At 33.8% G+C, this 144,179-nt stretch overlaps 1 protein-coding gene across 1 annotated transcript; it reads left to right on the top strand.

The window, feature by feature from the left end:
* The first annotated feature begins 42,044 nt into the window (after nucleotides 1-42,044).
* On the top strand, nucleotides 42,045-123,755 carry TENT4A (terminal nucleotidyltransferase 4A). The gene is made up of 14 exons (XM_074280044.1): nucleotides 42,045-43,162; nucleotides 90,750-90,873; nucleotides 93,122-93,168; nucleotides 94,005-94,125; nucleotides 96,086-96,193; nucleotides 106,246-106,374; nucleotides 110,661-110,874; nucleotides 111,814-111,940; nucleotides 113,954-114,054; nucleotides 114,239-114,411; nucleotides 115,027-115,247; nucleotides 118,788-118,800; nucleotides 121,371-121,529; nucleotides 123,443-123,755. Exons 1-14 carry the CDS (start codon nucleotides 42,186-42,188, stop codon nucleotides 123,635-123,637), a joined length of 2,709 nt encoding a protein of 902 aa, XP_074136145.1. The 5' UTR covers nucleotides 42,045-42,185; the 3' UTR covers nucleotides 123,638-123,755.
* The last annotated feature ends 20,424 nt before the right edge of the window (nucleotides 123,756-144,179 follow it).

Here is a 144,179-nt window from a genome sequence, read left to right as displayed (position 1 = left end):
CTGTTTAACTAATCTCCCCTCTTTCAAATACTCCTCTTCATTTTTCCTGTTTCCCATGTTTGTTCTCTCATAAGTCCTTTTATAGCTTTCCATCCAATTACCCCTTAAGTTACTGATTTTATTATTCTATATGCCACTTCTCTCCTAGTTTCACTCCCCCATCTTTATACCTTATCCTTCAGATACCAGTAGGACTCCTCATTTTTGCTACATGTTCATATTTTTTCATCAATTTTCAAAATTTTCATTTTCCAAAAATTTTACAAATTTTCTTCTGTCATTAATTTCTCTGGCATAGTTTGTACCATTTTTATGCACAACCTTTATTGTGCATAACCTTTAAGTCTAGCCACTGAGGCCATTGGGAAAAAAGCTTGGTCACTCTTCCATGTGACTTATTTCAATATAACTAACATCATCAGTATGATTTCTTCCTCCAGCAATGCAAACTGTGGAGAACAATGAAGAGAGCTTTATTAGTGGATGAGAAAATGAAGATATGTACTATCTCCTAAAGTACCAAGTATCAGGTAGTCTGCTAAGTAAATTATAAATATTATCTAATTTGATCCTCACAATAACCTTATGGGGAGGTGCATTTATTATCCCCATTTTACAGTTGAAATTGAGAAACAGAGATGCCTAAGGCCACACAGCTACTAACTGCTGGAAGTTGAATTTGAACTCGTTTTCCTGATTTCAGCTCTGATGTAAAGAGTAGAAATTTGAAGTTTGAAAAGACAAGAAAATAAAAGTTAAAGAGAAGAACTCTTATTAAACACCCACATGCCTAATTTCAGTATCAAATTCCAAAATACAAGAGAAATGCAAATGTAAGATTATCTTTCTCCCAAATTGGGTTTCTTTCTAGGAATCTTGATTCACAGTATTAATAATGCTACTAAATTTTAGAAAGCTGTATTAAGGTTCCAGTCAAATTATGAAGACATTTATAAATCATACAGCATGAATTTTAAAATTTCATTTTGTCAGTAGATGAAAGTAACACATTCTAATAACTTTTTTCTTCTTTTCCCATGGAATTTTCAGACTCTTTTTAGTTAATAGATAGATACCTCTGAAATAAAAGTGGGAATTCTAAAATTTCAATATTTTCTTTTACTATTGCCTATTTTTTTTCTTCTTCATTGATTGTCTTCTAGAGTAAGAAGTTCTTTATATACTTTTTATGGGCAATTCTGTACAATATAGATCACAATCACCAATGCCTTAGGCTAGAGTACTCTTGCCCCCTATCCTCTCAGAAATCCTCCACAGGTGATCCAACCTTTTGGGATCCTTCTTTGTTATTTTGTCAATATAAAAAAGCAGCAGTATAGTTTAATTTTTTTTTCACTAATTTAATATCCTTGTTACAAATGTGTAAAATACAGGGGAATGGTATATAAGCCTAATAAAGCAATACAATGATATTACTCATTTGATTTGAAACTCTAAATACTGAAGTGAAACTCATTAAGGTTTTCAACATCTATAAATAAAGTTGGCAGATAAAAAACAAATTGCAAAGTTATTTCAACTCAGACATTTCAACAGCTGTAGTCATGGTCTGTCAAGCTTAAACTATTTCTGATTGAAAAGCATATAGATGCCAGAAAAATTGAACAAAACAGAAACCTTTGAATTTGTGGTTTCAAAATATTACTGTTTGTGGAATTAACTATGAAAGTAATGCCAATTTCCACCTAAATTCCACCGAATATTCAAGATAAAGCTAATTAAGAACTGGTTATTTTCCAAAACTCTATAAATTGGTTGCTTGAAATTCAGAACATATTTTCCCCATAGAAACCATTTTATACAAGGCAGTTGCATTTACAAGTCAGTTCACCAAAGTCTATTTAACTCGTAATATGAAATATAGAACTAAGAGTATTGTAGGATTTAACTGTCAGGTATAATAATGGCCCTATTATGAAATGATTTTCATGTTCCAACTTGGGATTTTAGGAATACATCTTTGTTTACTGTAGCATGGTTAGTGGGGATCAAGAACTTCCTATACCATTATCTCCATCTTCTAAGCAAAGAAGTAGGGATATTCCCATCACATGTGATTTAGAGCTAGAAAAGACCAGAGAGATCATCAAATCCAACCACTTCATTTCATATTTCCTTATCACGAAACTAATGCTCAAGAAGTGAAATAAACACTTATCACATGGGTAATGTTAAGTCAGGAATCCAGCCCAAGTTCTTTGCCTTCAAGCTAAGTGTTCTTCTACCACATCAAATTCCTTCTTAATATTATGGAGAAAGGCTTTAGGAGGATAGGAATTGGAATGAGTACTCCAATAGAAAAGTAATGGTGAGTAATGGGAAGTTGTGGATGATTTAGGATCTTGGATTAGCTCCCCTATTTTCATTTCATTTGAAGATCCCTTTAATTGACATTCTACAATCCTTTTCCAGATATCACTTATAGCTTCTCTCCAATCTCTCTCTCCCTCTCCAATTTACTTCAGAACAATGCATGGTTTTACAGTTTCTCCTTAATATTCTTGTCCCTGAAGCAAGTATGGAGTCCTAACATTTTGAAAGCAGATTTGATTGCCAGAAACAGTGGGATGAATAAAATCAAGAAATAATAAATTAACATAGGAAGGCTATGTTTTTTTTTTACATTTTTAAAATTAATTTTATAATTATAACTTTTTTTTGACAGTATATATGCATGGGTAATTTTTTTTACAACATTATCCCTTGCACTCACATCTATTCTGAATTTTCTCTCCTTTCCTCCACCCCCTCCCCTAGATGGCAGATAGTCTCATACATATTAAATGTGTTATAGTATATCCTAGATACAATATATGTGTGCAGAACCAAATTTTTGTTGTTGTTATTGTTGCACAGAAAGAATTGGATTCAGAAGGCAAAAATAACCTGGGAAGAAAAACAAAAATGCAAACAGTTTACACTCATCTCCCAGTTTCCTTCTCTAGGTGTAGCTGTGTCTGTCCATCAATTGGAACTGAATTAGATTCTCTCTTTGTTGAAGATATCAATTTCCATCAGAATACATCCTCATATAGTATTGTTCTTGAAGTGTACCACGATCTCCTGATTCTGCTCATTTCACTCAGCATCAGTTGATGTAAGTCTCTCCAATCATCTCTGTATTCATCCTGTTGGTCATTTCTTACAGTACAATAATATTACATAGCATTCATATACCATAATTTACCCAACCATTCTCCAATTGATGGGCATCCATTCATTTTCCAGTTTCTAGCGACTACAAAAAGGGCTGCCACAAACATTTTGGCACATAGAGGTCCCCTTCCCTTCTTTAGTATTTCCTTGGTATATAATCCCAGTAGTAGCACTGCTGGATCAAAGGGTATGTACAGTTTGTAAACTTTTTGGGCATAATTCCAGATTGCTCTCCAGAATGGTTGGATTCTTTCACAACTCCACCAACAAGGGCTATGGTTTTGAAAAATCCTTAGGTGATGCTCCTTGAACTACTCTTCAAAATTTCCTCCTCTTACAACTTACATTTTGCCCTAAAATAAAATAAAAGACAAAAATCATTTTTATATAAATAAATCTTTGGATACACAAAAGAATGTACCAATTTTACATTTCACCCTTATTTTAGATGAAATCCCAGAATCAGTATCTGTCTTCTTTCTTTATAATAGAAGATTAGCTTCAAACAGAACATTTAATGGAGAAAAAGGAGAAATGGGAACCAAATTTGTTGATCATGAGTATGTAAGAAAGTTCAGGCCTCTAAAGAAATAAAAGATGAAAGCAATGAAGAATGGAAGAAAAAAGATCCAGGTTAAAAGGAGAAAATGGCATAATGTATAGACTAGCTCCCTGGAGGCCTCAGGAGCAGCCAGAGTCAGGATAAATCAAAGTCCTTGGTCTTTAGAGGGAGAAGTGAAGGAGGCAGGCAAGCTCCTGTGCAGCTTGCCAAAGATGTATCCTCAGATCTGGAGTCCGGATTCTTCAGCCTCTCTCCTTCTCATCCTGCAGCCAAGTGACTCTGACTTTTCTCCCTCTGCCCTCCAATCCTTGCCTATGATTATCTCAACACGAAACATTCAGCAAGCACCAATGGTGAGGAGAGCCATTGTTAGGATTACAAGGTGAGAACTCAGGTTGTCTGGACAGTGACAAGGTGAGAACTCAGGCTGTCTGGACAGTGACAATGTGAGAACTCAGGTTTACTTGACAGTTCTCTGGCTCAGACCTTTTGTTTGGGCCTTTAAAGGGAGTTTACACCTTAGGAATTCTGCCCTAGAGAACTTCTAAATTTAGTTCTCTATACCATTAATTTTCTAATTTTTGACAAAGATGCACTGGCTCCAGCAGACAGGTTTTATAACTCACCAGAAGGACAGTGTCCAGTGCGAGCAGCTCCACTGTCCTTAGAAAATCACCAGGTGATGTGGAGAGACCCAGAAAGTAGTGAATGGAAGGAACCAGATAGGTTAACTGCCTGTGGGAGAGGATTTGCTTGCAATATGTAAAGTTCTTGAATTGTGAGGGTCCGGTTGTCTGCTCAATTATAATCCTTATCTGGGAGGAGATCTGTAAAATCTTTTCCTCTGTGTGCAGGTTTCTTGAGAACTCTGAATCTCCTCCAGCTCTTGTCCTTCCCCAAATCAAACTGGTCTCCTTTCAGCCTGCCTGGAGTCACAACTCTATATCAGAGTAGATTCTCTCAGACCCAATGCTGCCCTTCTTTTATCCTTCCAGAGAATAGGCATGTGAGAACTCAATAGGGCGTGGGGAAATACTTCCACCAATGAACTTGCTCCTCTTAGAATTCCTAAGGTGTAAATTCCCTTTAAAGGCCTGAACCAAAGGTCTGAGCCAGAGATCTGTCCAGACAACCTGAGTTCTCACCTTGTAATCCTCACATCTCCCCCTTTCTTTTGATTTAGAACATAAGGTGGTCATGACCTTGAAACATAAATGCATCAATATGGGAGGCATTACACATAATTATATAGATTACATAAGCACATAGTAACATAGTAACATAATACATACTAGAAGTATGTAACAAATAACATGATAAAATAATCATAAATTGAGAATTTATAAATGTCCATAAGTCCATTGTCCATTAGTCTCATCTTGTGTTAGGAAATCCAATGATTCCTGATGGTTTTAAAGTTCTTTAACAGTCTTTTTATTAGCCGTGCTCTTTCAGTGTTAGATGTTTCTTAGATTTTCTCCTTTGTTTTGAGGTCTTTCTCTTTTTCTGTCTCTCTCCGATGGACAAGGCAAATATGACTCGTTGGCACCCATCTGATTCCTTCTCCATCTGAAGAAATACAAGCAAACCCTCTCCCCCAGGTAGTTAACCTATCTGGTCTCTTCCATTCACCATTTTCTGGGTCTCTTCACATCACCTGGCTTTTATCTGAGCTTCTTGCACTGGACACTACATTGAAAACATCACCGAGTTTCTCTAGAAGTTCTGTATTTCCATGTTCATAATAGTCTGGATGTAAAAAGCATTTGTTCCCACTGTGGCACATCGTCTTATGATCTCCTCTAAAGGAGCATCTTTGTCTAATCCCCATATAATTCTTTTGCAAATCTCATTGGCATTTTCCTTAGCCAGATGTCTGGTCATTATTTCTGTAGCTGCATTTTCTCCAATAATTCTTTTGACAGCAGTTTGCAAACATCCCACAAAATCCGCAAAAGGTTCATTGGGACCTTGCTCTATTTTAGTGAAAGCCCCCCCCCCTCCGATCTTTCTGTCCGGGGAGGAAACCCCAAGCTTTTATTGGAGCCTTAGCAATTTGCTCATACACTGTCATGGGATATTTAACCTGTTCTGAAATCTCCCCATAGTGACTTTCACCAGCTAATTGCTCAAAAGTGAATTGTGTGTTAACTCTTATTTCCAACTTGCATCTGACTTGGATTTTACATAATTCATGAAACTCCACAAGCCACAACAAGTTTTGTCCATGTTCTAGACATGTCCTTGCTATGGATTTCCAATCATTTGGGGTTAGGATTTCATAAGACAAACCATCTAGTAACATTTTAACATAAGCTGATGTAGCCCCATAAAGGGTACAATCTTTTTTCAAATCTTTAATTTTATTCAAATCTAAAGGTGCATATCTGCTCCTTTTTTGACTTACAGAATCAATCTCTTCAATCACAGGATATGCATGTATAAAATCACTTATATCCTGTCCTTCTCTCTTAGCTTTAACCAATGCTTTTTCTAATCTTGTCATAGGCTGCTTCACAGGCGATTCTGTTTGTGTTTCTGCCTCTTCCCCTCTTCCTTCTTCCTCCACCCCTGAAGGTAGAGTTGATGTGGGCCTGTCAATAATCTACTCTTTAGGCAGGGTTGAATCTTCTTCAAGAGAATCAGAGTCATCATACCCTAATTCCTCATTTAAATCCTCTTGCTCTTGGACAAGATCTTGATCTTTCCTTTTTTCCTCACACTTCCTCCTCTGTTCATTTTTAAAACTTTATCTTCTCCTACAACTTGCTCAATAGTTTAAGGCTAATTATGTTGTAGATATAAAATACCTCTGCAGAAATTGAACAAGGCCCATTTTTTGTGTGAAATTCTTTCATTTCAAATCCCACTAGCTTCCAGTTATCTACATCTATCTTTTCTTCCTCTTTAGAACCAAGGGGATGTGCGTCTTAATGCAGCCAAGAGTTTAGCAATCTGTACCCAGGTTACAAGTAAACTCTGCTCCTCAATTATCTTAATTTTATTCTCTATAGTACCACTCCTGATTGGGGCTGGAGCTGAGGCTGCTGCTGAGGCTGGGGCTGAATCGGCTGAGGACGAGGGATTGTCTTTAGTTAACATCTGCCCCATTTCAGCTATAAGAGATTGCTGGTTTAGCCCCTAACAAGTTAAGTTCCTTATTTGTCTATTAGAACACTCACTTAATCTTTAACAAAGTTTCCTTGTTACTCACGGTTATTTCTGCATCAGAAAGTCTTTTCCACTGGAATCTGAATCAGAGGTTTTTCCACTGGAATCAGGATCGTGTCTGTCCCTGTTCGGGCGCCAAATTGCAATGGCTCAGCTAGCTCAGTCGGTAGAGCATGGGACTCTAAATCTCAGGGTCATGGGTTTGAGCCCCACGTTGGGTGCCAATATGTAAAGTTCTTGAATTGTGAGGGTCCGGTTGTCTGCTCAATTATAATCCTTCTCTGGAAGGAGATCTGCAAAATCTTTTCCTCTGTGTGCAGGTTTCTTGAGAACTCTGAATCTCCTCCAGCTCTTGTCCTTCCCCAAATCAAACTGGTCTCCTTTTAGCCTGCCTGGCGTCACAACTCTATATCAGAGTAGATTCTCTCAGACCCAATGCTGCCCTTCTTTTATCCTCCCAGAGAATAGGCATGTGAGAACTCAATAGGGCGTGGGGAAATACTTCCACCAATGAACTTGCTCCTCTTAGAATTCCTAAGGTGTAAATTCCCTTTAAAGGCCTGAACCAAAGGTCTGAGCCAGAGATCTGTCCAGACAACCTGAATTCTCACCTTGTAATTGTCCAGACAACCTGAGTTCTCACCTTGTCACTGTCCAAACAATCTGAATTCTCACCTTGTAATCCTAACAAGCCATCATATCACCACCTCATCTAACTATATATAGAGAGAGCCATTATCTCACATCAAATAGATAATTAACCTTAAGTGCTTGTTATCTGATTCAAGTATACCTTTTTGGAGTTTCAGCCCTCTACAAAAGGGGAATTCTCAAGTTTCTGTTTAGCAGTCTAGAATCACAATAGAAGCCATCTAGTTCAAGTCACTTTAACCAGAATTACCTGAGTCTAGCATTAAGGATCTGCTGCATGGCCCATAGGATATTGTACCTCTCCATTCTATTCTTAGTTAGAATGGTTCAGGCCTTAGAGAACTTCTTTCTTATGAAAGGAGTTTGGATCCTTTGCCTAATACTCAAAATACTTAAAACTAAGGTTACGATTCCCAAGTCTAGTCTCCCCCAAAAGGGAGAAGTAATAAAAGGCAATGGTCAATATATATGATGAATACTTCATTCCTTCATACCAAAAGAATGCTAAACATAGAACATTCACAAGAATGAATTAACAGAATAACTTGGCACTATCTTACTGTTCTGGCCAGATTTGGGCCAGTTCTCTTCCTGGTGGGAATCATCTTCTCTAGAGCCTTGGGGATTCTTAGAATCTTAAAAGTTTCCAGGAATTCCTCTTGTAATCTATTTGGCTTTATCATTCAATGGGAACTTCTGACTTCTCAAGCTTTTAAAGTCACCTCCAATCCTAGATAAATCAACTTCAGAATATTTGTTTTCCTTAGACCAGGCAAGAACAAACACAAAATGGGCAAAGGCAGCAGGAGCCACAGTATAAGACAAGCTTACCTACAGTTACTTCTACAGGGATGGAAAAAAAGATCTGTTTTTTCCCTATCCATCACTGGAATCACATGATCTCACTTGAAGAATTGTTCCAAGATAGTAATAGCTGGAAACTATTTCCTCTTGTAACTACTGATATTACTTTGATCCCTACCCCTGCTGTCATCATGAATTGGGGAGATGACCAAGGAACTTCTCAGGGTTTGTTTGTCACATCATATCAGATTGCCAAATCTTTTCATTATTGTATTATCTTATATTAAGATGCATCCAGGAAATTCCTTATCATCAACACATCCAAATAATAATGAATCATATACTTATGCAGAAGCCCACAAAAATACTTAAGCATTCTCTCTCTTCCTCTTTTCCTCCTTCCTCTCCCGTGTGTGTGTGAGTGGGTGAGTGTGTGTGTGTGTGTGAGTGGGTGAGTGTGTGTGTGTGTGTGTGTGTGCACGCGCGCATGTGCGGGCGCTGTGCGCTACACTGTCAACTAGTTATCTAGTCTTTGCTTAGAGACCTCAAATGAGGCAAAGTCTGTTGCCCCCCAAATCAAGCTATTCTACCTTTAGGTAGCCCCAATAGGAAGTGTTTCATTATATGAGGCTCTGTCATTACATTCATTATTATCTGAATACAGACAGACTCTGCTCTCAGAGAGTTTATAATATAATAAAGAAAGGATACAGGAACTCAGAAATATTATTCAGTATTACCAGAAGACAAAATTCTACATGTGATAATATAGAGGGAAAGAAAAGTAGAGGACAGTGTGATCAGTGCCTAGTAATCTTTAGCAGACAGAACCAGAGCATGACTTAATCTCATCTGTCATATATCTCATCAATCATTTGATTACCCTTCAGTCTTTGACTCTGCACAAGGTTGTTTCAAAGAATCAGTACACTTGTAACTTGTGCTTGTAACTTGTAATTTACTTGTAACTTAAACCTATTTATCATCTCCAGTCATGCCAAGAAAACTGTTTCTGCTGGGATTCTTACAAAGGCATTCTGGAATATGTTATTTAATCAGAATATTATAAGTAGATGAAAACAAGTCTCTATCCAACACTCATATTATCCATCATGATTATTCTCCTTCAGTAAACACATCAACCAATGATAAGCAAGACAAAAGTCTAAAAGTCCAGTTTTCCCCATCTGTCAGCAAAGGTATTTGTCCAGGACTTTTTATACACAACAAAATCTTTACAATATTTGTGATATAGAAATCCAGGGCCCTCCATTATTTCTCCCATGTGCATTTAGGGATCAGTCTTGTACTTAGCAAATGATGGCTCTGTTCTTTATATTTTCATTCCTATCAAGTGTAGACATTTAACTAACATTTCCATTTGTATAGTATTGATTGGTTCTAAGGGAGTTTTCTTTTCCCCATGCAAAATCAACCTATCTTACTAACACATTTTTACCAAGACAATCAGAGAAAGAAAAGTCTTGGGCCCTTACAAATAGATTGTTATTAATTTTATCTTTCATGTGTGGTTTTGATCCACACATCTTTGTCTCCTCTGTCATCCACAGCCAACTCTGATGCTTGCAGTATTCTATTCAAATCTTTGTAGACAGACCATGTAAGAGAACACTAAGGAAGAGGTGAGTCAGGGCTTCTAGAATAAGTGGAATTAGTTAAGAAAAATACGGAAGGGTATGATTATAAATAATCTTAAAAGGGTAATAGAAGAGGAAGTCAATAAATTCTCTATCGATGAGGGATATTTTGATATCCTGAGGTAAAAATAACCTTTGACAAGTTCTAATATGTTTTCACTAACTATCTTACCTCAATGAGATAGTCACCTGATTAGGAGCATTCCTTAATTTTCCTTAAAGAGTCTTACCTAACCAGATACATAACTGAGAGGGAGAAACTAAAGGTATATATTATTGGGAAGAACATGCATAGAGAGGGGTACAATAATGGAGATTAAGTTTGAGTTTCTAATTAGGGAAATAAAATACTGTAGAGTTCTTGTTTTGATTTGTTCTTAATATGCAATTATTTAGGATTTGTATGGCATTTTAACAAATATTAACTCATTTCATCTTCACAATGCTAAGGAAATTTTTAAAATTTCCTTTTATTGGATTTTATTGAAACTAAAGGGTCATTTTTTGGGGGTAGATTTGGCTGAATAAAGCCTATCTCATGTTAAAAAAGTCTTACCTAAAATTAACATACATCTATTTATTTTAAGAGGATAATTGCCCTACTCAGTTTAAAGGGATTCACTGTGTGCTCTCATTTTAGTGTCTTTAAAAAAAGAAACATCCAACATACCTTCCAGTATTTGTTGTTGTTTGGTTGTTTTTCAATAATGCTCAACTCTTTATGACCCCATTTGGGATTTTCTTTTCAAAGATATTGGAGTGGTTTGTCATTTCCTTCTCCAGACCATTTTACAAATGAGAAACTGAGGCAAACATGTTAAGCTACTTGCCCGGAGTTAAGCAACTAGATTTGAATGGCACACAATTAGATTTCATGACTCATGAAGATGAGTCTTGCTGACTTGAGACCCTTGACTCTATTCACTGAATCATTTAGCTGCCCCTCTAGTATTGAATGTTGAAATATCAGTAAGAATACTAAGATGTCCTTTCAATGATATAAAAGCTATTCATTTGTACTCTTTACTAATCACTTAGTGTCACAATGAGAAGTTGTGGTTCTCTGCCACAGATGGTTAAAAATCCTCTCTGGAGTGTTTACACCAAACAGCTTTTCCAAGGTTTTTCTTTCATTTTCCTTTAAATTTTTTTTAAAGAAAAAAATGGGTAGAGCAGGAGGAAGAAGGAAAATAAATTCTACTAGTCACAGTTTTCTCTCTGATCAAATAGGGTTATCTTTATCTTTTTTAAACTTTTCATAATTTGGCCCCAATACATTTTTCTACACTTATATACATTGCTCCCCTTCTTACATTCTACAATTCAGCTAAATTTGCTTTCTTGCCTTGCAGGTACCTATGAATAACAATTCATTTTTTTTTTGTTTCTACATCTTTGCACTAGCTATTCTTCATGTGTAAAAATTTACTCTTACTTCACTACAACTTTTTAAGATCCTTCATTTCTTTCAAAACTCTAGTCACGTAATATCTAGGTGAATCTTGCTCTTCCACTTTGTAGTGCCTTTACTCTAAATTTACCTTATATTTTAAATGAATAGATTTACATTTATATTTCTTCTCTAAAAGAATGTCATTTTGAAAGCAGAGGTTGTTTCATTTTTCTCTTTGTAACTTAAGTACCGAGTGCTCATGTACATTTCATATACTTAACATATGTTTATTGATTTATTGAGTGTCTTTATATCCAAAATCTTAGAGACTGATAGTCATACTCAAGAGGACTGTACAAACTTATTGACAAACAATTGCTCTTGATAGATTTTTAGGTAGGGACAATCAGAGTTGACTTTTTAACACTGGTGTTCCTTTGTAATTTCTGGGCCCTATACAGATAGCTTACTTAGCTTACTTACACAACTCTTTTCTTTAACCAAATATTGCCAACAATTACTCTACCTCATTTCTGTTTCTTGTTCCTGTTTCCCAAATCTTTCCTTAGTTTCCCACATGTAATCATTTTTATGTGATCTCTGTCTCTTGAAATTCTGGTTTTCTCCTTAGCTACCAAGAGACTACACTCCTTCCTTTCCTAAGGGATCAGCCATCTATTGACAAGTCCATATTGGAAACTTATGGTTTTTTTTAAGTTCAAAAATAGAGCTCTTTTATCCTTAAGCTTTCTTTTGCCTGCTGGTCCCTACATTCCCCAGATCTGACACAAGAGATCATATGAACAATATCCACTTTCAACTTGAAAATCTGTTTCCAACTCTATGTAGGTTCCAATTGACTGTCATTTGTCTCATCTTTCCCCCAATGTAAAGGTGCTGCACCTCCTCTTTGAATTAGCAATTACCAATGGGACTAAGGACTCAGGGAGAGAACAACTATCTTCATCGTCTGATTCTTGAAAGAGGGGCCTCAAAGAATTATTCCCATTCAAATACTCCTTCCAAAAGCACCTAGAAAGAGGATTAATGATGAAGTTAGATTTCAAAATAACATATCAGGGAGAAGAGGAGAGAAAAATTATTAGTCATACTTGTTGAGCAGCCATTCCTCCAGGGTATAACTGAAAATGAAATGACTGCCTCTTCTCCTTTCTGCTATTCTGAAGACTATTAATCCTTCAAGACTTATGTAAAATATTAGTTCCTATATAGATATTTTGCCTGCCGTTCTAGTCATCACTAATCTATTCCTTTTCTGAACAACTATAGAAATATAATTTTATATCTTAAATTTTTGCATTTAATCACATTTGTCTCTTTTCCCCACTAACACATATTAGTCTTGTCTCTTTCACTAGACTTTACATTCTTTAAGACATTAAAGTATTTTAAGAGAGCACTGAACACAGTGACAAGAATATGTGATGATCAACTGTACTGAATTTGGTTCTTTTCAACAATGATATAATTCAAGGCAATTCCAATAGCCTTGGGATGAAAAGTGCCATGGGCATTCAGAGAGAGAACTAAGGAGACTGAATGTGCATTAAAGCATAGTATTTATATCTTTTTGTTATTGCTGTTGTTTGCTTGTTATTTTTCTTCCTCTCCCTTTTGATCTGTTTTTTTTTTGCACAGCATGATGAATATGGAAATATTAGAAGAACTGCACATGTTAAACCTGTATTGGATTGCTTGCTGTTTTGGGGAGGCAGGAGGAGGGAAAAAACACAAGGTGTTGCAAAGATGAATGTTGAAAACTATCTTTGCATGTATTTTGAAAAATAAAATACCATTGGGGAAAAAGATTACATTCTTAAGGTTAAAGATTAGGTCTCATACTTCTGTCATCTTCATTATGCACAGCACAGTATTAAACTTACAGCATTTGTTCATTAAACGCTGTCATTACAACATTTATCATTGTCTCGAAAGTTATCTCAGTTGATATGACAAGATAAAATCCAGACATTGTTAATGGCATGTTTATTTACTATTCAGTTAATTTCTTCCTTGTCATACAGAAAAGAAAATAGAATGATTGGTTTTGTGGTTAGGACCATGGAGAGTTTTTTTTTTAATTATTATAGCTTTTTATTTACAAGACATATGCATGGGTAATTTTTCAGCATTGACTCTTGCAAAACCTTCTGTTCCAACTTTTCCCCTCCTTCCCCCCACTCCCTCCCCTAGATGTCAGGTAGACCAATACATGGTAAATATGTTAAAGTATATGTTAAACACAATATATGTATACATATGCATAGTTATTTTGTTGCACAAGAAAAATTGGACTTAGAAATAAGGTAAAAATAACCTGAGAAGGAAATCAAAAATGCAAGCGGATAAAAACAGAAGGAGTGTAAATGCTATGTTGTAGTTCACACTCATTTCCCATAGTTCTTTCTATGGTTGTAGCTGGTTCTCTTCATTATTGAACAAATGGAATTGATTTGGTTCATCTCATTGTTGAAGAGAGTCACGTCCATCAGAATTAATCATCATTTAATATTGTTGTTGAAGTGTATAATAATTTCCTGGTTCTGCTCATCTCTCTCAGCATCAGTTCCTGTTAAGTCTCTCCAGGCCTTTCTGAAATCATCCTGCTGGTCATTTCTTACAGAACAATATTATTCTATAACATTCATAAACCACAACTTATTTAGCCATTCTCCAATTGATGGGCATCCATTCAATTTCAGTTGAAATTCTAGCCACTACAAAAAGGGCTGCCACAAATATTATTGCACATATAAGTCCCTTTCCCTTCTTTAAGATCTCTTTGGAATATAAGCCTAGTAGTAACACTGCTGGATCAAAGGGTAAAAGGATAACTTTTTGAGCATAGTTCATGGACAGATTTTTTAATGTAATCTTTTGACTACATAGCTTGGCACTGAGAACTAAAAGGTCATTCAGAACAACCAACAAAGATATGCCTATTCCTCTCCCTCCCAGGAACTTTAAAGAGTTTTTGCTATCCTTTAGAGAGCAATCATGATGACATTTTTTTTGAAAATACCAGTGAAGAGCAGCAGTAGTATTAAAATAATAATATAATAGCAGATAGTATTAATGTATTATTTTAAAATTTGCAAATGTTTTACAAATATTTCATTTGATCTTCACAAATCTTAGAGGTAAGTATCATCTTCATTTTACATGTGAAAAAACTGAGTCAGTCAGAGGATTAAGTGACTTGCCCAGGTTATACAGCCAGTAAATATCTTAGACTGGATTTGAACTCAGGTCTTCCTGACTTAAAGGAAGATTCTATCCTCTGTACCACATGGATGACATTATGTATCAGTATGCATACTAACCAATAATTAGTGTTTCCATTGTATTATTTTATTCTCAAGATTTAAAACAGGGTAAAGTATGAAGGTAGGAAGCAGCTGGGTAACTCAGTGGATGGTACGTTAAGCTTGGAATCAGGAAGACCTGAGTTGGACACAAAACCTGAAAGTAACCATAAAACAAAACAATGTATTGAGTGTTTGATAATCTATTAGAACACTTTCCTTTCAAATGTTCTGTAGGACAACTATAATACTGGAACAATTCTGTTCAAGAGAAAAATTATAACATTGGGTATTCCTTCTCCCTCTCTACCCCCAAAAAGAAATAAACATTTGACAAACAGAAAGTTTGCTATATTCCATGTTGGATAACAGTATATGCTAATCTCTCATGTTTATAGCCTTTGATACTGAGCTAGTAATTCTTTTTATTATATTGTCTGGGCATTATCTTTCCTGAAAAAAATTATTTCATTGATCACTATAGGAAAACATAAAATCAATATTTGGGAAACATTCTGTTCTACCTTCATGTGTATAATATTGAATCATGTACTTTATAATAAAGACACTCAATAATAAAATAGCCATGAAATAAAGTATTAGATTGAAGTGTTTAGACAAGCAAATTATATGCATGCATAAGAGAATATGAAGATAAATATGTACAATTAAAGCAATTATACAATTATAAATAAAGGTTTCGCAAAGAATAAGTATATTCATAATATGTAATGACCAAATAATAATATTAATCATACATTAATAATTCATGTTAATTATATTTGAGTCAATGTAGAATGAGTGAAGTGATGAAACATACTTAGCAAATTTGTTCAATCTTTGTAATAAGAAGCTCATATAAGTTCCATTTTTCCAGAGCTTGTTTTGATGCTGGATTAGCTGTATAATTGCCTTCACTCTTCCCTTCATTTTATAATTAGATAACTTGTGCTTTCAGAAGATCTAGAATCTTAATATATCCTTGTACAGAAAGGTATGTCACTAATTGTTATATAGAATAATTTTGACTGTACTAGTTACTCTACCTTTCTGGGCCTCAGCTTCCTTAGATGTAAAATCAGTGAGTTGGACTAATTTATGATCCTTTACATCCTTCCTAGTTATAAATCATGCAATTCTGTGAATTTTGCATGAATCTGGGGCTTTGGAAAGTCTACAAAAATGTCCCATCAGCCTTTAGAATAAGTGCAGATATGAGTTAAGCATTATTCTTTCCAGTAGAGGGAAGCATGGAGTATTACAAAAAACTTGAACTAGTTTTGCTGTGTAGAAGCAAGGATGGAAAAAGAGTTAAAACCAAATGCTTTTTAAAATGTTTTCTATTGATTTCAGACATAAGAAAAGAAAAATGACATTTGGCACTTAGAAGATGTTAATTTTGAAAAATTCTGGATCTAAGTGATATTTTACTTAAAAATTGACCGATTAAAAATAGACAGCTTCTTTTAAAAGATATGATTAAAATATTAAATAATAACTTTAGTATATTGAATTTTTAAAAAGCACATCCAAGAACAGCACTATTATGAATGGACAAACTATCATATGGGAAAAACCTTGTTATTTTAGGCAGCTAAAATCTAACTATGAGTGAGCAGTATGACATAGAAGCCAGAAAAACTAATGCGATACTGTATCACATTAATGGAAGCCTAGATAACAGAATGACAGAGGTAGTATTAGACCAAATATAAAGTACTATAAATCCTACATCTTAAGAAGGACAATAGCAAATTGGAGATTCCAGAGGACAGTTACCAGAATGGTCAAAGGACTAAAACCTGACCAAAAGGGGATCTATTGAAAAAACCAGGATTATTTAAGCTTGTAGAAATGATGACTTAATGGAGAACATTATAGTCACCTTTCAACGTTTGAAAAATTGCCAACTTTTATTTGATTTAAAAAAATACACAACTAGCACTATATATATGTAATTTGTAAAAAGGCATATTCTGTTTGATGTATAGAAAATTTCCTTATCATTAGACCTGTCAAAATATGTAATAGACTGCCCTGGAAGGTAATGTCTTTTCCATCACCCCTGGTCTTCAAGGGAAATCTGCATCAGAATTCATAATCATATTATAGATGGAATTCATGATTTGGGTATGGGTTTGAATAGGGATCTTTCAGGTCCTTTCTAACTCTGAGAGCTGTGCAATTAAGAATGCAGATTGATTATAAAGCAACAGTCACCAAAACCATTTGGTATTGGCTAAGAAATAGACTAGTTGATCAGTGGCATAGGTTAGGTTCACAGGACAAGATAGTGAATAAAAATAGCAATCTAATCTTTGACAAACCCAAAGATCCCAAATTTTGGGATAAGAATTCATTATTTGACAAAAACTGCTGGGAAAACTGGAAATTAGTATGGCAGAAACTAGGCATGGACCCACATTTAACACCACATACTAAGATTAGATCAAAATGGGTCCAAGATTTAGGCATAAAGAACGAAATCATAAATAAATTGGAGGAACATGGGATGGTTTACCTCTCAGACTTGTGGAGGAGGAAGGAGTTTGTGTCCAAGGGAGAACTAGAGACCATTATTGATCACAAAATAGAACATTTTGATTACACCAAATTAAAAAGTTTCTGCACAAACAAAACTAATGCAAACAAGATTAGAAGGGAAGTAACAAATTGGGAAAAAATTTTTACAGTTAAAGGTTCTGATAAAGGCCTCATCTCCAAAATATACAGAGAATTGACTTTAATTTATAAGAAATCAAGCCATTCTCCAATTGATAAATGGTCAAAGGATATGAACAGACAATTTTCAGATGATGAAATTAAAACTATTTCCACTCATATGAAAGAGTGTTCCAAATCACTATTGATCAGAGAAATGCAAATTAAGACAACTCTGAGGTATCATTACACACCTGTCAGATTGGCTAAGATGACAGGAACAAATAACGATGAATGTTGGAGGGGCTGTGGGAAAACTGGGACACTGATGCATTGTTGGTGGAGTTGTGAAAGAATCCAACCATTCTGGAGAGCAATCTGGAATTATGCCCAAAAAATTATCAAAATGTGCATACCCTTTGACCCAGCCATACTACTACTGGGCTTATACCCCAAGGAACTACTAGAGAAGGGAAAGGGTCCTGTATGTGCCAAAATGTTTGTGGCAGCCCTTTTCATAGTGGCTAGAAACTGGAAGATGAATGGATGTCCATCAATTGGAGAATGGTTGGGTAAACTATGGTATATGAATGTTATGGAATATTATTGTTCTATAAGAAATGACCAACAGGAGAAATACAGAGAGGCTTGGAGAGACTTACATCAACTGATGCTGAGTGAAACGAGCAGAACCAGAAGATCTTTATACACTTCAACAATGATACTGTATGAGGATGTATGCTGATGGAAGTGGATTTCTTCAACATAGAGAAGAGCTAATCCAATTCCAATTGATTAATGATGGACAGAACCAGCTACATCCAGAAAAGGAACACTGGGAAATGAATGTAAACTGTTATTTTTACCTTCTGAATCCAATTCTTCCTGTGCAACAAAAAAATTCGGTTCTACACACATATATTGTATCTAGAATATACTGTAATATATTTAACATATATAAGACTGCTTGCCATCTGGGGGAGGGGGTTGGGGGAGGAAGGGAAAAAAATCTGAACAGAAGTAAGTGCAAGGGATAATGTTGTAAAAAATTACCCATGCATATGTAATGTCAAAAAATGTTATAATTATAAAATAAAATAAAAAATTAAAAAAAAAAAAGAATGCAGATTGGGGCAGCTAGTTGGTATAGTGGATAAAGCACCAGCTCTGAAGTCAGGAGGACCTGAGTTCAAATTTGACCTCAGACACTTAACACTTCCTGACTGTGTGATTCTAGGCAAGTCACTTAACCCCAATTGGAGAAGCAAAAAAAAAAAAAATTAAAAAACAAAAAAAAGGAAAAAAAAATGCAGATGCATCAATGTAAATCCATCTTCACTATTAGATAAACAATTCTATATATATATATATATATATATATATATATATATATATATATATATTTCTAATGGCAAGTAGATATTTTGGTATTTGTACTATTAATCTTCCATAAATAATGTTTGTTAAAATTGAACTTGTGCCAAATATGCCTCTAAAAAAAGATATATTTAACATTATCCTCCTTCTTGCAATGCCCTCCTACTTCCTCTCAATCTATATGTTAATTCATTCAAAAACTATTTACAATATACCTTCTTTAAGAATCATTCCCTCATTCTGCTTCTCTATCCTATGTTCACATATGTGCATATGATGAATATGTATTATGATTCACTTGATTTTATGCTAGAAACAATGAAAGTGGTGGATTGCATTGTACATGAAATAAGGAGAGATATATTTGAATCCTGTCTCCAACACTGTGTAATCAGGCACTTAAACTCCTAGATCTCAGTTTACTCATTTATAAAATGGAGACTACTTACTGCACAGAGTTGCTAGGAATATGAACTGAGAGAATGTATGTAAAAATGCCTTGGGATTACTAATGCACTTCAAAAATATGCTCTATTAGTACTAATTGTAAGGTGTATTCTGTATCAGTTGCCTAGTTACTCATGTTTTATATCAGTATGATATACTTGAAGGAATATAGGACTCAGACTAAAATGATTTGCTTTGAGTGCTGGCTATACCATTGATTAACTGTATTATCTATTTTGCACAAGTTTCTTTATCTCTTTGGGCTCAACTTTCGCATTCTTATAAAATGATGAAGTCAGATTACTTGATCTCTATGGTCCCTTTTACTGTAAACTTCTGGTTCCATAAGTGTGTTCAGGTACGTTGAAATCTTTTTTTTTTTTCAATTGTATAAAAAGAAAGCTTATTTTCTTTGAACAAAGCAAGCAAAATATTTAAAATTGAATGCCACTCTTTCCCTTTTGCTTGAGGAGTCCTCTCTGTAGGCCAAGAACATGAAATATCACCAATTTTCAAGAAAGTATAGATAAGTAGAAGATGAAAATTTCCATGATTTCTGTGAAAAATTGGCATAGAAAATATTTGTGAATATGAAAAACAGTATTTAAGATATCAAAAAGAAATTGACAAAAACTAGCTGCAGTTTGAGAAGCTGAAGTTAAATATTCAACTTGAATATAAGCTTTTGTGATGAGAGGCTTCTTATTGCAAACCCCTATGTGGATTTTTACTGGATATGTTTTTGCTAGGTACTAACAAAGTCCTATTCTGATTCCTTGTTATGGTGTTGAATGGACTTCTTAAAACTTATGCCAGAAGAGCATATGCTTCAGAAGGATATATCAAACTGAAAAAGGCTTTGTGTGGGAGCTCAGCATCAAGCTGTGTGTGTGTAATGTTAATAGTAATAAACAGGAATTTTTTTTTTGTTTGTTTTGTGTGGTCTCTTTTTGTTTCCATAACTGATAGTAGCCAAGTGGAGGAAAAAGAAGCAGAGGCTTTTTAGCACCAAACACTTTTTAGAATATCTACATGTAACTCTTGGTATTCTGGTGACAATCTTTGTTCAGTGATCAAAAATATTGACATACTATTGGAGGAATTGAACCACATCCATATGACATTTTCCCTGTAAATGAAAGTGAATGAATAAAGAATTTGTAGCTAAACGGAAAGTTGGTTCCCAGTTTTCCTCAGAAAAGTGAATAACAAAATTGACCAAATTAGCCTCATACAAGAGTAAAAACATGCATTACTTCATGGGAAAATTGATTCTTTTGTACTGACAAAACACTCCAAGCTCCTGAATCTAAGGCAGCATACCATGATGAATTTAATTATAGATCATACAATGTCTAGTGTGGAAAATGAAGAAGTTAAGAGCTTTTGACTATTTGTGAACTTAGTTATGGGTCTTTTGTTTTCTTCTTAGTTAAATAAAATCTTGTTAATTCATCTCCTTATATGGGAGCTGAAGACATTTCCTTTTTTTTTTTTTTTTTTTTTTTTAGGGAAGACCTAGACTTGAGCCAAATAGAACCATGAGTGAGGGTAAACATCTGTAGTAGGTGACATGACTTCCTAAGTCGGTGAAAAGGGAATAAACTTTTTATACCTCACTTTTTATGTGTCTGGGACTGTGCTAAGTATCTCACAGATATAATTTCTGTTCATACTCACAATAACCCTGAAAAACTGTTATTATCCCTATTTTAGAGTTAAAGAAACAGGCAGACAGAGGTTAAGTGGTTAAATAGCTGTGACAGCTAATATGTATCTAAGGTAAAATTTAAACACAGGCGTTCTTTGAATCCATTAAACCAACTAGCACCTCATAGATAGAACTTCATGAGCCACAGAACCAGTTAATAGGAATCCTGTAAGATTTAATTTGGGTCATATGAGTCTAAAGTTGATCTTATTCAGTGATATGGCCTATAGTACATATTCAATATTTAGTGACTATAGTGCATCACTGAAGTAGTGGCCAAAAAAGAAATGATAAAATCCTATTCTGTAAAGTAGAATTTGGAATCAAAAAATTAAGGACAAAACTTTTTAGGTTATTCAGAAGACTTACTTTTCTATATCATGAATCCTTACTTTAAGAAAAGAATCAGAAGGCCCTGAATGAAATTGGCATAGAATTGCATAAACAATAATCTCTAATTTAGCAGAAAAGAAGGAGCCATAAACATAGTAGTCAATTAGGATTAATTGTCTCTATATAATGAGATTATGGTCTGATTATAATAAAGATCTAAGTAAAGTTTAGCACAGTTAAAGATGTATCATGAGTTGCTACTGATACCTAAACCAGGTAGATTGAAAACAGAGAAAGAAAATAACAGATCAATCTCCCTAATGAATATTGATGCTAAAATCTTAAATAAAATATTAGCAAAAAGACTACAGATAATCATCCCCAGGATAATACACCATGATCAAGTAGAATTTATAGCAGGAATTCAGGGCTGGTTCAATATTAGGAAAACTCTTAGTATAATTGACCATATTGATAACCAAATTAAGAAAAATTATATGATCATCTCAATACATGCAGAAAAAGCATTTGACAAAATCCAATATCCATTCCTATTTAAAATTATCACTCTTTGATCATGATATGATGGTATACTTAGAGAACCCCAGAGATTCCACTAAAAAAGCTATTAGAAATAATCCATACCTTTAGCAAAGTTGCAGGATACAAAATAAACCCACAGAAGTCATAGGCATTCTTGTATATCACTAGAGTTACAAAGAGAAATTCCATTTAAAGTAACTACAGATAGTATAAAATATTTGGGAATCTATCTGCCAAGGGAAAATCAGGAACTATATGAGCAAAACTACCACACATTTTCCACATAAAGTCAGATCTAACCAATTGGAAAAATATTAAAAGCTCTTGGATAGGGCAAGCAAATATAATAAAGATGACAATACTCCCTAAACTAATCTATTTATTTAGCACTATACCATTCAGACTCCCAAAAACTATTTTAATGACCTAGAAAAAATAACAACAAAGTTCATATGGAAAAACAAAAGGTCAACAATCTCAAGGGAACTAATGAAAAAAAAAATCAAATGAAGGTGGCCTAGCTGTACCAGATCTAAAATTATATTATAAAGCAGTAGTTACCAAAACCATTTGGTATTGGCTAAGAAATAGACTAGTTGAGCAGTAGAATAGGTTAGGTTCAAAGGACAAAATAGTCAATAATTTTAATAATCTAGTGTTTGACAAACCCAAGGACCCCAGCTTTTGGGATAAGAATTCACTGTTTGACAAAACAGTGGGAAAATTGGAAATTAGTATGGCAAAAACTAGGGATTGACCCACACTTAACATTGTACACCAAGATAAGGTCAAAATGGGTTCATGACTTAGGCATAAAGAATGAGATTATAAATAAATTAGAAGAACATAGGATAGTTTACCTCTCAGACCTGTGGAGGAGGAAGGAATTTATGATCAAAGAAAAATTAGAGATCATTATTGATCACAAAATAGAAAATTTTAATTATATCAAATTGAAAAATTTTTGTACAAACAAAACTAATGCAGACAAGATTAGAAGGGAAGCAATAAACTGGGAAAACATTTTTACAATCAAAGGTTCTGATAAAGGCCTCATTTCCAAAATATATAGAGAATTGACTCTAATTTATAAGAAATCAAGCCATTCTCCAATTGATAAATGGTCAAAGGATATGAGCAGACAATTCTCAGATGAAGAAATTGAAACTATTTCTAGCCACATGAAAAGATGCTCCAAGTCATTATTAATCAGAGAAATGCAACTTAAGACAATTCTGAGATACCACTACACACCTGTCAGATTGGCTAGAATGAGAGGGAAAGATAATGTGGAATGTTGGGAGGGGATGTGAGAAAATTGGTACACTAATACATTGTTGGTGGAATTGTGAATACATCCAGCCATTGTGGAGAGCGATTTGGAAGTTATCAAACTGTGCATACCCTTTGATCCAGCAGTGTTACTACTGGGTTTATATCCCAAAGAGATCTTAAAGAAAGGAAATGGACATGTGCATGAATGTTTGTGACAGCCCTCTTTGTAGTAGCCAGAAACTGGAAACCAAGTGGATGTCCATCAATTGGAGAATGGTTGAATAAATTGTGATATATGAATGTTATGGAATATTATTGTTCTGTAAGAAATGACCAGCAGGGTGATTTCAGAAAGGTCTGGAGAGACTTACATGAACTGATGCTGAGTAAAATGAACAGGACCAAGAGATCATTACATACTTCAACAACAATTCTATATGATGATCAATACTGATGGATGTGGGCCTTTTCAACAATGAGATGCACCAAATCAATTCCAATAGAGCAGTAATGAATTGAACCTGCTACACCCAGTAAAAGAACTCTGGGAAATGAGTGTGAATCACTACATAGAATTTCCAATCCCTCTATTTTTGTCCACCTGCATTTTTTATTTCCTTCACAGGCTAATTGTACACTGTTTCAAAGTCCGATTTTTTTTGTACATCAAAATAACTGTTTGGACATGCATACATATATGGTATTTAACATATACTTTAACATATTTAACATGTATTGGTCTACCTGCCATCTGGGGGAAGGGGTGGGGGGAAAAAGGGGAAACATTGGACAAAAGGTTTTGCAATTGTTAATACTGAAAAATTATCCATGCATATATATTGTAAAGAAAAAGCTATAATAAAAAGTTTAAAAAAAGATGTATCATGAGTTCCATTATTTGCAAGATCTCCAAGTTTCCACCATGTATCATAGTACCTGGCACATAACTGGTACTTCATAAATGTTTATAAACTGACTGACTAATCTATTCCAACAGGATGTTTAAGAACAATGTATATTTTGGTTTGGGTTTGTTATTATTCTGGCAATTCTACTTCATACTCTATTACAGACCAGGATGATTATTTAAATTCAATAGCCAAGTAGTTAACTGAGACTCAACAGACATAACAAATGGAGATCAAATAATATAATACTTAGTTCTCGAACATAAAGGGAGGCCATCCTCCCAGGAAAAAGCTATCTTTTTCTGTGAAGGCAGATGGGGTAAAAGAAAAAATAAAATGTTCTTGTCTCCTCTCAGCTTGATCTTGGTACCTGAAATAGAAATCTGCTATAGCTTCTCAGATGTAAACATTCACTTGGTTGGCTTTAAGGCCATTAGATTTCTGCTAAACTTTTGGGGTTGTAACTTTGCATACTGACAAAAATAGCAATAGCAGACTAGGTAGCCCTCTCTACTTTCACTGATAGTCATATTTTTAACTCCTTTACTTTTTAAGCTTCTACCTTTCATAAAACTCCAACAGCTTTAGTTATCATTTGGTGATGTCATTGCACATAGATGCAAATAGCCTCCTGAAAAATGAAATACAGAAAAAATTTCAGATTCTTCATCTGTACATTGGTGACAAGAAAAATAATATTAGCTAGCATCTATATAAACTTTGTGGTCATCAAAGCTCTTTATACATATTATATTTTCATAGAAATTTTGGGAATTAGGTTCTATTATTATCTGTATTTTACAAAAGAGGAAATTGAGGCAGGCAGAGGTTAAGTGATTTGCTCAAGATCAAACAGCCTATAAGTTTCTGAGGCCAAATCTGAATTCAATTCTTGATTCCAGGTTCAGTGCTATATTCTCTATGCCATCTACCTAACTGTAAATAAGTAGTATGAATGTTAACTTACATGACCAAGATGATGGCATTATTTTTTGTATGTTTATTCATATGTATAAAACAAGACATGAAAGATGTTGACTTCATTGAGATTTTTATTCAGATCTTCATTTTCCTACCAAATTCATCAATATGTGATTGAAACTTCACTTGTGGGTCTCCTTAGGAATAGACGATATAGTTCCTGACTTCTTAAAACTTGCCAAAGCTAGCACTTCTTGAATAACTTATTCTCAAATTCGAGTCCCCAGGAACTGGCAGGGACAAAAAGGAGTTTGGTGAATCATCATAACTATCAATAAATTTTGTTGTTCTAAATCTCTAAACACATCCAGAAAACAAATTGAAATTAATTAATTAAAGGGCATGACTAAATGGGAAGATAATTTTTACATTTTTTTGACTATTTTAGCTTTGTTTTCATATCTAAGACCAAAGATGAAAAGAAATGTAGGCTTCATAAATGGATCAAAATAATATTGGACATAAATGAATCTGTAATTATATGACTGATTCTCATGCAATCATTACTAGCACCTTCATTAAATTTATGTAAAGAAGGAAAAAAAATACATTGATCTTAAACTTTCTATTGGAATAGATCAGTCAGTTAATAAACATTTATGAAGTACCTATTATGTGCCAGGTAATGTGTTACATGCTGGAGATACAAAGAAAGATAGAAGAAAGTTCCTGGCTTTCAAATTGGAAATAATCACAGAATTAAGAAGGATCAAGAAAGGTTTCCTATAAAAGGTAGGATTTTGGCTGGCAACTGAAAGAAGCAAGGAAGCCAGGAAACAGAGATGAAGAGGACCAAGCATTCTAGGCATTGGGCACCTCCAGTAAAAATACAAGACATGGAATGTCTGGTAGATAGTGTGAGTTTGAGTGATTAGGTCACTGTGGTTGGAGCTTGAATATGTGGGTAGTATTATAAAGACTGGAAAGTAACCCCCAACCAAAAATTAAACTCGAAATACAAAAATTAAAAGGAGAAATCAATAAAATTGAAAGTAAAAAAACTATTGAATTAATAAATAAAACCAAGAGTTGGTTTTATGAAAAAGCCAATAAAATAGATAAACCTTTGGTAAATTTGATCAAAAAAAAGAAAGAGGAAAATCAAATTGATAGTCTTACAAATGAAAAGGGGGATCTTTCCACCAATGAAGAGGAAATTAGAGAAATAATAAGGAGTTACTTTGCCCAACTTTATGCCAATAAATTTGATAACTTAAGTGAAATGGATGACTTCCTCCAAAAATATAGGCTCCCTAGATTAACAGAGGAGGAGATAAATTGCTTAAATAGTCCCATTTCAGAAAAAGAAATAGAACAAGCTATTAATCAACTCCCCAGGAAAAAATCCCCAGGGCCAGATGGATTCACATGTGAATTCTACCAAACATTTAAAGAACAATTAGCCCCAATGTTATATAAATTATTTGAAAAAATAGGGGATGAAGGAGTCCTACCAAATTCCTTTTATGACACAGACATGGTACTGATACCTAAACCTGGTAGATCGAAAACTGAGAAAGAAAATTATAGACCAATCTCCTTAATGAATATTGATGCTAAAATCTTAAATAAGATATTAGCAAAAAGACTTCAGAAAATCATCTCCAAGATAATACACTATGATCAAGTAGGATTTATTCCAGGAACGCAGGGCTGGTTTAATATTAGGAAAACTATTAATATAATTGACCATATTAATAATCAAATTAATAAGAACCATATGATCATCTCAATAGATGCAGAAAAAGCATTTGACAAAATCCAACATCCATTCCTACTAAAAACTCTTGAGAGTATAGGAATAAATGGATTATTCCTTAGAATAATCAGGAGTATATATTTAAGACCGTCAGTAAGCATAATATGCAATAGAAATAAACTGCAACCTTTCCCAGTAAGATCAGGAGTGAAACAAGGTTGCCCACTATCACCATTACTATTCAATATAGTACTAGAAACGCTAGCCTCGGCAATAAGAGCCGAGAAAGAGATTCAAGGAATTAGAGTAGGAAATGAGGAAATTAAACTATCACTTTTTGCAGATGACATGATGGTATACTTAGAGAACCCCAAAGACTCTGCTAAAAAGCTACTAGAAATAATTCAAAATTTCAGCAAAGTGGCAGGATACAAAATAAATCCACATAAATCCTCGGCATTTTTATATATCACTAACAAAATGCAACAGCAAGAGATACAAAGAGAAATTCCATTCCAAACAAATGTTGATAGTATAAAATATTTGGGAATCCATCTACCAAAGAAAAGTCAGGAATTATATGAGAAAAATTACAAAACACTTGCCACAAAAATAAAATCAGATTTAAATAATTGGAAAGACATTCAGTGCTCTTGGATAGGCCGAGCGAATATAATAAAGATGACAATACTCCCCAAACTAATCTATTTATTTAGTGCTATACCAATCAGACTCCCAAGAAACTATTTTAATGACCTAGAAAAAATAACAACAAAATTCATATGGAAGAATAAAAGGTCAAGAATTGCAAGGGAACTAATGAAAAAAAACTCAGAGGAAGGTGGTCTAAGTGTACCTGATCTAAAGCTATATTATATAGCAGCAGTCACCAAAACCATTTGGTATTGGCTACGAAATAGACCGGTAGATCAGTGGAACAGATTAGATACAAAGGACAAAAAAGGGTACATCTATAGCAATCTAATCTTTGACAAACCCAAAGATTCCAACATTAGGGATAAAAATTCATTATTCGGAAAAAACTGTTGGGAAAACTGGAAATTAGTATGGCAGAAATTAGATATGGATCCACACTTAACACCATATACCAAGATAAGATCAAAATGGGTCCATGATTTAGGCATAAAGAGGGAGATAATAAATAGATTAGAGGAAGAGAGGATAATCTACCTCTCAGACTTGTGGAGGAGGAAGGAATTTATGACCAGAGGAGAACTAGAGATCATTATTGATCACAAAATAGAAGATTTTGATTACATCAAACTAAAAAGTTTCTGTACAAATAATACTAATGCAAACAAGATTAGAAGGGAAGTAACAAATTGGGAAAATATTTTTAAAAACAAAGGTTCTGACAAAGGTCTCATTTCCAAAATATATAGAGAACTGACCATAATTTATAAGAAACCGAACCATTCTCCAATTGATAAATGGTCAAAGGATATGAACAGACAATTCTCAGAGGAAGAAATTGAAACTATATCCACTCACATGAAAGAGTGTTCCAAATCACTACTGATCAGAGAAATGCAAATTAAGACCACTCTGAGATACCACTACACACCTGTCAGATTGGCTAAGATGACAGGAACAAATAATGACAAATGTTGGAGGGGATGTGGGGAAATTGGGACACTAATACATTGCTGGTGGAGTTGTGAAAGAATCCAGCCATTCTGGAGAGCAATCTGGAATTATGCCCAAAAAGTTATCAAACTGTGCATACCCTTTGACCCAGCAGCGCTACTACTGGGATTATATCCCAAAGAAATACTAAAGAGCGGAAAGAGACATATATGTGCCAAAATGTTTGTGGCAGCTCTTTTTGTTGTAGCTAGAAACTGGAAGATGAATGGATGTCCATCAGTTGGAGAATGGTTGGGTAAATTGTGGTATATGAAAGTTATGGAATATTATTGCTCGGTAAGAAATGACCAGCAGGAGGAATACAGAGAGGGTTGGAGAGACTTAAATCAACTGATGCTGAGTGAAATGAGCAGAACCAGAAGATCACTGTATACTTCAACAACAATACTGTATGAGGATGTATTCTGATGGAAGTGGAAATCTTCAACATAAAGAAGATCCAACTCACTTCCAGTTGATCAATGATGGACAGAGGTAGATACACCCAGAGAAGAAACACTGGGAGGGGAATGTAAATTGTTAGCACTAATATCTGTCTGCCCAGGTTGCATGTACCTTCGGATTCTAATGTTTATTGTGCAACAAGAAAATGATATTCACACACATGTATTGTACTTAGACTATATTGTAACACATGTAAAATGTATGGTATTGCCTGTCGTCGGGGGGAGGGAATAGAGGGAGGGGGGGTAATTTGGAAAAATGAATACAAGGGATAATATTATAAAATATATATATATATATATAATAAAAAAAAATAAATAAAGACTGGAAAGTTCATGAAGAGAGGAGATTATGAAGAACAATGAATATCAGAGGATTTTATATTTAATCCAGATGAAAGGGAACTACTAGATTAAGAAGTGACATAATAGACTTGTACTTTAGGAAGATCAGTTTGGCATCTGAGTGGCATAGGGAGAAACTTTTGACAAGTATATCACCAAACAGAGTATAACTGAATGCGACTGTGGTAAATTTTTAATTAGTTGTATTTTCCCACAGGGCTGTTAGATGGCATAATGAATAGAGTGTTGGGCCTAGAGTCAGGGAAACTCATCTTCTGAATTCAAATCTGATCTCAAGATACACTATTTGTATGACTCTGGGCAAGTCACTCAACTTTGTTTCCTTTAGTTTCCTCTTCTGTAAAATGAGTTGGAGAAGGAAATGGCAAACCACTCTAATATCTTTGCCCAGAAAATCCTAAATGAGGTCATAGACAGTCAGACATAACCGAAATAACTAAACAACACTACTCCCCCAAACTCAACAGCCTCATCTATTTTCTGAAGTAAAGAGATCCAAGAGGTCCATAGAATCTTTCAAGTACTCTCAAGGGTCCATAACTTTAGGCTCCAGAATCTAAGAGAATAACTAGGTAGATGTGCTCACTTCTATTTCATGTTTTCTAGGTTCAAGCTGTGGAGCTATGATTTCATTGGTATAGATAATTCACAAATAAGCAAAGTCACTGTAGCAATGCAGATCTGTGTGTTTTTTGTAGTTTATAATCTCAGAGTTGCCTAGGACAATGGGAGATAAAGTGACTTGCTCAAAGTCATAAAGCTAATTTATGTGTCACTGGCAATTCTTAAGTCTAGATCTTTATACCTTCAAAGACAGTTTTTTATTACTTACTCTATGCCATCTCTTTTAAAGAAATTTCTCCAGAGGTGTCAGCAGCCAAATAGTCCAAACTTATATGCCCACAGAATCTATACTATAAATGCTTAACAAATGCTCAGCTAGTCTCTACTTCAAAACTTCTAATGACAGGGAACCTATTACTTTCTGAGCCAGCCAAGTCCATTTTTGGAGAGCTCTGGTTGCTAGAAAGTTTTTCCTGACATCAAATCTAAATTTAGTATTTCTTCTGGTTCTCCCCACAGTGGCCAAATAGAACAAGCCTAATCCTTTTTCCACATAACAATCCTTCAAATACTTGAACAGAGCTATCATATCTTACCTATGACATCTTTTCTCCAGAGTAAACATTCCTAGTTTCTTCAATTTGTTCTCATATGATGTTTACTCAAGACTTTTTAATCACTCTGGTGGCTTTGTTTTGGCTAGTGTTCCCAGCTAATTGAGATCTTTAAATTCAGGACTGAACATTATATTTGAAATGTGATCTGACCAGGGTAAAGTACAAAAGGATGAATACTTCCTTTTTCCTGGAAAGATACCTCTTCTTTTTAGTATCGCACAATATTGTATTAGCTTTTTTTTTTTTTTGTCCGTCCTATAATACTGAACTAATATTAAGCTTATAAACCATTAGTATTCCCAGATCTTTTTCAGATAAAGTTCAATCTAATCAGGCTTCCCCCATTCTGCATACATAAAGCTGATTATAAACTTATATGTATGACATATCTATTCCAACTGAACTTCCTTCTTTTTAAGCCCAGCATCCTGTCCACATCTCTTTAGATCCTATCCTCTAGTGTTTAACTTTTCCAGCTTTGTGTCATTTCTAAACTTGATGATCATACCATGTTTATCCAAGTCACTGATAAAAATGTTAAATAACATAGAGCCAGGTATATATCCTCAAGACCTTTCTTGGGAGATCTTGTGCAATGTTGATATGGAGCTATTAAACAACTACTTTTTGAGTACATTCAGCTGATTCCAAAGCCATCTAATTCTATCATCTTCTAATCCTCATCTCTTCATTTTTTATAAGAACAGAATGAGATACTTTGTTAGTATCTGTTGAAAATATGGAAAAACTGTAGCTATAGTTTTCACCGGATCTACTAGTTTAGTAAACGTGTCAAAAAATGAAAACTTGGTCTGTCACGATCTGTTCTTGATATAGTTATGCTCGCTCTTTGTTATCATTTTTTCTTTCCAGAAACTCACTGATCATCTTTTTAAGGGTATGTATCAGGGATTAGATCAATAAGTCTAAACAACTTTGTCCAATAGCACTTGAAAGTAAATTTGGTGGAGGTAAATGCTTTAAAGCAAATACTTTAAGTTTAAGACCTACTCTAAATTAGGGACTAAATTAGTATAGAGGAAAACATGTCCCTGGTTCATGTGAGTGTTTTCTATTTCTGTTTTTGCTATAACTTATCAACATCTATATCTATTTCTTTTTTAAAAAGCCAATTGATATTGATGAAATTAATGTGCCAATTGTTGCCAATATTTGGTAGACCAAAACAGATTGGAGGTCTAAACTGGTAGCATTAGAAAAAAACACTCCCTCATGAACTAACTATAGAGTTTCAAGAAAGAGAGATCCAGCAAGCCTTGTTCTTTGGGATTGTGTCACATCAAGTACAGTGAAGCTTTATGATTCAGATGCTCAGAACTTTTAAAATCTAGAGAAGCTCTCTCAATTTTACCAGCAATCAAATCACTGGGGAATAATTTTCAGACATTGTTGTCTTATTTGAAAAAAGGGACATGTGTCTTTCTCCAGGTCTGTGGTACAGCTTTCATTTTTCATAGTGAGATTTCTCAAATGTCACTAACAATAGTCCAATAACCACACCCATCAGTTCTTTCAGTGACCATTCATCTTGTTGAGATGATTTGAATTCATACAAGGCAACTATGTGCCTTATTTTTCTTGGGAAAACATTCCTCATCACAGTTTGGGGCTCTTTCCTCTGTAAAGATCATTCTTCATGGTAGAGAAAACAGAAGCAAAATATTAAGAAGCCCTTTTTCCTTCGGTTATCAGTTATCATATTTACCTTAAGTGGTGATACATTTCCTTTTCTATATCTCCTCTTTCCCACAATACTGATTAAATAATAAATCCTTGGATGAGTTTTCAAGTCAACTTTGAACAATTTGGTTTTCTTGGGCCCCAAACTCTAAGAGCAGTCTCTCTCTCTCTCTTACATCCTATATCCTTTCCATTAGCTTTACTTTATTATGAGGTTTAACATTCCTGAAACTATTTTTAGAGGACCATACCAAATGCATTCTTTGTTTTATTTTTAAAAAATATTATGGTCATAGCAAACATCAACAAAAACAAACATTTTCTTATTTTAAAAATATAGAAAAGGATTGTATATGATGCTATGAATCTATTGTCCATAGCATTTAAAAAAATACAGTTATCCTAATCCTAATTTTTTCTGCACTAAGATTTTTGGGATATCTTGCATATATTAAATTTAACATGGCAGTTTCAAAACTACTCTGCTTGATTGTTCCCTTATGTTCTCATTTGCATATTTTAAAAATATTTGCTATACATGCCCTTTCCTTTCTTATTTTTTGTTATCACAAGTTCCTATTCTCCCTCATATTCACACTCCCTTTAAAAAAATAAAGCCCTCTTTTGTAACAAATAAGTAGAATCAAGCAAAAGAAATACACATATTGGGTGTCACATGCTTCATTCTGTACTTTTAGTTTGCTTTTAGCAGATAGAGAATGCCAAACGATTTCTGGAAAATAAATACCTCTCATCACTCATATCATACTTCTGCCAGGTTTGTGATATTTTCTTAGTTCATCTATTTCCCCTTTCTGTCTAGGTGGTTTATAGTAATTCCAATGACAAAATTGATTCTGTTTTTTCCCCTCAATGATTTTCTTTAAAATTTTTTGCTATGCTTTCCCCCCTTTCATTTCTGTGTTTCCTTAAATGAGTGTATTTTCTACCTATTCTATGCTACCCCAATCTTAACTACTTTTGAATAAAGTATACTTATTAAGAACCATACTTAAGTCTTGGGTTTGATCCTTCTAAATCTTGTGTGATTCTTTGTGCTACAAGCCATTGTGGCATAGCATCAGTTAACTTTTTATCTTTTAAGTTTCACAGCTCATAAAGCTGTGGTTTTAGTATGGTTCTAATGTACCAATTAATTTAGTTGGTACAATGGATAGACCACCAGCCCTCATGTCAGGAGGACCTCCTGGTCCATGGAGAATCATAAGGAACATTAGATATCTTCCTTCCCAGAAATGTTACACATTATACTTTCAAAGAGAGTGGTCATTAAAAAGGAGATAATTAATATCTCTTTTAAAAGTTTGAAAGGTAACATGGTATAAAGTCTACAAAGAATAGAAAGCTGGTCTCTAAGCCAGAAAGACTTCTATTTGAGTGCCTCTGATACACAATAATTGTGGGCAAATCATTTAAACTATCACAATTCTAAGCAATCCTTTAATACCCTAAATTGTAGGGAAAGTGCTTACTTGTATTGCTAGAAGGAATATTCTCATCTTAAACTTCCTTGTATCAATGAAATCATAGGCCCTTGCTTTGAAAAATTCAACAGGGAGAAAGTAGAGGCTTTTGGATCAAAAAAATAATTTTTTAAAAAACCCTAAGGTTCCCCCCCCCCCCCCCCCCCCCCCCCGCGAGGCTGGGGTTAAGTGACTTGCCCAGGGTCACACAGCTAGGAAGCGTTAAGTATCTGAGACCAGATTTGAACACTGGTCCGCCTGAATTCAAGGCTGATGCTCTATCCACTGCGACACCTAGCTGCCCCCAAGACCCTAAGGCTTATTAGCAGAACTTTTAAAGAAAAATACAACAAAAATATAGAAAAGAAAAGTCATCATTGAAAGATTTTATGAATTACACTTTAAAGTTCTACTAGATATATTGTTTCTTAGCTTGAATTCAACATATACACTGTATTAACTCTGTGTAAGACACTGGGGATACAAAGAATAAACAAAAGAATACCTCTAGGAAATTAAATTTATATAGGAATAATACAGCAAGTTTAGAGATAACAGGAAGATCAGGAAAGAATAACTATTAACTGTGTTAGCCTCAAAGGAAAATGCAGAAATGGATGAATATTTAATACATCAAGGACAGCTTGTCCAGTAGATTTATTTCTGTGAAACATAGATTGTGTGAAGACAAGTTATATGAAATAATCTGTAAAGATAGATTAGGGTTAGACTATGGAAAAGTTGGTCCATTTTTCATACTATTGCTTAATAGAAGCCACTCAGAGTTTGTTTGTTTGTTTGTTTTTGTTTTTGTTTTTTTTGTAGAGGAGTAATATAGTTAGACCTATGCCTTAAGAAGAGTATTTTTGAAGCCATATGAACAATGCATTGGAGAGGGGGATGAAAAGAGGTTAGAAGACTATGATGAGAACAATTGAGAGGCAATGATGCCTGGGTTGTTGTGTGAGTGGAGAGAAAGAGATGAATGAAAAAAAATGTGCTGAAAGGTAGATCTTGGCAACTGATGGTATGGAAGAAGAGGGAAGAACCAAAGTAGTTTCCAAGATTATAAATCTTGGTTACTGGGAGAATGGTGATACCCTCAAAAAATAATGAAGTTTGGGAAAAGGGAAGCTTCGAGGATGTTGGGAAATAGTAAGTTCTATTTTGAAGATGAGTTTGAGATGGCAAAACACATCTAGGTAGCACTTGTATTGCAGGGCTAGAATTCTAAAGATAGATAGGACTGGACTTATAGACTTGGGAGTAAATTATATAGAAACAATAATTGAACCTGAGTATTTAGGATTGAGGCACTCTTTGAACGAACCCACCATCCCCAAAATACTCTCCCCTCCTTGTTCATTATGCAGATATGTTGTTATGATAGTGTTCAGCCTTGTATGTCTTGATTTCTGGTGAGAAGGGGCTCCCTTTTCTCACATTTGTAGCCTCATAAAGCCTCCCACCACAAGTGATTTTTAATTCATATAAATAAATTACAATAGGCAGGTAGGGTTCTGGGCCTGGAGTCAGAAAGACCTCAATTCAAATCCAGTCTCAGACACTCACTATATACCTCTAGTTAAGTCATGTAACTTGTTTTTTGCTTCAGTTTCCTCAACAGTAAAATGGGGATAATAATAGCACTTACCTCCAAGAATTGTCCTGAGGAACAAATGGAATAATTGTAAAGTACTCAGTACAAGACCTGATACTATGTATAAGAGTAGGCACTATATAAATACTATCTATTATTATGATTTTCCTCCACCCACCTCCCTCAATAAATGCTTAGGCTCAAAAATCTAAGGAATTCTAAAAAGAAAGGAGGAAAAAAGGTACTGGAATGGACAATCTATATAGAACAGATAAGTTATTATTACATGCAAAAGAATACTAAGCATAAAAGAATCACAGTGTGCAGTAACAGAATGGAACAGAATTCAATTCCAACTTATAACTACTGCTATAATCTACTAGGAGTCTAATTAGAATATTTTATATCAAATCATTTTATATTATTTTATATTAAATTTGATATTTATATTATATTTTATATTAAATCATTTCCAGAATGGTTAATCAGTATTACACTACACTTCAGCTGATGGCTATCCAAACAACGTACAATTTTGTTGTGTATAAAATGGGACAGAGTGGTATTAAACTTTTTGTCAGTGACTGACTTCAATATAACACATTCCCTTGCAGACATCTCCCATTCAGTCCTAGACCTTTCAAACTTATTCAATTGCCACAAATCCTAGACACATCTAGTTTGGGATACTCATTTGCCTGAAATCAAGGAAGAACAAATATAAAAAGGGCAAAGGTAGTTGTAGGAGCAAAGCTGTGTACTTGAGTTCATGCTTGAAGTGGAGATGGGCAGTAGAGGGCACAGTGATACTGAGATAAAGAAAGATTCATTCTTTCCTGGACCTCACTGAAGTCACAGGATATTACCTGGAGAGTTACTACTACATGGAAGGGATGACTAAGGGAAGGGCCATTTCACCAACTGGCCACTATTTGCTTATAAAAAATTTACACCTAAAAGGAAGCCAAGCTATGAGTTATTTGGAGTTGTGGAAATTTCCAGAGAAACTCTGGGCACATGGTCCTCTACAGGTTATTTCAGGTTTGTTACAAATAGATGGTATCATTAAGGGTAAATGTGTAAAAGGAATAGAGAAGGTCAAAGTCAGAGCATTATAAAGAAAAAGAAAGAATCCTTGCCTCAAAGGAATCTGCAATCTAATTTAAAGAGAGGCAAGATATAGGGGACCAGGAAAAAAATGTAAGGCAATGAAAGGAGCCTTAGATTTGAAGGCAAAATCTTACTTGGGGAACAGTACATAAATAAACAAAATACTGGAAACAAGCAGCTATCCATTCAAACAGGGAAGAAGAAAGTTGCATTGTAAAGAGGTATCAAAAATTGTAAAGAGGTCCAGGGGCATGAGAAATTAGGACTTTTGCATTGAGTTTATCATTTTTGAGAACACTGTGAGAGCAGTTTCAACAAAGTGGTTGTTGAAAATGATATTGCAATAAAAGGTCGAGAATTGCAAGGGAACTAATGAAAAAAAAGTCAGAGGAAGGTGGTCTAAGTGTACCTGATCTAAAGCTATATTATATAGCAGCAGTCACCAAAACCATTTGGTACTGGCTAAGAAAAAGAACGGTAGATCAGTGGAACAGATTAGATACAAAGGACAAAAAAGGGTACATCTATAGCAATCTAATCTTTGACAAACCTAAAGATACCAACATTAGGGACAAAAATTCATTATTCGGAAGAAACTGTTGGGAAAACTGGAAATTAGTATGGCAGAAATTAGATATGGACCCACACTTAACACCATATACCAAGATAAGATCAAAATGGGTCCATGATTGAGGCTTAAAGAATGAGATCATAAATAGATTAGAGGAACAGAGAATAGTCTACCTCTCAGACCTGTGGAGGAGGAAGGAATTTATGACCAGAGGAGAATTAGAGATCATTATTGATCACAAAATAGAAGATTTTGATTACATCAAACTAAAAAGTTTCTGTACAAACAATACTAATGCAAACAAGATTAGAAGGGAAGTAACAAATTGGGAAAATATTTTTAAAAGTAAAGGTTCTGACAAAGGTCTCATTTCCAAAATATATAGAAAACTGACCCTGATTTATAGGAAACCAAACCATTCTCCAATTGATAAATGGTCAAGGGATATGAACAGACAATTCTCAGATGATGAAATTGAAACTATTTCCACTCATATGAAAGAGTGTTCCAAATCACTACTGATCAGAGAAATGCAAATTAAGACAACTCTGAGATACCAGTACACACCTATCAGATTGGCTAAAATGACAGGAACAAATAATGATGAATGTTGGAGGGGATATGGGAAAACTGGGACACTGATACATTGTTGGTGGAGTTGTGAAAGAATCCAGCCATTCTGGAGAGCAATTTGGAACTGTGCCCAAAACGTTGTCAAACTGTGCATACCCTTTGACCCAGCATTGCTGTTATTGGGATTATATCCCAAAGAAATACTAAAGAGTGGAAAGGGACCTGTATGTGCCAAAATGTTTGTGGCAGCTCTTTTTGTTGTAGCTAGAAACTGGAAGTTGAATGGATGTCCATCAATTGGAGAATGGTTGGGTAAATTGTGGTATATGAAGGTTATGGAATATTATTGCTCTGTAAGAAATGACCAGCAGGAGGAATACAGAGAGGCTTGGAGAGACTTAAATCAACTGTTGCTGAGTGAAATGAGCAGAACCAGAAGATCACTATACACTTCAACAACAATACTGTATGAGGATGTATTCTGATGGAAGTGGAAATCTTCAACATAAAGAAGATCCAACTCACTTCCAGTTGATCAATGATGGACAGAAATAACTATACCCAGAGAAGGAACACTGGGAAGCGAATGTAAATTGTTAGCACTACTGTCTATCTACCCAGGTTACTTATACCTTCGGAAGCTAATAATTAATGTGCAACAAGAAAAAGGTATTTACACACATATATTGTATATAGGTTATATTGTAACACATGTAAACTGTATGGGATTACCTGCCATCGGGGGGAGGGAGTGGAGGGAGGGAGGGGATAATTTGGAAAAATGAATAAAAAAAATAAAAAAGAAAATTAAAAAAAAATAAAAAAAAAAAGAAAATGATATTGCAAGGAATTGAGAAGTGAATGATTGGTTGTTAGGAAATGTAGGCAGTGAGTTTGATTCTTTTCACGTGGAATAAACATGGCTAATAAAGATGGTACAATTATTGCTGGTTGAATCACAGTAATATATAGCAATAAATTTAGATTGCATAAATGACCAGATTTGTTAGTGAATAAAATAAAGGAGCATGATGAACCTGCAATGAAGAGTTTAAGGAAAATTGCATAATTAGAAATAAAAATGGTGGAATAGGCTTCATCCTTAAAGTTACAGAATGGAAAAAAAAAAAAAAATATATATATATATATATATATATATATATATTTTTAAAGAACAACATGGTAAGCCTATATGCGATGTATTATGAAGATAGTGAAAAAAATAGAAATGTTCTCAAAATATAAACTTGCTTATATTTTCTGGTCTGTTTATATTAATATACATATCTTATAGTCCAGTATTTTTCAAAATAAGTTTTATGGTTATCAACTCATCTAAAATATTTATTTAGTTGATTTATTCAATAATATCTTCCCCCCAATGCCTCAGGGCAAAACACAATGAAATCACTGGTATATGTAAAATATTTAGAATGGTTAGCTTTAGTTATATTTTATTTATTAAAATATGAGAATATCATCAAACGGACACCTTTAATATCACTCAATCCAGGTTGGACATTTTACCAAAGCCAGTTTTATATAACAGACTACAAAATAAGAACTAAGGAAGGCAGAGAATTCCATTGATGTGTCTGACAATAAACTTTTAAAAAATCTATCTTCAGTTCCATAATTACTTGAGGCCTGAAATTATAATTGTTGCTTTCTATGGGAAGACAGTCCCCATGTGATTGCTTAATAATCTTATAATGGTAAATAGAAGTGGAGTGGAACTCAGAATTATCAGGAATTCAGCTACTAAATTTCACATTGTATAAGTTCTTAAATAATTATGATCAATAGATATCTGAGGATTTAATGTGAGGTTAATGTTCTCTTTTCTTTCCAGATCAAATCTGAAGTGAGCAAATTACCAGTAAGGAAATTGCTTTTACCAGTGCAAATTGGCAATTTCTCTTTTAACAGTTAGAGAATTTTCTTGTTCGGTGAAAGTTAAGTGATTTGTCCAAAGTTTCATACTCCACAGGCCAGAAATCAAATGTAGCAAGAGATTGGACAGTAATATAATGCATTTTGCCAATAAAAAGAACATCAATTTATATACTTCAAGCTAAAGGAAGTTAGGTGTCAGTAGCTTTCTTGAGAATGTTTGCATTAGTAATTACATTGTGTCTGTGCCACCAAGTAAATTGTTTAATAATAAAAATAACGAGTATAATTCTATAATATATTATTACTCTGAATTATAAAAGCAGCAGAGTACTTGAAAATTTTTGGGCAGGCACATTAGGCATAAAAATGCTTCTAAAACTTTATAGTTTACTTTGAGAGGAAAATGTTTAACAAGATGTGTAGTTATGAACTCCTCTAGGGCCAATTCATAACGAAAGTTGGAAGTTAACATTTGGACTTTTTATTTTTTCGTGCATATACATAATATTGTGCTTCAAATGTGGTGGTAGGGGCAATTTTTTCCCCTTTCTTTTTTCCGTCCAATAGAACATAACTACATTGTAGTTCGGAGGCTGGAATCGGACCCCAGGAATTGATTTGCCACTTCCTGCCGGTTCTAGCACCCTGCTGTAGGTCGTGTTCCCACCCAGGCCGAAGTTTTTATTATACTTTTGTTACTTATGTAATGCAGTCCCGTTGAATGAAACAGTATAATGGAAACGAAACTGAAACTAGCTGCTTGGCAGTCAGGGTAAACTCCCGGGGCTTGTTGCTCAGCAGCGTGGCAGATCCACCCGCAAGCAGGGCACGGAGAATGCCACTGCCAGGGCTTCTGGCTTAACCAGACCAAAGAGATTTTGAAAGCAGTCCGACGCAGGAAAATGTGCCGGCGGCTGGTAGAGGGACTGACGAAAGGGGCCAAGGAACGGAAATTCAGACGCTTTTCAAGTCAGGCCGCCGCGCTGCGGAGGCTTTAGCAGGCACTTGCTTGAGCCCAGCAGGGAGGAGAGGAAATTGAAGCGGCCGTTTGATGATAGCTATAAATCACAGCTTCTCGGGGACAAGCATCCCCGGGTCTAACGTAGGCGGCACATGGCTCCAGTTATGACAGGAGGAGGAAGGCAGCTCGAGGGAAATTGCTGAGCTCTGAAGCTCACAATCAATGCGGGCCCTCATCCGCTTCTCTCCTCCCTCCTCAATGTAACAGCAAAAGCCCTGGCAGCTTTCATCACCTTCTCCTCTCTCCCCCCCTACGGAATTAGGGCCCAGAATACGAGGCGTGGGGGTGGGGGATAAGATCCCTCCCTTCCCAGCTGCGCAGAAAGTTCCATCCAGAGGTGGCAGCTAAGGGGTCCCGCTGCGCAAGCGCACTTGAGAGCCGGGCGGGGTTGTAAAGGGACCTCGGACTGCCGGCGTCTCGGCTTTTCTGAGAGGTTCCAAATGTTCCCGCTAGCAGATACCGCGCGCAAGTCTCCCTGAATTGGCCCCAATCCCAACGTGTATCCGTGGGTGCCATTCCAGTCCCAGCAGCGCGCATACATACATATATACACACATTAACCTCTTCCCCCAAGGCCAAGTCCATTTTAAAAGGAGCGCGGGTGAGCCGACTTCGAATCCTCCAGACACCACTCCGACACCCCCTCCCCAGCTCCATAGCCCCTCCCTGTCGCGTATTCCAACATCTTCCATCCAGTCTCCCCTCCGCCAGTCCCGAGAAGAGTCTTAGTGCGCAGTCGTGGTAACCTAGGCGGCCGAGTCTAGTGAGGATTTAAAATCGACAGCACATGCGCAGTGCGAATTCTGTTGCCGGCGAGGGCGGCCCTCCCTATTCCCCCCTCCCCCTCCCTCTGCCCGCCCCCGGCCCCTCCTCCTCTTCCCCCCCTCCCCTCATTGGAGCCTCGGCGGCGGCCTCCTCCTCGGTCTGGGTTCCTGCTCTGCGCTGCTGTCTTCTGGACTGTGTGCCCGAATAGCAGGGGCCGGAGAGTGACCGAGAAGCCCCGGGCTCCGGGTAGACGTAGCACGCCCGCCGCCCGGTCCCCTCCTCCGGGGCGTCCTGTGCCGGCTGCGCGGCGGCTGGGCCCGCCCCCTCGGCTGCCCCCCTCCCCTTTCCCCCTCCCCTCCCGCCCCATTACAGATGGCCGCTCCCCCCGGCCTGTGGATAACGCCGCCGCCGCCGCCGCGGCCCCCGCTCCGGGGCGTGTGACTCGGGAACCCCTGAGAGAGTGAGCGAGCCAGAGACAGAGAGAAAAGCCGGAGCCGCCCGCCAGGAACGTGCCGAGCGCCGGAGTCCATCCGCGTCCCTGGCCTCGACCCTGCCGGTCCCGGCCCCGGCCTCTCAGGCTCAGCCCAGCCCGGGCCCGACGCCTCCGCCACCGCCTGCTCTCCCTCCCCCTCCTCCTTTCCTCCTTCTCTCTGTCTCCCTCCCTCCTGCCTTTGCTCCCTCTCTCCTCCCACCCCGGCGGCGGCGGCCGAGACACCGACGGGGGAGGGCGAGTGAGCAGCCGGCCTGGAGCAGTGCCGGGCCGGACCGCGCGGCCGGCAGCGCTCCGTGTCTGTCTGTCTGTCTTTCTCTGGGGGGGGTGGGGGGTGGGTTTGTGTGTGAGTGTGTGAGCTTGGGAGGGGGGGGTGGAGGCGTTGGAACCGGGAGGGCAGGGCTTCGGGGCTGCGCTCCACCGCCACCGCCGCCCGGGAGAGCCAGGGGGCGGGGTTGCTGCTGCTGCTCTTGCCGGTTGCCGAGCCTACTCTGTCTGGGGTGAGTGAGTGCCGGTCAGGTCTGTGAGTGTGAGTGTGTGTAGTGTGTGTGTGCGCGCGTGTGCAGGGGGTGGGGAGGGTTCGTGTGCTTGCAGTCGTCTCCGCTCGGGGAGGAGAGGCGCCCGGCGGAGAGAGGGTGAATGGATCCGCGTGTGGCCTGGATTCAGCCGGAGCAGAAAGGACCCGCTAATGCTCTCTGGATGCAGATCTGGGAGACCTCGCAGGGAGTGGGGCGGAGCAGCTCTAGCTACCCGCCGTATTTCTGCCTCAACTCCCCGGCCCTGGACACCACCGCTGCCGCTTCCTCTCCTTGCACCCCTGGCGGCGGGAGCCACAGTTGCACCCCACTTGTCAAAGCTGGCCCTGCCGCGGCTGTTCAGGCTTCGACCCCCGGTGGTGGCAGCGGCGGCGGCGGTAGCGGCAGCCTCTCCTCCGCCTCCTCACCTCCGCCGCCCGCGGCGCTGCCAGTGCTGCTGACAGGACTAGGACCTGCCACCGCTGCAGGGAGCACCGAAGGTGGGCGGCGGCTGCAGAAGTCTCCCTCCGTGTCCTCTTCATCTTCCACCTCTTCCAACAACGAGTCTGGCACCGAAAGCCCTGGGTTTTCCTCCTCTTCCTCCTCCTCGTCCTCAAGCAGCGCCTCTTCCGGCCGGACTCTGTCCGGGGGTGGCGGTGGGACCTTACCTGGTAGGGGAGGCGGTGGAGGCCCGGGCGCCTTTTTTAACTTCAATGAGAACAAATTGAACAATCTCAACAGCGTGAATGGCCATCACCACCACCATAATCCGCACAGTGGAGCCAACGGCAACCTCCTGGCGCCGCCGCCGCCTCCGCCCCCGCCGCAGCCACAGCAGCAGCAGCCGCAGCAGCAGCCGCAGCAGCAGTCCCAACCCCCGCCCCCGCCGTCTTCTGCCCCTGCCTCATCTAACTCCATCCAACAGCACCAGTACCATCCGGGCCGCAGGAAACGGGAGAATAAAGCTAGCACTTATGGGATGAACTACCTGCTGTCCGGGAGCCGAGGGGCCGCTCTGAACAATAACCATCTTCCCCAGGAGCAGCAGCAGAGACCCGGCACCCCCTGGAAAACCAGGACTTACAGCCCGGGCATCCAAGGGTGAGTAATGGCACGTAGAGAGCGGACTGCATTGGAAGAATTAAAGTAACGGAAACCTGGGGATACAGGACTGGATGTAATATTCTATTGCAGCTATAAATGTTAGGAAATGGCGAGCTAAGGAGTGTGCGTGTGTTTTGGGGGCAGGGAGAGTGATCTGCATATCCTAATGTACTGAGAAAGGAGGGGCTTAAGGGGCTGTGGTTAGTTGGTTTCTTTCTGAAGTGCAAGACTTTTATGGGGGGTGGAGTGTAGCAACGGATACTTGGTTATTCAAAGTAGTGTGGAGCTGGCTATAAAAAGTGAGAGAGGTTGAGCATTAAGCCGCAGTCCCATATGGAAAGCATTTACTCAAGTCACTATTTCCCCTATTGCTCTGGTGAAGAAAGGAAATTGAAGTGTTCAGGAAAGTGATTGTTGTTAGGGTGGTTAGATTGCAAGGAGGTGCTTAAAAAAAAAAAAGTCTACTCATTTGGCATAAAACTCTCTAAAAAAGATTTGGTTGCTAGATCTAATAAGGATCCAGCAGAGAGAGTTGGACACAAACATGAATTGTAGAGTACCAGTCAAAAGTCATTTGTACTGAATCAGACAGTACCTTGCTGTCGAATAATTTCGTTTGAAGTTATTTTCGTGAATTTAGAGGCAAATCAAATTGCTCTTGCCATTGAGGTAAGCATGATATAATTTACATTTAACTTCAATTTGTCTTTTAAAGGAAAAGTTTCGATTTTAATATGATCATAACAGCTTAGATTATGAAACTAATAGATGAAGGCAATAGATGACTTTTCTACTTTTCTACATTGGCACTGTGCAAAATTTACTTGCTAATCACAGGAATGGAATAGAATTTTTAATTTGTTTCCACTTTTTATATGGAATAAATCTAAGTATATGTTTTCTTAAAGGAAATTGGCATAAGGTTTTGATTTGTGTAGGTATTATGAGAATTGTCACAATCAAATATTTTTAAAGAAGTTTTAAAGACAAGAAAATTGGTGTTCATACTGCATTAAATGGGTATATTTTTCTGTAATAATGCAATTGAGTAGCCGAAAAGCTAATAATAATCTTTTATTTTACAATTAAACTGTAATTCAATATTTATCCTTTGCATAAAAAAGCTGAAACAATAGTAGGTCTTTAGTCTCAACTTTCATAGTCGTTATTCTCTTACTGGAAACTATGACTGAAAATGTTTATTTAACTTGCTTAAGAAGCTTTGTTGGGGGTGAATTCTGGTGAAAATATTGAAAACAGGAAATTCTCCCTCCCCCCCAAAAAAAAGAGTTCTCCAATTTGCTACTATTTCTATGTAATGAGTGCTTAAAAGTATTCCTCTCATCCCCCATCTCTCATTTTGGCATTTGTATGATTGAGAATTTTAAAGCAAAGACAAGGATTTTCTTCTCTTCTCGCCCCCCCCCCCCTTTATTTGAGATCACATCAATAAACATTAATAAGTACTTCTTGTGTGTAAGGTACAATATTGACTGCTTGGGATAGTCTTGTGTTATGGACAGTTAACATTTGTCACTGTCTCCCCAAGCAATCAAGATAATAAACCAAACTCAACATAGAAACTATAATCTTAAAACTTATAAACCTTAAAGGAGATACATCTAAATTTTTCAGCATTTATCAAGAACAGTGATTATTTTTTACCCTATAGATGTGTTGACAAAAAGCAATAAATAGTAAAGGATTCTTTTTAAGCTAGGTCTATTTTTCTGTGTTTTAAAAAAATCAGTTTAAGTTAAGTGGAATGCTTGGAAATTGATACTTGAAAGTATGCATGATACATTATAACTACATGCCCATAATTTGTTTCACCTGGTTTGAATTTGAGGTTTAAATCTGTGGCGATTGAGAATTCTTAATGGGATGATGAAGAGAGCTTTTAAATTTTTATTTTTTTAGGGCTTCCTAAGTAGAAAATGGATTTAAAAACTTAAGTAGTATAGTTTTTATACATTTTGTAATCCAATGTGCTTACAAATTAAAATATTTGAATAGAATTTGTCTGATGAAACACATATGTCCTATATTGTTCAGTGACATCTTATTTGCATCTTATTTACTATCCATCTTGGGAAGCATGTACTAGGTTTGGAGTTGTTTCTGTCTAGCATACATGTCAGAGCTCTGCTGAATGGTTCTGCTGATTAAATCCTGTTCCCAAGTTGTTCTTACTGTTTTGTTTGCTTATCATTACTTAACCTATTACCTGCCAAATAGCAGGACATTTTGTGGTACATGATACATGGCTTATGCCACTACTAGAGTTAATGGTATAAATGCTGAACATCTGTTAATTCTAGTGAGGCCCAAATTGCTTAGGGACTATCTAAAAAGTGTGGCCTTCTCAAGAATTCACACTTTCCCCTGTTTCCTTTGATGATTCCATATATTATTGTAAACTGAAGGCAAGCTCACTTCTGCATTAAAGAAAAGAGAGATTGCTGGCTTGTCACCTATTTCCTGAAGGGGCTGAGTAAGCAGAAGACTTCTTTATGTTCTTCATGTTACCTATACTGCTTCAGTAATGTACAAAAATCTGGAAATAGAAAACCAGAGTTGTTTTTAAAATTAAGATAGAAAAGACTAAGGGTTAATTGTTATACAGTTTGATTTGTGGAAAAACCTAAGCTAGTCGCAAACTATTTCTGAAGCTTCTGCCTTAGGGGTTGAACCTGACTGTGACTTGTATAAATAGCTAATGTGATGGTTTAGCACTACAAAAGAGTATAATCCACTTGAGCCTAGGTAGGATCTAACAGAAATAAGCATAGATAAAACTTTGGAATTTTCAATTGCTTAATTAGTCAGGTGTGGAGGACTAGAAGCTGAAATTGCTTATCTCCTTGGTAGACCCAGGTTGTGGGATTCATATAAAGACTTAGGGCTCTAATCCACAAGGGAATTGGATATTTGCCTGGTGACCTATGTAGCAACCTGTACTTTTCTGGAAAGGTATAAGGGGAAGTTCATCCGGAGCTTTCTATCATCATGAGTATTTGCCCAATCTACTTTGTGTAATTAATTGAATCTTAATTGTGATAAGGAAAAAACAGTCAAAGGGTAAAAAGAACAGAGCAAAGGGGAACTTTAAGAAAGAGAAAGGGAATAGGTGAAATGTTTGCCTGGGTTTTGCTAATCTACATTGGTTTTATTGGACACTATTGTTCATTTTACATTTAAAAAGACTGTTGGAGAGTAGTTAATAGTATTTGAGAATCAGGAATAAAAGGTTAAAATTGTGGCTGGAAAGAAATTTTGTCGGTGTTACTTAAAAAATCTAATGCCTAGTCCTACTTCTGAACTACCCTAGTTTAATGCCTAGTATTGCTTGGTCTATTTGTTTGTTTGTTTTTTTAATACCTTGACTTTTTTTTTTTTTTTTTTTTTAACCTCTCTATCTCCCTACCACCCTAGCAGTCTGTGAATGGCTATGTGAATCTTTGCTTCATAAGTCAGTAAAGGATAGGGAGAATCTGTGTATGAGGAGGATGAGGAGAAGCTAGTTATCTATTAAATAGTAAACTCCCCCCCCAAAAAAAAAAGATGAATAAATATTATAAGGAAACTCCCAGGTATTTCTGAGATAGAAGTGGGGTCAGTTGTCTTGTATGTTTCATTCCATTCCATAGAGGTTAGGGATGTTTTGAAACTAAACAATTGATAATTCACAAAAAACAAACAAACCTTGAGCATATACCTATTAAAAAGTTGTCTGCCATTTGAAGTTAGTATTTGTTTTGTAGTTTTTGAACTTAATGAATATAATCATGTGTCATATATTTAATTAGTGGTTATTGGTTGCAATAGTTTTTGTATTAAGATCTTGTTGACTCTTGAGAATACTTAGTTTGATTTGTCTTTTAATCCATTTACTGGGGAAAAGTACTGTTTTATAATGTTTGTAGAATACATTATATGATGGAAGAAACCGATAATTTGGGTGTCAAAGAAGAACAGTTTTAAATTTATTTCTAACTTTTATGTGTGGAATTTTTTTTATCTTTTTGAATTTAAAAAAGCAAGGAACTTGAGAACACTCATTCTCTCTCCCCTCCCCCTTTTGGATTCTATTTTATTTATTCTTTTACAAATGTTTATTTCCTTTTTATGACAGATATCAGTATTATATTTTATATCTTGTCTCAAAATGTTTAGTGAAACCTCATTATGTTAATTATACTTTAAATATTTAACAAGGTGCTTTTTAAACTTTTTTACGTTTTTACATTTTTTAAAATTTTAAACTTTTTTCTGTAATCAGTGTATATGTATAGGTTCCATATGTATTTTATAATATGATTCATTAATTATTTGACATGTAGTGTGTTAAATGGAATGAATTCTCTTATGGCTTTATTTTGTAGGAGAGGCAATAATCATTTTGCATATGAGGAAACTGCTGTACAGAAAGGAGTAAAGTGATTTACTCAGTCAAGCTTGATAGAATCTGCATTTTTTTTTTTTTTTCAAATGATCCACAATACTGACATTTTAGGAATACCTAGGTAGTGCAGTGGATAGGAAGACTTTAGTTCAGTTCCTGCCTCATACTCTAGCTGGGCAAATCATTAACCCTGTATGCCTCAGTTTCTCATCTGTTAAAATAAGCTAGAGAAGATGGCAAACCACTCTTAAAATCTTTGCCAAGAAAACTCCAAATGGAGTTAGGAAGAGTTGGATATAGCTGAAACACAGAAACAACAAACTGATGTTTTATTTCAGACAATTGACTGTTTTGGATCAATAAAGTACATTTATTTTACAAATACTCATATACTCCAGTCCTTACTCCAGATCTTACTCCTCATTTTTCTTCTTTAGGTGGAATTAAACAGAGCCTTTGTGGTATAATAAAAAACTGTGGTGGGATTAGAATAATAAGTTCTGGTTCAAGTTCAAGTTGTATTAGTATGACATCTGGCAAGTCATGATTTCTCTGAACTTTAGTTTCATCATCTATAAAATTTAAAAGGTTTCTAAAAGCTTCAAAGTCTATGATAAACTGACCTTTACTGACCTTTTACAATAGATGTTTGTTGGTGCTACATGATGTTACTAAAACATGTCCATTTGTTTGAATGGACAAGGGAGAGAACTGGAAAATAATACATTATAGGAAAAATTTCCCTAGAACATCAAACTTGAATTTTTATATAATAAGAGATGAATATTCCCTCATTCTTGAAGACAATTCTTGTTCATTTATTGCCCAGTAATTTTTCTAAGGTTTAAATTCTAATTTTATACAGTACTTATACTTTTTTTAAAGTTATTACCAAAATTATACCTTTTTTTCCTTGTCATTATAGCATAACTAGCTATATGAGCTTAAGCAAGTTACTTATTTCCTTTGCTTCCCCTCCAAAACAACAATAAAACCTCTCAAAATAGTGTAGGTAAACTAATTGTCCTTTGAAATATAAAATATAGAAAGTAGGAAGTTTTCTAAAAGTAAATAAACCTTCTCAGGTGTAAAAAGTATATTTAGGTGTATTTCATGAACTGACAGGCAATGGATATAGTGGAAAGAAAGTAGATTTCAAAATTAGGATGTTTGAGTTTGAGTTCTATCACAGAATGTGTCCATTACTATTTATATAGTCCAGGATAATCCATTTTGTCTTTTAGAGCATCAGGTTACTCTTCTTTAAGATGGGTATGATAAGGGGTAGCTACCTGATGCAGTTGTTAGAACACCTGCAAGTCCTGAAGTCAGGAGGACCTGAGTTCAAATATGACCTCAGACACTTAACACTTCCTAATAACTGTGTGACCCTGGACAAGCCACTTAACCCCAATTGCCTCAGCAAAATAAAACAAAACAAAATACCATGGGTATGATAAAACTTGAACAGGATTGTGAAGAAAGTGCTTTGCAAACTTTAATTGCTAATTAGATGTAGTGATTATGGTTTTTGGATTGAATCAGGTGATACAGAAAATAACTTAAAGACCATCAAGTTATCACCCTCTCAACTGTGACCAAGTCACTTTCTGCATTTGTCACCTCTTTACAACCAGTGCAGTAAACCAGATGATTTATGAGAGAGTTGGAACAACAGCAGTTTGTAACTTATTTTTTTAATGGAGTGTCATAAGCCCCTTTGTCAGTCTAATGAAGCCAATGGATTCCTCAGAATAATATTTTTAAGCAATTTCATAAAGAAAGGAAATGCGAAGTTTGACTTAGAGGTTAATGAAAATAAAGATGTATATTTTTCCAGTCTAAGTTCATGGACATCCTGAAATCCAAGTCCATAAACCCTAGATCAAGAATCCCTGAAATAGATAATCTCCTTGCCAGTTCAATTTATGATCTTATTATCATTAATCTCTTTCCCTTTGGTTCCTTTTCATCTGCCTTTGTATATATTGAAATCTTCTCATCCTAAAAAAGTCTTCCTTTTATCCTCTCAGTCATCTTCTTTTTGACACTTTAACTTCTTGGAAAAAATAGTCTATGCTACATTATCATTTATCCCACCTCTTCTGTTCATCAGCTTTTGCAGTCCTGTTTCCACAAGGTATACTCTACTATTTTTCTGAATCCATTCTCTTAACTCACTTCTCACTAAATTTTAATGACCAAATTTTTATAGACCTCATTTTAAAGATAACTTGATTTCTGACAGTCCTCTCCCTAGGATATGCTTTCTTCCTAAACAAAATAATATTCATTCTCATTGTCTCTCTTTAATAGCTTTTTCTAACTTCAATGATTTATTTTCCCAGTTTTAACAATGGTGTTTCTCAAGACTGGCGCTTTGATCCTTCTGTTTTCTCCATTCATTCCTTTGACAACTTAATTCACTTTGATAGTTTTATTTATTGCTTCTCTGCAGATGCCTTTCAAAACTATATCTTCAGATGAACATTTAACTTAATTCAATAAGTTAGTGATGGGTCTATGATCGTTTAGATTTGATAGTTTAGTGATGCAGATCTTAACTGATCCATACCTGTCATTCCTGTCTATGCTTTCCTATTAGTTTACCATAGGATCTAGTCACTATGTTTAAGGCCTTCCTCTAATCCTCTTGACATTCAGGGGTACTAGTGAAGCACTATGACCTTCTACTTGTGATTCCTAAATTTTGTCATATAACTAGCCCATCTTATACAGTTCATTTATATGGCATTTTTTATTCCTATTTTTCCTCAGAATTCCTCAGTAATTATATTACTGCTCAGGACCATCATATTCTTCTCCATTGTTCTTTGTGTGATAATAATTTGTAATTCCTTAGAAGCACATTAGTATTAGGTTGAACATCTGATGATGATTTTTCCCCTACCTTGGCTACCATGAAACAAAGGCACTAGAGGTAAAATGATAAAAATGAAACAATCCCTGACCCCAAGGAGATAGCATTCAACAAGGTAAAAACAAATTATAAATACGAAATGCATATGCATTAAAATGCCCATATAAAATATATTTGAAGTAATTTTGGGGTAAGGAAAGAACATTAACAACTAGGGGATTAGCATTTGGTCAGAGACTTGAAAGGAGCCTGCCATTCTGATAGGCAGTAGTAAGAAGAAATTAAATTCCAGGAATAGGAGCAGACCATGGAGACTGGAGATAGAAAGAAGGTCACATGTGAAAAGTATCTAGTCCTGTTTCTCTGGAATGTAGACTATATGGTGAGTGAGGAGGAGGGAAATGAACATGAAATTGATATGGAACGATTGAAGGGGCCAGTTTCAAATGCTTAATGAGCAGAATTTCTATTCTATGTTAGAGATAATAGAGCTACCGAGCAAAGCTTTTTGAGGTGGGAAAGACATGTAGTTAGACTTATACTTTATAAATATCAGTTTGGCAGCAACGTGGAGGATAGTTGATGAAGGAGAGATTTGTAGCAGGGAGAATATTTAAGACATTTGCAAAAATCCAGAGGAGAGGGCCTGAACTAGAGTGGTGACTGTGTGATAAGAGGACAGATCAAAAAGTTGTTAAAGTGGTAGAACTGACATAATTTGACATCTGAGTGGGAATAGGGTAAGGTAGTAAGGTAGATTATAGAATCAAACATAATTTTGAAATTGTGAACTTAGATTGTGAATCTGGTTGAGTGAAAGAATAATGGAATCCTTATTAGAGAGAATTAAAAAGAATGGATTTTCCCCTGTGAAAAGAAAAAGGAAAAAATACATTTTGTTTTGATTATATTTAAGGTATTTGTGGTATATCCAGGTTGTGATTCCTAGCAGAAATTTGGTGTGATAGGACTTCAATTTAAGAGAGACAGGAGGGCTTATTATTAAGCACAGTACATGGCAAATAACATTCATTTAAAAAATGCTTAAAATTTTCATAGAGATGAATATTGAACCCTTGAGAGCTAAGATCACCAATAGTGACAATGGAAGTAGAGAATAGAAGAAAGATGAAGATGTAGGTTTTTGATATGAGCTTATGTAGGGGATAGATTAGATGATGAGCCAGTCAAAGATAATGAGAGAAAAGAGATATTTAGAAAGAAGTGTCACAAAACTTTTAAGGAACCCTTTGTAGGGGAGGGGATGATCTGAGAGAGGTTAAAAAAGTTAAGGACTGAGAATAGGACCTTGGAATTAGCAACTGAGATTATCAGTAAGCTTGGTGAAAGCATTTTCAGTTCAATAGGGTCAAGAAGATAGATTTGAGGGTTAGGCTGTGAATTTATAGGAATTTCTACTTGTATACACTTATACCTCAAATTCAACATATTCAATTCTAGGCTTGTTACCTCTGCCCTGGTTTTCCTCTTTCTAACCATTTCATTGATAACACAAATGAGTGAGTCTTACATGTTTGAAATCTTGGTAATGCCTTTGATTTATTCATCTCTCTAGTGAGTTTCCAAGCCTGTTGACTTTACTTTTGTACTTTTTGGTATTTTCCCTTTCTTCAGAACCATAGTGTGGTTCATTTTTACAAACCATGTGGATTGTTAACTGATCTTTTGTTATTGCTCTCTTTAATTTCCTTTTCCTTCTCCCTTATCCTTCCTTCACTATCTCCCCATCCTAAAATTTACAAAGCTGCTAGATTATTATTATTATGATTATTATTTTTCAAAACCCTTACTCCATTGCTTAAGGAATATAGTTCAGTCTTCTTGGATATTCAAGGTCTTTTACAATCTGGTGTCATCATACCTTTATGGCTTTATTTCATACTTTTTCTCCGGGCTCTTACTATGGTTGTGTTTTCTAGCCTTCCTTTTTCCTTCCCTAAATCTATTTGATAATGATCTTTCTCACTCAAATATTTCATGTTGTACCCATACTGCATTTTGTTTTGTTTTGTTTTATGATCATAGATTTAGAACTGCAAGGGATTTGAGGAATTTGTCTATTCTAATTTCTTTTTATGAGTGAATAAATTGAGGCTCAGTGAGATTGTAATTTATTTGGGTCATAAAGGTATTAAAGGGTAGAGGTAGGATTTAAATCCAGATCCTTTGACTTCAGTGTAAGTGAATTATTGTTCTTCCTCTGTTTACAGGGCAGATTTGTCATTCTTATCTTATTGCATTGAATGAGAGGTTTTGTTTGTGTCACAACTTTGCCAGTAAATTTTGCTGACTAAATTCCATAAGGACAGATCTGCCCTCATTGTACAGATAAATAAACTGAGGCTCTAAATAATAAAGTGTATTTATTGCCCCAAATCAAATAAGGTGAGAGTAGCAGAATCAAGACTGGAATCTAGGATTTCTTGCTTTCAGATGTTCATTTTTTTTTTTTTTTTCTTTCTAGATTGAAGCATTATTTAGGAATGAAAAACAGGAAACTGTTTCTTTTCCAGGTTAAACTTGTGAAGGTTGAGTTTGCCATCTAATCCAATATTTTAGGTTTTAAAAACAAATCATTTTTAACATATTTAATTTTTTGTAAATTTGTATAGAAGATACTTTATGAAAGTTGTGCCCATTCACTTAAAAAATATCCTACAATTATAGAACTTTGCATTCTCTGCATCTTTCAAGTAGGATGGCAGAGATATATTTTATGGAATATTGTTTACAAAAATCTGCTTTTTTTTTTTTTTAAACCAGAAATAATTAGAGATATGTGTGCAGATTTATTTCAGGCAAGTTTTATATAGGTAGGAAGGGAGGCTTGGTAGTTATTGATCTCAGATGCTTTTTAAAAATTTATAATAAAGTTTGAGATTATTTTTCTTTGCCTTTGGTATCTTTTCATTCAACTGAAAGAGAAGAATTAGTTTTTCAACATCTTCAAAATTGTTGTTTTTAGCAGCTATCACCTTTTTTGTATATTTTTGTTCTGATTTTCCACTTTCATGGTCTTCAGTGCCATTTCTCACTTCTCTGCAAATATGTCCTAAACAGTAACATTAGAGATCAAGAAAGTATTGGGGATTTTTTGTTGTCTGATTTGTCCTCTTGTACTTTAGTTTAAATGAGTTTTCCTTGTGCTAATAAGAATTTGTGGTTCTGAATGTACATAACTGATTCAGGAATGACTTATTAATAACTTGATGTCTTTTAATATGTAACCAGTTTCACTTTTTTTAATCAACTAATATTTATCAGGCACTATACTAGCCACTGGAGATACAAAGATAAAAATGTAGATAAAAAATTTCCTCAAGGAATTTATTTTTTTTTATAAGATAACATATACATAAATATATACATAATCACACACACAGATTTCCAAAATATATACTGTTTTTTTTTTTTGTTTTTTTTTTTTTTTTTTTGAAAGAAACTAGGCAGTCTTAGAGGGGAAGGTGTGGAGGGAGGGCATTCCAGGCCTCAGGAAACAACCTATGTAAAGGCAAGAAATATGGGAGATGGAATGTCAAATATGAGGAACACCAAGAAAGACAGTTTGACTGGATTGAAGAATGTGTAATAAATAGTTCTGGTACTTTTTAATGAATGATGATTAGATATCTAGTCTCATAAAGTTTAATAATAATTATTTCAGTGTTTATGAGATACACTTGTGTATAGAGTACAAATTATCTCTTCAGCTGCTAAAGGCAACTTGCACTAGGTTTAAAAGGCATACAGGCTCCTTTTCCTCTTCCTGTAGACTGAACCTAAAACTGACAAAAAGCCCACTTCTGCAAATTCTTTTAATTTGTTTTAAAACACATACACACACATATGCCAACCTTTCCAGCACAGGCCAAAACTTCTTTCATATAGAAACTATTAATGACTCTTAATTTTAAGTCTTTTAGACTTGGGCTAAGCAATTAGTTTGAGACTGAAACTGTTCTTTGAAATTAGAAAATTCCCTCCTCCCCACTTTTTTTTTTTTTTTTTTTTTTTTTTTTTTTTTTTTTTTTTTTTTTGTGAGAAACTTTTTAAAAATTCCCAGAGAGCAATCCTGCTGTACTTTCTTGTTTATATATTTGTTTCTGGCATTTGCTGTTTACAAATGTGCATTGTACTTGTGTTCTCTAATCTCCACTCAAGGAAGAATTATCATTATTGTGGGCAGGCAATAAAGGGGTAAAAATAATTGCTTAATTTTTTATAATGCTTGTAAACTTGCAGGCTAGAGAAGATCAAAGAAGAAATAACTAAATTGTTAGCTGTAGAATTTTAACATTATAGGTTTTAGGACTAGAAGGGACCTCAGATCAGGTTAGAAGGGATCTGAATTGAGAGAATGCATACAAAGTGCTTTGCAAACCTTAAATTTAGCACTGTATTAATCTTAGCTATTATTATTTTTATTATTTTGATAGATGAGGAAAGGCACTTGGGAAAGTAAAGTGATTTATTCAGTTACAGGGAGGGGCAGGAATTCAAATTTTAACTTAATGTTACATCTGTGAACCATGTGGCATATAGTAAAAGCTTTTGTTATTCAACACTTTTCTACTTAGAAAGTGCTAGAAACTTTTATTGAGGACTAACCTTAATCTGTGAACTAGACTAAATGACAATGTTTTATTAGGAAGAAGGCATGAAAATGCAAGTTTAGTTATTTTTATGACAAGAAAAAAAGCCTGACTAGTAATATAAAAAATGAGGTGAATCAGAAATCTTTGGCATGATTAGGATTTATGTTGCATAAAGTAATCAAGTAGAAAGGCAGTGGTAGAAATATGCACCATAAATTATCCTCTAAAAACTTAACAAACTGAATAAATTCAGAAGCTGAATTTTTTTCACATCTATATTTCCATTTTTGTATGTTCAGAGTACACTGAAAGTATGAAGTTTTAAAATTTCACAGTGATGGGATAATGATTCAGAAGCTTAGTCAAAGCTAACTTGCCCTCCTTTTGCTTCTTTTTTCCAAAGTCCAAATTTACTCTCTTTTATCCTTTTGCCAAAGCTCTGGACTGGGCTTTCTTAGCTGAGTGATCCAGAGGCAACTTCAGATTTACATATCCTCTGATACTCTCAGCTCTTTTTACCAGCCTGTTGCAGTAAGTAAGTCACTTAAATTCCTGAACCTTAGTTTTTCTTCTTTTAAAAAAGACAAAAATGCATAATCCTCTTGCCTTAGTTTCAAAGAATCAAATGAGAGACACAGTATCTAACTGATACAATATTTTATGAAAGAGTTATGCATGCTGCTATACATAGCTTGATTTTTTAAATTGGGAAGCAGTTAAAAAAATGATCATGCTTAGTGCTCTGAATAATACTGAGCAATATTAAACAGATTTGTAAACATAAATATTAGATGCTTGTATTCATTTTACAAAAAATAATCTTAGAAAACTTGAAAATATTGAGCTCTCAGAAAAAATTAAATTATATTAAATATTAAATTATTAAAATTTTATCTACTGTGTAAATCTAATGTCTAGGTTTTAAAATATAAGTAAAAAGCTAATAATCTAGGTTTTTAAATAAATGCTGCAATTTTTCTTGGCATCTGTTGCATTTGATTTTTCAGTCATTTTGATGTTGGAGAGACTTCTTGCCAATCTCAATAGTTGTTATATAGCGTTTATAGTACTAGATTGAGGATTCTACTGGATGAGGTTCTTAGTCTCCTTTTGATGGTACTTTCAAAGGAACTAGAACTCTTCCTAGATATATTCCTGCAAAGTCTTAAATATGTTAAAGGCTACATCTTATGCTTTGTTTATTTTCATGTTCATATATTTCATATATTTTAATACTGTATTCTAAAAGTTGACACATTCTGATTTTACTGTTTTTATTTTTTATCCACCCAATATGATTAACTGAGATTTCTTGTTTTAATAGCATGTGACTTGGCAATATAGAGCCAGGGATCATTATTCATCTTGTGTATCTATTGTATAGTTGTGTATATATGTGTGTGTGTGTGTGTATGTGTTTGTGTGTGTGTATGTGTGTATGTATATATATATGCATGTATGTATCGAATACATGCTGATTGTAGCATGCTGTAGTAGATGATGAAAGAATACTGACATACTCTAATAGCTAATATACTATAATTTAGAAAAGGCTAGTCCAAATTTGAAAAATTGGAAAATGGTAGAGACTGTGGGCCTAAGCAAACCTTAGAATGTCAACTTTTTTTTTTTTTCCAGTTAACTAGAGATATATAATATAATGGGCAATAAGTTTAACATGAGTGCTTCTTTTTCTTTCATGGTATATTATTTTACAATTTTCCTTTTTTTTTTTTTTTTCCATCAGTTCCTTCTCTGTCCTGAAACAGACTTTTCTCAAATTTCTTTTTAATGAATAAGTTTATTGCCACAGGATTTCAGTGATTTTTCTCACAGGAGCACAGCCTTTGGGCAGTTCAGTTCTATTTCTTGCATATGATAGAGACTTCAATTTTTTTGTTGAATTAATTATATTGTAGAATTGATGGAAGAATTCTGTAAATTAGAGAAGAGGGAGGAAAAGACTTGTCTTTTGGATCAGAGATACTTTGCCTGATGCAATGCTGGTAGAGGATTATGCAATTAATTTAGATTAGATTTTACCTGACCACAGATGACTAATTTGAGAATTTATTGTCTTTGTAGTTCATAGTACCTTTGACATTTATGTGTGACCTCAAACAACTTCTTGAACCTTCCTGACTCCTTTCCTTATATGTAAAATGAGGATGTTGAACTAAATGGTTTCTGAAGTTCTTTCTTGTTCTAGATCTCTTTGATCCTATGTTGAATTTAAAAAATGATGAAAACCCTGGTCTGTAGTTTAGACAGTGATGGAAATGTTAAGCAGAGAAGAATAGCTGACTGTTGTTATACATTATTTGTATGGTGCAGAATGACAGAACATAGGAATGAATTCATAGAAGACTGAAGAAACAAGACTGAAAGGATCTTGACTGATAAAGGTCAATGTTCATCTGACTAATGATCCTTTCAGATTCTGAAGACCTTTGCCCTGAAGAAGATTATAATTGTTAGCAATGCTTTCTTTACATCAAGCTTAAATCTACCACTCTGTAAAGATTTCACATTGTTTCTAGTCCTGTCTGATGGGGCTAAGCAGAACAAGTCTAATCCTTTTTCCACATCAGAACTCTTCAGATGTTTGAAGAATACTACTGCATCCCTTCTCAAAGTTGTTTGTTTTTTAGTCCAGTGACTGCTTCTCCGGTGTGGTCATAAATTTCTTAATGCAGTAGTATTTCATTACAATCATAAACCATAGTTTGTTTAATCATTTCCCAATTGATGGGTAGGTATTTTGTTCCCATTTTTTCATTTTCTGCAATACAGAAAATACTGTTATAAATACTTTCATATGTTTATTAATGTATCATATGTATAATAATTCTTTCTGACTATGACCTCTTAGTGGTTCTTCTGGATTAGAGATTATTTAGTATTTCTTCTTAAAATCAAGTATTTTCCCTGAAGTCAGACCAATTCACAGTTCTTCCAGCAATGTATTTTTAGTATAGTGTCTTTCCAAAGGCCTTACAATATTAATTATTTTTTATCCTTTATTATCTTTGTCAATTTGAGAGGGGGAAGGTGAAATATCAAGAGTTGTTTACTTTGCAATTGTGTTAGTTGTAATTTGGTGCATTTTCTCCATATGGTTGTTGAAATCTTTGAGTTTATCTTTTCTTTTTCATATTTTTGGACCAAATTTATATAGAGGGGAAATCTCTCTTAATATCATATTGGGATTTATTCCTTGTGTATTTCAAGTGTTAGCTTTTTTTTTTTTTTTTTTTTTTTTAAAGCTATTTGATGTAAAGACTTTTGCCCAATTGCTTTTTATCCTAATTGAATTGATTTTGATAGTGTGACAGCTTTTAAGTTTGATGTAATAGAAATTATCTTTTTTGCCTATCTTTTTCATGACATACTCTTGATACATCAGTATTGGCTTTCAGTGATAATTATTTTTTCCAAAAGATTACACACCACTTTAGTAAAATATTTTGTCCAAAATAATTTTATCATTCTTACTGATTAGCAGATTTTGTCATCCTCTTCTAGCTTTTTAAAATAGGAAACTTACCATTATCCAGTTTTACAGTACTTCTTCCCTTCTAGAGGTCACTAAAAGTATCTCAGAAGCACATCTTCTTGTTCTTTTAGTACCTTAGGATATATCCAGCCACTCATGGTGACATAATTCATTTAGGGTAGTATGTTATTGTGAATAAAATTAGACTTGAAATTAGGAAGAAGTGAATTTTTCTGAAATTGTGTGGCCATGGAGCAAGTAACAACCTTTTGGTAGACCCTGGCAACTCTTTAAAATTGTAAATTATTGATGAATTACTTTTCTACATTGGTGGAAGGAATTTCCATATATTTCCATACATACATACATACATTCCCTTTCTAAATCTCCTAAAATAAGCAAACAGATTTAAAAAAAATAGTATTTTATTTTTCCAAATACATGTAAGGATAGTTTTCAGCAACTATTTTTGTAAAACTTTCTGCAAACACATTTTTTTAAAAAGTGTTAGCTTTCTCATGGATATTTGAAACTAAAATAAGAATATATGCTTTGAAAACTTTTAAAAGTTTTCATAGATGTCAGTTATTGCCTGAAAATTTTTTTCTCCTTTATTTTGGGCTTCTTTCTACTAAGAAATTTTATAATCCTTAATTCAAAACATTGATGGAAACAAGTGCAATATAAGAATTGAGTAGTAGTTCAGCTTTCTCATTGTTGTCCATTTTTACTATCCTATCCCTTTTTAAAATGTCCTCTTTAGCTGTTCAGCATAACTTAGAGAAACAAACCTTTTGCTAGTCTTATATTGGTGCATGGTCCATTCTAGAGTTAGATGTTCCTACACTGTTTTCATAAGACCTTATTTTTCCTTTGTCTGTATCCTCAGTTATTTGTTCTTATGTTCTGTTCTATACATGCCTTATAAAGACACATATAAAAATTTGAATTAATGTACTGCTTCTCTGTGCTGTTACTATATCAGACTCTGTAGGTGCTCCGTCTTGTATTTTTCACTAAATTAATTTTTTATTTTTATTTATTTATTTATTTTTACTTTTGAGATCATAAAAACTTTCTTACACTTGGAATGGGATTTAAGGCTTGGTTTTGTTCAATCAACCTAATCACTTAACTCACCTTGGGTTCAATTTCTTCATCTATATAATGAAAGCTTTGAACTATGTGGTCTTCAGGTTTCCTTCCTGGTTTATAATTTGAAAAAATTAAATTTTATTCAATCAAAAATATAATCTTTTCTCTTTCCCATTCATCTCCATTAAAAAAAAAAAAGAAAGGAAAAGAAAAACAAAACTGTGATAACTTAAAATATAATCTTTTCTCTTTCCCATTCATCTCCATTAGAAAAAAAAGAAAGGAAGAGAAAAACAAAACTGTGATAACTTAAATACATTCTCTCCATAATTGTACAGCACAATATAATTCCATTATATTCATATACCACAATTAATTTAGTCATTCCCCGATTGATAGGAACCTACTACATTTCTAGGTTTTTTTTTTTTTTATCACAGAATGAGCAGCTATAAATATTTTTGTACATAAGGATCTTTTAATTCTATGATCTTATGGTCCTATATCCTCTGTCCCTTCTTTGCAAAATATCTATTATACCCCATCGATCTTTTTATCTACATATTCTGAAATGCCCTGTCTTCAGAACTAATGCATAGTCAAACAAGGCCTGAATTTTTCTCTTCCTATTTCTATGATGGAATTGTCATTAAAATTTTCTCCTTCATCATTCAGGCAAATCACATATTAACTAAATGCTTTGCATTTGACAGAAAGTTCCTACAGATGGCTAGAATACCCTATTTTCAGAATATCATGCTTCTGTGCCAGATTTGTGATTTGTTTTTCAAAGTCCTCACCTAATTCTTCCTTTTATCCAGTTGGCTATAATGGCCTTAAACCATATAGCTTCTTTTTTTTTATCCTTACTGAAATATTGTACAATATATTTCCCTACTCTTAGATTCCAAGATTTCCTCAATTAGTAAGCACTTATTATATACCTACTATGTGTCAAGCATTATATTAGAGGCTGGGGATGAAATAATTTCCATCCATGAATTCTCCACTCTAATTAGGGTGTAGCCCTTCTTTCATCTCAATTTCCCAACAACAAAAACTAAAATAAACAAATGTCAAAATTTTTTTTTAAAAAATTTATTAGCTATCTCATGTTTAAATTAAATGTATGAAAATGTATTCTTTGAAAAAATTTAAAAGTAATACATCAGGGGCAGCTAGATGGCACAGTGGATAGAGCACCAGTCTTGAAGTCAGGAGGATCTGATTTCAAATTTGATCCCAGGCACCTAACGCTTCCTAGCTGTGTGACCCTAGGCAAGTCATTTAACCCCAATTGTGTCAGCCAAAAAAAAAAAAAGAAAAAGAAAGAAATAATTCATAAATGTCAGTTGTTATTACCTGAAAAAAAATTTTCCCCCATTACTTTGGGCTTCTTTCTACTAATCATTTTAGTTCAAAACTTCAAAATAGTCTCTGCATATGGGGGACTTACACTCTTTTAGGAACTTATACTTTCTTAGTAGATAAGTTGTATTTTGAGTAGATAAATAGTATATTGAGATTCATCACTATCATATTTTTGATAATTATAAGATCAGATTTGCTTCCTTTTCTTGTGGAGCTCTCTTTTACCCTCTTTATTAATTTGTTTGACCAGCAAATAACTGAAGCTTTCTATCTTTATGCATATTCCCCCCTAAATCACTGGGTCTTTATTTTGTGTTATATTTGCTTCTGTAGTATCAGACTTTTCAGATTTTATGTGGACAGTCTACCTTTCTAATTTTTTTCCCCTCATTGTTTGTTTAAAAACCCTCTCAATTATATTTGTGAGCCTTCAGGAAGAGCCTTTTTTTCTCCTGGTCTTGTTAGATGTACGACATTTTTTGTTGTCTTCTATTCATCTCCACCTGTCCTCTTCTGTAGTGATGAAAATTCCACCTTAGACAATAGATGTTCAAGGATGAAGGTCATAATCATCAAGAACATTATTAACAAGGCTAAATTTCAGAAGAAATTGAAGGGTTTTTTGTTTGTTTTTTGTGAAAAAAGCCACCCTGAAACTTAGGACAGTAAAAAGGGCCTTTAAATAAGCTTGGATAGAGTGTAAACAACAATGGTATAAAACCACTTAGGGTAAAGGGAGCACATTATATAATGCTGGCTTAGTATAGTGGGATGAGAACTGTTCTGAAAAGTCTGTTTTCAGAGCTTTGAGATCGTTTGCAGGAGTAGAGAAATGATGTTACATGATGTGGAAGAATTTGCCCATGGGATTATCAAATGATTGTAATTCTTGAGGAATTTCAGAAAGCAAAAGCTGCGCTAGAATGTTGGAAATGGAAAAAATAATATCTTTTTTTAAAGGGAAAAAGATAGATTCCAGAAACCATAACCCAGGAAGAATTTGAATAATTACTGAAAGAATGGAAGGAGAAAAGAAAGTGCTAATCCCTTGGTTCTTCTTTTCTTTCTTGAATCCTTATTCTTGAAAAGGGGGCTGGACAAGAGAAATCCTCAGTTCTTTTCCTATATAAGGGTGTTGGTCTTAAAGTCCCCAAGTTAGAAGTCTGAATGTCTTGTGTGTGTGTGTGTGTGTGTGTGTGTGTGTGTGTGTGTGTGTGTGTCTTAAAACCATAGAAATATTGTTATATAAAATGTTTAGATTCTTTGGTACTAATAACATATTATTATAATTTGAGTTTATTAATGGTTCAAAAAGTCTTCTATTGGTGAGAATTTATATTACAGTGTTTCCATTGAAAAATGGTTCAAAGTACCAAATACTGATTTATAAATTAACTTTCAGAATGTGGCTTGTTTTTAAATTGGGTACTACTTGTAACCACTTAACTTTGCTTCTCCTGCTAGCCCTTGGGTGATGGTGAGACAAGATAATAACCATATGCAGAGTAGAACTCTATAAAATTTTATAGTCGCTAGAGTGCTGTTTGGGAAAACTTTTCCTGTACTTGAATAAGTCCTTTGTTTTTTACAGTTTATAGTACATGTAAATGTGTGATAACTGCCTTAAAGTTCTCTTGGAGCTCAGTGTAGACTGTTAGATGGACCAGTGAATATTAGAGACATGTATGGAATGAAATATACTCTATTTTGAAACTGAAAGTGTTGATTTTTTTAAAGAAGACTTGTAAAGTATCACAAAAGCTGTTGGGCAAGTGGGGAGAAGTATGACTGTCAAATTTTAAATAGTATATTGATGAAAAAACAAAACAGTAATTTGAAATTAGTCAATAAATCATTGTTCACTAAAAGGTCTTAGGGATATCCTGTAAACAGATAAAGATATAGATAGCTGGTGGTCCAACTTATAGAAGGCTCGATCTGGAGTCAGGAAGACCTGAATTCAGATCTGTGGTTTCAGACCACAGATATTGTGTGATTTTTGGATAAGTAATCAGTTTGCTTATTTGCAAATAGGGATTATAATAACATTTTTCTTCCCAGAGTTGTTTTGAGGATAAAGAGACAATATTTGTAAAGAGCTTTGTAAAATTTAAAGTACTAAATAAATGCTAGCTATTATTATTAGTGAAGTTTACATTACAAAAAAATGGTTGGAGAGAGCAGGCCATTCCATTTGGAAGATAGTGTTGGTTAGTTGTCCTTCCTTCTCAAACAGAACCATGACAGGCTAGTGAGTTGGATTGAAAGGAGAGAGGGCTGTGCAAAGTCACCTGCCTCACCTTCCCCTCCAGAGTCATCTAGGTCCAGGGGCCAGATATAGATCAGGATGACTGGAAATGGTTCTGGATGAAATGGGGGACCTTGGCCTAGGGAGATTGGTTAGTTGAGGCATAGGTTTTAGAGTCATAACTGTAAAATTTGGTCAAATTATTTAAATTAAGTAGGTCCTTTCCTTTGAGGTAAAAAAGTGAGAATGATTTTTAAGGCCGCCTTTTGACTTTTAGATGTGAACCTCTTGAGAGCAGGAACATTGTTCTTATTTTCTTTTTGTTCCCTGTGCTTGGCACTACCCCTGGTCACCCTCAAAAGGTCTCCTTAATAAATACTGGTTGACTGCATCTGATTTTAGTTTCAGCATTCTATGCCTGAACTATCAGAAGTATGTCATTAAGTAGTGCCTTAGATTAGCTAAGGGTACTAACAACTTTTGGGCAAATCTCATTTGTGTCTTTTCTACCAAAAATAGTCTTTTAAAACTCTACTGAATGACTTCTCTTTTCTTAAAACAAGCATCACAGTGCTCAGTTGAAGCATCAGTTAAAAGACTTGGTAACTTCTGGGTACAAATCTCTCTTCCTGGTTTTTAACTGTTAAGAATACCACTTACCTAATTATGTGTCTACTTAGAAGTAATTTGCTTTGTAGTACCTTTATCTTTCTCTCCATTATAGGCTGCCCTTGGGCCCATCTGTGCAATCCTTTTCTTTGTGACAATTCTTTTGGAAGGATGTTAATTATCTTAGTACATTTTTTTTTTTAACTCAATGAACATTTACATAATAGTTCTTGATTTCTCTTAGCTGTTCTGCCCCTAATCTGTTGTAATTTTTTCTTTGCTATGATTATATGACTTGGCTATTCCTCTAACCAAATACTTACTTCCTCTTAGATTTACCTCCCTTTGCATATAGACTGTTCCCAGAATCTTTGCCTGGAATGTAGTTCCTTCTTACCTCCATTTGTGGGAATCTAGCTTCATGTAACCCCTTCCTCTTTACTTATATTTAATTGAATATATTTTATGTTTATTTATCTCAATTCATTTGTTTTCCTAATAGAATGGGAGCTCTGTGAGGACTGAGATTTTTTTTTTCCTCTTGATCTTTGTATTATTCACAGAATTTCAGAGCGAGGTAGTACATAGTAGTCACTTAATAAAATACTTACTTATTGAATGATTCAACTTTCTATTCCCCAAATGAATACATATAATTTCATTATATTCACAGCTCTAACTTAGCTCACCTCTATCCCTTTCTTCCTGGTGAATTGATATTCCATTATTAAAAATGGCTTAGAAAGACATATTATCTTGACATTTAAAAAATCCTTGAAGCAAGTTTTTGAATAAATTAAAAAACATTTATGAAGGTCTTATTTGCTCCTAAAGGTACTAGCATTTTCGATCAGGCTGTCTTAAATTAGTAGAGTTGCACGAATCCAGGTCTTTTTTTTTTTTTTTTTCCTTCAAATTATTCTTTCAAAATTTTTAAATTCTAAAAAAAAGTTTGAGTTTAAAATTGAAGTTTTCATTGAAAATCCCCATTTAAAACTTACTGCTTGTTTTAATTAGTGTAACATATTAAAAATAATTTGTTTTTCAGTTCATTGCTTTTGAAGTTTAAACTCTGCACCTAATTTTTAAAGACCTGAATTTAAATGTTCTATTTCATTTGCAGTATGTCTATTTTTTTCACATAGATTTTAAGTGATTAAGCTTGCGTAGTCTTCAAAAACGGTATGTTCTCTTTATAACTTTAATTATGTAAATAAAACATGGGAACTATTAATTTGCTTAGGAAATCTTCATTTATAGGTAGTGAAAAGGTAGATTTTTTTTTTCCCTATCTCACTGAGTTGGGTTGTGGTTTAATGAAGTTTTCCTGTTACTGAATTATACTTTAAAAAAGTAATACTTGAGTGATAGAATGAAAAGTTTTCCATAGAGACTCTTGTAGTAGAAATCCAGAAGATGTGCAGCAAAAGTAAGATGAGGAGTCTGTGAAGTTCAGGAAGATTTTCCTTTTACCCTTCCTTGTCCTTCCCCCCAAAATCAAAGGAATCTCCATTTGAAGGACCACATTGGGAGAAGAGAGAAAAAACATAAATTTAAAAAATATATTCAATAGGATAAAAAATAGAATGTTTTAGATGGTGACCTGATTGTGTTTGATAGAAACAAAAGCTTCCATTTTCAAGCAACTAAAATGAGAAAGAATACTTATTCACAGAATACCCTTCTGAATTATACAGATTTGTTTGTGGGCAAATTTATTTAATATTTTTATTTTTCCTGTTACATGTGAAACAATTTTTACATTTGTTTTTAAAACTTTGAGTTCAGATTCTTTCCCTTCTTTCCCCACCCCTTGTAGAAAGCACATGTGAACTTATGCAAAATATTTCCATAAAAGTCATGTTGTGAAAGAAAACATTAATTTCTTCCCTTCTCCCCAAAAACCTCAATCCTCAAGAAAAATAAAGGTTAAAAAAAAAGAGTATGCTTCAATCTGTATTCAGATAATCAGTTCTTTCTCTGGGAATGGGTAACATTGTAAGTATTTCAGCATAGTCAAGTATCATTGTTGCTGAGAATAGCAAAGTCATTCATAGCTGATCATCCCACAATATTGCTATTACTTTGTAAATGCTACATTCACTTTTTATTGTGAATCATAGAGGATTTTCCAGGTTTTTCTGAGTGCATCCTGCTCATCATTTCCCATAGAACAATAATATTCTATCATACTCACATACCACAATTTATTCACCATTCCTCAAATGATGGGCAGCCCCTCATTTTTCATTTTTTTTCCCTGAGAAGAGAGCAGCTATAAATATTTTTGTGCTTATTGGTAGTTATTTTTAATAAGTCTCTTTTGGGATTCATGCTTAGTAGTGGTATTAAGTCAAAGGATATGCATGATTTTATAGCTATTTAGGCTCAGTTCATATGTTTTGATAATTTATCAACAGGGGAATGGCTCTTATATTTTTTCTTTTTATTTGATTCAAATGTTATACATTTGAGAAATGAGGACTTCATCAAAAAAACTTGCTTCAAAATTATTTTCCTAATTACTGTTGCTAATTGTATTCTTGTCTTCCTGTTTATTCTATTCTTTCTCTCCTTTCACCTTCACCATCCTCAAAACTGCTGACCACTCTCTCCCCTAATATACTCTCTCTTCTATACTCATATTGAGTTTGTATGTTATTTCTTCTTTGAGTTAGTTCTAATGAGAGTAAAGTTCATTCATACCCCTTCCCTCCTCTTCCCCTTCCACTGTTCTTTTATGGCAAGTTATTTACACTATTCCACCTTTTCCTTTCCCATTCTTCTAGTGCATTCCTCTCCATCCCTTAATTTGATTTTTTTAGATTATCCTTTCAGATTCAACTCACACCTGTTTCCTCTGTTTATATATAATCTTTCTGACATAATAATGAGAAAATTCTAATGAGTTACAAGTGTCATTCTCCCATGTAGAAATATTAACATGTTAACCTTATTAAATCCCATATGATATCCCTTTCTTGATTACCTTCTTATGCTTTTCCTGAGCCTTGTATTTGAAAATCTGATTTTCTATTCAGCTCTGGTCTCATGACAAATGCTTGAAAACCATTTTTTTTCATTGAATTTCCACCTATTTCTTTGAAGGATTATAGTTTTTCTGGGTAGGTGATTTTTGATTATAATCCTAGCTCTACTGCTCTCTGGAATATCATGTTCTAAACTCTCCAATCCTTTAATATAGAAGCTTCCAAATCTTGTGTTATCCTGCCTGAATTGTTTATTTCTTGATACTTGTAGTGTTTTCTCCTTGACCTGAGAGTTTTTAATTTGGGATCTTTGGGATCAACAGGAGGTGATTGGTAGATTGTTTCAATGTCCAGAATATCAGGGCAATTTTCCTTAATAATTTCTTGAAAGATGATATCTAAGCTCTTTTTAAGATGATAGTTTTCAGGTAGACCAGTAATTTTTAAATGATCTCTCTTGGATCTATTAATGAGATATTTCACATTGTTCTCTGTTTTTTGTTTTTCTTTTCCCATTTTTTGGCTTCTTTTATTGTTTCTCATAAAGTCATTAGTTTCCATTTGCTATATTTTAAGAAATTATTTTCCTCATTGAGTTTTTGTATCTCTTCCTATTTGGCCAATTTTGCTTTTTAAGGTATTCTTCCCGTTAGCTTTTTGTATTTCCTTTTGCTTCACTCTCAATTTTCTTCCCAATTTTTCTTCTCTGTTACTTGATTTTTAAAATCCCTTTTGAGCTCTTCCATGGCTTGAAACCAATTGTTATTTTAATTCAAGGCTTTGGATTTTGGAGCTTAAATTTTGTTATCTTCTGTGTGTGTGTGTGTGTGTGTGTGTGTGTGTGTGTGTGTGTGTGTGTGTGTTTTTGATCTTCTTTGTCACCACAGTAATTTTCTGTGGTCAGAATGTTATGTTTTCTGCTCATTTTCCTAGCCTATTACTTTTTTTTTTTAACTCTTTATTAAAGAAAGCCTTGTTTTCAGGGTAGAGGGTGTATTGTTCCAAGCTTCAAGAGTTTTATGCAGCTGTTTTCAAAGATCCTTCTAGGAACCTGATCATAAACACTCCTTTGTGCCCTGGAATAGTGAGGAGTGTCTTCACTCCACTTAAGTTCTAGTGTGCTAAAGCAACAGAGTCCTTCCTCAGTGCTCCTAAAGAGACTTCATGTGAGGTGAGGGCTCCAAAAGCTGCTGCCACTGCACAGCTCAAGTCCACTCCTGGTATACTGGTTTCCCAAGACCCCCTCACCCTATTGACAGATCTTTCCTGCTGACCTTCAAAGTTATCTTGGTATCTCTGGACTGAGAAGTCTAGAAATCATCAATACTGCTGCTGATTCAGAGGTCCAATGCCAATTTCTGCTTTGCTGGGGCTGGAACTGTGCTGACATGGCCTGCTTCAGAACTTTGTACTGACTCCTACTCTGATGCCATAGATCTTTCCTGCTGACCTTCCAGTCTTCTGCTGGAAAATGTTCTACTCCATCTTTTTGTGTGTGTGTGTTCTGTCATTCTAAAATTTGTTCAGAGTCATTATTTAAAGGAATTTGCATTGGTTTTGGGGAAAGCTTGAATCAGTCCCTGCCTTTATGCTGCCATCTTGGCTCCACCTTGATTTATGTGTAAATTAATTTGTGCAATTTGAAGTCTTAAATTTATAAATGAAATGAGAGGCATTCAGGCATAATGGAGAGATGGATCCAAGAAGACCAATTCATATTCTCATATGAATTACACATTCCTGTGTGATTCAAGGCAAGTCATTAAACCCTCAGTCATTTAGGTAACTGAGCTCCTGATTTGTGGAGAACGTGGCAGAAGGAGTTTTTATGAAAGTACAGGTCAAGTTATTATTACCAAATCAGTACAAGCTATTATGCTCATTGTTAAACTTTTTCAGTGAAAATAAAGTCTTTCTTTATTATAGTACAGGCATTCAGTTGAGACAGTCAGATGTTAATAGGAAACAAAATAAAACAAGAGTCTCCAAAGTACATTGCCTTAAAGTACATCTTTCTACATGAATGAATAAAGTTTAGACAAGCAAGGAACTAATGACCCTAACACAAGGAGGGAAATTATACTTTATAGTTATTACAAATAGTGAGTTAAAATATGGCATTCTGGATGGATGTACCTTAATTGAAAAGAAAAAAGACAGGTAAAGAGGAGGAATAGATGGCATTATATGTGAAAAAGTTCTCATAGAAATGAAGAATGATGGAGAATATTGGTGGAGAGGAAAACAGAAGCATTGATTGTGTCATCAGAGTATATTACTGATTACCAGGATAAAAAGAATAACTAATAAAGAGTATGGGAAACAGGTCAGAATTCTAGTATAGTCATGCTATATTACTGATAGACTGATTTTAGATATTCAGATTTCTTCTGGAGCTCTCTCCCTTTCTCATTTCTTCTTGGATAATGACTTCTTGATTTGACTTAATTCTAATTTTGTCCTTCAAAAGGTGAAGGAATCAACAAAAGAGAATTTTTCTTTTGGATCTGATTGATGAAATCTATGAGATCTGAATTTCATCACAGGGAGTTCATGATAACATCAATATTGGAAACCTTGGGGTGAAGGAACATTTGCTCTCTGGTCATTAAAAAAAAAGCAAAAAAAAAAAAATAAGATGCACCTTTCTCTTAAGAAGCTTACATTCTAATGGGGAGTGGGGGAAGATGACATTAAAGAGAGTAAGGAAAATAGGATAGGAGAAGAAAATATGGTAGTGTAGCTGACAGAAGAGGGAGAGGAAAGAGAAAAGGGAGCAGGGTAGCTGTTTTCTCATAGTGGTTTCAGATACATACTTAGCAGTTATTGGTTCAGTCTCAGGATGGAGATTTAAAAGAAAGTTAAATAGCCTGGTGGGGTAATAGAGCTATGTGATATTTAATTATTATTTTCATGTTCATGACTTCCAAATCTACACATCCAACTCTTACCTTTCTTCTGAGTTCTGCTCACCATTTTCAAATTGAAATTCTGTAGGTATTTTTCTTCTAGTTTTGTTTTCATTCTTGCTGTATTCCAAATTTGCTCTTTTATTGTTGAAGATATCACATATTCTTCTAGTTGCCTCAAGATTTGGAACCTTGGAGTCATCCCCATTACCAGCTCTGTTAATTATTTTTCTACAACATTTTCCTATTCTTACATATTTATCAATTTATTTCAGGTTTTGTTACTTCTCAACTGAACTATGAGTAGCCTCATAATTGGATTTCTTTGCTCTCAATCCATCTCTTCTTAATTTTTAATTCATCCTCCACAATTTCCAAATTGTTATTTCTAAATCTCAAGTCTTATATGTTATGCCTCTGCCTCAAATGTTCCTATCAGGGTTTAAACTTTTTTTTTTCTCACAACCCTTTTTCTTTTCTTTTCTTTTTTTCCATGAAAGCTTTTAAATTTTCAAAACATGTGCATGGATAATTTTTCAACATTAACCCCTGCAAAATTTTGTGATCCAATTCTTCCTCAACTTTCCCCTATTCCCTCTCCTAGATGGCAAAAATCCAATATATGTTAAACATGGTAAAAAATATGTTAAATCTAGTATTGCGTGCATATTTACACAATTACCTTGCTTCACAAGAAAAATCAGATCAAAAAAGAAAGTAAATGAATAAGAAAACAAAATGCAAGAATGTTATGTTGTAATCCAGACTCAGTTCCCACAGTCCTTTCTCTGGATGTAGATGGCTCTCTTTATCACAAGATCATTGGAACTGGTCTGGATCATCTTATTTTTGAAAAGAGCCATGTCCATAAGAATTTATCATCATATAATTCTGTTGTTGCCATGTACATTTGGTTCTGCTCATTTCACTTAGCATCAGTGCATATAAGTAAGTCTCTCTAGGCCTCTCTTAGATCATTCTGCCAATTGTTTTTTATAAAACAATAATATTCCATAACATTCACATATCATAATTTATTCAGCCATTCTCCAGCTGATTGGCATCTAGTCAGTTTCCAGTTTCTTGCCACTACGAAAAGGCCTACCACAAACATTTTTGCACATATAGGTCCCTTTCCCTCCTTTAAGATCACTTTGGGCTATAAGCCCAGCAGAAACACTGCTGGATCAAAGGGTGTGTGCACCTTTTGATAGTTCTTTGGACATAGTTCCAAATTGCTCTCCAAAATGGTTAAATCACTAAACAAATCCACCAACAATTCATTAGTGTCCCAGTTTTCCAACATCCCCTCCAACATTCGTCATTATCTTTCCTTATTATCTTAGCCATGTTTTAATTTGCATTACTCTGATCAATAGTGATTTAGAGCACCTTTTTATATGACTAGAAATGGTTTTAATTTCTTCAGCTGAAAATTGTTTTTTTCATATTTTTTGACCATTTATCAATTGGAGAATGGCTTCAATTATTATATATTAATGAATTATTATAAATTTGAGTCATTTAGAAATGAGGTCTTTATCAGAACCTTTGAATGTAAAAATGGTTTCCCAGTTTATTGCTTTCCTTCTAATCTTGTTTGCATTAGTTTTGTGTGTACAAAAACTTTTTAGCTTAATATAATCAAAATTATCTATTTTGTGTTCAATAATGAATTCCAGTTCTTCTTTGGCCAAAATTCCTTCCTTCTCCACAGATCTGAGAGGTAAACTACCTTATGTTCTTCTAATTTGCTTATGGTATCATTCTTTATGTCTAAATCATGAACCCCTTTCGACCTTATCTTGATATGTGGTGTTAGATGTGGGTCAATGCCTAATTTCTGCCATACTAGTTAATAATTTTCCCATCAGCTTTTATAAAATAGTAAGTTCTATCCCCAAAACTGGGGTCTTTGTCACAACCCTCTTTCATCTGAGAAAATTTTACTGCCCTAGGTATATAGGTATATAAAATACCTGTACAATTCAAACATTTACTGACAATAAATCATAATTTCACAATTCTCACATTTAGTTATGTGACCTATATGAGATTGAAATCTATAGTTTTAAGAAGCTTTGTTCTAGATCGTAGGACCAAATATAAATGCCTCTCTTTAGATTGTAAAACTCTTCTCAATCTGACTGCTGTCTACTTTTCTAGACTTATTACATACTAACTTCCTTCATATACTTTCTAGCCTAGCCAGACTAACCTAATTGCTGTTCCATATACATAAAATTTCACCTTTTGAAATCTGAAAATATGTGCAATGTACAAAACTTGTGGACTTCTTACCTCGTCCAGTGGGTGGGGTGGGGACATTTTCTCATATTTTTACATTCAAGCCACATTTACTTTGTGAATTTTTAATGGCTCTTTCTGTGTACATTTTTGTTATTGTGTACATTGCTTTCTTGTTTTTGATTACACTGTATCAATTCATGTATATCTTTCCATATTTTTGTGTATTTAATCACATCTGTCATTTTTTAAAAAATATTTTAAAAGCTTTTTATTTTCAAAACATATGCCTGGATAATTTTTCAACATTGACCCTTACATAGCCTTGCGTTTCAGATTTTCTCCTCCTTTTCCTAGATGACAACTAATCTAATATATGCTATACATGTTAAAATATATTTTAAATCCAATATGTGTAAACATATTTATATAATTCTTTTGCACAAGAAAAATCAGATCAAAAAGGAAAATAAATTAGTAAGAAAACAAAATGCATGGGAACAACAAACAACAACAGAGTGAAAATGCTATGTTGTAGTCCACACTCAGTTCCCACATTCCTGTTTGTTAATCACAAGATCATTGGAACTGGTCTGAATCATCTCATTGTTGGAAAGAGTCACGAATTGGAATTGATTGTCGTATATTATTGATGTTGCCATTTACTATGATTTCCTGGTTCTGCTCATTTCACTTAGCATCAGTTTATACAAGTCTCTCCAGGCCTTTTTGACATCATTCTGTCAATCTTTTTTTTTATAAAACAATCATATTCCATAACATTCAGATACCATAACTTATTCAGTCATTCACCAATTGGGCATCCATTGAGTTTTCAGTTTCTTGACACTACAAAAAGGGTTGCCATAAAATTTTTTTGCACACGTGGGTCCCTTTCCTTCCTTTAAGGTATCTTTGGGATATAGGCCCAACAGAAACACTACTGCATCAAAGAGTATGTACAGTTTGATAACTTTGTGAGCATAGTTCCAAATTGCTCTCCAGAATGATTGAATCACTTCACAATTCCGCCAACAATGTATTAGTGTCCCAGTTTTCCCACATCTCTTCCAACATTCTTCATTATCTTTTCCTGTCATTTTACCCAATCTGACATATCATTTTTTTAAACCACAGTAATATTTCCTATGAAACTTTTGATTCAAAGGCAGAACACCTGGATTGTAGATATGACTCAGTCACTTATGTAATCATATTTGGGTAAATCCTTTAGCTTCTTTGAACCCAGTTTTCTTCTCTGTAATATATGTACTACTATCCTAAAGAGTTGTTGAGGGAATAGTGCTTTTATGTACTGTAAAGTGTTAGATGAATATGAGTTATTGTTATAATAGATACAAACAAAGTGTCAAGAAGAAACTTTAGCATTTTGAAGAAACATTGGTATTTGGGTAATGCTTCATTAAGAAATGTTTTGAAGGATGGCTAAAATTTCAATAAATAGTGGGATCAGGGAGGACATTGAAGGTAGAGGGAGCTCTAGATAGAATAACTAAAGTGGGAAACAAAGAATAGTTGACTTTCTATGTTTAAGCATTTACACTGCTAAAGTAAAATGTAGAAATTAGAATGGGATATTTTAAAAGGTATAAGGAGTTTAGAAATTTTATAAAAATTCAGATATGCAACATAGTTTTTTAGTTTTTTATATAGATCTGAAGTTGTTTTGTTATCTTAGGATTCACTAAAAAAAAAAAAAAAAAAAAAAAAAAAAGTGTTTAAGTGCCCACCATGTGCTAAATGCTAGGGATAAAAGAATAATGAACCAAACCTTATTCCTACAGTAATTATATTCTAGTAAGGGAACATAATAATAGCTTGAAGTTTTGCAAAGTACTTTATATTTATTATCTCATTCATTTTAAAAAAGATAATCATGTCATCATATACTTGTTACATTATTTAGGCCACTACCCCTCACCTCCACTTTGTCCCTCCTCAAACAAAAAACCCACTGCCACCACCATCACCAATACCATCCTTATGTGTCTAATGATAAATGTTAATGTATTAGTTGATTTAATAGCTTACTGTGGCTAAGTTGAAGAAAAAATCTCTTTTGGAATACCAAAGGACTTACTGATTATTAAGACAGGAAAAAAGCATTGATGAACAGTGAATTAATGAAAGGTAACTTGTCAGAGATATAATATGCTAAGTGCTAGTGATATAAATAAATGAGAAGAAACATTCCCTGTCTTCGAAGAACTCACATACAATAAAAGAAAACAACAATATAGATTTTCTCTGCAAGTTAAATAGAAAGGTCCAGTGGTTCTTATGATGCAGCAGCAAGCATATGGTTTTATCTATCTTTAAGGTCATTTCTATTGATAAACCATTATCTATTTCTGTTGTTAAGCTTTTGGATTGTTGTAGGGGACTGCAGATATTGGGGAACTCTGGAAAACTATACTTGAAACAAGGATACCTACAACAGGGTATTTACTCAGTGTGATTGATGAGATAATGATTCGCTAGTTAATATATGCTTAGCATATGTACATATACTTAGTATAAATACTAATACTTAGTATGGTGATGTAATGGTTCTACAATTGAAAACATGTTCAGTGTGCTGTAATGATGTAATTGTACTAAGATATATAAGGGCTGAGAAGACTTGAAATAAATAGACTGGAGAGACTGGAGTGAGAGTGTGGTCGAGCTTGATCTCAGACTCCAGACTTCAGAATGATCCTTGAGAAAGCTAGCCCCGGGCATTACAGATTGTGCTAAGGATTTTGGTGAGAACATTTTCTGGATCTCAGAATCCTGGGGCTACAAAGGAAGAGGGGGGGCTGTATTACCCATTTCTTAGATCAATCTGCACAAGTAAGAATGGATTGCAGGGGCACCCTGAAATCAAGGTTGGAGATGCCGTTTTTCCAGGGCTTCTTGGATTTATTTGCCTTTTTTCAGTAGTAGTTAGTATTGTTGGTATCAGGGAGGGTGGACCTTTTCTTTAAAGGAATTGCTCCCTAAGATGGTATGCAAGATAATGCAAGATTTGGATCACTTTTTAAGTACATGCATGTTTGTTAATGAAGGCTGATGAATGAGCCTTAAGATATCCCACTGTAGGGGTTTTAAAATTTCTGTTTTTTCAAATCACTTTGTTGAATTATTGGGGCATATCTGTATTACTTGATTCAAAAATTATTTATTTAGCTGCTGCTATAAGAAAAGTGCGCAGTTGAACGTTCAAGGACAATATGAAGAAGGATAAGGCTCAAAAGTCTGAGAGACTGTAATTTATGGCTAAAAGGTTCTAGGAAGCTTATATGTGAGGAGATTGCATTTAAATTACAATTACAGGATGAGTAGAGTTTTAGCAGGCAGATGTAGGAGTAAGGTATTCCAGACAAGATATGAATCCAATTTACAACATCCATGACATAAATGGTCATCTCAGTTTCTTTTAGGAAATATCCCATGAGGTAAAACCTATTAGCTATTCATATAGCTCATTGCTTTTGTAGACAACTAATATCAGTGAGATGTTTTTCTTTAGTTGAAATCTAGTTTTTTACTCTGAGGTCAAGCTGTTTATTCCACTAAAATTCCTATCATATAAGGAAGAAAAGACTTTTGGAGACTTTTGAATAGTGTGATAAAAGAATTTTAGCTTGATTTAGTATGTAATAAAATGCTATGTTTTGTAGTAGTAAGGACTCTTGGTCTGAGAAGTATGAAGGTCAGTTTGATAGTGGTATATGATTTATTAGCATTGTATGGATGGAGTCAGAAGATTGATGCAAGGGGATCAGATTAGTGAGTCACTGAACTAGCATGGTGTAATTGAGGGTGATAAGAAAATACAGAGTATAAAAATTGACCAAAAATGTATCATTAACAGCTTAAGTTGGATGAAGAAAAAAAGTTGGAGATGTAAGGGGCCTTCCAGGAAGCAAGAGAGTATATAGAAGACAAACTAGTAAATGTATAAGGAGAATGCAGATGCAAACATTGTGTATTCCCAGAATTCCAGAGAGGATTTAAATTGGTTATTTGCTAAGATTTACCATGAGTCTAAGGTAGGAGTAGATCACATATAGACTTTTGTGTTCTTGAATGTGGATTTTTTTGCACCTGTTAAAATTAGCTGTGGTTTGAGTGAAGTGGTTGATTTTTTTTCTTGAGACTTTATGCAATACTTTCTCCTTTATAACCATCATTATTATGGTATTATAGAAAAATAATAAAATTATTTCAATATTTAATAGCAGTCTCTTGTAATGTTAAGTCTGTGTTGTGAGTCACCATGTTCACATGGCTCAAATTAAATTGTATGATAACACATCAGATAACACATCAAAGCTCAATTCAAATAATAAGTCCAAAGTATCTATTTTTTTTTGTTGTTGTTCACAAGACACAAAGCTTTTTATGTAGGGTTTACTTCATAATATTCAATTTTAATCAATATGAAAGTACACATGAAATTTTTTGTTTGAATCTATAGTTATGAATTATGTGAATAATGATTTTTTGAAAATGCAGTTTGTTACAACTATTTTAGAAGGTATAGCTTAATAGCTTAAGTCTTAATTAAGTCTTAATAGACTTTTTGTACCAACTTTTGGCTTTGTTGTAAGTCAAGATCCAGATCTCCTCAAGAACACTAAAGTGTAACTAAAATAATATAGGTTGTAATTAATTACATCTTATAAATTAAGCTGTAAGGACAATGATCTGCCTGGAGCTTAGAAAAAGGAAACCAGAGAATATATTTGGTTAGTTCATCATTGTCCTAGGTTGAAAAATGTCTTATTAGCAGTCATATTGTATCTCAGTTGTTGGGGTGTATTATACTGTCAAATGATACTGTCCTTTAAGTTCATTCTACTTTATTTTGACAATATTCACTAAATGAACTGATCTTAATTGATTTTCAAAATAAACTGTCTTCTGAGTAGAGAATGCATTGACTAGCTGACATGAGTATTTTGGTCAGCTTGATCATGGTGCAGATAGGGATAGGAACTGGGCCTATGATTTTATTGTTATAGAAAATTCCTAGGTGAGTATGCTAGCTCCACCAATGCAGTTTGGTACTTTCACTGCAACCTAAGAGTGTTAGAGAGTTTAAAGCATAAGCACTTTGCCAGGGTTATATGGTCCATAAGTGTCAGAGGTAGGATTCCAATCTGAATCTTGCTGGAGTCGAGGGCAGCTATTCACATTGTCATGTTATGTATATAACATATAAATTAATAAACCCATCATTCTATTTTATTATTTTTGAATTTTTTTTAGTCTGAACCAGTCCCTATAATCTCATAATCTACACCTACTAGTATAATAAAATTCTTGAACTTGTAAGTATATCCAGATCCTTGACCTATTTTGACCCTATCACAAGCATATTAATTCAATTGAACAAATAACTGTTGCCTAGTATGTGAGAAACAACAAGAAGATGATAAAAGTTGTAAGAAGGAAAACAGTAATTAGATATAGTTCTTGCCATCGAGGCAATCTGCTAGGGTAGATAATATGTATATACCTTTATACCTAAATTGATAAGTTGTTTAGTTGCATAATGCAAAATTTCACTTTGTATTTCTCTTTCGGATTTATAAGCCTGTAAGGGATCCAAGGAGATGGCGAGGTAATTATCAAGATGTGTCTGTGAAGGAAGAATAATCAAGGATAGCATTGTAGAGGAGGTGGCATTTGAGCTGAACTCTAGGGATGGTAAGATTTCTGTGTATGTGTGCATACAAGTGTGTGTGTACATGTGTGTGTGTGTGTACATGTGTGTGTGTGTGCGCATCTGTGTAAATAAGGATAGTTTTGCTATCTTTTGCCTCCATACATAAGACATACTTCTATGCCTGTTGAAATTTTCTTCTAAGCCTTAGGTTAGGGGCTAATTTCTTCATGAATGATGACCTGATTCTCTTCCTTCTTCCCTAATTGCTCTCCCAACCCTGCCACAAGTTCTCTGAGTTTCATATTTTTCTACAGTTTTCTACTTTTCTCCATATATTTTTTTAATTTGGGAATGTTATATTCCAACTAGTAGATTAGATAAGCTTCCTGAATATAAAGATTGTCGGTTTTCATCTTTTATGTCTCTAATGCTTAGCACTGTTCCTTGTACATAATAGTGACTGAATATATTTCTGTATCAAATTTAATTTCAGTTACACATTGTAGTATAAATAATTGTAAAAAAGCAGGAACAGTCAAGAAGAATTTGGGGGAATAGTGGTAGTCCACAACTTAACACATTACCTTGCACATAGGTTCTTAATAAGTGTTTATTGACGAGCTGATTTTGGCAGAATCTTTTAGTGTGCAAAGGGAAGTAAAAAATATATGCTTCATATTTATCCTTAATCAGCACATAAAGTAATACTTTTGTCTTTTTTGTTTCCAGAGTTCATTCCCTTATTTCTTAAACCTATTAGTTTTTGAACAGAACAATTTATGCCAGGTTTTCCTGTTATCTACATTTGTGATGTTACTTAATATTTAATTTTATTATACTCTAAAGACTTTTGCTTTTTCAACAGATAGTACTCTTTCAGCTTGTCATACAAGGGAATTTAATGTCCACAATGTTGTGTGATAAAAAGAGTGCTGGACCAGTAGTCAATAGATTTTATTTTTCTGACCTTTATTAATGATGTGATTTTAGTCAAATAACAGTTTTTTTTCTAAATTTCAATTCCTTATCTGTTAATAATAAATAATGCCCCTTTTATGTCATAGGGCTACTGTGAGGATGAATTTTCATAATCTTAAAAGATAGTACCTTTTAAACTCTTAAAAGCACTAAATACAAATATGAGGCAATAGAATCCTTTTTTGTTTCATTCTCTCTTGCTGTTATCTTGATGGAACTGAATTATGTTAATGACATCAAGCAATTAATAAATATTTTCTGAGTGTTTACTATTTACTACTGTTTACTTAGCATCGTGTAGGCATCATGGTACCTTCTGTAGTGATGGGTACATAAATCATCCTAAAAATCATCAGGTATGTTATAGATTATCTTAAAATAGAGTCTGGTGTTTGCCAGACCTGGAGTCAGGAAGAACCAGATTCAAATCCTGCTGCAGAAACTTACTTATCCAGGATCACACAGTAAGTATCTGAGGCTGGATTTGAACACGGGTCTTCTTGATTCTAGGCTGTATTTTTTCTACTGTACCACCTTGTCACCTTGAAAAAAAAAAACCCATTGCATCAAGAATGTTAGTTGTTCAGATTGTTATTTGCATTTGGAAGAGCAGATAGTGATTTAAATTGTCTTCTAAAATCTGCATCCTACATGTGTTGTGTGACAGTGAGACATCGAATACAAAGGTTATATGCAGAATTAAAAATGAAGATTGTATAGAGGACAACGGAGTATGATAGATATGTGTAGGCTGCAACATATATTCAATCATGTATTCAAAAACTTTGAATAATAGGAGTAAAAATTGTCATCAAGGAAATGGGAAGAGATGCTGCACTGAGTACTCTCAAAAAGCCAGCAAAGAGCTAGGAAGGCCATTCTTTGGCAAATTTATGAGACTACATGGAGAAGAGTTCCAGAGGATAGATAGGCATTGTTTGGTTGTCATTTGCCTCATTGGAGAGAATCTCAAATTGATGATCACAGATTCATTTGAAAAAGGTGGCCTATACTTTTTTGCAACAGAAATTTATGTTTAAAATGTAGGGTGCTCTTGTCAGTTTTCTTTATTCTTAAAAACTATAGTTTTTAAGATGGGCAGCCACATCCTTCCTTAAGGACTTGATTATCACTTCTACATTTAGAATTCCCAAATCTATATTAATTTTCACTTTTTGCCTGAACTTGAATCCCACCTTCTTATCTGCTTGTAGGGCATATCTGTCTGGATATCTTATTGGTACTTCAATTCAACTTATCCAAAACTGAATTAATCGTCTCCTTCTTACCTCCTTCAAACTCCCCAGTTTCTGTTGACAATTTTGCCTTTCCTCATCAAAGCCTAATAGTTTTCTCATTTTTCTTTTCTTTACTTCCTATATTGTCAATTGCTAAATTCTGTTTTTTTTTCCTTAGTGTATCTTGCATGTATTCCCTTTACTGTATTCATTTTCAATATGTCACTCCCTTACATGATAAACTCCACTGTTTCCTTTTTTCCTTCAGAATTAAAAAAAAAATTCTATTTTTAGTATTCACAGCCTAACCCTCTCTAGTCTTCTTATACCTTACACCTCACTATTTATTCTTTGATGTAATGTCACTGGCTTCTTTGCTGTTCCAGAAACTGGAACCTCCATCTCTCTGCTCCAGATATATTCTTTGACTGTTCCTCATGTTTGGAATGCTCTTCCCTCATCATTAATCCATACAGGTTTCCTTGGCTTCCTTTCAGTCCCAACTAAAATTCCATCTTAATGAGGAAGCTTTTCATAATTCCTCTTAATACTTCTTAATATTCTTAATATTAATATTAATATTCTTAATTTTCTTTTTTAAAATTATTTCTCATTTATGTTCTATGTATCTTGTTAATACATATTTGTTTATTGTTTCCCTGAATAGATTGAATTCCCCGAATGTGAGCTCCTAGAGGGAAAGGATTGCCTTTTGTCTCTTTTTGTATCCCTAGCTTTTACTTTAGCTCTTAGCACATAAGAAATGTTTAATAAATACTTGGTGATAGGTTACCACTCTAACCTAGTTCAGGCCCTCATTAATCACTCTCTTATGCTATTATTGTTTTCTAAGTTATCTCCAGGCCTTTTGTCCCTCCTCTATAAGATTTGCTTCATTCCCAACTCATAGATCTGATTAGGTACAAACACCTTGTTGTTGAGTCGTTTTCAGTCATATCTTACATTTCTGTGATTCCATTCCATTCCATTCCATTTTCTTGGCACAGATACTGAAGTAATTTGCCATTTCCTTCTCCAACTCAATTTACAGAAGAGGAAACTGAGGCAAAGAGACTCAAGTGACTTGCAGAGTCACATAGCTAGTAATTGTCTGAAACCAGATTTGCTCTCAGGAAGATCTGGCTCTCTGCTCTCTAGACCTTACACTCTATTCACTGAGCTACTCATCTGCTCACTTAGACACTTTTAATGACTTCCTGTTTTTCTCTTTGGCTAATTTATAAATTTTAGCTTCACATTTAAAGACTTTTTTTCATACCTGATTCTAATCTAGCTTTCCAAATTTATTTCACATAATTTACCTTTATGTATGCTCTGTTCTGGACCAGTTGGATTATTGTGGACTTTCACATAATGCTTTTTGGTTTGCCAGTACTTACATGAATTGTCTCATTTGAATTGCACAATCACACTATGATGTATGTTTATGCAGTTTTATTCCCATTTTATAGAAGAGGAAATTGAAACTTAGAGAAGCTAGGAGGCTTATCTTTGGTTACTCTATTCATTAGAGTCAAAGGCAAGATTCAAATAACATTCTTTCCTCTTTCTGTTATGTTATTCCTGCTTCTTTCATTACTGATATATTGATAGTGTTCTTCCTAATGATATAGATCCAAGAATCCCTTTTCTGAATTTCTCCTTTGCCTATGTTTCTCCCCTCATTATATTATATTTGACCATTTTCATTAGTATCCTCTAGTAGATTATAAATCATTGAGAGCAAAGACCGTTTTATTTGTATTTATAACCCAATAGTCTTTTACAATGTAGACCAGTAATGTCCAACTTGTAACTCCAAAATTCTGAAGTAGGCCTGAACCAGATTAAAATGTAATTGGGCAATATTTAGGAAAATAATTTAAAAATGTTAAATTAAACTTAGATAATATTAATGTGTGGTTTTCAGAATCATTATATGACCCACAGGGGTTAATTTTTATTGAGTTTGACATTCCTAATGTACATTGGGAAGACAAAGACTCTAGCACAGTAAATTGGGAAGAAGAAAACAATATGGAGGCTAGATACTGGTGACTTTGCATTATTAATTTTTTTGAATGAAGCTATTTGTCTGTAGATTTAGTGGATTAGTTAGTTTTTAAATGGAAAATTACATAATACTAACTTTGTTGGCACAGTAACCCAAAAATTTTTGGAGAATTGAACTGAGAAGCATGTTAGTTATTTTACGTAACTAAACGCTACTATCTTATACGTTTTTCTGACTAGGATAGTAAAGGTAATTGTTTAGATACGTAAGTTGTCATAATATGTTGTTCAGTATTACTGTCTTTTAAGATGATGATTAATTTCTTTTATTCGGTATACTGTTAAAAATTGTATTTTAAAATAATTTAGTTTTTGGATCCTTTTAGAACTTTAGAGTTTAATTTAACTTGACATTAGCCAAGTTAAATACACAATGAATAGCAGTGTCTCCCTTAAAAATCAAATGTCTATCCTGGAAGTTTGTTTTTTTTTTTTAAAAAAAGATGTGTTGCAACAAGTCACATAGATATTTTCTACCACCCTACTGGTTTTATTTGTACATCTACAGTTAATGCAGTTAATAGAAAAGTGACATAATAAAAGAGGACTTGGTTTTTTTAAATACCAGTTTTTCAAGGCTACATTTTTTTTAAATAATTGTTTTTAATTGTATGTAAAAATAATTTTTGGCATTAATTTTTTTAAATTTAGGTTTTCAAATTATTTTCCTTTTCCCTTCTATTCCCTTTCCTTGAGATAATAAACTTTTTGATATCAGTTATAAATGTGGAATCATAAAAAAATTTCCATATTAGTCATGCTGTAAAAGAAAACACAAACCAAGAAACTTTCTCCCTCCACAAAAAATAAAGTAAAAAAATAGTATGCTTTTATCTTCATTCAAATTCCATTAGTTCTTCCTTTGGAAGTGGGTAGCTTTTCATCACGAGTCCTTTGGAATTGTCTTGGATTATTGTATTGCTGAGAATGACTAATATTGCTATTACTATGTACGATGTTCTCCTGGTTTTGCTCACTTTACTTTACATCAATTCCTATAAAATTTTCCAGGTTTTTCTGAAAAGGTTCCTGCTCATCATTTATTATACCACAATAGAATTCCATCAGAATCATATATCACAACTTGTTCAGCAAGGCATAAATTTATTGTATGAGTGCATATCTGAAGAAATGTGTGGTTTAGGCTAAGTGTTCCTAAGTTAATAAATAAATATTAATTATATATATATAAATTTAATAAATAAATTATGTCCTGAAAATGTATACAGGTCTTATTAACTGAATTTGCCACCTACTTTCATGTGTCTTCAAATTTTTTCATTTTCTAATGACAGTTCAACCTTTTGGTATTTTAGAAGCTCTAGGAAGCTTTACTTATTTAAAGATGCTTAATTAACATTCATTCCAGTTTTTCTTGCTTTTATCCTTTCATTCAGAGATTTCTGCCAATGTCTTGTGAAGGACAAGAATGTGCATATTCAGGATATGGTCTTAAGCCTCTTTTAGTATTTCAATAAGAACTGTCTTGGCAATTCTTTCTAAATGTTTGTTAATGACTATAATTTCTTTTTTGATCATCTAATGAAATATTCTGAAAATCAAAAATAAACTGGTTAGGTAGAATAAGTAGGAAAGTTGGAGGCAGCTTCTAAAGTTGTTGGAATGATTTTAAATGCTTTTGGTACAGAGAAATTTAATGAGAAAAAAAGACCTAAGGAAATATTTTTAAAAATTAATTTATAGATTTTGTTTTAATTCAAGAGAAAAACTAAAATAAAAAGTATAAGTCCCAGAAAATGTTCAGCAAAAAGTACATAAAGGAGTTATATATCATAGAATCATAGCTACCTAGTCTGTCTCATTACAACATAATTGACACATGATTATCCACCTTCTGCTTGATGACCTCTAGTGAAGAAGAGTCCACTGTCCCCTCACACATCCCATTCCCCTTTTAGATAAATCTAATCATTAGGAAGTTTTTGTCTCCATAATCTTTTGGTTCTACATCTGGGCCCAAAGAGGATAAATCTCATAACCTCATTCAAATGATAGCCTTTCAGATATTTGGAGACAGTTTTTACCTCTCCATCTACTACTCCATTATCCATTTTAATCTTCTTTTTAAAAAACATTCCTAGTTCTATTATCAACTCCTATAAGAAAGCTCTTAGTTTTTGTGGTTGCACAACTCTGGACACTTTTGGCTTAACAAAGTTCTTTTCACGTGGTGTCACCCAGAACTCTGCGCTATACTCTACATATTCTGCACTCCTGATAAGGTCTGACCAGAGCAAGGTACAAAGAGATTATTATTTCCTTATTCTAGAAAGCTTTTATGTAGCCCAAGATTGCATTAGCTTTTTTTTTTTTTTTTTTTCTTTTTTGGTGGCCATCACACCATTCTTGTTGATTATATTGACCTTATATTATATATTTTCCTTCCATATCAAAGTGCTATCATAATCATGCCTGCCCCATTTTGTACTTGTGAATTTAGTTTTTTGACTACCAGTAGAACACTCTATTTATTGAATTTCATCATACTAGATTTAGCCCATTGTCCAAACCTGTCGACATTTTTGCACCATAACCCTATATTAGATAACTCTCAGCTCTTATCTAAAAATTTGATAAGGATTCTGACTGCACCTTTATTAAAGTCATTATTGAACAGCTGAGGCTAAAGCTATAGGTCCCCTGCAATACTCCACTAGGGCCCTTGTGTTGAGCTAATTTCTAACTATAATAAGTAATCTTTGATTCTTGCCATTTAGGAGTTTAAATTTGTCAAATTGTATTAGCAGCTAGCCTATGTCACCTCCCAACTTTTGCATAAGAATAATATGAAATTTTAAAAAATCAAACATCTTCCTTATAAACCCAAATTATAACATTTTCCATGATTAACCTGTGTGAATTCTTATTGAAAAAAAGGAAATCAATCTTACCTTCATGAATTTGTTGGCTCTTTATATTACTAAGTCGTTTTTAAAGATTTCACTATCTTTTTAGTGTGTTCTAAAATTTTCAAGGAATTTGTTGCAATCTCATTGGCTTCTTAGAGCTAAAATTCTATAATTTTTTTTAAAGGAAGATATTTGCTCTTTAATTCTGTGACATCTCACCTTTTCTCTATAATCCTTCATCTCACAAGTGATTGTAGTTTAGCAGTAGGTACTTTGCTGTAGTTCACCATAGCTATGCACTTGAATTCATCCAGGGCATATAGGTGTTCTCTTTATTGCCTTAATTATCTTGAGTATCAGGTCCCTACTAAGTAGATTTGTTCTTTCACTTTCATAGAAAAAGTCTTTACTTTTGGCCCACAAAGTAAGCTTAAATAAGAGAATAATTTAAGAACTGTTTCTCTTTATTATCAGATTTCATCTCATATCTTCTTTGACTCTCCTCTTTCCCTAGTTTATCTTTAGAAACTTTTTTCCCCCTTCTCACCTCACTTCACCTCTCTCTAATCTTGCTAAAATTCAGAGCAGTGAATTAAAAATCTTGTTTTTCCCCATAGACCTTCCAATATTGAATTTTTCTGTATCCTTCATTTAATCTTACAGGAATTGTAGCATGCTGTTGCATTCTTCTTCTGAAATCTATTCTTTGTTTCACCTATATTTTTAAACATTAGTTCTTTTTTTTTTTTTTTCTTATTTTTGTGCCGTACAAAGAAATCTTTCCTTTTTTAATTAGGAAGTCAATAAGGTTCAACAAACATGAACATTTTAATATTCAAAGATCAGAAAAAAGGATTGTATATGCAATTTAACTTCTATTACAATTTTTGAAAGTGTATGTTAAATTTAATATGATATTCCTTACTTTTCTTTATCCCCTTCTGAACTTTCATTTATTCTCCTATGTATTTTTTTTGTTTCATTAATATGCTTTTTTATTATTTTTCACCACTGTCCCCACTCACTAACTTCTCTACAACATTCCACCCCACTCCTTGCTCTCCCTCTCCCTCATTAAAGCCCCTCTTTATAGTTAATAAGTATAGTAAAGCAAACCAGATTTCTTCATTGGCCACATTTGAAAATTAAATCTCATCTTGTATCTCTAATTGATCTTTTCTGCCAAGAGAGAAGTACAAATCATCATCAATATTTGAAAATCATAACTAGTTATTACAAAAATGAGGAGTGGAGAGTACATGTAGTATGAGGAAACTAGTTGTCCGTAGTCCAAAAGTTTATTTAGTAATCAGAAAGATTTTGAGTTAAGGTTGGGGATGTAAAATTATATTGGTGCTCAACTTAATGTGGATACCTGATTGGTATTGCCCACTGTACCTCAGAACTCCTGATCTCAAGAAATCTGGTAACCTCATCTTCCCAAATAGCTAGGATTACAAATGTTCTCCATCTGGCACCAAACTGTTCTTATGATTACTACTTTGTAGTGTAACTTGAAATCTGGGAATGCTGTTTCTTCTTCATTCTATTCTATTCTTTTTTTTTTTAATTCTCTTCAGATTCTAGGTTGTCTTTACAATGAATTTTATTATTTTGTCAGGGTTCATAATGTATCTTTCTTAGTACAGGTATACATTTTACTATGCTTCATAAATATTGTTTTTTTAATAAATTGAGTGTTCAGTGCAACTCTGCATCAAGGAAATCTTTCCCTGTTATTTTTCCAGTAGCCTATACTCTTATTGTGTCTCTGTGTCATGTTTTGGTAATTCTCAACAGTATTTCAACCCTTTTCATTATTATTATATCTGATATGGTGATATATGATCAGTGATCTTTGGTGTTACTCTTGTGATTGTTTTGGATTTCCCCCAGCAAGCCCATATAAGATGAGATTATTCAGTAAATGTCTATATTCTGTCTGCTTCTCCAACAGGCTTTCCTGTTCCCTGAGACACAACAATATTAAAGTTAGGTCAATTAGTAATTCTTTAATGGCCTCTAAGTGTTCAAGTAAAAGAAAAATTCAAGTCTCCAACTTTAAAAGCTAGAAATGATTAAGGTTAATGAGAGAGACTTGTCAAAAGCTAGACCAATCCTGGTTAGCAGTCATCAACATCCCAAGCACAAGCAAAAAGATTACTGCTCACTGAAGTCTCAAATGATTATTAGCATTTTTTAAAGCTATAAAGTATTTTAAAAATTAAGGTCGGTACATTGCTTTGTAAAAAGACATAATACTATTGAATACTTAATAGACTATAATATATCATAAAGATAAATTTTATATGTACTGGGAAACAAAAAAAAATCATGTGACTCTATTAGCTAGAGATTTGTCAGTATTGTTAGTCTTTTCAAAGAGCCAGCTTTAGTTTTGCTTTTAGGTGCATAATTCTTTAATTTTCCATTTTATTTATTTCCTCATCTTTTCCTCATCTTTTGGGGGAGATTTTGTTCAATGACATTAAGTTTTCTGATTTATAGCATTATTTGCTAATTGAGGTTTCAGCTTGGACTCATTTACTCTTTTGAATATAAAATTATATTCCTATTGTGTATTGTATTGAATATAATTATATTGAAATTACTTATTCTTCATATTTGAAAGATTTTCTCTTCATGACTTCCAAAATTTGTTAATGCATGTCAGTATTTAAAGTGTGAAGTTTTATCCTTGTAGTATTTTGTATACTCTCATGATTTTGTCTGCTTTTGGAATTATAGACTTCTGTTTCTTAAATTATGCCATAAAATTTTTTAAAAGTCATACTCTTTAGGAGATTTAGGATCTCTAGAGACTAGACATATCTTTGATGTCACTTTTATATAAAATCCATTTTTACAAATCTTTCACTATATTTTCCCCTCCATTTCAGTATTCAAGTTAGTCTCTCTTTATATATTCAGTATATTCAAGTTAGTCTCTCTTTTAAACTCCTCCCCATGTGTCTCCATCTCTTTCTTTTTTCCCCTCCCCCATCTGCCTCTGAGTATTTCATAGTATTTATTATTTTGGAAAATTCTTGATCAATTTTTTTTCTTATTTAGCTATTTAGGTTTTAATTGTAAATTTATTCTTTTTTTTTTTTTTTTTTTTTTTAATGATATCCAGGGAGTCCACATGAGTCTTTTATCAGACAATATTTGTTCATTTTCCTTTTTTAAAATTAGAATTGTTAAAGTGTTTTTCCTTCTATTTTTAGGACTTCCCTGGTTCAACTACATATGAGCTAGGTTTTTATTCAGGACATTGTAGTATTTTAACAGTTTTTTTTATATTCTCTCTCACTTTTTTGCTAGTTCCCTTTCCAAAGATGGACAGACCCTAGTCTGTCCTCAGGTCTTATGTACTAGGTGGCTTTACTCTCTTTTCATTAGGGGAAGTGACAGATCTTTTTCATGAGTAAATGGGGAGAAACTAGATTTCTAATCCCATTATCTTGCTTTTCCTCTATCCTTTGACTCTAAATCCTACATACCCCTGTTTTCAGGCCAGCCTTAAATTCTCAGTTCATTTACTCCTGCTTCTTGACTCCTTTTGCTCTCCATCACTGAACAGAATCAGTGCATGCTGCTTTTTGTGGGTTTTGCATGTTGAGAAAAATAGACAGGGCCACTACCATAACAGAGAAGGAGGTGTTCTATAGTTGTCCCCTGAGTGATAAGCTTGGGAGCTTGATCTTGTGCTCATTGAGGCAGGTATTTAATAATAGTTGGTTGAGATTAAAGTTCTTAAGTATTAAAGTTTCTTGGGGTTATCTTTTGGATTTAGTTGTTATTTCTGGAATGCTTTAGCTGTGCTGGTGCTGATTAATTGAAGTTATAATTATAGTAATTGTTATTTTGAATTATATAATGTTTTTAAATTTATTTTCACAATTCTTACTGACTTTCATTCATTGTGCTCAGTAAATTACTGAGTATCATGCATAAAATTATTTTCATCCTTACACCACTCCTTGATGCTACAATAGGGCATGTCTTATTCCTTTCTTACCAATGGCAAAATATATCTTAACACATTTTCAGGCTTCAGGTGACTTGAATAAAGTAGCAGGAAATAGAAGGAAGATCTCCTGAGTTCTATCACTGTGTTATTTTTTTTCTTAGTTGTTCTAAAAAAAAAAAAAAAAAAAAAAAAGAGAGGATTTTTAATTTTGACTAAGAACTACATTATGGGAATATCTTGTAACTAAAGGAGATCACAGATTTTTATGATTTATTAGATAAGATATACAAAATTATTCGAGGCCAGGAGAGTAAGCTAACTTGAGAGGTAAGTAACTTGTGATACTTTCTTTGAGATGTATCAGAGGCAGGATCTGCACTCAAGTCTAACTACCTTCAAATCCAGTTCTCTCCTCCCTTCTCTGCAGCCTCTATTTTACTCATATAAAAAGTTTAAATAAAAGATGTTTTTATAGATTCATAGTTTGTTTTTTTCTTTTAATGGGTAGTTTGATCTTTATAGTTATAAATAAATTGTATTTGATATGAAATATGAAACATTGTTCTTTTAAATGGCTCTCAGTTTAACTGATAGAATTTTCTGTCAATACTTAACCATATATTTTATTATTATAATTAATATACTAAAATTGTTTGATGTCCTTGCTCCTCTGCCCTTTTTCTTATAAATTCATTCTAGAAAAAATTGACTTTCGCTTCTAGACTAATTATGTTCCTTAAGATAGTGTTTACATGTGAAGGATGGTTATTACCTTTCTGATAAAAAAATTGTATACAATTTAATTGCATTCCAAAAGGCTGAAATCATTTTCATTCCATAAATCATGAACAAATGGCTTTGGCTTTTATTAATTAAGCACTTTGAACATATGGTTACTTTAAAGATGGACTACCAAAATACAGTAACCCACAGCCAACCCCAGGGTTTTTCAGTATGGTTCCTGTCCAGCTTTTCAACTTTTTAAAAGTGGTGTTTTAAAAAAATACATACACACAACAACAACGTACTCATTTAGTGGGCATCTTGTTGAAGTCAGCACCGGAAGCTGTAAGTAGTATAGTAACAATAGTGACATCGTTTTGCTTTCCTTTTTGACAGCTTTTTAAGTCAGATAATATTGTTTATTTTGCCATTTATTCCAGTAGTAATAGAATCTGTATATTTAACAAATGTAGGCATTTTAGTATTAGCACATACATTTTAAATGCATATTTTAAAAACTCTGAAGTTTTAACTTTCTTCTGCCTCCTAGTTAACTTCTTTAAATAAAATGACAAATTAGTCTGCTTAGTATCTGTGATGCTAAATTGACATCAGTACTTTTTTCCTATAAAGGCCAATAGTGAGATCTATCAGTTGCTGTCATAAAGTTGTGCCTGGGAAGATAAATGGCTGGAGGCAGGACGGAAGGGGAGGCAAATAAAGATGGATAAATCTTTTGAAAGATCTCCATTTTAGACATACTATTCAGGATTTGACTTAGGAAAATGAGATAATGCCTTTTAAAATTAACTGAATTCTTGCTGCTGTTCTACAATGTTCTTTTTTGGAGAAAATATCTTTATATGTCTATTAGGTTAAATTAAGCAATGTTGATTTTAAGTAACTTTCAAGTGGTTTCACTGTAGTGGCATTCATTGTAGGAACTGTATCCTATTGTGTGACTGACTTGTTTAATTCAGCTCAGTTAACATTAAAAAATGTGTGGTTTATACATTTAAGTGTAAAATAGCAATAAGATTTTAAAAATTATTCCTGCAATTTGTTTATATAGCTTTAATAATGCTGCTAATAGGTCTTTATTGTTAAGTAATCTTGGGAAACTCATTTATACTTATAGTAATGATTTTTTCCTTCTACCTTTTTTTTTTCTCCCCCTTTTAGGCTACATGAGGAAATAATTGACTTTTATAATTTCATGTCCCCTTGTCCCGAAGAAGCAGCTATGCGAAGAGAAGTAGTTAAAAGAATAGAAACTGTCATAAAAGATCTTTGGCCTACGGCTGATGTAAGTGCATATTTTCAAACCTCTGTACAACTAAATAGTTGTTAAAAATATAATTTCCATAAACAATTAGACCCATTTTCTAGTCATAATGCCACTAATAGATATCTTATGGAAAGGTGTGATTTTATTTCTGTCTTAAAAGTTAAGAATTCCCCAAACATTCTAATTTTCTTTAATCTGCATGCCAAAAAGAAGCAGTGCAATACACAGTAGGAATAGAATTATAGAAGAAAGTTTAAGCCTGGACTTGCCTATTATCTGTTTATTCTTGGACAAATCACTTCATTTATTGATCTTTACTTTTTATATTTGTTGTTTATTTTAATTTTATTTTAATTCATTTTTAAAAGTTTTTATTTGCTGAACTACTTCTTATATGACCAGTATTATGAGAGATAAAAAAATGTCTAAAGACATGGTTTCTGCTCTAAAGGATCTTATAATAGATTCTGTAAATTTATCACTTGTGCTATAAAAGGAGCTTTTGGTGGATGGAGTTCCATCTTTGAAGTATCTTATACCAATGAAATCACAGATTCTTTGTGTATAAGACAAGTTAACATTTGGCTATAATGTCTTTCCTGAACTATAGGCTCCTCTCACTCAGTACAATCTCTTGCTCTTTGCTTTTGCCTAGATGTCCCATAGGCTTCTCAGACTTAATATGTCCAAAATGAAAATGGGATCAGCTTAGTAAAGAAAATTATCAATATTTCTTTAATAAGCTAATCCCATTTCCATATTTCATTATTTCTCTTGAAGGAATCACTATCTTCTCAGTACCTAGGTGTATAAATTGAGTCATCCTTGGTTTTTCTGACCTTACACTACTCCAACTCTTCATCCAGCCCATTTCTAAGTTGTGCTATACAACATCTCTTGATTTTCTCCTCTTATCTCTATTCATATTTCTACTATCCTGGTGTTCAGGACCTTCTTACTTCTTTCCTGGACTAATATACTAGCTTTCTGATTGGTTTTCTTGCTATTAGTCTTTTCCTTCCCTAATCTACCATTCACAGAATTGTCAAAAATAATATCCCTGATGTACATCTTTGATCATGTTACTTCTCTGTTCAAAAATCTTCAGTGACTCCCTATTGCCAACATTCTCTTTGCTTGCTTTTCTGACCCTTAGCTAATTTTTCCAACTTAACATTACTGCCTTTTACACAATGATATTGCTGCAAAATTGATCTATTTATTCTTTCCCAAACTTCACCATTCTCTGCCCCCAGATTTTTTCATGGGTGTCTTTTATGCCTGGAATATATTTTTTTCTTACCTTTGCCACTTAAAATACTTAACTCTTTCAAGGCCCAGTTCACTTATCTTTTCTTATCCTCTACTTAGTGGGAGGTACTTTCTCCATCACATTATGTTGTGTTTAATAATCTGTTTGCATGGAATATATTGCAGACTTTTTGAGGTCATGGACTGTTGGCTTTTTCTTCTTTTGATTGTGGTGTTGTATGTCCGTAATGTCCTATAAAATACCTTGAACATGATAGGCATTTAAGTATTTATTAAAAGAAATAGAAGTATAGCTATTCAGAAAACCTTTGTCAGAAAAAAGCTATTATCAATTGTTTCTGGCTATGCAAAAGCAAGATTTTTACCCTAAAATATTTTTAATAGATTCAACATGAATTCCTTTTAATAAGTTGGTTTACTTGATCATTCAATTATGGATTTATAAATTTAATTTTCATGAAAATGATTTCATCATTTCTCACAGTCTATTAGAGAACATTCTTGTGTCATAGAATTACAGCTAATTCTTCAACACAATAGCTTTTTTGTACTAGCAGGTTACCTATTCTGTCTTATACTTATCTAGTTTCACCATTGAGTTTCCGTCAAAACTTTTTGTTCTTACAAATGTAATTGCTTAAGTGATCTATTTTGATATAGTAATTCAAATATCATTTATTGGGATTTTCAAAAGTTACAATATTTATTTTAAAATTATTTAGGTAGAGCAATATGACTAATTTTTTGATTTTGAGTGCGTTAGAGATTCATACAATAGGAATAGGAAATCAATAAAATAAGAATGTTTCTAGATTACAAAATATTTCCTTACTAGTTATTTAATTTTGGTTTGTGTTTTATTATTAAAATTGTAGTTTGACTTAGTATCTAATAATTAGTATTTCTTTTTATATTAAACTTGTTAATTTAATTAGAACTTTGATCAGTATCAATTACATGAAATGTTTTAGTATAGCATATCTTTTTCTTTCAGGTTCAGATATTTGGCAGCTTTAGTACAGGGCTTTATCTTCCAACCAGGTAAGTTAATTCTAAGTTAAATTTTTTAGTGTCTTCATTCCTGTTAAATGTTATGTGTTTGTGAATATTAAAGATAAAGTAGTTTATACTTTTTTAAAATTTTAGATTATACATCACATGATTACAGTCAAAACATGATTGGTGAAGAATGTAGGTGGTAAGAAATGAAATATCAAGAGGTTTCAGGTTTTGATTATAAATTTATGTTCATAATTCTTAGCTTTAGTCTTGTACTTATTAAAGACAAAATTACTTATGAAATGAGAAGGTAAACTATTTGTATCTAAGCCATCTAACTCTGTGATTCAGTGATCTTAACTAAGAAGTTTTTATAATTTTCTATGTTCCCCATCATAGGCCTTTTTACTTATAATTATGGGTAATATTTGTCATAATCATATAAGAAATTTCATTAAAATTTTGATTTTTAAAAGTTAATGCCTTTCTTGAGGGAGAAATAGTCTTTGAAATTTATGAGGATTCTAGATAATTCAGGGACATCCCAAATCACATTAACAAAAGATGAATTTGACTTAGAAATTCACTATAATCAATAGAAAGCACAAAAGTGTAAATTGGGAGACATGAGCTCTGTTTTTACATTGTAACTGTTGGATGGTCCAGGGAAACTACTTGTCTTTTCTATTCTGTGTCATTTTGCAACAGGAAATAAACTGCCTTTTACCAGTGGTGACAATTTATAAATCATTTTATGTTTCTAAAGATAGAGTGAATGATTTATTCATTCTAAATATTATGTATTGTTATACTTTATGAATATAAATTAAAAGTACTTATTGCATGTTTTATTGATATATGTACTCTTTTTTGTGTAGCGACATAGACTTAGTAGTTTTTGGAAAATGGGAACGTCCGCCTTTACAGCTGTTGGAACAAGCACTACGGAAACACAATGTGGCTGAGCCATGTTCCATTAAAGTACTTGACAAAGCTACAGTAAGTATTTTTAAAAAGTAATGAGGCAGGTGGATTTAAAGAATTAAAAAGAAATTCTGCATAAGCAGCTCTTTGGGTCCAGTAGATTGTAAAGACTTAATATGTTTAATTTTTTAACATTTAGCTCTTGTGTAGGTTAAAATTTGCATTAATGTAATATCAGTCTTTTTGTAATGTATTCTGTAATCATGATCACCAGCTGTATTAATTATCAGTAGAACAAGAGCTAGTAAACAACCAAGATTTTCTTGGCAGAGTACCATGGTTTTACTTAAACTTAATTTCCTCCTTGTGGAGGAAGGGAAATGATTTAAGTTAGAAATTTTGTAATCATTTGAAGACCTTGAAAATGGGAGGCTAGGGTAATTTGGGGTTTTTAATGTACCCTGGAGTATTAGTAAACACCAAAACAGTGGAATTAGTATAAACTCTGAGATAGAGAACTTGTAAAAGAACTTTATTAAATATTTGCTCCATTTTCATATTGAATGAAATTTTTCTTTTTTTTTTTTCTTTTCTTTTTTTACTGCTAAGGCAATTGGGGTTAGGTGACTTGGCCAGGGTCACACAGTTAGGAAGTGTTAAGTGTCTGAGGTCAAATTTGAACTCAAGTCCTACTGACTTTAGGGCTGATGCTCTATACACTGCGCACCTAGCTGCCCCTTAGATGAAATTACATTCTTCTGTTTTATTACGGTTTTTATATTACTGAGAAATGAAATTACTGGTAATATAGTAGGTTAGATTTGTTGTGATTCTTAAAGCTGAATGGAAGTATTTATAAATTCTTTTTTTTAATTGAAGCTTATTTTCAAAATATATGTGAGGATAATTTTTCACCATTAACCCTTGCAAAACCATGTGTTTTAATTCTCCCCTTCTTCCCCCTACCTCCCTTCCTTAAATGGCAAGTAATCCAATATATGTTAAACATGGTAAAAAATATATGTAATTCTAATATAGGCATACATATGTAGAAATTCTTAAAAAAAGAGATTTTAAATACACAATTTAGATTAGTAATAGACAAAATATTTTTTCATTACCTTATTATATACACAGGCAAATTTTTATGAGGCGGTGCACCTTTACTTTCTCCACTCCAGGATACCTCTTGCTCTCAAATTCTTCATTCTGTAAAAACAAGGATGAATGAGATCTCAGTCAGCTACATTTACTTATTGAATTGTACTTTCACGTGAAAGCATTTTGGTGTAGTTATACATGGTACTGTTTCAGCTTTATCAGCTGAATGGCATACTGAATAGAGAGTTGAAATTGGAGTCAAGAAAACCTAAGTTAAGTTTCAGCCTCAGATCCTTGCTAGTTAGGTGTCCCTGGACAAGTCATTTAATTTTTGTCTAATTTTCTCATTTGCAAAATGGGGATAATAAAAGCACCTACCTTCTAAATTTGTTGTATGAGGATCAAATGAGATTAGCATTGTAAAGTGCTTAGCACAAAGCCTGGCACTTGGTAAGTGCTATATAAATATTAGTTATTTTTATAATTATTTCAGTGATAATGATAATGCTTACGCTGGGGGACCTTCAGGACATTCTTTAATTTTTTGGAATAAGTTTTCTTCTTGATAAAAATGAGGTCTATATTCTAAGATTTTTTTTCAGCTCTAAAACTTTAAATTAATGTGTTTACTAATTTCTGTTATATGTAAGATACTATAAGCACTATTTATAGTTCTGAAAGGTAACACTAGTTCACTCTACATTATTTGCATTTCTAGTAATCTGGTGTATGATTATAAGATTATGTAGTATTTCAGTCTTCATTTATAGAGGCATCATGTCTTTATTTATGGAGGTATCATTGCCAAGTCCTTTTTGTCCAGCTATTTGTTATTTTTATTTTCTGAAATCTATAGAAACTAGCAATTTTGAAAAGTCTTATTACTATAGATATTAAACAATAACTTAGTAATTCCTTTAAAACATTTTTTTAGGTACCAATAATAAAACTCACTGACCAGGAGACAGAAGTAAAAGTTGACATCAGTTTTAATATGGAAACTGGTGTGAAGGCAGCTCGGTTGATCAAGGATTACATGAAGGTATGTTTATGCTGCTAAAAAGTTGGATCTCCAAAAATGTAAAGGAATTTTAAAGGTTATTTTAGTTCTTTGATTTAAACTTTAAAAATTTAAGTAACAGTGCTGGATATGGGGTATATTTGGAAAATGACTGAGCTTTATTTATAATGCATTATATTTGCTCTAATTTGTGCTAGAAAGTTATAAAGGAAAGTCCTTTTCTAAGTAACTATTAAGATTTGCCTTTCCACTTAAGTATTTACAAAGTTTTATCTGAGAGTCCCATGTCAATAGCCATTTGGCAAATTTGCTTCTACATTGTGAACTGTCTTGTTTTATCTTTAAATTTGAAACAAAGGATTTTGGTCTGAAAGAAGTTATTAAAATTCTTTTTCTGGTGTTTCTTTATAGAAATAACATAGAAAACTGGCCATAATTACAAGTTTAATTCAGGATTTTTAATGAGAATTCAGGAAAATCATAAATTAGTTGTGAATTTAAAATTCAGAAATGTAACATTGTCTGGTATTCAGTTGTAACTCTGTTACTATTACTTAAAAAATTCAAGGAAAAGTATATCCTTTGAAATGTCCTTCATTTTGATAAAAATGAGCTTAACATTTTGTTTGAACACTCGATTGAATGAAAGATCTTTGAAATGATATAGCTTTATCTCACCATAGGTTTTAAAAAATCCTTTCTGAGAGCAATGCCAAAAGAGTGACTTGTAGAAAGTTATAAACATTCCTAATGTGATTCATCTTTCAGACAATATTAAACTGATATGTAATATAACTATAATACATATACATGTACATATGTACATACACATATATAGGTTTTTAAAAATATATTATTTTTTCCCTAGTTACATGTTCAGACATCTAAAATGTTGAATTCCAAATTTTATTCCTCTCTCCCTAAGATGGTAAGCAATCAGATATAGGTTTGTATAGTTTTTAAAGATTTCTTCTTTAACTAAAGTTTTACAAGTACTGTTATTCTCAGAATTTAATAATTCAATATCAAAGTTTTGTAAAAATTCTTAACATTTGCAAATGAAGTCATTTCATTTTAATAGCTCTGTGATCTCACACATGTGGAATTCTCCCTTGGTAATGTGCTACTCATGCTCATCTGTCTTTTTACTGCCCTTAAGGTCACCCTCAACTTTAATTCTTGAGAGACTATGACATTTTGTGACACTTAACGCTTCCTAGCTGACACTGGGCAAATCACTTAACCCTAATTGCCTCAGGGAAAAAAAAGAATATTGATATTTTTAAGATGCATTGTTGTTGTTTTTTTAAAGAGAAGATGTTATTAAATTTCCTAAAGGCAATACAACCTGCTTGTCTTTCTATTTAATTCTGGACCTAGTTCATTGTCTACTTTTTAGTGTCTGTACAAAATATTTATTTTTGGATCAATTCTGTCCAGGTATATTTTTAAAATTCTGGATAATGGACATATTTCACCCACTTATTTTTTCCTATTTGGATAGTTAGCCTGAACTCTGATGAGTATAGACTTCATTCAAGATGCTCTGCATTGTCCTAAGGAAGAACATTTCATCACTTTTGTAATGGATAGTAGTGAAATAGATGAACTGTTTCTTTAAAAAAAAAAACTAGCTCAAGAATCAAAGAATCTGGACTCAGATCCTGTACCCTTGATGCTTTTACTACCTTTGTGATCTTGGGCAAGACAGGCTTGTGCATAGTAGATGCTTAATAAATAAATAATTGATTTTGTAGTTATTGATATTTCCTCATATATCTGTTTTGGAATACCTAATAAATTCCAAGATTTTTCCCCCTCATTCCTTCAGTATTGGACCTTTTCTATGGTTTTTCCCATCTTTAATTTCTTTAGAGACATTTTTATGCTTGTATAGGGACTATTTTATTGTAGTATGAACATGATGTCTCTATTATTACTGAAGACAACAGATTGTCATATAAATTTTTATAGATCTTTTCTATTTTTTTGTTTGATTATACTTCTAATTTCATTGTTATCCACTCTTGGTATGAATTGACTTAGTTGGATTCTCATCTAGCTATAAGTTTTCTTTCTATTGCTATTTTTAAAATTTTGAACTTAGAAATAAAACACAACATATTGATATAAACAGAAGAATGCAAAGGATAGTATATGAGACCATAAGTCTCTAATTAATACTGTTCATTTTTTAATTTGTTAAAAAGTAGATAAATCCCATGATTACATTTAAATTTGTCCTACTTGTCTGTATTTTTTTTTCTGATTTCTTTTGTGCATTTAAACAAAAAGTGCTTCAGTGGCTAGCTCCCTTATTTGGTAGCACTGTTAAGCTGTACTCTCTATTCAACACTCCTCTAGTACTCCAGATTTAAAAAGTGAGAGGAAGTGGGGAAGCAAAATTTTTGGACATATGAGCAGTCATCATATTGATTATAGTTCTTGTTTTTCTTTACACTGTTGTTGTCCATGTATAAGCCATTCTTTGTTTCTGTATACTTTATCCTCTCATAGTTCATATTACAAATGATTCTCTGCAAATTTTCTTCATTTCTAATGGCATAATAATTTATAACATTCTTATGTCAAAATATGTTCAGCCATTTTCCTAAGGATGAGCATCCCCTTTAGAATCTAATTCTTTTCTTTGCTTTTTCTTTTACTTCTCTTTTACTTCTTTGTTTGTTTTGCCTGCAGCTATTTCTAACCCAGTATTCTCTTTTTCTTTAATTCTGTACTCTTCAGTTTTGATTGCTTCTCTCTTGAATTTGATATATTTTTGCACTAAATTGAGTATGTATCTGTTTAATCTTCCTTTATCTGTTTCAGTTAAAAGTGAGGTTTGCTTTGATGCTTGTTCCATGCTTGCATACTTTTCTTCTCACACATTTCAATTATGAAAAATAACAAGTTTTAACACTTTTTATCCTTAAAAGGAATTATATAATGTATTACATAATTACATTGTTATAATAATAATTTTATTTATTTGGCAAGGCAATTGGAATTAATTGGCTTGCCCAGAGTCACACAGCTAGTAAGTGTTAAGTGTTTGAGGTCAGATTTGCACTCAGATATTCCATACTTGAAGGTTAGTGCTCTATCCTCTACACCATCTAGCTATCCTATAACTATAAGTATTTCTTATAATCACCCTTATTTTCTTTTTAAATACCAAGAAAGGGACTAATTTGGTCCCAGGACTTGTATTTTTCTGATTTAGATCCCTAAATTTTTTTTTGAAAACATTAAAGTTCTGAAGAGATACTTGTTTTATCTCCTATCATGTTGTTAGCATTACATTATCATAAAGCCTTATCTATTTCCTCAAATAAATTTTAACTTTCTCAGCTTCTCTTGAATCTTGTATTGGCATTTCAGAGTTCTTTTTTAGTTCTAATCTTTTCTAGTAATAGTTGAAAATGTTCAAGTTCATTAAAGGTCTATTTTCCCTACTCAGTAAGATGATACATATCTTTTCAGAATAGGTTATTTTTTAGTGGCAAAAGTATGTTTTCTGCTTTTAAATATTGCTTTTCAAGGTCTACTTTCATTTACCACAGGAGTTTCTAGGTCTTTTTGGGATCCTGGTTTTTATCTTTGGTACTTGGATTGCTTCTTTTTGGATGTTCATGGTATCTTCTTTGATGTGGGAGCTTTGGAATTTGGCTGATGTTCTAAGAATTTTCCCTTTTGTAGTTATTTCAGAAAGTGATAGAATTTTATCTTTTCTTTGCTTTCTTGTTCTTATAGATCTGGTTAGTTCTCATTTATGATTTCTTTAAATATGTATTTTAAAAATCATAGTTTTGAGGGAAGGTGATGATTTTAAAACTCTCTCCCTGACCTGTTTTCTAGAAGAATTGCTTTTAGTATAAATAAGGTTTTTCTCTCCCCCCAATTAGTATATTCATTTCTATTTTTTATAGAATTATTTATTTCTGTCTAGTCTATTCTAGTTTTCAGGGAGTGCATTACTTGTTAAAGTTTGCTACTTTCTATTTTAAATTATTTATTCTTCCTATTCTTTCCTCCAGAGCTCTCCCCCCCCCACTTTTTAAAAATCTCCCAATTCCTTAAGAGATTAAAAAAAAAATCTAGGTATTCATATAGTCCTTGTGGAAAATTAATAGTTTTCTTTTAAGTGTCTGCTGTTATTACAGAATTATTCTTTTCTTTTGTAATATCTCTAAATTAGCAGTAACTTTTGGTTCCGATCAGTATCTTCTGTTTACCCAAATCTTTGGCTTTAGTTCCTGAATTTGGGTTTCTGCTAGGAACAGGCTCTCTACTCCTGCTATACTTTTGGGTAGTATGGTTGCCCTTCTTTGTCTAGCATTTACCAGAGTATATGGTATATAGTTGACACTTAATAAATATTTATTGAATTGAATAGTTTGGAATTCATTACCAGGTGTCCTGCCTAAGTAGTGAGCTTCTCAGTATTTAGCTATATATTGCCAGGAGTTCATTTGAAGACTGTTCTGGTAGAACTTTAAAAGAACTAGTGCTTAAAAACCTGAGGTTCCTCTATGCTATAAGAAACCATCAGAGTAAGACTTGATAGGTCTTATTCATTCTCCTTGAAGAAGCAAATAAAAGTTGATGGAGTTGGGTCTGTCATAAAATAATAAGAAACACTACTTGCTACACTTATTGTGTTTTTTCTTGTCTGACTCTTTGTAACCCCATATGGGATTTTCTTGGCAAAGAAATTGGAGTGATTTGCCATTTTTTTTCCTCCAGCTTATTTTACAGATGAAGAAACAAGCAAGTAGGATTAAGTGATGAGCCTGGGATCACATGGCTATTAAGTGTCTGAGGCTGGACTTGAATTCAGGTCATAGCTTCCCTCCATTACACTTAATTGACTCTTATTGTATGTGATAAATAGATGCAAAAAGATCACTATAAAAGTACTGGAAGCTTTTGAAACAACTCTTCTTTCAGAGGATGAAAATATGGAGAAAAATCTATGAAGAGCTCAACAAACTCCTCTAAATTAAATCAACTTACACTTTAATATTTTTGGGACTTTCATATTAAATTGAGGTTAGGGAAAAACAGAAAAACTTATTGGAAAGCATGAGTCAAAATAAGAAACAAGAGACAAAGTACTTTTATTCTGTATAGAAACTTCACTCTTGTATATCATGAATATTTCCTTTGAGAAAAAAAATTGGAACTGGATATGGAAAATGCTTAGCATCAAAAAAATGAAATTAATTACATTTTAGTAGAAAAGAATATTAAATACTAATGTGGGGGTCCTTATAAGCTATCTTTGTATAGTTACGTTACAGATTTGACTTCAAAATCAATCCTAAATTAGAATATCAAAATAAGAAGATATAATATTTAGTTTGGTCTGGTTGGAGCTTATTTAAACAAATTGTTCATTTCCTAAAATGATAATGTGTAGAAAATGACCCACCATTTCCTATGGAAGTTTATCTATTGTAAACCAGTAATTAAACTGAAACTGAAAGAACCTAGAAACTGCTTCATCTATCAAACCCTTAATTTTCTTGCCAAGTGGAGAGAAAGGGAAGCCAAAGTAAGCACTGATTTATAAATGAATATAATTTATTTTTTAGAACCCCAGTTCTACCTGTCAGTGAGTAGATTATGTCCTGTTGGGAATATCTGGGGGTAAATCAATCTGTGGTTTTTTTCTGCTTTGAAGTTCTCCAATTATTTACATCCTTTTTAATTGAGCAATTGTTGCTTAATTTGTTTTCTTAAATTTTTAAAAAAAATTTAAGTGCAAAATAAAAGAAAAAAAGTTGCCATGTGCACAGCAGAACATAAGAGAGATTGAAAATAAAAGCAATAAATTTCCATTTCAAGAAAGCCTATATAATAAATACTAAACTGTCCATCTTTTTTCTTTACTTCATTGTCGGTTTTCTTTTATTCTCTGCTGTGTACTTTTTACTTAATTTTTTCCCCTTTCTTAACCTCTCTATCTCTCTCCCCTTCCCCCATGCCAAGAAGGTTACAGTTAAATATAGATACACATAATACACATCTATAATCATGTACATATACATTCATACACATAAGAACATACTATGCTTTTTTCCACTTTTCCTTTGTTTCTTTGAAGGTGGCTAGCATCTTTCTTCATAAATCCAGGTTTTTCCATATTTTCCTAAATCCACAAATATTCCAGCCTGACTGACTGTTATTTTAACTGACTAGTTATTTTAAATAGTCTGAAATAAGATTAATGTGGCTAATATATATATAGTATAGTTTCCGTTTTTCTCTTTTGATTAAGCCTATTTTAGCTTTAACTTTATCTGAGATAATGCTTGCTACATCTGCTTTGTTTTTACATAATAAATTCTACTCTGGATTTTTATATTTGTGAATATCTCTCATTTTTATGACATTTCCTGAAAGCAGTGAGTTAAAAATTTAAATCTACTCTTGACTCATTTTATAGGTGAATTCATACAGTTGACATTTTAAGCTATAATTACTTGTTTATTTTCCTCCTTCCTCCTTTCCTCACTATCCTTCTCACTCTATTCATATTCCTTCTAATTCTTCTATTTTATTTCTATCCACTATCTTGCCCTCCTATTACTTACCTTACTCCCCCCTTTCACAAATCCCTCCCTTATCCTCTCCTGAGAGCCTATCCCCTTGACTTCTTGTTTCTATCTGAATGTAAGATGATTTTTCTAGACTTCCAAATATATATGTTCTTTCTTTACCCCATTGCCATTAATCTCACATCCCTTCTATGCTCTTCTCCAGACCTTATTCCTTCACCCATCTTATTTCTTTATGAATTTAGAAGACTTTTATTCCCTTCTACATATATATGTTGTTCTCTCTTTAACCCAGATCTGATGTGAGTAGGGTTTTGTCTAAAAATCCCTCCCTTATCCTCTCCCACATCCTTATCACGTTACCCTCTTATTTCTTTCTTAGTTTAGAAGACTTTTATATCTTTTTAGATATATATGTATTGTACTCTCTTAAGTCATTCCTGATGAGAGTAAGGTTCCAGAACAACCCTCCTATTTCATTTTATTTCTTTATATTAGTTCTTCCTCTTGTATTTCCTTTGTAATGAGATAATTACTTTTTTCTTTTTCCCTACATGATTTTGTTTTTTAGAATTACATTATACTTGACTCTACCCTAATCTTTCTTTTGAACTACCTGATTACCAATGACAATCTTAGATACACAGTATATATAAAGTAAATAATTTGTCCTTATTGAGTTCCTTGTAATTAGTCTTTGATGTTTATTTTATATTTCCCTTGTATCTTGTATGTCAAATTTTCTATTAAGTTAAAGTCTTTTTACATCCTGAAAGTTGGGCAATTCATTGAATGTCTTTGTTGCTGTTCAGCATTATGCTGCATTTTATTATTTATGATGTGTTTGGCTGCAACCCTAAAGTACAGGATTTATCTCTAGCTTTAGAAAATGTTTAAATTCATGGGAATTTCACTTGGTCTATGAAATTTACAACTTTGCTTTCTTACCATTTGTCTATTCCTTTTAATTTTCCCCAATTTCCCCAATCCCTTATCTGCCCTCTCTCCAAGATAGCAAGTAATCTGATATAGGTTATGCATGTCTAATCATTTTAAGCATATTTCCATATTAATCATTTTGCAAAAGGAAAATCAGAACACAAGGGGGAAAACCTTGAGAAAGAAAAAGCAAACAAAGAAGAGGTGAAAATATGCTTGATCAACATTCATTCTCCATAGTTCTCTCTCTGGATACAGATAGAATTTTCCATCCTTTGTCTATTGTAATTGTCTTAAATCAAGGTATTGATGAGAAGAGCCAAGACTATCATAGTTTATCATCACATAATCTTTGGGTTACTGTGTACAGTGTTCTCTTCTAGTTCTGCTCACTTCACTTAACATCAATTCATCAAGTCTTTCCAGGCTTTTCTGTTATTAGTCTGCTCATTATTTCTCACAGAACAATAATATCCCATACATTCATATCCATAACTTTTTTGGCCATCCCCTAACTGATGGTATCCAATCATTTTCCAATTCTTTGCTACCACAAAAAGAGCTGTTACAAACTTTTTTTTTTTTTTTTTGCACATGTGGGCCTTTTCCTTCTTTTATGATCCCTTTGAGATATAGACCTAACAGTAATATTGCTTGATCAAAAGGTATACACAGTTTTATAGTCCTTTGGGCATAGCAGAACAGTAAATCTTAAAATAAATTTATCAGGACATAGATAAGACAAACTTTCAAATATTTACTTTGTACACATTTACAACTTAAAATAATTATTGGCCAATATGTATCTCACATTATTCCTTTCTATTATTGCCTTGATTTTCCTCATGTGCTCACCTCTCTCCTTTTCCCCACTCCTTTACATCCTTCTGTCTTTCCCTCTTCTTTTTACCTTTCCTTTTCTCTCTACTCTCTCTTTTCCTTTTTGTTGTCCCTCTTTGTTTCTGTCTGTCCGCCTTTCTTTTTTTTAGCAAAATGTGATCTCTAGTGCAATTTTAGAAGCTTCTTCATTGGACGTTATTTTTTCCTTAGAATATGTAGTACTTTTCATCACAGCAAAGATTAAAAGATAGAAACAATAAGGACAGTTAATGAGGTGAAGCTATATGGAATCAACATTTATTCTCGGGAGCTTACACCTCCTCTCTTTATTATGTTTCTATCAAGTATTTTTTTTCCCTCAACTGATTTGGTTTACATTATATTGTATGAGTCTGTGCCCAAATTTTTCCTTTTACTAGATTATAAGCTCCATGCAAGTAGGATCTTGTGACTTGTAATAAAATTTTTGTAGTAGAAAAATTGTTGTTTACTAATTAAGGGGTTAAACTTTAGAACTATAAAGCAATATTTTAAGCATTTAGATTTCATATAAAAATAAAGGTGTTTGTAGAGAATGAAAATGGACACCAATCCATTTCACCATAAACCACAAATTAACATTGGATGGTACCCAGCTTCTTAAACTGTGGTTCTCCATTCCATTGGGGGAATCTTGTGACTGAAGGTTGGGAGTCCGGAAATCATGATTTCATATCATTAAATGCTTGATTTATATATCTTTATACCTGGGGGTCATGTAAAAATTTCTCAGGCAAAAAGGGTTTGTGAGTGGAAGAAGTTTAAGAAGCCCTGGGGAAATGTCACCATGGCCTTTTCTGAGAAAAATATCCAAAGTTAGGAATTGATGGAACATTTGTTTCTAAAGAGGTGAAATCATTTGAGTTGAAGTTATTTACTATAGGCTTTTGTTTTTCTTGATTATATATGTTTATTACAGTGGTTTCAGTTTTCTTCCCTTAAATACACACACACACACACACACACACACACACACACACACACACACACATATACATACATATAGCTGTGTATTCAAAATATATAGAAGACAAAAAGTACAGGGCATAAAATTTGTTTCTATATTTTAGTACATATGTATATATATATTTTAAAAATTATATAAGATGACAACTTTTTTCTTTTATTTTTATATTGAAATGTTTGTCTTTGGTTAAGTTTACAATAAAAATCATTGAAAAGATGAAGTAAAATCAATATAGATGATTTTATGCTGAAAAACATTTTATTGAAGATCCTGAAGTTCAGCCCCATACTATTTTAAATTATAAAGTTATAACCAACCTTCAGGTTGGGGAGAAAATAAATCACATTGGATGGGTTGGGAAAAATCCTTAATTCTCTAGTATATTCCTTTAAACAAATATTACTTTTTAGTAACTAGGAAAAGATAGATATAGCTTTAGGACTCTTTGAGGAAGAGAGATGAACTTATTTCTTCAAAGGATGCCTTTTTACCCATTCTCTTGTAGCAAAACAAAACTCAAACAGAAGTTGCAAAACTTTTACCTTGATAACCCAGCTGGTGAAAGATAATTTTCAGCTAGCTAGATACCTAGGACAGCTCCTAAAGCCTTTATATAATCTACTTGGAGACTGTAACACTCTCCTTTATCTTCCTATTAAGGTAATCTAGAATTTGTCTAAAAATATATTAACTATAGTGCATCTGTTTTCTTTTATTTACAGAAATATTCATTGCTGCCTTACTTGATTTTAGTATTAAAACAGTTCCTCTTGCAGAGGGACCTGAATGAAGTTTTTACAGGTGGAATTAGCTCTTATAGCCTAATTTTAATGGCCATTAGCTTTCTACAGGTAAGTGATTTCTCCCTGATCAATTTTAAAAGATAAGTTAATAGGTGTTTTATACTTCATTTTGTTTCATAAGAAGATAAAATGTTTTTGTCCCTTTTGCCTTAGTATCTTCTTATTCTTATTTTGTTTTGGAACATATGGAACATATCAGGTCATTTTGTATAAATAAACCTGAAACTTTGTATATAAAAATTTAAGTTTTCCTTATATTGAGTAATAGCTCATCCTGTTTCTACTGGAAACACCTGGTGGAACATTCCTTAGCCTGGTGCCTAAAGCAGTTGGGAAGATTGTCTTTACTTCAGTTCTTGGTCCACCTCAACTCACTTAAAGTTTACTTAGGTGGAGCCAGGTGGTACATATAGGGTATAAATTCCTCCAAAAGGTAAAAGAGATTTCCCCTTCTTCCTATAAGAAGAAAAATTTTACTATGCTATTTATTATAAAACTTTTTTTCTAAATGGTTTTCTGTTGATTCATTTTAAAAGCCTTTCTCACCTTTTGTACTAGCTACTGGGACTTTTTATAAAGAAAAAAAATAAAACAGTTCCTTCCCTCAAAGTGCTTATATTTTACTATAGTTGATTTTGAAAATCTTCACTTAACATAGAATATTGTTATAATTTAAAATATGGTACAGCTATTTTTTCCTGACAGAGAACTTGAATAGCCTTTTTCATTAAAGGAACTTTGCTTCATCTAACATTCTGGTGTTTTGTCCTTGAAAAAAATAGACTAATTAAAATAAATTTTTCTTTTCCTCTTTTTGTTAAGCACTTTTCCAGGGCAGTTAGGTAAGATAAAACCTTTATTAATAGGTTTAGGCAAGCTATTACTACTTATCAGGTAGTTCACTCTAATATTTCTTTAATAGATCTCTTTGAATTGTAGAGTCACATTATATGTAGAACGCACTGTATTCAGGGCAGTGTTGTATATTGGAAAAGGCATTTAAGAACTGAAGTAATCTTGGACAAGTCTCTGAGCTACTCTGGTTCTTATTTTCTTCATCTGCAAAAATAGGAGAGTTACTAGAAAATATGGCATGTATTTTTGAGAGCTAAATGTTGTGATCTAAGCTTATCAAAATTATAGGATCACATCCAGATCTAGCGCTGGAGGGGGTTTAGCTCCCATAATCTTATTTTATAAATGAAGCAACTCTGGGGCTAGACTCCTTATCCAAGGTCATAGGAGACAATGGATTTGAATTCAGGTATCTTGACTCCAGATATCAGCTCCTTAGAATAAAATATAATCTCAGTTTTTATAAGGAACATAGCAAAATTAATTGTTGTTGTGTCTTTAAGTACTGTGATAATGTGGCAGACGGTCCTTAGATGTATCTACTACATGCCAAATACTGTTATGAGGAGCTGATAATACAAAGAAAGTTTTGTGATCTGCAATTGAGAAAATATGGAATCTCTTAAAATAGTCTTAATTCCATGTATGTGTGTGTTGATATACACATGCACACATAAATATACATGTATATATAGTCAATTATAATAAAACTAGTATTATTTAATATTGTAATTTAGACAATGATTTATAGAGGTTTAATGGTCTTGTGAAGAACATTTTACAGATGAGGAAACTGATGCTCTCAGAGAATGAATGGATTTATATTTTTTTCTCTTTTGAAAATCTTTGACTTCTTTTGGTCATATTAAAATGGTCCTCTTTAGTGAGTATTTCTCTTATATTCACTGTGGTAGATGACATTTTCACTCTGATGGCTTCAATAACACAGAAGTTATATTTGATTCCCTTAACTTCTGTCTTGCTTTCTATTTCCATATTTACAGCTACCTAAAGGGTACCTCCACTTAGATATTCTGTTGTCACCTTGAACTCGTCAAAACTTGAGACAGCCTGGTATAATGGATAAAATTATTATGTAGTATAAGAAGGCCTGGGTTCAGATTTCAGCTCTGCTATTTACTCTTATGACCTTAAAATTTCCTCCTTTTTCTTACTATAAAATGAGGGAATAGAATTAGATGATCTCTTAATTTAGCTCCAAATTGGATTATTCCATATTTAAAACTAAATTAATCTTTTTCTACCTCTACTTAAAAAAAAAGTATGTGCAATTAAAAAACAAATTCTGTATTTATCATTTTCTGCAAGAAAAATCAGATCAAAAGGGGAAAACCCATGAAAAATAAAAAACAAACAAGCAAGCAAGCAAGCAATCAGCAATAATAACAAAAAAAGGTGAAAATACTATTCTTTGATCCACATCCAATTTCCATAATTCTCTCTGCATAAAGATGGCATTTTCCTATTGGAAATAGTGTATTGGAATTGTCTTGAATTGCTGGTATAGTTGAAATATTCATGGAAATATCCATCACAATTGATCACATAATCTTGTTATGTACAATGTTCTCTTGGTTTTGCTCACTTCACTCAGCATCAGTTCATATAAGTCTTTCCGGGCTTTTTTGAAATCAGCTTGCTAGAATCATTTCTTATAGAACAGTAATATTCCATCACGTTCAGATACTATAACTTATTCAGCCATTCCCCAAATGACAAGTATCCATTCCATTTCCAGTTCCTTGCCACTACAAAAAGAGCTGCTACAAACATTTTTGTACAGGTGGATCTTTTCCTTCTTTTATGATCTTTTTGGGATATAGACCCAGTAGAGACACTGCTGGATCAAAGGGCATGCACAATTTTATAGCCCTTTGGGTATAGTTCCAAATTGCTGTCCAAAAAGGTTGGATCATTTTACAACTCCACCATGTGATTTTTCAATATTTATGTCCCAGTTTTCCTACATCCCTTCCAACATTTATTACCTTTTCTTGTTATCATAGCCAATCTTAGATGTGTGAAGTCCTTTTACTTGTAAACTCTTTTGTGATTACTGTTTTTAATATCCTAGACTCATCTTTCTTGACAGTAACCATAGCATAACTGGATTGCCACCATAGCTTTGTGTGTGGTTTATAATTTTTCTCTCCTATTTTAAAATCAGGAGATGAAAATCTTATTTTACATTCTATTTTAATATTTAATAAAGATTGCATGTTCCACATTTTTCTTTGGAAGAGGTTGGATTAGAACTATTTAACTTTTCCCACATCAAATATTTGTAAACAGTGTATTATGGAATATTGATTTCTACTTGAAATTATTTTTGAAGAAAATTTTGTAGGTCACATAATTCTTCTTAGTTACCTTGGATTCTTGTCCTTAGTCTATTTAGGTAGCCCAATTATTTTAGGATTTTATAAAGCTGATTCACTTTATTGTTGTGGTCTATATACTAGGACAGAAACTGTCATTTATCTTCTTTATATTCAGAGAACCTATTACAATGCCCTGTGGAGAAGCAATTAATATATGGTTATTTAATTGAAAATTGTTGTTGTAGGTAGGAATCTAGTTTTTAAATGTAATAGGTTTTGGCATCTCTTACTACTGTGTTGGAGATAGTATAAGCAGGCTACATCAAGCTTTTTCAAGAAAAGCAGCTCTTAGAAATCTTTCTTCCTTCCCTGTCTCTTCTTGGTGGACTGTTTGTTTAGGTTTAGTATGAACTGAACTTTCTCTTTAAAGCAAAATGTTAGGTGACTAAGCAGTGGTGATCTGAATCACATACTGATTTGTTTGACTAGTGGAAATATACTTACTAATTATCATTCCACATTAAGTCTGTTGATTTGTCTATTTTATGTAAAATGTGAATTATTCATTCTGGTGCTGCCCCCTTTTGGCTTTACGTCAGAATAATAATAATATTAAACTTGGACTGTCTAGAATCCAGGCTAATACACAGGATCATAAATTTATTGCTAGAAGGATCCAATAGACTAAGTTAATAGATATGGAAATGAGGCCCAGAAATGCCCTGCTCAGTATAACATATATAACAAATAGTGGAACTTACTTTTAACCAAGGTTCAGGTTAGTAAACTGTTCTCTAACAAGACCTGGGAATAGATTAATTCTATTTAAGGCAGTATTGTGAATAAATTTTAGTTACCTTATAAACTATAAGTCAGCCAATTTGAAAATATTTAAAATACGCTATAAAATGTATTTTGCACCATAAGTGGGCTAAATAAAAGCTTTGATTTAGAAAGCATTTCAAATTCTTTCCTGGCCTTATAATCATCATAAGTACCAGCTAGTGATTGTGAAAAAAATTGGCCAATAAGAGATCTGAATCTTATAGGATGTCTAGACAACAGAATTGATGATACATGACATATTTAGAAAGTTTGCTCAGATTTGTGCAAAGAGGAAATGTGTTTCTTTTGCAGTTGCATCCCAGAATTGATGCCAGAAGAGCTGATGAAAACCTTGGAATGCTTCTAGTAGAATTTTTTGAACTGTATGGAAGAAATTTTAATTACTTGAAGACTGGTATTAGAATAAAAAATGGAGGTGCCTATATCGCCAAAGAAGAAATCATGAAAGCCATGACCAATGGATATAGACCATCCATGTTGTGCATTGAAGATCCTCTACTGCCTGGTAAAACTAAATAAAAAATCACTAAACGTTCTCATTTTCCCTGAGTCTGAGCAAGAAATCATTCTATAAACAGGATTAGCATTTTACTATTTTAAAATTTAGACATTTATTATTTGACTCTGAAATAACATGAATACTGAAAGTAGAAACCAACTAGATTTCTAGTTGTTAAAGATTTCCAACTCATGGTTATCTTAACCAGGAAAATAATATAAAACATATTTTTACCCAATACTTTCCTTCCCTCTGAGTTGTAAAGATTATATATTAATTATGATATATTATTTTTGTAAAATAAAATGATTTTATTTAAGTGACTTACTTAAAATGTGCCCTGGTTTGTTGGATCAAAGTTTAGACCTAAGTACCTAAAAATTAAGGACGTGCTAAATTCTTGTCAGTTACATGCCTTACAGTGTATAATTAGTTTTAAGTTTAGGTTTTAGCTCTAGGTATATTAAAGTATTTTAGCTATCATAGTATGTCAATTTTGCCTTAATGGTTGAATACAAAATATTTAATTAGGAGATGCCAGTTTTTGTTTAGTCTTTTTTTTGTTTTGATAAACATATAAAAATTTAATGAACAACTGTTACTCATTTTTACAGTAGTAGAGAATCCTAAAACAACCTAATAATCATTTGTATTTTAATTTAAATTAATATTAGAGTTATTATTAATATTAGAATATTAGCTCATTCAGGTACCTGTTTCCCCACTCATGTCCTATTGTATGTATCATGTCCTATTTTATGTATCATGTCCTGCTATTGGGGACCAAGTTTTGGCTGGAAAACCAAGGTCCAGGTTATTGCTATGGATATTTGTGTACTGATTAAAGCAAAAGCCTTTTGCACACATAAATACAAAAAAAAAATCATCTGGGTAATTGCTCTTTAAATGCTTTGTAGATTTTTCTAACTGTTCATCTTATTACAGGGAATGATGTTGGCAGAAGTTCATACGGTGCCATGCAAGTGAAGCAAGTTTTTGACTATGCCTACATTGTTCTTAGCCATGCAGTGTCACCATTAGCAAGATCATACCCAAACAGAGATTCTGAAAGGTAATATGGTTTCTTTTGTTTTGGGAATTTTCTGGAATTATTTATTCAATTACTGATCATTATGGAGTTGTTATATTCCTCATTGTTATTTGGAAAACACTAGTAAAAGCGAAATATCTCTGATTACAAATTGTTTTCTGGGTATTAAAACAAATTTTTTTGGAAAGTGATTATAAGGAGTAACCATTTGAAAAGATTTATTGTCTAATGATCTAGAAGATGCAAAAGATAGATGTTAGCAGAACTAGCACTTATTTTAGTCTTCTTTTCTTCAAGTGATCCTGCTTTGCCCCTTTCCAATTCTATTCCAGACCTGAATAATTGATAGCTAATGATTTCTTAGATTTTGTTTTTTCTACAGGAAGTCTCCCAGTTTATTAAAATTTAAACTGTATGGCAACTGAATATATAAAAGGCGGGTGGAGATTCCCAGAGTAACTGGACTCCCCCTCACACTTCTTGTGAGTTAATTTTTTGTTCCTTAGTTTAAAATGCATAAGAACTACTTGGCTCAGAGCAATGCCTCTCAAACTTTTTGATTTCAGGACCCTTTTGCACTTTTAAAACTTAGGAGTTTAAAAAAACTTTTGTTTATGTGAATTATATCTATTGGTATTCACGATAAAATAATTAAAACATCATCTTATTATTATAACATTAGTTTTGAACTTATGGACTCCTGGAAAGGATCACTTGATTACTCTTTGAAAACGTTTAACTTAAAGAATTGTTTTAGTGAAGTATAAAGAATTAGCATCTTGTTAACACCTTACCATTTATATGGTCTCTCCTCCCCAAAAATATCTTCTTCTCCTCAAACTATTTAAGAGGAAGAAGAGAATGAAGTCATACTGAAACCTAGAATGCATTTTACCATATACATTAATAAATATAGTTGAAGATATAGTTGAAATGAGCATGTTAGGGTATAGTTTGGTTTGAATTAGTATTTGTGGACTAGTCTTAAAAAACTTAACCACCACTTATATTTCTATGATACTATTCCAAATAACCAATTTTAAAAATACAATTTTAGAATACAACCTTTTCATATGCTTGGAACTGCCTAGGTGGATTCATATCTTTTGTTGTACTTCACAAAGTCTGTTCTGCTTAAATATGTAAAGCAATTTTTAATGCCTCTTACTCATAATTTTATCTGTTAAAAATGATTCTCTTAACAAAGTTATCAGAAAGAGATGCTTGTATTCAAATGTTTATTGGATATATGGCATTTGACAATGTATGGAATCCCCTGACAAGAGAAATAGTTTTATCCACACAAAATTTGAATTTTGATGTTGATGTCCACATTATATAGATTTTTGAGTGCTATGCTATTTAGGATTTTGAGTTAATTAAAGAATTTTTCTTTGCAGGGAAAATTAAGAGGAGCTAGTTCTAGGCCTGAAGAGAAGAGGGCTAGTATGCAAATAAGGAACTTGTTGAGCACAGCTTCCATAATATTATCTCTCTCTTTTTTTTAAAATTTTTTATTTATTTAGAATTTTTTTCCCACAGTATTATATGCATGAGTAATTTTTTTTTATAATATTATCCCTTGTATTCATTTTTCCAAATTATCGCCCCCTTCCCTCCACTCCCTCCCCCCGATGACAGGCAATCCCATACATTTTACATGTGTTACAATAAAACCTAGATACAATATATGTGTGTAAATACCATTTTCTTGTTGCACATTAAGTATTAGATTCCGAAGGTATAAGTAACCTGGGTAGATAGACAGTAGTGCTAACAATTTACATTCACTCATAATATTATCTCTTAAGAGGACTTAAACTTATAGCAGCTTTCCAGTATCTGAAATGTAAACAGGATTTTTACTTAACAGAAATGAAGGAAATTTTATAAAATATTAGCTTCTTTACAATTGCCTTTGACTTAGCAAGCTGTCATGTTGAGAAATAGTATTTAGATTAGCTAGTTAGTGGGAAAGGATACAAGATAATTTTCAGAAATTTTTACAGTAATCTTCAAACTTTTTTTTAAAAGTACACTAGGTAGAATCATCAAAGTAACACAGGAAGTGATTGACTATAGAGGATGGATCAAAGAAAAATGGGGAAACAAAATTAATCTATCACCTGAACTTGGTAAGAAAGATAATTATGTTTATGATGACTTTTATAGTTTTCCAATATAACATTTTCTCATTCATACTTAACAACTGAAAAAAAAAACTATTATACTCATTTTTACAAATTTCTTAATAAAAATTATACAACATAGACTGTTTAAGAAACTTTTTTTTCTCTAATTTTTTTTTTGCCTTAACAGATAATAGAATAAAGATAAAAGAGCAGATAACTCCATGTAATGGGGATCAGCCTCAAAGCAGAGACACAGAATCACCCTTTAGCCAGCGTTTGACTTTGCCTTTGTCTAGCACCCAACCTCTTTCCTCTGGTTCATCTGCTTCTTCTGTATCTTCACTTTCTGGAAGTGATATTGTAAGTATGGAATATTTTGTGGTTTGTGGTCATTGTAAAGCATTAATAATGTAATAATATCTTCTTAAGATACTTGTTTAACACATTGCAACAGTGTAATTAGTGGCGAAAGTTAAAATCTTTCTAAAAGTTGGTATTTTTACATAAGAATTTCAGTGCTAAAATTCTTTCATTTTCATTAAAAATTCATTAAAAATTGTCATAAGGACTTAAACTTGATTCATTGTTATATGTAGCCCTTTCTTTATCCATTTGATATGTGGGAGACATGATTCTTGTGATAAATATCTGTCATGTACATTGCTTTAAAAAATCATACAAAAATTCAAATTATTAAATATTGAATTTAAAGATACTTTTGCAACAGGAAAGAGATATCAATAAAGACTTGCATTATTTATTTTTTTCTTCAATATTTTTTATTCTAATTGAATCAAGTTTTGAAATTGCTTCATAGAAAGTACATGTAACTTTGTGACTTGAGTTTCAAACTGACAAAAATATCAGGTTCATTAGCATAAGTGCTTTTGTTTGTCATTACTTAAATTTTGGAAAATAAGCTAATATTCCTTTCACAAAGCTGCTTTTCCTTTCTAATTTTTCTCTACAAAAAAGGATTCTGATACACCACCTTGCACAACTCCTAATGTTTACCAATTTAGTCTGCAAGCACCATCTCAGCTTATGGCCAGTTTACCTACAGCATTGCCAATGCCAAGTGGTAAACCTCAGTCAGCTCCTACTAGAACACTAATAATGACAACCAATAACCAGGTACAATTATTTTCATATTTCTCTAAAATGTTAATTTTTCATTTCCAGAATACAGGATTCCAGTTGGAAATATTTCACTGATACAAATGTTCCCCCAAATTGGGTGTTTTTTCTTTTTATTTGGTTTAGTTTGTTATATTAGATGAGGAGTACAATTCTTTCTAAAAATAATTAAGAAGATACTGGTGATAGGAGAAGAAGTTGTTCAAGTTACAATATAAACTTTACCTAATCAGGGATACTTCGGAATAGGAAAAAGGATCAGAGGATTTCAAGGTAGCCTTGGGAAGAAAATAGACCTTTACATATTTACATACATTCTCATAGTTATTTGCATCCTCTCTTACCTATATTTTACCTTCACCTAAGAACATTTTCTCTCCCAAATACCCTTCATTTATGTCTTCCTTTTGTGAAGAGATAACCCTTTTCCTTGCAAGGCAAATCACCTTTACATGAACTTTTGATTTCATTTCATTCTGTCTTTTTTAGCAGATTCCTTCCTCTGCCTTCTTCTGCCATCCACTCTTTGATCTTTTTGTATCTATTCATTCCTTTCATTATGTCTCTAAATATTTCTGTCTCCCTATCCTTAAAATACTCTCACTTGGTCCTCCCAAAAGGTTATCTTGTACATACTCTCGTTTTCTAAATTTCTTGAGAAGGCAATCTACCCTCACTTCTTCTCCCTTTAATTTATTCTAAACCTTCTGTTTTCTGGTTTTCAAGCTTCTCATTCAACTAAAGCTATTCTTCTTAAATCACCAATGAGGTCTGTCTGTCTATCTGTCTGTCTTTGGAAGATAGGGGTTGAATTACTTGTTAAGGATCATACATCTAATAAAAGTCTGAGGCTTATTTGAACTTAGGCCCTCATGACTCTGCAGCTGGTGTTCTATTTATTGTATTGATCTGCCCATCTTACCTCACCTACTAAATCTCTATCCTCTTTCATTCTTCTCATGTCTTGACTTTTTTTTTTTTTTTTTTTTTTTTACAATCTTTGACATTTTTCATCACTCTCTTCTCCTGAATGCTTTCCCTTCTAAGTTTTTAAGACACTGCTCTAAATCTAATCTTCTCTAGGTTTTTGTGACACTGTTCTCTCTTTATTCTCTTTCTGCCTGCCTAACTACTGTTTCTCAGTATCCTTTTTTGTCTCTTCATTAAAATCATGTTCACTAACTATAAGTGTCCTTCAAAGCTCTTTTCTGGAGCATCTTTTCTTCTTTTTCCTTTGTGGTTTCATTAGCTCTCATGAGTTCACTTTTAATATTTGTATAAATGATTCCCAGAGTGTTCAACAGTAATCTCTTTTGAACTCTAGTTTTGCATCAACAACTATATTTGATATCTCACACTGGATGTCCTGCATGCATTTCAAATTTAACTTCATCTTCTTTCCCTACAAACCTTTCTCTCTTTTAAACTTCTCCAGTATTGTCAAGGACATCACCACCCTTTAGTTAAGGGGTATTGTCCTTGACTCTCTTCTTGTACTCCACATATCTAAATAATTACCAAGTTAGGTCTTACTACTTCTCACTTCACGTTATTTTATGTATATGTCCTCTTCTTTCTATTCACTGTGGTGCAAATGTTTTGTTATCTCATATATGGACTATTCTATTCATTTCTCTGACCACTCTATCCTCTATTCAACTATCAAAATTATTAAAAATTATTAAAGCTGAGGACTAATCATGACACTCTACCCCTAACAATTTCAATGGCTCTTTATTACCTTGAGAAACAAAATAAAATGCTCTGGCATTTAAAACAATTCACTTTTTTCCTTCTTACTTTTTACTCTTCTCCACATACTTTACAAGTCAGCAACACCTGCCTTCTTGCACAATATTCCAATTCCCAAATCTGTGCCTTTTAAATGGCTGTTCTTCTGAGTTCTGGCCTGGAATGCTTTAATTCCCCATCTCTGCTTACCAGCTTCTCTGTTTTCCTTCAAGAATCAATTTATATATTACCTTCTGCAGGAAACCTTTTCCTCTGAGTATCTTATTTTTGCTCTGTATATACTTTCTATATACATAGTTATTTGTATATTGTCTACTCTATTAGAAGATGATCAGCGACTTTATTTTTCTCTTACTTATATTTCCAGTCCTTAGCACATTTTATGACACATAGTAAATAAAAATGTTCACTGATTGACTAGATTCTTTCTTCTCTTCTTAATATCCTTTTTAGGTATATCCCATTTCTGTTTCCTTCTCCCTCTCCCTATCCATCACATTCTATATGTAAATATAAAAATATGAATAGACATCTTCACAAACATCAAAGATTTTAAATGAAAAGAGTATGCAGGTAGTTTGTGAAGGTTTATGTGGTTATTAAGGGGATAGAGGGGAGAAGTGCGTAATCCGCAACTATCAGTCACTGATTTAATTATAAAACTGAAAATAAAATTCTGAAATCACAGTAGTCCACCTATCTTTTATCCATTAAATGGTTTCATTTCATTTCAATAAGTTCTATATATTTATATTAGAAATTGATTGACACATTTCAGCTTTCAGAAATACTAAACATTTTGACCGATTGATAAAATGCTCTGGAAACAAATTATTTGAGCAAGTCACCCAACCTCCCTGGGCCCTGACAGTTTCCTCATCTGTAAAATTAAGGGGTTGAACTAAATGACCTGAAGTTATTTCTAATTCTGTGGCTCTATAATTTTTTCTTTAATATTATCTACATTTCCCAATGTGGTGGGGTTGTTTTATAAGTAGGATTGCCTTTATAATGTGATCCTTTTGATAGTTTAGTAGATACTCTTAGGTAGGGATAGGGAGGAGGGAGGGAGAGAAGTCCCTGCTTCATCTGTTTTTTAATTGCACTTAGCAATGTTTTAGTGTATATAGTACTTTGCACTCCATCTTTAAATTTTCAATTCAAAGAATTTAAAAAGCAACCTTAAAGCTATAGTTTCTTCTATTTCATTTACTGTGAATTATTTTTTAGCACTAAACTGGCATATAAGGTTTATTCTGCTTCAAATAATTATAAACAGATCCTCCCTTTTTGAGATATGATTATTAGACTAAAGGGAAAATTTGAAAATAATTTAATTTTCTGTTGCCAGATTGTATTTCACAATAGTATATATGTGAGGGAAAGTATTCATTAAGTAGGGAAACTAAAAGAATTTCAAAAATTTTGTGATGATTGAGCATAAAATAGGATAATTGCTTCCCAAGGCATTTTGAATATCATTTATTCCAATTTGTGGAAATATGACAACATTTAGTTCCATGTTTTACAAAATGAATATTTGTTATTTAAAAAAAAAGAAAATGTTGACATGGGAAATGTGTAAAAGTTTTTGAGTGATTCCAGGCAATTGCAATTTATATTTGAAATTCAATATTTGAATGCTAATGAGGAAGTAAAAGTAGATTCCTAGCGAAAACATTTTCTTCTTCCTAAATTTTTCTAAAGCTCTCTTTTGTCTTCTTTGCTCCATCACACTTTAACTTATATTTATTTATATTTATTTGTATGTATTTCATATCTCACTAGTAGATTATAATCTCCTTGAGGTGTAATTACTGCTATTTTTTTTTCTTTTCTATTCTTAGTGCCAAGTGCTTAGTAAGTTAATATTTCAATGAAATTAAACTGATTTGGGTTATTACATTATAATCTGAGTTCTGACAATTAATGAAGACCTCCTTAAGAAACAAATCTTGAAAAGCCTCAGTTGGTGTATTGGAAATAATGCTTGCTCCTTTTGAAGGCCTAAGACCAGGATCTGCTACTACTGCCTATATAACTGGAAATTATCCAGCCTCTCTGGGTCTGGGTTTCTTTCCTTATCTGTAAAATTAAAAAGCTGCACTAGTTGACCACTGCAGTCTCTTCTAAGTCTGGATCTATGATCTTGTGATGCTGGTTTTTTTTTTTTTTTGTTTGTTTGTTTTTGTTTTTGTTTTTGTTTTGTTTTGTTTTGTTTTTGTCGGAGCAATTATTTTTAAAATGTATTTTTACCCATATATAGAGACATATAGAATCCTGGAGGTGGACAGGATTTCAAATATTATGTCTGACTTTCATTCTATTGATGAAAAAACTGAGGCTCATAGAGATGATGGGATGTTCCCAGGAGCAAGTGGTACAACCAGGTGTTGAACCAAGGTTCTTTGGTATTTTGCCTATCACTCCCCTAAAACCTTACCCAAGATGAAGCAGTTCCTTAATCCTTTAATTATATTTTGATACAGATCTTTCAGGAAAGGGGCTTAGGATTTAAGCATATATCAGAGGATCCTCATGAATTGCACTAAGGACATCTCTCTTCATTTCTTCCCTCCCAAAAAATTGATGTCTTTTTTTTTTTTCCATCAATCACTTTTCAGTATTACTCTATCATATACTTTCCTTTAACCTTCCCTTGTAGACAAAAATAATTACAACTGACAAAGTAACTATGTATGTTATTGAACATAATACTTTATACTCTGAGTTTCTACCTCTGTACTGAGAGGAGGAATGTATATTTCGTTTTTTTTGTTTTCCCGGAACCAACATCATTCATCCTATTACTCTTAAGTTCATCTTCCTTTTAGTGTTATTCAAATTGTGATACTCATTGTATATATTGTTCTCAGTTCTGCTTTCTTCTCTTTATCACTTTACACATGATCCTCTATTTCTCTCAATTCCTCATTTTTATTTTAAGATATTATGTATTATTTCATATTATTATCCTATATTCTAATATTCTATATTATTTTCATATGTCATACTTTGTTCAATCATTTTCCAGTTGATAGGCACCCACTTTGTTTCTTTTCTTTTCTTTTTTTGCTGCCAGAGTACTGCTATTCATATTTTGGTATGTATGGGACCTTTCTGTCATTGACCTTACGGTCAAGAGCTTCCCACAACTCCATGAAGGCACACTCAGAATTTAATGTGTTTATATGTATATGTATGAATACATATACATATACACACATATTTATATATACACACATATATTTTTGTGTGTGCATATATGTTTATATGTGCAGGAAAGAGTATACATGGGGAGGGAATCCTTGCTTTGTTTCTTCTTAAAATAGTACTGCTTCAGTTTTGTGTAGTTATCCAACCACACTGGAATTTGAGAGCCTAATTAAGAGTTTGTTTTTACTCTTGTGAACTTGTATTGATCTCAAGATACAACTGTGAAACTCTGAAGTCTAAGGAAGAGTGAGAAAAATTTCCACAGTGAAAAATAATGAAAATATTAAAACAAATAAACTGAAGGTGTTGTCATTCTGAAAAACAATAAGACAAAAGGTATTATTGCTTTGCTAGTAACTATAGTCCATAAGCCATACTAGCCAGATCGATTTTTGGAATTGTTGATTATGTTGAAGAACATATTCTTATTTAATCACACTGCATATTTGAAATAGGAAATTTTCAAAAGGAAAATGAAAGTATTAGTATAGGACACTTTAGAATGGTGATAATCAAGTTAAAATAGAAGTATATTCTTATAAAAAGAATCCCTGCAAGGTTGCCACATCTATATGATACATATTTTTATTTATTTAAATATTTCCCAATTATATTTTGAATTTTTGCTGCCTTCTTGAAGCCTGCCCGAAGTTCATGTTCAAGTTTGACAGTTATGCTTTAGATCATTTTCTTAAAACTGAATTGTAAGAGTAGTATTCTAACATGAAAAAGAATATTTCTTATTTTTGAATTGGTCCTCAATATTGCACTTTAATAATAACAATAATTTAAGGGTTTACAAGTACTTTATTTGCTATATATTCATTGAATATAGTGCTTTAGTATTTGATTCTCACATAATTCTTTGAGGCAGGTACTATTATTATCCCCATTTTACAGATGAGGAAACTGACTTAATATCAGTAAGTTACCTAGGGGCACAGTGATAGTAAGTCTGAAGAGGAATTTAAACCCAGGTCTTCCTATTATTTACTTATATAGTGAGTCTAATTCTAAATAAAACCTATTACTTTAGATTTTAATAAATAAAATTTATTACTATAATGTACTTTTGTTCAAAAGCCATCTGTAAGAATTTCACTTTTGTAGTTTTAGTGTACAAATTTTATTTATGAGGATTAAAAATTTAATTGTATTTAAATTATTCTGGCTATTCATTGAATGTTTATTACAATTTCTTTTTCATAGACTAGGTTACTATACCTCCACCTACCTTAGGTGTGCCCCCACTTCCTTGCAGACAAGTTGGTATTGAAGGGACACCATCTTTGAAAACTGTTCATCACATGTCATCTCCTGCTGTTCCTTCTACATCTCCCAACCCACTCTCAAGCCCCCATTTGTATCATAAGGTATGCTTCAAAATCATATTAATATACTACTTGAATTTAGAGTTTTAAGACATCCTAATATATGTTAAATTTAAAAAACAATTGTTGAAAATATTCTGTGTATGATTTGCTAAATTTTAACATATTTTTGTGATAGAGCTAAAATTTTAAGACGAACCCCAAATTTTCTAAACATTGTATAATGTTAACATTAGTACCTTTTAAGCAAAAACCTATTCTTGATAAGTAGGGCAAAGGAAATTCTGTTAAACTTTAAAGTATATTAAGTGCCCCCAATTCACATATTTCTTGTCTCCTAATTAATGGTCTTAGTTTTTATATTCTTATACATATAAGCAAATAGAATTTCAAATTAGAAAGAAAATAAAGTAAAAATACTTTTTTCTCTATCAATAGATTTCTGTTAAAAATTTGATGTCATGATAAATGCTTCTTCATATGTTAAGGACCAAGAAAAAATAAATATATTACTTTTACTCAAATAAAAACTACTACTTGAAGAATTGGAGATGGTAGTGTTAGTCATTGCTTCATAACCTGCATTCTTGATTCTTCCCCTACTTAGCAAATTATTTCATTAAATCAAAAACTTTCTGGTTTTTTGTAATATCCCAAGGATTTCTCTTTTTATTTACTTGCAAATCCCCCAAATATATATAGCCTAAAGTAGTAACAGCTGTCATAAAGAAAACAGATAAGTTAAACATAGACTGTATATGTGCATGGATGTATATATATGTATATTAATATATACATATATTTATATACTGAATTTGAGGGATAGTTTCTCAAAAATTGATGGCTATGAGACAATATGTCAAGTGGGCCCTAAAAGTAAATGTTTCCACATTAAAGAATTTGTTTTTCCCTCATGACATAGGGACTTTACAACCCTATGGGTGATATATTATGGAATGTATTCATTAGTGATTAAAATGAATTCCTTCTTTTGCTTATTTTTCCTCATTTTTTTTTTAATCTAACTTCTTTATTCTTGGAATCTAAGCTCATTAAGGGGGCAGAAATAATAACACTTGGCTAAGTTTTTAGCTTCTTTAATCTTCTAAAAATTGAAATTTTTCTACCTGAATGAAACTATATTATAATACTTAAACTTCAACAAGAAAACTCAATAATAAGCATTAATTTGTAGAGGGCATATCAGTGCTAATATAAAATTGGGAATATTCCAGATGAAATTCAGAACTTGTAAAAATAAATTATTTAATTAATAGATTTATTAATAAATAATAGTCTTCCATATATAATACATATAAGACTTTGATTTCTTTTTATCTTCTCCCTGCCTCCCAATTTATCACTCATTCTGTCACGGAATATTTCTAGGTCTTACCTTTGTTTATTCTTGATCTACATTTAGCCTATTTCTGAAAGAAGTTTCATTTGTGACACTGAATATCTTGTGATAACTTTTTTATATTGAATATCTACAGTGAATTTTAAGCTTTTAAAATCTTTGAAATTATTTCCAAATGCAGACTGAGACTGAGATAAACCCAAATATAAATCTTTATATGTGTGTGTGTGTGTGTGTGTGTGTGTGTGTGTGTGTGTGTGTGTGTGTGTGTGTGTGTGTGTGTGTATATGATACGGTCTCTCTATAAGTATGTGAGTTTAGAGGTTTATGACAAGTCTCTTTTTTCTATGAGAAATAGGACTAATAGACTGATGTCTGTGAACTTTAAGAAATACTGTATTTAGTATTTATATAATGCTTAAATTGCTCCTAAATTTTAGAATCCTTTGTGCTACATTTGTCAATTCTCAATTTTCTAAATAATACAAAGCTATTCATCCTATGCTTGAGATACTTTCTGCCCTGTGACTATGCTTATAGTTGCTGTCTTGGGCTACCTACATACTGAGAACTTTCTATTTTTTTTTTTTTTTAGCAGCACAATGGCATGAAATTTTCCATGAAAGGAACTCATAATCATAACCAAGGCAATGGTTACAATCCTGTTGGCAGCAGTGGCATGCGGCAGCCTGTGGGCAACAGAGGACACCATCAATATAACCGTACTGGCTGGAGAAGGAAAAAACACACACACACAAGAGACAGTTTGCCTCTTAGTCTCAGCAGATAATGGCTCATGTCAGAATTATCTACCCCAATCTTACAATCTGAAGCTGAGTGACATTGGACACTAAACTGGGGAACTGAGACCAGCATTCAGCACATCAGCGCCCGGGTATTGTGAAATATCTGCAGCTGATTATTTTGCATGTTTCTTTGTGTGGTGGTTAAGTCCATCTTAAAGAAAAAAAGTAGTTGTGCTCATCTGTGAAGCCTTATTAAATGTGGAAGTTGTTTTCTGCCTTCCCAGGATTATTCATTGAGTGCCGAAGCAGCTCTTCATAAAGAACTGCAAGGACATTAAATGCTTTGGCATTTTTGCTGTAGCTGCATTTGTTCCTTAGCAGTTTGGGTTTCTTATTTTTATTTCCGTCAAAGAAGCAGAGGAGAGTTAAACCCCTGATGTTTTTTTCCCCCAGCAGACACAGTTGGGAGTTTGTAACAGTTTTACTGCCCTCATGTTCTTTTTCAAATTTCAGAACTCTTTTGCTCTGTAAATATTGAAAACTTATAATTTGTGCAATAACTCAGAATTTTTTAATTTAATTTCATATTTTCACATAAGTTATATTTAAGGGAGGAGGGAATTTTTTTTAAATCTTATGTCCTTTCCCAAGTTGCATTTTCTAAGTTGGGTTTAATAGTTTTGGCAGGTTGAATGTCATTAGAACATCACACTGAGGGTTTTTGTTTTTAGCCTTTTTTTGTTTTGTTTTGTTTTGTTTTGTTTTGTTTTGTTTTGTTTTGTTTTGTTTTGTTTTGTTTTGTTTTGTTTTGTTTTGTTTTGTTTTGTTTTCCTTGGTTAAATGTGAGGCTTTTTGATTCATAGTGAATGGGCAGAGTTAGCTTACAGTTTTATGAAGGAATTGAGCTCCAAACTATTTTGACCCTGCCTCATTAGCTTATTCGTCTGGCCTCTTGTCAGTTGTCTTGCTATGACCAGTGAGTTTTAATTGTTGTGTTTTTTTCTTTTTAACTAGACAACAAATCCAGCAATTAAAGTGCCAGAAGTATAACTTTCTAAGGGTGAGAAAAGGGTTGTCACAATATAAAATCCAAAAAAAATTTTTTAAAAAAATTGTGAATTTTGAATCGCTCCAGTCAGTTTTAGTAATGAAACAGAACCTATAATAACTTGGGGGGTCTGCTGAACATCATTACTAAAAAAAGGTTTGCCCAGTTTTAGGAATGTGGAGAAAGGAATTATGTTGATTCCATTATGGAATCTGTATAGCAGTATGCATTAGTTCTGTTAAGAGCAAATATATGAAAAGTACTTCATCTGCTCAGTGCACTCTAGGAAGTATCTTTTAATGTATTGCAGGAGAGCACAGCCAAGGGTTGCACATGTCTGAGTGACTGGCACTTAATTTACAGATGCATACAGGTATACTATGCAAGTGTATTCTGCCATGACAACCACTGTCTTTGTTACCTTTTTTTGAATAAGAATATATCCATCCTGCCTAACCCTGAGTTTTAGAAGCACCACAGTTGTCCTGGGAGTTGGTTGCATCTCATATGCCATCTGACTTCCTGTTTTTAAAATGAGGGGTTGTAGCCCTGCTAAACACTACAGGTGGGTTGTTTTTTGAAGTCCACTAGTGGAGAATGTTGAGAGGAAAACTTATTACCATGACATCTAAATGATGTAGAGAAGTGGGAAGTTTTAGAATTGATATCTGAATGTTAAAATAGGCATCTAGCATGATAAAGCTTTAAAATGTCTGTGATATGCCTTTTGAAGCAGGACTAGCCCACATTGTCATTGGAATCTATAAACTGCAACTGCAGATTTTTTAGAAGGAGGGCATTCCAGAATAGAGTAGCACATTTTTCTGCAGTTCTTGATGATTGAAACTTATCAAAAATATTTAAAAATATTTAAATTGTGAACCTATTCATAAACAGATATTTATAAAGACTGATACATAGGCCTATACTACTAATCTTTACACATTAGCAATATTGAGTATAAACCTACATTAAGGAAACCACTACACAGACTTTAGTTGGTATCTTATGTAGTGTGCATTTTAAAGCTAGATTCATAGAACACAGGTATCATGTTCCATTTCAGTCATGGTGAACCAAATGAATTGGCCTGGCTACCACTGTGGTTATGTGCTACAGGTTTAAAAAAAGATATCATGTTTAGATTTTTTTTTTGTGTGGACAACAATGTGGAAGCTAAAATTGACATATTTTTATGTAAAGTTTTTCTATTCTTTGATTTTTAATAAACTTTGGAAACCACTTTTGTCTTTGTCTTTGTGAATATATATATCTATCTTTGTTAAATTGCATGTTTTTGTTTTGATTTGTTTTTGGTTTGAACCACTTAAATGGGATTAAAAAATCATAACTTTTAATATTTCCATTTTCTGTCTTTTCACAGATCATTTACTCTTTCACAGGTTAATAGTACTCTCATTCTAAGTATCTTAATTTTTGTAGGATTTTAGTCAGTTTTTCCAGACCTCATCTCTTGAATTGAGAAATTTTTATTAGTATAGTGAAGCTTTGTATTTCAGACTTCAAATCAAGCATCATCTTTTCTAGAAGCTCAAAATAATTTAAAATTGCTTAATATGATTTAATTTTAAAATCTGTTTATGTTCTTGATGGGGATATTATCTCAAAATAGTCCACATATAATTCAGGGAAAGTATACATTCAGATAAGGAAATCATCATTAAAGTCTTATTTTATTGACTTGTCATGGTATAGAGGGGTATTTTGTATTAATTTTGGATGGCTATGCCAGTGGAAGACAAACTCTTGAAATTTCTACTTACCCAGAAAGGCTTCAGAGGCAGATCCAATAATATTTCTATATCTGTTATTGAGATCTAGTAAAATTCAGAAAATTCCATCATGAGAAGGTTGGCCACTATAGAGGAGAAGGTATGCAGTGGGGAAGTGGGGAGGAAGGCATGAGAAAAAGAATATTTATATATAGACAAATCATAGAGCTTCCCTAATATTCAAGTAAAGATGAAATTTAAACTACAAAATCTTCTCTCCCCTCTCTCCGTCCTCTTCCTCCCCTCCTCTTGATTCTCTTTTCCTCTCTCCTTCCCTCTTCTCAGCAATTTGTGAATGAGAAAAGTATACTAATGATGCTACTCAGAGTTCATTTATTCTAGAGTTTGAATTTCTGAAAACTACAGCTTATATATAGAAACTTATCTGAAAGGATTTCTATTTCCTCAGAAGAAAAAAAAATTTTTTTTTTGCTTAAAATGGATCAAGTTTTTAAAGAAACTTTGAACAAGGCATTCATCACAGATTCTTTTAGATAAACATATTACTTAAGCACTGGTTCTCTTAAATAAAACATTCACCCAAGTTCATGTATTTAAGGGCTCAAAAGGGACTTTTGAAATAATTTCCCCCTCCCTCCTTTTTTTTAGTCAATATAACTTCTAGAGAGGGTGATTTGTTTGGTCATTCATTAGTTAAATACTTATGTGCTTGTTAAATGTCAAACATTGTACTACTCATTGGGGATACCCCCCCAAAAAAGGCGATAATGGTTAGAACATTGGATATTAGGAGCTCTAACTACTAGTCTGACTTCTACCACTCACTGTTAAAGTTGTAGAACCTGGATGAGTAATTTAAACTCATTAACTGGAATTCAGTTTACTCATTTGTAAAATGAGAATGGACTAGGTAATCAGAATATCCCTTTGATTCTAAATCTAGTTTTAAAGTCTTGTTTAAGTCTTGTTTTAAACAGTCCCTTAGCAAATGTATTTTTGCAAATTAGCTCAGATACTAAATTTATTGAGGCTTTTAAGAAAAGATATCTGGGTTCATATAAGTAATATGTATTAACTAAGCCACAAAATGCATATACTACTGTTGCATTAATGAAGGGGAAAATAGTTTTGAAATACATTGAATCAATTTATACGAAAGAAAAAGTTAAAAGATGCTACCACATTAATAGTTAAAGCTGTGTCTGATACATTAAGCATAGTGCCTAAATTATTGCCTTGTGTGCCTTTTGGAAGATCTACCAAATGGTAGAAAAATTACAAGCAAAGCCAAGAGTTCAGCACTAAATATAAATAAACACAATATTTGGAAGAATCCAGAGAGATCACACCTTGGATGGTAAATTTCTTTAAGTCAAACTTGAACTGCCAATAACTTTTTGGGGGGTTTGGAAAGTTCTATTTAATTGAGTTTTCTGTACAAGACATTTTTAGTTTTTAGTTTTATTTTTAAAGCTTTTTTTTAATTATTATTGTAGCTTTTTATTTACAAGATATATGCATAGGTAATTTTTTGACATTGACAATTGCAAAATCTTTTGTTCCAACTTTTCCCCTCTTTCCCCCCATCCCTTCCCCCCAGATGGCAGGTTGACCAATACATGTTAAAGTATAAGTTAAGTATAATATATGTATACATATCTATACAGTTTTTTTTTTTTTGCTGTACAAAAAGAATTAGACTTTGAAATATTGTACAATTAGCCTGTGAAGGAAATCAAAAATGCAGGCAGATAAAAATAGAGGGATTGGGAATTCTATGTGGTGGTTCATAGTCATCTCCAAAAGTTCTTTCCTTGGGTATAGCTGGTTCAGTTCATTACTGCTCTATTGGAACTGATTTGGTTCATCTCATTGTTGGAGAGAGCCTCGTCCATCAGAATTGATCATCATATAGTATTGTTGTTGAGGTATGTAATGTTTTCCTGGTCCTGTTCATTTCACTCAGCATCAGTTCATGTAAGTCTCTCTAGACCTTTCTGAAATCATCCTGCTGGTCATTTCTTACAGAACAATAATATTCCATAATATTCATATACCACAATTTATTCAGCCATTCTCCAATTGATGGGCATCCATTTAGTTTCCAGTTTCTGGCCAGTACAAAGAGGGCTGCCACAAACATTCTCACATATACAGATCCCTTTCCCTTCTTTAAAATCTCTTTGTGACATAAGCCCAGTAGTAACACTGCTGGATCAAAGGGTATGTACAGTTTGATAATTTTTTAAGCATAGTTCCAAATTGCTCTCCAGAATGGCTGGATGTATTCACAATTCCATCCACAATGTATCAGTGTCCCCATTTTCCCACATTGCCTCCAACATTTTGCATTATCTTTCCCTGTCATTCTAGTCAATCTGACAGGAGTGTAGTGGTATCTTAGAGTTATCTTAATTTGCATTTCTCTAATTAATAATGACTTGGAACATCTCTTCATATGGCTAGAAAGTCTCAATTTCTTTGAGAATTGACTTCATATCCTTTGACCATTTATCAAGTGGAGAATGACTTGGATTTCTTATAAATTAGAGTCAGTTCTCTATATATTTTGGAAATGAGGCCTTTATCAGAATCTTTGACTGTAAAATGTTTTCCTACTTTATTGCTTCCCTTCTAATCTTGTCTACATTAGTTTTGTTTGTACAAAAACTTTCCAATTTGATATCAAATTTTCTATTTTGTGATCAATAATGATTTTTAGTTCTTCTTTGGTCATAAATTCCTTCTTCCACAGGTCTGAGAGGTAAACTGTCTTATATTATAATTTATTTATAATCTCATTCTTTATGCCTAGGTCATGAACCCATTTTGATCTTATTTTGCTGTAACGTGTTAAGTCAATGACTAGTTTTTGCCATTGTAATTTCCAATTTTTCCAGCAATTTTTGTCAAATAGTGAGTTCCTATCCCAAAAGCTGGGGTCTTTGGGTTTGTCAAACACTAGATTATTAATGTTATTGGCTGTTTTGTCCTTTGAACCTAACCTATTACACTGATTGACTAGTCTATTTCTTAGCCAATACCAAATAGTTTTGGTAACTGCTGCTTTATAATATAATTTTAGATCTGGTACAGCTAGGCGACCTTCATTTGATTTTTTTTTTTTTCATTAATTCCCTTGAAATTCTTAACCTTTTGTTTTTCCATATGAACTTTGTTGTTATTTTTTTCTAGGTTATTAAAATAATTTTTGGGGAGTCTGATTGGTATAGCATTAAATAAATAGATTAGTTTAGATAGTATTGTCATCTTTATTATATTTGCTCACCCAATCCAAGAACATTTAATATTTTTGCAATTAGTTAGATCTGACTTTATTTGTGAGGAAAGTGTCTTGTAGTTTTGCTCATATAGTTTCTGATTTTCCCTTGGCAGATAGATTCCTAAATATTTTATACCATCTGTAGTTACTTTAAATGGAATTTCTCTGTGTAATTCTTAACTGTTGGATTTTGTTAGTGATACATAAGAATGCTGATGACCTATGTGGGTTTATTTTGTATCCTACAACTTTGCAAAAGGTGTGGATTATTTCTAATAGCTTTTTAGTAGAATCTCTGGGGTTCTCTAAGTATGCCATCTTATCATCAGCCAAGAATGATAATTTGATTTCCTCATTATCTACTCTAATTTCTTTAATTCCTTTCTTAACTCTTATCACTAAAGCTAGCATTTCTAATACAATATTGAATAGTAATGGTGATAGTAGGAAACCTTGTTTCAGTCCTGATTTTATTGGGAATGGTTCCAGTTTATCCCCATTACATATGATGCTTAATGATGGCTTTAAATAGATGCTACTGATTATTTTAAGGAAAAGTCCATTTATTTCTATACTCTTAAGTGTTTTTAATAAGAATGGACATTGGATTTTATCAAATGCTGTTTCTGCATCTATTGAGATGATCATATGTTTTTTGTTAATATGTTTTTTATTAATATGGCCAATTATACTGACAGTTTTCCTAATATTGAAGCAACCCTACAGTCCTGGTAAAAATCCTACTTGATCATGGTGCATTATCCTGGGGATGATTTTCTGTAGTTTTTTGCTAATATCTTATTTAAGATTTTAGCATCAATATTCATTAAGGAGATTGGTCTATAATTTTCTTTCTTTGTTTTCAGCCTACTTGGTTTAGGTATCAGTAACATGTCTCTGTTATAAAAGGAATTTGGTAGGACTCCTTCATTCCCTATTCTTTTAAATAGTTTCTATAGCATTGGGTCTAATTGTTCTTTAAATGTTTGGTAGAAGTCACATGTAAATCCATTTGGTCCTGGGGATTTTTTCTTAGGGAGTTGATTAATAGCTTGTTCTATTTCTTTTTCTGAAATGGGACTATTTAAGCAATTTACTTCCTCCTCTGTTAATCTGGGAAGCCTATATTTTTGGAGGTAGTCATCCATTTCACTTAGATTATCAAATTTATTGCCAATAACTTTTCAACTAGACTTATTTAGTAACTCATCAACTAATCATTTCTTGGAAATATTTTTTCTTTTGTCAGTCTCATTAGCATCACAATTTATTTTATTTCTTAAAACTGGCTTAAACAGTATCCTGTTATCCCTTGGCAGTTTCAGCTGAGATATGTGTAGTTTACTCAAAATGTATCCATATCCATTGTGAGGCAGAGAGTTAAAGGACCATCATATTATATAATTTAGACTTTTTATTTTTTCATTGTTTTTAGTTATGTCTGATTCTGTGACCCCATTTGTGGTTTTCTTGGAAAATATACTGAATTGGTTTGCCATTTCTTCAGCTAATTTTACAGATGAGGAAACTGAAGGAAACAGGATTAAGTAACTTGCCTACAGTAATACAGCTAATGAGTATTCAAGTGCAGCTTTGAACTCAGGAAGATGTCTTCTTGACTTTAGGCCTGGCCCTCACCTACCTGACCAATAAATAGGTTAGATTAGTAAATGCTGATATGTGAAAGAGTGCAAGGGAGCATAAAGAAGAACTGAATTTTCCATGGTTAATGAAATCATATTTCTTGGTGTATACCATAGCTATATGTTCTACAAATAATGTTTTTTGTTTTTTGTTTTTTTTACAGGTTGCATAGCTATGAATACATATGAAGGAATAACAAATGGTAAAATAAGAAAAAATGAAGATAGCCCTAGATGAAAGGGTCAATACAATCATTTACCTTAGAGCTTTAGTGAGAATTTTGTACTAAACTATATGAGTGGAGAAGAGAAAGAAAGACCCTTGCAACCAATTCAAGTAAATTCAAGGAAGAAATTGAATGTCAATACTTTGTCATTGATGTTGGTAAAGGCAAATGAGGAGGAGAAAAGGAGTTCTAGGCATAAGGAGTAAATAGTAAAGAGGTATGAGATTAAGTGGGAGATCTGAGCCATGAGACTAGCTGGTTTAGCAAAACAAAACAAAACAGGAGATGGTAGGATTTTGCAATAATGTACCCCAAATGGTAGTACTATGCATAAAGGGGATGTAACAAAGCCATATGAAGATTCTAAGGAGAAAGGTCATCTTGATGGGGTCTAGAATTGGGGTACCTAAATGAAATTAGGGTTTAATTGAGGTCTAGTGGCAGGTTCGGGGTACAGGGAGTCAAATAGAACTCCCCTGCAATCCCTTTGGATTCGGCCAAAGGATACAGAGTTAAATGAGGTATAGTGGTGGTGCAAGAGTCCCCTGTAAAGGAATTTACAGACTCGAAAACCTAGATTGATAAAAGAGGTTTTTTGGGGTTTGGAAGCAAAGTTAAACTCTAGTTAGTAAAGTTGAAGATAGAGATTAGAGGGCACTGGAAACAGTGCGTGGGCAGAGATCCTTGGCATGCAAGGGGTAAGGCTGCCATGTTTGGAACCTCTGCAAAGAAAGGGTTCCAGTCTGGCTCTTTTATAATAGAGGGCTTTGATTACAAGCTGAAGGGGGCTTGTGGGTGGAGTCCCAGGTTGGCTCCTGGCTGGGTTTCAGCCAGGGTTAGAATTTGAATTGAAATCAATGGGTTTTGGGACTGAGCCGTCCCCACCCAAATAACAAAGATGAAACTGTTTGTGCTTGGGGTGGAGTCCCCTCACTGAGGCAGAGTTGAAGGAGGCTTTCTCCTTTAAGGATTTTTTCAGAGTTTTAAGGTTTCCTCTTCAATCTGAGCATTATGGTGATAGGAGAAATTAAAGGGTTAATTTAAAGTGAGTTGATGGTAGTCAGGTGATGAAAGAAGAGGTTAGGATAATCTCATCAGGAAATAATTTCCCTAGGAATTTATTGTAGAACTGGAATGGAAGTGGTGGTGATTATTCAATCATTTTAGTTGTGTCTCATTATTCATTTGAGGGTTTCTGGGCAAAGATACTGGAGGTGTTTGCCTTTTCCTTCTCTAGCCTATTTTACTGAAAATGAAACTGAAGTAAACAGGATTAAATGATTTACCCAGTCATACAGCTAATAAGCCTGTGGCCGGATTGGAATTCAGTTTTTCCTGACTTTAGTTTCAGAACTCTATTACTATTCCACCTAGTTGCCCCCCTCTTCTCCAGAAGTAGTGTTTTAAGTCATTATCATGAAGTAGAAAAACTGTGGAACTTATGTATGGACTATAAAAAGAGTTACAGTTTAACCTTGTTTTTAAAGAGCTAGTAATAGGGACAGTTAATTTGGCACAGTGAATAGGTAGAGCATCTCCTGTGGAGTCAGTAGGACCTAAGTTCAAATTTGACTTCAGGCACCTGGTACTAGCTGTATAACCTGGACAAGGTAATTAACCTTCATTACCTCAACCTCCCCCCCAAAAAAAAATTAGTAATAGAATAACAGACTCAATAATAAATACGAATTTGGATGTGGAAAATTTTAAGAAGATAATTGTGCCTAAGAGGTCAAATATACATGTAAAATTTTCCTTTTAAAAAATTTATCCATTACTCTTTACTTTTCACCACCCTTGCCTTTGCTTCCTACCTGGCTTCTATTTTGAGTTCAAAATTCCTTGCTATGTCTTTTTCAAATACTTCTAAGTGATGGATTCTCACATCCTACCTGTGGACCATCTTTCTCAGATACTTAATAATTTCTAAGGATGACTAGTTTGTAAGCAGGAATTTGCCTTGTTTCACTCAGGATGACAAAGAAGAGAGGCATTAATACCTTTTGCTTCTATATTAACCTGTAGTTCCCAATATAGTTCTTCAATCACTAACTCTAAGGGAAAAAAAGGGAAAATATAGGTTTAATAAAACCAACAAAGTTGTTGAAAAAAGTCTGATCTCATATATAAAATGTTATACCTATAGATTGCAAAGCAGCTAAACTTTCCTTTGTGTCCAAGCTTGTTCATCATAACCTCACAGAATTTCGTTTCAATGGATTTGTTGTTTCTGTTTACATTATTGAGTCATGAATATTATTTTGTATATATATATATATATATGTATATACACACACACACACACATATATATATATATATACATATATATATGTATATAGTTTGCTATACTTTGAATTTGCTCCCATAAGTCATCCATGTGTCTGTGTTAATCATGTTTTTGATTTTTTTTTACATTCATATACAAGTTGTTGAACTTCATCTCTATCAACAATAGACATAGATGACTAAGTGAATTCCTCAAATATACATTGAAGTTGGGGGGGGGTGATTGATTCATTTCCAGTTATCTAGTAAGTAATATGAGGTCTTTAGTCTAAGAGAGACAGCCAAATGACCTTCCTTTTATTATTAATCTGGCTGGTCCAGCATTAAAGTGGTTAAAAAAGAAATTATATCAGGACTAAAGATTTATTGTAAAGGTTTATCTTTGTATGTATAAAATTATACTTGTACTGTTCTGTGTTAAACATAATAAGCATGTGTTAAGTACCTACTATATGCAGAGCTATACCAAGTGCTGGATAAGATTGAAGTCAGAAAAAAGTCCTTGCCTTCAAGGGAAACAGTTTAGAAATGAAGCCAAGGACATCATTTTGAGGGGCACCCACTGTTAGGAGCTGGAAGAGGAAAAGAAGCCAGAGAAAGAGCTGCCTACACAGGTTGATATACCAAGGTAGTCTGGTGTCTGAAAGCAAGGGAAGAGGAAGTGTCAATATCAACTACTTCAGAGAAGCCAAGGAAGAAGATTGGGGGAAAAAAAAAAAAGACAACTGAATTTGATGATTAAGAAATTACTGCTGACTTCTGAGTGAGTTGTTCCAGTAAAATGATGAGGATAAAAGCTAGTTTCCAAGAAATTGAAGAGTGAATAGTGAGAATTGAATATATTAGGTGGAGACAAATTTTTAAAGGAGAATAAGAGATCATACACATATTAACAGAGAAAAGATTTATGATTTCATCAATAGTAGATACCCTCTACCAAAACAGGTTGGTATTTTCTCTGTAACTCATAGTCTTGATGAGGGCAAGGGTACTAAAGAAGAGATTTGGCAGGAATGGGTAAGGTTTCCTTGTTCTCCAAAGTGCGAGTTCATAGCGAAGGAATTTTGCTAAACTCAAAGGCTGTGATAAAAAAGGCTTTTATTGTTAAAGAAAACACCAAGACAAATTCTATTGGTGGGCAAATCATTCTCAAGAGAGAAGTGACCTACCAAAAAAAAACATTTTCTGAGGATCCATTTTATGGCCTCCACATTCAATGTTTTATTTATATGCTTATTTTATATATCTGTCATCTAAACATTTCTATGGAAAAAAGTTTAAGAAGCTTTGCTTTACATATATTCATATCTGATTCTCACAATAGTCCTGTGAGATAGGTATCACCATTAGCCCTACTTTGGAGATAATTTTTAAAAAACATCTCTGAAGAGTTAATAATTTCCCCTAGTTACACAGGTAGTTGAGTGCCTAAAGCAGAGTAGAATTCAGGTTTTCCTTTACTTCCAGGACTTTCATATCACTCTGTGTACTTTACTGTTACCCTCCTTTTAACACCTGTAAGAGAACCCATTACTTTTGTTATTCAGTATTAGGTATACATCTTAACTTTGTGGCTCCTGAAAATATGACATCTATACTTTTGTGTAAATGATTGACTTTTTAAAGTGTTAAACTCTGCAGCACCAAGGACCACTCTCTGTTCATAGAAACCTTGACAGCAAATCATTAATTAGTATCTTTTAGTCTGACCATTCAACTGCTTCAGAAGCCACCTACTTATAATCTTCTGTGACCTACATTTTTAATCTTGTTCACAAAATAACATAGACATTTTGTTGAGATCTAAAAAAGCTCTACTTATTATATTTCCCCTTCTCCCATCTATTAGTCTTATAATACAAAGAAAAAAATTAGTGGTCTACAACCTGCTCTGATGAAACCATGCAAGTTCTTCATAATGCCTTTTTGCTTTTCTAAATATTCACAAACTCTCCCTTTACTCATGTATTCCAGATCTTTAGAAGGATTTGGAATTTGCAAAAAAGATACTCAGAAGCATGAATTGCCTAATAGTTGAACAAATGTTAAGTTTTAGGGATCAAATTTAAACCCAAAGATTCCTGACTCCAATTCTAGAACTCTAGAACAGACTTTTTTTGCCATAGTTTTTTTTTTTGTTTTGTTTTGTTTTGTTTTGTTTTGTTTTGTTTTGTTTTGTTTTGGTCTATTTTTTTTCCTATCTCTTTTCTTGAATTGTACCTCTTGTGGGTGTCTAGATTTCTCCATTCTTTGTCCCAATATTGTAAGGACTCTCTGTAATACTAAGTCTAAGCTTATATAGCTTAGCTGGCATTCATGGACAGTTTTCTCCCTTCCCCTTTCTTTTTAGTTTGAAATCCTTTTGATTAGATTTGCAAACCTCCAGGAAAAACAAAACAAAACAAAATAACAACAAAAAAAACCTTTATAAGCTATAACCTTGCTTCATTTTACTACATACATTACATCTCTGATATTCTTGTATTTTAAGCTATGGAGTATTAATACAAAATTCATTCTCAGATTTGTAACCAAATCTGCCTTTCTTTTCTGAAACCCCTTTCTTGATTAATAATGACAGAAACACATTTGAGCCCCTAAGGTCTCCTATTTCTTGACCAAAATGTCATAATTTTAGCAGTGCTTTCTAAATTCATTCTAGATGTACCATTTGATGTATGTGTGAATCATGGAAAGCCTTATGTCAGGTGGTTCTATATCCCTTTCTGAATATATATCCTGCAATGAAAGCAAATGTCTCTACTATTATTTTGGACATGGAGGTTTTCTTCTTCCTTTCCTCACTGGATGATTGCTCACCTGATAGTACCTGTTGAACTACACCCATCATCATTCCTTGGAGGACATGCAACAGCTGCTTCAGATTGTCTATCTGCATCCTCTTTGAGGATAGACTCTTATCTATTATTTGGTTTCAAGTGTTTAGTGGTCCTTCTTCTTGATCTCTTCCAATTTCTTTCCTCTTCCAATTTCTTGTCACAGGTCAGTATTTTTCTTTGCCACCTCTTATCTTTGTTTTTACATTTAATTATTTCTATTTTGTTTATCCCAAAGAATATATAGTCCCTGATGACTCAGAGAAGAGAAATATTTCTGGAGCCTTTTTGCCTTACATTCAAGGAGAGAATCACTAGAAGAGTTGTGACAAATATAGTCCTTAGGAAGCTGGACAACTGATGGATATGGGAGATAAAGGAATCAGAAAAGTAAATTTTAAGTTTTGGCTATTATCATAAATCAGGAGGTCAAGAAGAAGAACAGATTTTTTTTTAAAACTTTTTTTTTATTATAGCTTTTTATAAGACAAATGCATGGGTAATTTTTCAGCATTGACAACTGCAAAACTTTTTGTTCCAATTTTTCCTCTCTTTCCCACCACCTCTTCCCCCAGATGGCAGGTAGACTAATATACATGTTAAATATGTTAAAGTATATGTTAAACATATGTTAAATACAATATATGTATACATATCCATACAGTTATTTTGCTGCACAAGAAGAATTGGACTTTGAAATAATATACAGTTAACCTGTGAAGGAAATGAAAAATGCAGGCAGACAAAAATAGAGGGAATGGGAATGCTATTTAGTGATTCACACTCATTTCCCAGAGTCCTTTTGTTGGGTATAGCTGGTTCTATTCATTGCTGAACAATTGGAACTGATTTGGTTCATCTCATTGTTGAAGACAACCATGTCCATCAGAATTGATCATTAAATAGTCTTGGTGTTGCCATATATAATGATCTCTGGGTTCTGCTCACTTAGCATCCATTCATGTAAGTCTCTCCAGGCCTTTCTGAAATCATCCTGCTGCTCATTTCTTACAGAACAAAAATATTCCATAATATTCATATACCACAATTTATTCAACCATTCTCCAATTGATGGGCATCCACTCAGTTCCAGAAAAATATGACATCCTTTAAGAAAAGGGAGCAGAGATTATCAGTGTCAAATACTGGATAAAGGTCAAGGACATGGGGATTCTGAACATTTGATTTGAATATTAGGAGAATGTTAATTATATTAGTGACAGCTGTTGGGCCCAAACGTTATGACCCTGGATCTCTTAGAATCAGCAGGAGTCAGGATAAGCAAAAGTCTTTATTCTTGGTCTTTTGTGTTCCTGGTCAGAGGATTAGATCTAGCAATTCCCACACCTCCTTCCTCTGCCAGGAGAATGAATCAATCTCCTCCTTCTACTCCACCCACTGATCTCACTTCCCCTTCTTTGTCCACACACACACACACCGATCTAGCCAGCACACACCGATCTAGCCAGCACAGAATAGTTGGGGAGGGTCATCCTTCAAACATGTGGTAATAGAGAATTGTCCAATTGGTAATTAGCCTCACATGCCAGGTTACCTTGCATCTGCTCATTTGTAGCCCTTGATATCTCCCACTTTCTTTTGTTTTAGAACATAAGTGGTCACACCATTCCTGACTTCTCAGGGAGGTGAGAACCCCAAAAAGGAGATGATCACAACCTCCCTGACTTCTCAGGAATGGAGGTGAAAACACTGAAAAGGAAGTGATCACACCCCGCCCTGACTTCTCAGGAAGGGAGATGAAAAACACCAAAGGGAAGTTGGGATTGCTAGTGGGTTTCTGGGCTGAAAGATCTTATTAGAGACAGGTATGCACAAACCCATCAGCATAGGAGGTATTACACAAGCACATAGCAATAACGCACAAGCTATTAGTGATGACTTTCCCCACAGTGCAGGCTCGATGAGGTGTAACAAACATGAATTGTACATGCAAGTAATAATATAATAAACAATATAAATCAACATGGTCTTGTAAAAGATTTCCAGAAGTCCTAGAAGGAGGGTATGTAAACATCAATCACACATACACCTTCTTCAGCAACCAAGATATAGTCCAAAACCAATCTATTATCCATTGCTTCCATGTGTCAGGGAATCCAATGATCCCCACACATTTTTGAAGTCCCGCAACAGTCTTTTTATATGTTAGGGGATCCAATGATTCCTACAGGTTTTGAAGTCCTGAAATAGTCTTATGTCTCAGAGAATCCAATGATTCCTGAGGGATTTCAAGTCCTACAATAGTCTTATGATGTCTCAGAGAATCCAATGATTCCTGAGGATTTTCAAGTCCAACAATTTTTGATGTCCATGAGTCAAATGTCATAACTGCCAGGCTCTTTCAGTGGTGGGCACAGTCAGCCACAGAGCCACCCGATGTTTCTTGGGTCTTCTCCTTCGTTTCAAGGGTCTGCTCCATCTCTCTCCAATGGACAAGGCAAATACAGCTCGTTGGCACCCATCTGATTCTATCTCCATCTGTAGAGATACAAGCAAACCCTCTCCCCCAAGCAGTTAACCTATCTGGTCCATTCCATTCACTACTTTCTGGGTCTCTCCACATCACCTGGTGATTATCTAAAGATAGTGGAGCTGCTCGCACTGGACACTGCCCTTCCGGTGGGTTATAAAAGCTGTCCACCAGAGCCAGTGCATCTTTGTCAAAAATTAAAAAATTAATGGTATAGAGAACTAAATTTAGAAGTTCTCTAGGGTTACATGTGGCTTCCCCTTTCTTTTGTTTTTGGATGAGTGTGTTAATATTTCTGTTTCTTCTCTCTACTATTGCCTGTCCTTGAGGATTAAAGGGTATGCCAGTGGTATGTAAATCTTATACTGTGCACAAAAGTGTGCAAAATGTTTAGAAGTATATGCAGGTCCATTGTCTGTTTTTATTGCTTGCAGCACACCCATAATTGCAAATGCTTGTATAAGGAATTCAGTGACCACTTGGGCTGTCTCTTTTGCTGCTGGTATTGCAAAAGTGAATCCTGAAAAGATGTCTACCACAACACCAAAAGATTTATAATGGGTCACATCAATTTGCCAAATTTCATTAGGTCTCAAACCACGAGGGTTCTTCCCTGGAGGGAGTGTAGGAGCATGGAAAGGAAGGCAAGCTGTACAGGCTTTTACTATGCTCCTAACTCCTTTTCTTGTTATTACAAATTGTAGACGTAAAGCTCAGGCAGCCTGATGATATTTAGAATGAGATTCTTGGGCTTCTTGAAACAAAGGAGTATTGGCCAACATAGTTAGAAGGCTATCTGCCTTTGCATTACCATCAAAAATAGTACCTGGAAGTAAACTATGAGAGTGGACATGGAAGATATAAATCTTACCAGGATGCTTTCTCACTTGCTCTTAAAGTTTCTTAAAGAGTTGATATATATATTGGAGGCTACAAATTTTATTTGGGCTATGGCAATTCTTTGTACCACACCTAGTGAATAGGCCGAATCAGATATTATATTTATGTCTCCCAGATAATAAGTGCTAGAATGATTGAATACAATTCATTCTGTTAAGTGAACTGAAAAGGAGTTCTGACTACTCTCTTTATAGTTAAGTCACGAGGGTATACAGCACAAATATTATGTTTGGATGCATCTGTAAAGATAGTTGGTCCTTTAAGAGGAACTTTAGAAACCTTTTCTTCAAGAATCCATCATCAATTATGTAATAGTCTGGTTATCTTTAATGGAGACCCGTGTGTAAAATTTGGAGCCATGACTAATAAAAGTTGCCACTCTGGGATGGTTTCACAGTTCACGTTAACTTATGCATTAGTATAAAAGATGTATATCTTGTCAGGTCTTATCCCAAATAATTGTACTGCTCGCTTAATGGCCTTTAATAGAATTCTAGCCACAAGCACTGGGTAAGGAATAAGGCTTAGTTCTGGTTGCACTGGGAGGTACACCCACTCTATCACACTGTCTTTGATGAAGGACTACTGTGGGTGCCTCTTGTGTAGCAAAGATTGATATTTCCAAGAGTTTTTGAGTGACTCTTTCAATCCACATTGGATAAAGCCAGCTCAACTTGTCTCAAAGCCTCTTGAGCTTCTTGTGTAAGCTGGTGTGAATTTAAAGCACTGTCTCCCCTTAAAATGTCATATAATGGTTGCAATTGACAGGTAGTCAAGCCTAGCATGGGACGTATCCATTGGATAACTCCTATCAATTTCTGGAAGTCATTTAAGGTGTTTAGCTTTTCTGTTCTTAAGGAGAATTTTTGTACTGTAAGCACCTTAGGATATACTTCATATCCTAAATATTGAAAAGGAGCATGTCTTTGAATCTTTTCTGAAGCTATGTGCAATTTATAGTTCCTTAGTGTTTCTATGGTTTTTTGTAGACATGCTTCTAACATTTGTTCCTCAGGTGCACATCCCAATATATCATCCATGTAATGTAATAACATTACTTTTGGAAATGCTTTTCTTACTGGAGTAAGAGCAGCCGCAACATACATTTGACACATAGTAGGGCCGTTTCTCATTCCCTGTGGCAAAACTGTCCATTCATATCTTTTATAAGGCTCAGTTAAGTTAACACTGGGCACTGAGAAGGCAAATCTTTTCATATCCTCCTTATCTAGAGGGATAGAATAGAAACAATCCTTAATGTCTATAACCCACAGAGGCCATTCTCTAGGCAATTGAGTAGGAGATGGGAGTCCAGGTTGAAGAGTTCCCATAGTTTCCATCTGTTCATTTACCTTCTTTAAATCAGTTTTCCAGATTTCTTTTTTACAACAAATACTGGGGAATTCCAATGACTTAGAGAAGATTCTAAGTGTCCTTGGTCAAGTTGCTCCTGTGCTATGTCTTAATAAGGCCTGAATTTTATCACTTCCTAAGGGCCACAATTTTCCACTGGATAGGAACAGGTGAAAGTGTTGCAAGCCTTCAACAGCAGCCCTGCCTAAAAAACAGAAAGCCGAAGTACTCATTTTTAACCCTAATTGTTGTAAAATGTCTCTTCACAGATTTATGGGGATTTTTTCAACTATAAAAGGAGTAAAAACTCCTGTTTCACCTTCAAATATCCATCTCAAAGTGGTAGCACTAACTTCAGCTACTATTGATCCTCCTACCCCAGACATGTAGGTGTCTGCCTTAATGTTTGGCCAGTGACTGTGCGATCTGCACCAGTGTCTATCAATCCTTCTAATGGTATGCCAAATATATATATATATATGGTGAGCATAGATTGATTAGCTGTCACAGCTGCTGTCCAGTATATTCCTGGATTTTTCTGCTTGCAGTCAGAATGTGGGTGACTATCACCAGGTTGCTTATTAGGGGTCTTTATCAATAAACCTGATGCTACTACTTCCTCTGATCAATAAGTCACACATTGTCTACCTGTGTTAGTGACTGGGATATTATGTACACATTTCCCAGTTTTCCACATCAGTGTATGAATGAACACTGTTTTGTAAGTACTCTCAGGAGGTGAAATGGTCAAGCCTACTATGCCTGGAGGCAAGGGATCCATAGGCTGGAGAGCAGGAGATTTCACCTCTCCAGGGGGTATCTCAATTGTCCCAGTTGCACACAACTCTATCCTCCCTAATTGTAATCTCTTCCTTCCATCAAGTTGCTTCCTGGCTGATTGATTGTGTAATCCCTTTCTCCTATCAGATGCCTTTCTGACTGATTGGTCATGTCTGGGTATTGAACTTCTAGGCACTCTTTGGGTGTGGCATCGGCTGCCATCATGCCCAAGTGTTTTTTGCCTGGGGCCCTGGAGCTGGGCCCCTCATCCTGATTCTCTAAATCAGTCTACACTCTGATGCCCAATGGAGTCCTCTGTTGCATTTTGGACATGGGGTATTGGGTCTTGTTCTCCCATCCTGTTTTCTCAATCTGTCTCTATGCCAACATTGAGCTTTCAGATGCCCTACTTTACCACATTGAAAACATTGACAAGTCTCTCTGGAAGTCCCTTGCCAGAAGGGATCCTGTCTTCCCATGTTCAGAACTTGGCTATAAAAGGTATTTGTGCCCACTGTGGCACAGCGTCTTATGATTTCCTCTAAAGGAGCATTCTTGTGTAGTCCTAGTATAATTCTTCTACAAACCTCATTGGCATTTTCTTTAGCAAGTTACCAAAGTGTCTGTTACTGTATTTTCACCATTAGTCTGTATGACAGCTGTCTGCAAATGTCCCACAAAATCAGCAAAGGCTTCTTTTGATCCTTGTACAATTTTTGTGAAGGTCTCACCCTTGTTGCTTTTATTGGGAAGAGAAGCCCATGCTTTGATAGCAGCAGCAGCAATTTGCTCAAAGGCTGCTATGGAGTAATTAATCTGTACTGAAACTTCTGCATAAGAACCTACACCTGTTAGTTGGTCACAGGTGATTGAAGTATTAACTCCACTTTGACTATTTGTTGGGCTTGTATCCTAAAGAGTTCACTATATTCAGAAAGCCACAATAAGTTTTGTCCAGGTTCTAAGCACACCCTTGCAATGGATTTCCAGTCACTAGGGGTTAAGACTTCAGAAGCCACATTCTGTAATAACATCTTAATATAAGCTGATTTACCCCCATAGAGAGTGCAAGCTTTTTTCAGGTCTTTGAGGATGTCTATATCAAAAGGAACATATCTTCTACTTTCTTGACCTGAAGAGTTAAACTGTTGAATCATGGGAAAAAATTGAACTCTCAGTTCCCTTATATCCCTCCCTTCTTCAGTGGTTTTGATTAATGCCTTTTGCAATCTAGTTATAGGAGAGTTGATGAGTGCTAGGGGGGAGGTGCTGGTGATATCACTGCCCCTTCCACTTCTCCTCCTCCCCCATCCCTGAGTTGATGGGGGCCAGTCAATAATCTGCTCCCTAGGGGGGATTGAAGCTTCCTCAAGAGAGCCAGAATCACCACACCCTTGAACCTCATTTAAATCTTGTTGCCCTGGAGCGAGGTCTTGAGATTGCTTATTATCTTCCTGTTTTTCCTCACACTTCCTCATCTGGCCATGTTTTCTAACACTTTTACTTTTTCTACAAATTGCAAGATAGTTTAAAGCCAATTGTATATAAAATAAACCTCTGTGGAAATTGAACAAGGATCTGTTTTTGTGTGGAATTCTTTAAGTTGTTCTCCCACAAGTTTCCAATTATCTACACTTATTTTTTCTTCCTCTAAGAACCAAGGGGACATGGGTTTTAATGTGCCCAGGAGTTTAGCAATCTGTACCCGGGTTATAAGTAAACTTTGCTCCTCAATTAACTTAAGCATGCTTTCTAGAGTGCCTTCTGTGGGGTGGGGGTGGGGGAGAATCTTTTCCTAACATCTGCCCCGTTTCAGCTATAAGAGGTTGCTAGTTTAGCCCTTAACAAAGTAAGTTCCTCATTTGTCTATTAAAATACCTAATTTCCTGGTCACCAGAGGACTTCAGTGGAAGTACGGTGCTTGGCCCACACCTTGGACACCAAATGTTGGGGCCAAATGTTGTGACCCTGGATCTCTTAGA

Source organism: Sminthopsis crassicaudata, chromosome 1 (genome assembly GCF_048593235.1).
Source record: "Sminthopsis crassicaudata isolate SCR6 chromosome 1, ASM4859323v1, whole genome shotgun sequence".
Classification (NCBI taxonomy): domain Eukaryota; kingdom Metazoa; phylum Chordata; class Mammalia; order Dasyuromorphia; family Dasyuridae; genus Sminthopsis; species Sminthopsis crassicaudata.
This window is presented reverse-complemented; position numbering and strand designations above follow the sequence as displayed.

Bases quoted from the DNA above. Each gene is read 5' to 3' on its own strand.
- TENT4A (XM_074280044.1), top strand. From the start codon at position 42,186: ATGGATCCGCGTGTGGCCTGGATTCAGCCGGAGCAGAAAGGACCCGCT. The intron at 90,874-93,121 runs GTAAGTGCATAT...TTTTTCTTTCAG, and splicing joins ATCTTTGGCCTACGGCTGAT to GTTCAGATATTTGGCAGCTT. The intron at 96,194-106,245 runs GTATGTTTATGC...TTTTATTTACAG, and splicing joins TGATCAAGGATTACATGAAG to AAATATTCATTGCTGCCTTA.